This window comes from Narcine bancroftii, chromosome 2, assembly GCF_036971445.1.
Source record: "Narcine bancroftii isolate sNarBan1 chromosome 2, sNarBan1.hap1, whole genome shotgun sequence".
In the NCBI taxonomy this organism is placed as follows: Eukaryota; Metazoa; Chordata; class Chondrichthyes; order Torpediniformes; family Narcinidae; genus Narcine; species Narcine bancroftii.
This window is the reverse complement of record NC_091470.1, coordinates 285117917-285262095: the sequence shown is the minus strand read 5'-3', so window position 1 is coordinate 285262095 and position 144179 is coordinate 285117917. Positions and strand designations below refer to the sequence as shown.

At 42.3% G+C, this 144179-nt stretch overlaps 2 protein-coding genes and 1 non-coding gene across 3 annotated transcripts; 2 read left to right on the top strand and 1 right to left on the bottom strand.

Moving 5' to 3' along the window:
- Window positions 1–1037: 1037 nt before the first annotated feature.
- Window positions 1038–44137, top strand: pi15b (peptidase inhibitor 15b). Its single transcript, XM_069921179.1, has 6 exons — window positions 1038–1166; window positions 1402–1694; window positions 35211–35329; window positions 36127–36259; window positions 36355–36470; window positions 38902–44137. Exons 2-6 carry the CDS (start codon window positions 1425–1427, stop codon window positions 39035–39037), a joined length of 774 nt encoding a protein of 257 aa, XP_069777280.1. The 5' UTR covers window positions 1038–1166; window positions 1402–1424; the 3' UTR covers window positions 39038–44137.
- Window positions 44138–60123: 15986 nt separating this feature from the next.
- Window positions 60124–60230, bottom strand: LOC138755974 (U6 spliceosomal RNA). Its single transcript, XR_011352670.1, has one exon. It is a non-coding gene; the product is annotated as a U6 spliceosomal RNA (small nuclear RNA).
- A 10932-nt stretch (window positions 60231–71162) lies between these two features.
- crispld1b (cysteine-rich secretory protein LCCL domain containing 1b) lies at window positions 71163–118080 on the top strand. Its single transcript, XM_069915415.1, has 14 exons — window positions 71163–71529; window positions 90317–90435; window positions 90530–90662; window positions 91996–92111; window positions 97151–97251; window positions 101262–101432; window positions 102195–102255; window positions 102554–102620; window positions 106577–106707; window positions 108623–108666; window positions 108763–108835; window positions 109914–109989; window positions 114312–114445; window positions 116072–118080. Exons 1-14 carry the CDS (start codon window positions 71215–71217, stop codon window positions 116121–116123), a joined length of 1593 nt encoding a protein of 530 aa, XP_069771516.1. The 5' UTR covers window positions 71163–71214; the 3' UTR covers window positions 116124–118080.
- Window positions 118081–144179: the final 26099 nt, after the last annotated feature.

The following is a 144179-nucleotide window of genomic DNA, read 5'->3' as shown; positions in this document are numbered from 1 at the left end:
TATGTGAAGTGAAAGGGGTTGCCCTGGGCAGAAGAATGCCCCTTCGTTCAAAATGATCTGTGCGCCAAAACGGTTTCTTTTGCAGTTGAGAAAGAATGGGCTTCGTGATTTCTTGTCCTGTGTGGGGGCGCAGCTTTTGCCAGCGAGCCACGATCATGAAAAGAACTTCTCAATCAGGTTTCGTGCGTCACTTTGCGCTTAGTATCCATTTGATCTACAGCGTGAAATACGAGTCGTCTGGCTCGTTGGCAAAAAAAGTAAAACTCGTGAACCACAGTTCATGAAATAAATATTTCTTGAAATAATATTTGAAGGTTCGGCGCGCTTTAATGGGACTCCCGTTCATGATGTGAAGGGCAGCTTCACAGGGTGTGGGTCAGGTGCGAGCCACTTTCCACCCGACGCTTCAAATCCTTGCATAACGTTACTGCCACTTGTTTGGAAGTCGGTGCAGAATGATGTTTTGTATTTCACTGGAGCTGAACGGTGGTCGGCTGTGAATTCGAGATTGCTTGGCCCATAATCCAGTAAAAGCTCGACTGAAGACAAAGATCCAGCAGTAACAGTTGTCAACATTGAAAGCAGGTGGAGGAAGAGCTGGTCTCGTTTTGTCGCACCATTGACTGGATGAATTCAAAGCCCGTGTTCATTAGGTGGAATTGCACCATTATTGGCTTCCAACACTTAAATAAAACACGTTTCAAGCCATCATTTTAGACTAGTTCCGAAACATTGGGCTCTCTCCTCGTGTTCTGCGTTGCGGAATATAAAACCGTGCGGCAGGAGAAGACGATTCCTTCTTTGTCCGGACACCACGTCCTGTGTTCGCCTTCCCCTGCCAGGTCTCCAAATCACACGCACATGTGGCTTGGAAAACTCCGCCAGGAAATTCTGGCAGCGCCAATTAAATCAGTGGGTGTCCAACTGATAATCTCCTGACTCAAGGGCTGTGAAGAGTTAAAGATACACCATCATCGAGGAGAAGGAGTTTGCCTTCCTGAGAGGCTTTACCCCATATAAAAGCACAATAACGGTCCGCTCGGATCGGCAGAAATCCCTCTCCCTTATTGCCATTCCCTCCCCGCGTCCCCAAGCCAAATTCCTCCCGGGCGGACTTCGAAACTTGGGAGGGCTCGAAGCAGATCCATTTTATCTCTGGGCAGCAGGTGAGCGTGGTTTATCACTGCACGAAATGTATTTAAACTATAACCTGAGCGCAGGACTCCGCTCGCAGCCAGAAAGTGCAAATTCATCCGATTGAGTTTGCACCAATCTGAATGTTTCTGTAATGCATGGACTGGTGTGGGTTCCTCGAAAGGAATGCATCGAGCTTTTTTGGGCAATGTTGATTCCCCTCCCTGCACGTCTTGTTCTTTATTCACTGTAACCTCTGATTTGCAGTGCTCTGCTCTCCCGACGCCACCATGAGGTCCTGCTCCATGCTCAGTTTAATCAGGTTACTGTGCACCCTGCAGGGAACAAGTGCATTCATTTCAGGAAATGTCAGCGACACGCTTCTTGCATCAAACATCACCGAGAAAGAATTCTTTGGGAGAAAATATCCGGCGCCCGAGAATGTCCCCAAAACCAGACGGAGGAGATACATCTCCCAGAATGACATCTCGGTTATTCTCGATTACCATAATAAAGTCCGAGGGAATGTCATCCCACCTGCTGCCAACATGGAGTATATGGTGAGTTCACCCCCCCACCCCAGCGCTGCTCTGCGTGTTCACCAATCACTAAATCATGGGCGTGGTAGAGTTTCCGCGGAGGGAAAAGAACAGCGGATTCCTAAAGCTCGGAATAGTTGTTGTCCCCCCCCCTCCCTGCTGGAGAGGGAACCAGGTCGAAAAATCTGGACTTCTTCAAACTTTTGGGCGGTTGATTTAAAAATCCAAGCAATGCTCAAAACGGACATTAGAGGAAACCAAAGGAAAAAGCAATGTTTGTCCAGGAATTCAGTCCCCTTTTAGTGAATTTTACAATGAAGGAATTAAAACCCATTCTTCCAAACAATCCAGTCTTTTTCCACTCGCTCGCTGTCATCTAGCAACATGGCGAGTTTGTTACAGTATTTAAGGGATCTATGTTTCGGTGCCTGTAAGGTGTCCACAAAACTATTTAATCGTTGATCGACCTGCGGAGTAGAAGCCCCAATCAATCAAAACAGTAAGGAAAATTGGAATATGCAATCAGGTTAAAAAGAAACCCTGTTGTCATGAATAGCCTCCTTTTTTTAAGCCAACAAATGTTGAGATTTCGAGTAGTTCCTGGTTTTCTGCAGCGAATATGTATTTTCCTTATAATTATTTTTGAAAGTTATGGCAACAAATGAGCTATTTGTTTTCAAGTTCATATGGCAAACGCAACCCTGTTAAACAATGTTTTCTGTCTGACGTTGTGATTTGGCTCTCTCTTTAAATAATAGTTTCTGTTTCTGAAGACATTGTTGCTTTATAACCCATCAATTACAGCAAATATTGGACCTTGTTTCAATTCCTCCAGGACAAAGCTGCCTCATGTTCAGCAGAGGTGGGCAGCGTATTGACAATTTAGGCATAATGAATTCTTTAAAAATGTTCAAATCCACACCGGTGGATGCATTTTCTGAATGGATTGCTGAAATGTCAATCTTGTACCTAGCCAACAAAATCTTGAAATCTCCAAGTGTATTTTACTGTTCCTTATTTCAAGTGAAAATATGGAAAGCAAAGGATCAACGTTAACAATGATCTTTTATTTCCTTGCTGGAAGAATGGTTATCGATGACATCACTGTGGAGGAAGAGGAGGTTCCTGGAAGAATGTTTGAATGTGCATATCTTCAACTAGAATCCTTTGGGCTTTATTATGCATTGGTTAATTTTGTAAGATCTGGTTGCCTACTTTGGGTTAAAAATAATTTATTTTACAAAATATTTTGAAAAGGTGTTGTTCTATTCTGTATTGTTTCCACCCACTAAAGCAGAATTTAATTTTCTGAACCCATTTTGCATTGGAATCTTTGAGCAATCTAAACTCACTTCAGTGGCTTTCAAACTTTTTCTTTCCACTCACATGCCACCTTGAGTAATCCCTTAATGCAATACTTCATTGTAATCTTGATGAGAGAGGTGATGGTATTCAATGTCCTATCTAATTCTCAGATTTTTCAGAATTTTTGTCTGACTTATTGGACAAGATGAACTCTTCTGTAACAAACATTTGATAGACCAATTGTCATCAATTTGCACCGCAAACTCTGTTCTCAAACCATCAGCTTCATTCAACATTCAATGTACCATCTAATTCTGTCTGTACACACTCGTGTATTAATTCTACTATATTTCTAATACTGAATTCATATACCACACATTTCCATGGTGCATGTGGCACTGTTATTGCAACTGCAAATTAGCTTCTTGACCAGGCAGCAGCTTACATGCAAGTCTTCTGCGTATCGTCGCTAGTTTTGTATATTTATTTGAGTGGAAGAAGTTTGTATAAGCTGTGTTTTTCATAAGTGTAAAGAAGAGATATTTAAGAAAGTTGAATGTGGAAACAGCACAGTGACTGTAAGGATTTCATGTTAGGAAAGAAAGGCCAGAGATTTGAAAACAACATAACTGCTGATTCTAGAAATCTGAAATAAAAGCGAAATGTGCTACACTCAGGGGTTGAGACAGAATCTGTGGCAGGAAAAACAGACTTACTGCTTCAGCTTGAAGACCCTTGCTCTGATTCATCCCCGCCAATGCTGCTTGACTTCCTGAATGTTTCCTGCATTTTCTGTTTTTATTAGACTGATAAGGTTCTTTCCTATCTCATTTACATGTGTGTTTCCAGAGCAAGACTCCTGTGCCAGAGGCCAGATTGCTAGGGCATCACAGCTATGTAGCATTTCTCTAAAGAATATGACCCTTTCACAGGAAGACAGCAAGGCCTTCTGGAAGAGATGGGAATTAGGAGGTTCAGCAGTGGATGACAGGCTTACTGCATGGAATGATGGAGCTCAAAACCAACTTCTTCTGAAGTCCTGTAGTATTAGTTTTGACTCTGTGCCCTTTGCATTCACAACATACACCCATGGGAAATACCATCGCCTTCTTCAGACTTTGTATAAAGTGGCCTTGTTAGTGTGAAATGTACTACTGTCAGAGGGTATGTCTGAGGTGGGGGTGATAGTGAATGAGTAACTATTTGGAAAATCTATTGAATCCAGAGATTTTTCTTTTTTTTTAAAAAAAGCAAAATTTAGAACTCTTCAAAGCTGTTGAACTTTTCACTTCTGCCTGGTTCAAGTAACTGGGAGAGTGCATTGAGTTGTTTTATGAGTCTATTGACCAAGGTGCAAGTAACAATAAAAAAAAATTGCTAGGAAGAACACCATTAAATGAATGGACGCTAATCGCTTTGAATTGGCCAGATGGAATACAAACCTCGTTAGAACGCGATTTCTTAATCCGCAGAATCGCTTATAGCGTGTGTGTCTGTGGACCCCAAACATTGATTTTTGGGATGCCAGGCTAACAGCCACAAACTCAAAAATGGACTCCTGTGACTCATTTACAAGATGTGTATGTTAATATGTGGAGTTTAAAGGTCTTATTATAGGGTTTGAGTGACAGTATTCTGTTTTCCTGCTTCCTGAATCGTGACAGATGTGCATCTGTTCCGCAACTCGGCTGTAACACGGTATGAAAGCTTAGACTCCAACTACTGCATTCTAATGAGGTTTTACTGTAACTGTGAAATTGCATAGAGCAGAATTTTGGCAAAATAAGTAGTATAATAGGTTCCTTGAACTTCTGTAGGCACAATGAAGGACTATGAAGAGCTAGTCTATATTTGTCTCTCTGGTATAGTCTTTCTTGGTTTCTGTTTTAGAATTCTCAACCCTGCCTCCTTAGTTTAAGATTATTGAAATCAACATAGTGGAATGTGTCTTTTTTCTTTCTTTGGCTTGGCTTCGCGGACGAAGATTTATGGAGGGGGTAAAAAGTCCACGACAGCTGCAGGCACGTTTGTGGCTGACCAGTCCGATGCGGGACAGGCAGACACGATTGCAGCGGTTGCAAGGGAAAATTGGTTGGTTGGGGTTGGGTGTTGGGTTTTTCCTCCTTTGCCTTTTGTCAGTGAGGTGGGCTCTGCGGTCTTCTTCAAAGGAGGCTGCTGCCCGCCAAACTGTGAGGCGCCAAGATGCACGGTTTGAGGCGTTATCAGCCCACTGGCGGTGGTCAATGTGGCAGGCACCAAGAGATTTCTTTAGGCAGTCCTTGTACCTTTTCTTTGGTGCACCTCTGTCACGGTGGCCAGTGGAGAGCTCGCCATATAATACGATCTTGGGAAGGCGATGGTCCTCCATTCTGGAGACGTGACCCATCCAGCGCAGCTGGATCTTCAGCAGCGTGGACTCGATGCTGTCGACCTCTGCCATCTCGAGTACCTCGACGTTAGGGGTGTGAGCGCTCCAATGGATGTTGAGGATGGAGCGGAGACAACGCTGGTGGAAGCGTTCTAGGAGCCGTAGGTGGTGCCGGTAGAGGACCCATGATTCGGAGCCGAACAGGAGTGTGGGTATGACAACGGCTCTGTATACGCTTATCTTTGTGAGGTTGCCCATTCAGAGCCAGCTCTTCAGCGCTTGACGTCCTGCTTTGCGGAAACTGCCAAAATGTTTGGCCTGGAAGTCAGCCTGAAGAAAACTGAGGTCCTCCATCAGCCAGCTCCCCACCATGACTACCAGCCCCCCCACATCTCCATCGGGCACACAAAACTCAAAACGGTCAACCAGTTTACCTATCTCGGCTGCACCATTTCATCAGATGCAAGGATCGACAATGAGATAGACAACAGACTCGCCAAGGCAAATAGCGCCTTTGGAAGACTACACAAAAGAGTCTGGAAAAACAACCAGTGGAATGTGTAATGCACGTCAAAAGAACCAAAGACTTATTGAACCAAACCAAGGCTTTTATTAACTAATAGACTGGAGCATATCACAAGTAGGTCGACCAGTCCAGAATGACCTGGTCTGGCTAGGAGCAATCCTTTAAGATCTGCCTGTAGATGTGGCTACACTCTCAGACAATCACAGTCATCCTACACTACCATCTGTACATATGTACATGTACACATTGGTGATAGAATCTGTACTATCACAGGATGTCTTGGAAACAAGCTTGAATTATTTGAGCATTTCCCTTGAATTCTATGATGGTAATCAAAAATTGTTCTGATTCATCTCAGTTAGCACCAGCATTTTGTACTAAGCCCAATTTTCATCCTTTCTCGCCAACCCAATGTGCTGAAAATGAGAGACAGAGTATGTTAGAGACATAAGCTTATTCAATTAGTACAAGTGTTCATTTGTCTGAATAATGTTTCTCAGAGGAAAAACTGCTTTATGGCCCAGTTTTAGCTGGGCTAATGCAACTTCTAAAGCTGTGGGCATCTATGATACTGATTTTTGCCTTGCATGCATATTCAAAAAGTTATGGAGGCCCTTTTTTCTAGAAGGGTCAATATTTAAGAAGTATGCAAATTCTTCTTTTGGTTTTAACTCTCTGGGAGCAATGGTTTTTCAAATCCTATTCCAGACCCTATTAGTCTCTGAAATGTGGCGAGCATTGTCTGACCCCTCATGCCCAAATAATAACTTGGTGTTGACACCTGACTATCAAAATTCCAGCATTACACTTGAATATAAATATCAGGTTTTACTAAAAACACAGAAATGCTGGAGGAACTCAGCAGGCCTTGCATGACCGTCGGAGGTAATAATTTGTAATCAATGTTTCAGGTCTGAGCCCTTCTTCAAGGTATGAGTTAAAAGTAGCAGGAGCTTGAATTAAAAGGCTGGGGAGAAGGAAAGAAAGAGCAGGGGGAGGAGCGACCAACAGAAAGAAGGTGATAGATAATTGGATGGATAGGAGAAAGGAGAGGAAAGGTGAGAGTTGATTGGGGGGAAGCAATGGCTCTATGAATGCAGAACTGGAGGAAGGGAGACAGAAGGCTCTTTTATAGTTAAAATTAGTGATTTGTAAAGACAGGTTTCCTCTCCCTTTAAGATGCTTCGCTTACTTGCATAAAAGGTTCAAAGGTGGATTGGCAGGTCCAACGCAATCCAGGTTCCCTCCACCAAGGGTGGTAGTGTCACAGGTAGTGCGAAGTTGCTCCACCTCCTGTGTAAAAAGGATTGCCACTGAAAGTGGCTCCAAACAGAAAGGTAAGATGATTGACGTTGCGCTGACAGCCCTGTCACCCCACTGTGTTGTCACGGAGTGGCAGGTGGAACTGTCAGGCCCTGCTCCCTCACACTGCCTGTTCCTGACAGGGCTGTCGGGCAGTGGGTCGATGGGACTGTCAGGATGGAGAGGGATGGTGGGATTGATGCAAGGTTGATGGGGGAGATGGGGCAAGAGGAAAGGAGAATGGAAGACAGACAGACAGGGAGACAGACAGACAGGGAGACAGACAGACAGGGAGACGGACGGACAGGGAGACGGACGGACAGGGAGACGGACGGACAGGGAGACGGACGGACAGGGAGACGGACGGACAGGGAGACGGACGGACAGGGAGACGGACGGACAGGGAGACGGACGGACAGGGAGACGGACGGACAGGGAGACGGACGGACAGGGAGACGGACGGACAGGGAGACGGACGGACAGGGAGACGGACGGACAGGGAGACGGACGGACAGGGAGACGGACGGACAGGGAGACGGACGGACGGACAGGGAGACGGACGGACGGACAGGGAGACGGACGGACGGACAGGGAGACGGACGGACGGACAGGGAGACGGACGGACGGACAGGGAGACGGACGGACGGACAGGGAGACGGACGGACGGACAGGGAGACGGACGGACGGACAGGGAGACGGACGGACGGACAGGGAGACGGACGGACGGACAGGGAGACGGACGGACGGACAGGGAGACGGACGGACGGACAGGGAGACGGACGGACGGACAGGGAGACGGACGGACGGACAGGGAGACGGACGGACGGACAGGGAGACGGACGGACGGACAGGGAGACGGACGGACGGACAGGGAGACGGACGGACGGACAGGGAGACGGACGGACGGACGGACGGACGGGGAGACGGACGGACAGGGAGACGGACGGACAGGGAGACGGCCGGACGGACAGGGAGACGGCCGGACGGACAGGGAGACGGCCGGACGGACAGGGAGACGGCCGGACGGACAGGGAGACGGCCGGACGGACAGGGAGACGGACGGACGGACAGGGAGACGGACGGACGGACAGGGAGACGGACGGACAGGGAGACGGACGGACAGGGAGACGGACGGACAGGGAGACGGACGGACGGACAGGGAGACGGACGGACGGACGGGGAGACGGACGGACGGAGAGACGGACGGACGGGGAGACGGACGGACGGACGGGGAGACGGACGGACGGACGGGGAGACGGACGGACGGACGGACGGACAGGGAGACGGACGGACGGACGGACGGACAGGGAGACGGACGGACGGACGGACGGACAGGGAGACGGACGGACGGACAGGGAGACGGACGGACGGACGGACGGACAGGGAGACGGACGGACGGACGGACGGACAGGGAGACGGACGGACGGACAGGGGGACGGACAGGGAGACGGACGGACGGACAGGGAGACGGACGGACGCCGGACGGACAGGGAGACGGACGGACGGACGGACGGACAGGGAGACGGACGGACGGACGGACGGACAGGGAGACGGACGGACGGACAGGGAGACGGACGGACGGACAGGGAGACGGACGGACGGACAGGGAGACGGACGGACGGACAGGGAGACGGACGGACGGACAGGGAGACGGACGGACGGACGGGGAGACGGACGGACGGACGGGGAGACGGACGGACGGACGGACGGGGAGACGGACGGACGGACGGACGGGGAGACGGACGGACGGACGGACGGGGAGACGGACGGACGGACGGACGGGGAGACGGACGGACGGACGGACGGGGAGACGGACGGACGGGGAGACGGACGGACGGGGAGACGGACGGACGGGGAGACGGACGGACGGGGAGACGGACGGACGGGGAGACGGACGGACGGGGAGACGGACGGACGGGGAGACGGACGGACGGGGCGACGGACGGACGGGGAGACGGACGGACGGGGCGACGGACGGACGGGGAGACGGACGGACGGACGGACGGGGAGACGGACGGACGGACGGACGGGGAGACGGACGGACGGACGGACGGGGAGACGGACGGACGGACGGACGGGGAGACGGACGGACGGGGAGACGGACGGACGGACGGACGGACGGACGGACGGACGGGGAGACGGACGGACGGACGGACGGGGAGACGGACGGACGGACGGACGGGGAGACGGACGGACGGACGGACGGGGAGACGGACGGACGGACGGACGGGGAGACGGACGGACGGACGGACGGGGAGACGGACGGACGGACGGACGGGGAGACGGACGGACGGGGAGACGGACGGACGGACGGACGGGGAGACGGACGGACGGACGGACGGGGAGACGGACGGACGGACGGACGGGGAGACGGACGGACGGACGGACGGGGAGACGGACGGACGGACGGGGAGACGGACGGACGGACGGGGAGACGGACGGACGGACGGGGAGACGGACGGACGGACGGGGAGACGGACGGACGGACGGACGGACGGGGAGACGGACGGACGGACGGACGGACGGGGAGACGGACGGACGGACGGACGGACGGGGAGACGGACGGACGGACGGACGGACGGGGAGACGGACGGACGGACGGACGGGGAGACGGGGAGACGGACGGACGGACGGGGAGACGGACGGACGGACGGGGAGACGGACGGACGGACGGACGGACGGGGAGACGGACGGACGGACGGACGGGGAGACGGACGGACGGACGGACGGGGAGACGGACGGACGGACGGACGGGGAGACGGACGGACGGACGGACGGGGAGACGGACGGACGGACGGACGGGGAGACGGACGGACGGACGGACGGGGAGACGGACGGACGGACGGACGGGGAGACGGACGGACGGACGGACGGGGAGACGGACGGACGGACGGACGGGGAGACGGACGGACGGACGGACGGGGAGACGGACGGACGGACGGACGGGGAGACGGACGGACGGACGGACGGGGAGACGGACGGACGGACGGACGGGGAGACGGACGGACGGACGGACGGGGAGACGGACGGACGGACGGACGGGGAGACGGACGGACGGACGGACGGGGAGACGGACGGACGGACGGACGGGGAGACGGACGGACGGACGGACGGGGAGACGGACGGACGGACGGACGGGGAGACGGACGGACGGACGGACGGGGAGACGGACGGACGGGGAGACGGACGGACGGACGGACGGGGAGACGGACGGACGGGGAGACGGACGGACGGACGGACGGGGAGACGGACGGACGGACGGACGGGGAGACGGACGGACGGACGGACGGGGAGACGGACGGACGGACGGACGGGGAGACGGACGGACGGACGGACGGGGAGACGGACGGACGGACGGGGAGACGACGGACGGACGGGGAGACGGACGGACGGACGGGGAGACGGACGGACGGACGGGGAGACGGACGGACGGACGGGGAGACGGACGGACGGACGGGGAGACGGACGGACGGACGGGGAGACGGACGGACGGACGGACGGGGAGACGGACGGACGGACGGGGAGACGGACGGACGGACGGGGAGACGGACGGACGGACGGGGAGACGGACGGACGGACGGGGAGACGGACGGACGGACGGGGAGACGGACGGACGGACGGGGAGACGGACGGACGGACGGACGGACAGGGAGACGGACGGACGGACAGGGAGACGGATGGTCAGGGAGACGGACGGACGGTCAGGGAGACGGACGGACGGTCAGGGAGACGGACGGACGGACAGGGAGACGGACGGACGGACGGTCAGGGAGACGGACGGACGGACGGTCAGGGAGACGGACGGACGGACGGTCAGGGAGACGGACGGACGGACGGACGGACGGGGAGACGGACGGGGAGACGGACGGACGGGGAGACGGACGGACGGGGAGACGGACGGACGGGGAGACGGACGGACGGGGAGACGGACGGACGGGGAGACGGACGGACGGGGAGACGGACGGACGGGGAGACGGACGGACGGGGAGACGGACGGACGGGGAGACGGACGGACGGGGAGACGGACGGACGGACGGACGGGGAGACGGACGGACGGACGGACGGGGAGACGGACGGACGGACGGACGGACGGAGAGACGGACGGACGGACGGACGGACGGACAGGGGGACGGACGGACGGACGGACAGGGGGACGGACGGACGGACGGACAGGGGGACGGACGGACGGACGGACAGGGGGACGGACGGACGGACGGACAGGGAGACGGACGGACGGACGGACAGGGGGACGGACGGACGGACAGGGGGACGGACGGACGGACAGGGAGACGGACGGACGGACAGGGAGACGGACGGACGGACAGGGAGACGGACAGGGAGACGGACGGACGGACAGGGAGACGGACGGACGGACGGACGGACGGACAGGGAGACGGACGGACGGACGGACAGGGAGACGGACGGACGGACGGACAGGGAGACGGACGGACGGACAGGGAGACGGACGGACGGACGGACGGACGGACAGGGAGACGGACGGACGGACAGGGGGACGGACGGACAGGGGGACGGACGGACAGGGGGACGGACGGACGGACGGGGAGACGGACGGGGAGACGGACGGACGGACGGGGAGACGGACGGACGGACGGGGAGACGGACGGACGGACGGGGAGACGGACGGACGGACGGGGAGACGGACGGACGGACGGGGAGACGGACGGACGGACGGGGAGACGGACGGACGGACGGGGAGACGGACGGACGGACGGGGAGACGGACGGACGGACGGGGAGACGGACGGACGGACGGGGAGACGGACGGACGGACGGGGAGACGGACGGACGGACGGGGAGACGGACGGACGGACGGGGAGACGGACGGACGGACGGGGAGACGGACGGACGGACGGGGAGACGGACGGACGGACGGACGGGGAGACGGACGGACGGACGGACGGACGGGGAGACGGACGGACGGACGGACGGACGGACGGGGAGACGGACGGACGGACGGACGGACGGGGAGACGGACGGACGGACGGACGGACGGACGGGGAGACGGACGGACGGACGGACGGACGGGGAGACGGACGGACGGACGGACGGACGGACGGGGAGACGGACGGACGGACGGACGGACGGACGGGGAGACGGACGGACGGACGGACGGACGGGGAGACGGACGGACGGACGGACGGACGGGGAGACGGACGGACGGACGGACGGACGGACGGGGAGACGGACGGACGGACGGGGAGACGGACGGACGGGGAGACGGACGGACGGGGAGACGGACGGACGGGGAGACGGACGGACGGGGAGACGGACGGACGGGGAGACGGACGGACGGGGAGACGGACGGACGGGGAGACGGACGGACGGGGAGACGGACGGACGGGGAGACGGACGGACGGGGAGACGGACGGACGGACGGACGGACGGACGGGGAGACGGACGGACGGACGGGGAGACGGACGGACGGACGGACGGGGAGACGGACGGACGGACGGACGGGGAGACGGACGGACGGACGGACGGGGAGACGGACGGACGGACGGACGGGGAGACGGACGGACGGACGGACGGGGAGACGGACGGACGGACGGACGGGGAGACGGACGGACGGACGGACGGGGAGACGGACGGACGGACGGACGGGGAGACGGACGGACGGACGGACGGGGAGACGGACGGACGGACGGACGGGGAGACGGACGGACGGACGGACGGGGAGACGGACGGACGGACGGACGGGGAGACGGACGGACGGACGGACGGGGAGACGGACGGACGGACGGACGGGGAGACGGACGGACGGACGGACGGGGAGACGGACGGGGAGACGGACGGACGGACGGACGGGGAGACGGACGGACGGACGGACGGGGAGACGGACGGACGGACGGACGGGGAGACGGACGGACGGACGGACGGGGAGACGGACGGACGGACGGACGGGGAGACGGACGGACGGACGGACGGGGAGACGGACGGACGGACGGACGGGGAGACGGACGGACGGACGGACGGGGAGACGGACGGACGGACGGACGGGGAGACGGACGGACGGACGGACGGGGAGACGGACGGACGGACGGACGGGGAGACGGACGGACGGACGGACGGGGAGACGGACGGACGGACGGACGGGGAGACGGACGGACGGGGAGACGGACGGACGGACGGACGGGGAGACGGACGGACGGACGGACGGGGAGACGGACGGACGGACGGACGGGGAGACGGACGGACGGACGGACGGGGAGACGGACGGACGGACGGACGGGGAGACGGACGGACGGACGGACGGGGAGACGGACGGACGGACGGACGGGGAGACGGACGGACGGACGGACGGACGGGGAGACGGACGGACGGACGGACGGACGGGGAGACGGACGGACGGACGGACGGGGAGACGGACGGACGGACGGACGGGGAGACGGACGGTCGGACGGACGGGGAGACGGACGGACGGACGGACGGGGAGACGGACGGACGGACGGGGAGACGGACGGACGGACGGGGAGACGGACGGACGGACGGGGAGACGGACGGACGGACGGGGAGACGGACGGACGGACGGACCGACGGACGGACGGACCGACGGACAGGGAGACGGACCGACGGACAGGGAGACGGACGGACGGACGGACAGGGAGACGGACGGACGGACAGGGAGACGGACAGACGGACGGACGGGGAGACGGACGGACGGACGGACGGACGGGGAGACGGACGGACGGACGGACGGACGGGGAGACGGACGGACGGACAGGGAGACGGACGGACGGACAGGGAGACGGACGGACGGACGGACGGACGGACGGACGGACGGACGGACGGACAGGGGGACGGACGGACGGACGGACGGACAGGGGGACGGACGGACGGACGGACGGACAGGGAGACGGACGGACGGACGGACAGGGAGACGGACGGCGGACGGACGGACAGGGAGACGGACGGACGGACGGACGGACAGGGAGACGGACGGACGGACAGGGAGACGGACGGACGGACAGGGAGACGGACGGACGGACAGGGAGACGGACGGACGGACAGGGAGACGGACGGACGGACAGGGAGACGGACGGACGGACGGACGGACGGACGGACAGGGAGACGGACGGACGGACGGACGGACAGGGAGTCGGACGGACGGACGGACGGACAGGGAGTCGGACGGACGGACGGACGGACGGACAGGGAGACGGACGGACGGACGGACGGACGGACAGGGAGACGGACGGACGGACGGACGGACGGACGGACAGGGAGACGGACGGACGGACGGACGGACGGACAGGGAGACGGACGGACGGACAGGGAGACGGACGGACGGACAGGGAGACGGACGGACGGACAGGGAGACGGACGGACGGACAGGGAGACGGACGGACGGACAGGGAGACGGACGGACGGGGGGAGGGGGAGGGAGACGGGGGGAGGGGGAGGGGGATGGGGTGGTGGGGCGACGGAGCTGTCGTGCAGCAGGGTGGTGGCAGGGCTATCACAAGGCGGCCGCTGCTATGTTACGCATCCCACCCCATTTGCCCTGGGAAGCTGCTCTGGCCTTCATAAAAGAATGGTGTAATTCGCCTTTACAGTCCTCAGCAAAAACGGTAAATCGTTGAAATTGAAACATGAGCAGGTGATAATACAGCATTTGTGCATTAAAAACCCCTAGTTGGAAAGGGGAAAGAGAGCGCTAAGGATTTTACTAAGCCATGTGGGTCAAGCAAGGTATGCCTGAATATTGAATAAATGGGAATCAATGATGGTTGGAAATGTATATTCATTGTATTGCTGTTGGAGAGCCACATGGCAAATTCCTGCCCTGAACTTTCATGTGATGAGTGGTATGTTTGATTTTATTGTGATAGGCTGAAGGTTTCTAAGCAATTTGCATAACAGATGTCATTGATTGGCAATTACCTCTCAATATTTAGTTAACTTGTTCCTATTTTACTGTTGCTTGCCCTAATATGAAAAGAGGAATGTACTGTAGGCCTTTGGCTTCCCCCTCGGTAATTCACTGGAATCTTCTCTGTTTGTAGTTCATGAACTGTTGATAACTACATTTTTATTCCCATTGAGACTTGTATGGTAAATTAGCCTCTGTGTTCTGCAGGCAGGATGCTTCTTCTGGTTGAGTTTTTTTTGAATCAAGGAGTACTGGTAGTCTCTCAAAATTAAAGGTAGACCATTCAGGGCTGGGATGAGGAGAAATTTCTTCATGATGTGGGTGGTGAATCTTTATAATTCTCCATCCCCAAGATCTGTGGAGGCCCAGTAGCCATTTGGACATTAAGGTAATGAAGGGATATGGTGATAGTACAGATCATCGTGGTGAAGTGGAAGGACAGCCCTTATTTTAGGGAATGGAGCAGGATCAAAATGTCCTACTCTTTCTCCAACTTCTAATGTCCACTTTAGACTTGACTATTTCAGTATATTTCTCAACTCAGCAAATTTAATTTTATCCAGAAGAATCCTAAATGATAAAATTTTGCATTCACCCATCATCCTCGCATTTACTGATCTATGTTGGTCAAGGGTGACTCTTCTTCACAAGTCGATATGATCTTCCCACTCTCTAGATTTACTGTAAAATTGTCAACACACTCTGGTTTATTGACTATCCCCAACTTAATTTATTCTATCGTTAGCTAACTCTGCCCTGAACTTGCTTAAGTCCCATTCTAACATGCACAATCTCTTTACCTCAATATTTACTCCTTTAAGATGATTCTTAAAATGTGGTCTTTATTGGCCAGATGTGTACATCTGTCATAAAACCTTTTCATATGAGGTGGAACCAAATGTTGGTGATAATTCTGCAGAGAAGCACTTAACTGGTTTACTAATTTAGAAACACTATATCACTACATGTACTGTAATTGTTTCTGGAGAAATCTGTAGCAATTTAAAACATAACAAAATTAGAAATAATTCTTGGTGATATTGACGGATAATGTGTCTCTGACTGTTAACTTAATTGTCATAAACTCCATTAACCTAAGCAGGTTAAAATAACGGATATGAAAAAATCTTAACACATTATCAACAATAATTACTGTTAACAATCTCAAACTCCTTATCTCATTGAAAAAAACAAAAAAGATTGAAATGCTATATCTGACGTGCATTATGTAACGGAAGAATGTTAACTGGGAAGTATACAGAATGTTTGATTCTGATTGGCTTGGTTGAAGTGACATTGCCAGTGATGACCATTCAACACCAGCTGGCTTGCAGGTTTAGAAAATTACAGACCACCAACAAACAGATGGTGAAAAAGCTGTTGGCTTTTCACCAGTATCATTTATAACTGTTTCTAACAGAGGTTCAAATGTTTACACAGGAGAGGAAAAGCAGACTTTAGAGGTGACATAGTTGAAAAGGTCAAACGTAAAAACAAGAAGAGAAACAAAGAGTAAAACATCAAATGTAAAGGAGGCAATAATGGTTGAATTTCAGTTTCAAATAGCATGGTCGTTCATTTCAATACAGAGTGACTAGTACTTCAAGGATGATAGTATTCTATCACTTAAACTAATGATAATTTTTAAAACCAAGAAGATTAGGTTCTGGATGAAAACATGAACATTTGGGGTCACAATTAAATTTATGAACTGCAGAGTGCTGGTTTTAGACTAAAATTTATGGCAAATGCGTTTGGTGCTTATTTCAGTACTGTAGGTTATATGCCTACACTCTAAATTGTGGCCGCTCATAATACTCATTGCACATGATTAAAACTGGCATTGGTCTAATTGCATATGTAAATCAGAGCTGTAATTCCAGTTTAAGTAAAAACACAAAATGCTGGAGAAGCTCAGCAGGTCAAACAGTGTCCTTTATGTAGCAAAGGAAAAGACACATCACCGACGTTTCGAGCTTGAGCCCTTCATCAAAGTATGAGAAAATGACGGCAGGCGTCCGAACAAAAGAGTGGGTGGCAAAGGCAGGAGAAAGAGAGGGGACAGCAGCAATGAGGGGGATGGCTGGGTGGGTTGAAGAACTGGAAAAACAGGAAAGGGGGAGGGGAAGGAGAGCGAGAGAGTTTGGTGGAAGGCAGTAAAGTCAATATTCATGCCATGTGGCTGGAGAGTGCCTAGACAGAAAATAAGGTGTTGTTCCTCCAATTTGTAGGTGGTCTGGGTGGGATAGTGCACAAGGCCATGGACAGATATGTGAGTGTGGGAGTGTGACTTGGAATTGAAATGGTTGGCTACTGGGAGGTTGCCATTGTTGCAAACAGAGCAGATGTGCTGATTGAAGTGATCTCCCAGTCTCTGGTCTCTCCGATGTAGAGAATGTAGTAAATAAGTCCTCTGGATGTACCAGTGAAGTGTTGCATAACTTGAAAGGCCTGTTTGGGGCCCCAGACTGTGGTGAGGGAGGAAGTGTGGGCACAAGTGTTGCACCTCCTGAGGGCACAGTGGAAGGTGCCTGGGGTGGGGAGGGGAGGGATGAGGGAATTGTGGAGGCTGAGAGGAGAGGGAAAAATGTGTCTGGTTGTGGGATCCTGAAGTAAGTACCGGAAATTCTGGCGGATGATGTATTGGATGTGGAGGCTGGTGGGGTGGTAGGTGAGGATGAGGGGGATTCTATGTTTGTTGCATTTTGGAGCAGAGGGGGAAATGGAGGAGATGTGGGTGAGGACGAAGTTAATAGTGGTGGAGGGGAAGCCACATTTGTGGAAGAAGGCTGACATTTCAGAAGCTCTGGACTGGAAGATCTCATCTTGTGAACAGATGCGGTGGAGATGGAGAAATTAAAAGGAGGGGATGGAATCCTTTCAGGGGACAGGGTGTGAGGAAGTGTAGTCCTGGGAGTTGGAGGGTTTGTAGTGTATGTCAGTGGAAAGCTTGTCCCCAGCACCTTCCACTGTGCCTGCAGGAGGTGCAACATTTGAGCCTACACCTCCTCCCTCACCACAGTCTGGGGCTCCATAACAGGCCTTTCAAATAAAGCAACCCTTTACCTGTACATCCAGAGGACTTATGTACTGCACCTGGTGCACCCTTTGTGTTGCTCTCTACGTCGGAGAGACCAGTCGGAAATTAGGAGATCACTTTGCTCAGCATCTCCGCTCTGTTTGCAACAATTTCGACCTCCCAGTGGCCAACCATTTCAATTCCGAGCCGCACTCCCACAACTCTCATGTCTGTGCCTTGTGCGCTATCCCTCCCAGACCACCTGCAAATTGGAGGAATAATGCCTTATTTTCCGACTAGGCATTCTCCAGCCACATGGCAGGAATATTGACTTTACTACCTTCCACTAAACTTCCTCGCTCTTGCTTTCCCCTTCCTGTTTTTCCAGTTCTACCACCTACCCAGCCATCCCCCTCCCCCTTATTGCTGCTGTCTCTTCTCTCCTTTCTCCACCTATCATTTCCTGCCTTTGCCACCACCCTGTCACTCTTTTGTTTGGACACCTGCCGTCATTTTTTCATACTTTGATGAAGGGCTCAAGCCTGAAATGTTGGTTCTGTATCTTTGCCTTTGCTACATATAGGACCCTGTTTGGCCTGCTGAGCTTCTCCAGCATTTTGTGTTTTTACTTCAACCACGGAGTCTACAGAATTTTGTGATTTACTTTTAATTCCAGTTGAAGGCCCCTCTACCAAACTTGATTGGGAATGACCACATGCTTGATTAAAAATAAAGGTTCTTTCTTAAAATTGTGGAGTTAAGAGATCCAGGAACATTCCTTCTCAATTCATGTGCATTCCATTGCTTGCTCTACCAGGTGAGACGTACCCCCAAGTCCCTCCTAATCCCTAATTTGCGGGAGCTGTGAGAGGTCTGTGGTCATGAATCATGCCAGTGGATTGTTTATAATTATTTAAGCAAGGCCAGATAATTCAAGTAACTGAAAAATCTGCAGATGCTGGGATCAAGTGCAGAACACAAAATTGTTGGAGAAACTCAGTAGGTCATACAAAATTCATGGAAAGTAAAAGGCAGTTGACATTTTAATCTTGAACCCTTCTTCAGGTGTGCCAAAAATTAAGCAAACACTTCAATAAGAAGTTTGGGGGGGGGGGGGGAAGCATTTACAAGCAGGAGTTGGGTTTATTATAATGGGGGGGGGGGGGGAAGAAGAGAAAAGAGCTGAGAGGTTACTGGGGTATTTACAATGATCCTACCACTGACCTTGTTTGTATGGTAAAGAACTACATGGCAGAAAGAGACTGAAAAGTCATGAGTCTAATTTCATGGTAGACATTAAAATGCAATGAAATATGTTCAAAATTGGGGAAATTCAAAGGGACTTGGGAGTCATCATGCAGATTAGCTTAACGGTTAACCTCTACGTTGATTTTGGTAGTGAAGAGGGCGAATGCAGTGTTGGCATTCATTCCTAGAGGGATAGGATATAAGAACAAGGATGTAAAGATGAGGTTTTTGGTATGATCTCAAGGAGCGCGGGATATAGTTTTGGGCTCCTTGTTTAAGAAATTGTTCTAGCATTGGAGAGGGTTCAGAGACAATTTACAAAAATGGTTCTTGGAATGAAGGGATTAGCATATGAGGAAGGTTTGTTGACTCTTGGACTGTACTGCTTAGAGTTCAGAAGAATGAAGGGGAAATTGAAAGTAGCCTTTCAATTGTTGAAAGGCTTGGATAGAGTAGATGAGGCAAAGTTGTCTCCCCTGATAAGGGAGTCAAGGACAAGAAGGACAACCATTGCAAATAGAAAGGCAGAGGACTTTCTTCAGCCAGAGGGTGGTGGACCTCTGGAATTTCCTACTGTGAGCGACAGAGGCCAAGTTGTTGGGCGTACTTAAGGTAGAGATTGATCCGTATTTGAATAATCAAGGTATCAAAGGTGGGGCTGAGTGGGAGAATGTATCTGCTCATGATGGAATGGTGGAATGGACTCATGGGGCTGAATGGCCTACTTCAGCTTTTATATACTATGATCTTATGTTCTTACAAATGTGTGCAGTGCAGGTTTACCACACTTTTTGGGGATGGCAGGATAGGAAACCTTATAAGGAGAGATTGAGTTGACCAGGTCTGTAATTACTAGAGTTTTGAAAAACAGGAGGTCATATTGACACATACAAGCTCTGACAGGTCTTGACAGACTGGATGTTTAACATAGCCGTGAAAGTTCAGAACCAAGGATCACAATCTCAGGATACAGGGATTAGATCTGAGACGAAGAGAAAGGTTAGCAACCTGTGAAATGCTTGACCATAGAGCACATGGAGGCTGTGTTGCTGAATATGTTTAAGAAGCTGATGGATTTCTAGACAGAAATTGCATCAAAATGGATGGGGAAAGAGTGGGAATATGACACTGATAGGGAGGATCAGTTGCTAACAGATTGACTGGTAGTGCAGGCGTGAAGAAGGTTGAAAGTCCTGTTCCTGGTATTTTTTCTATGTTCTAGATAGCTATGCATGCTAAAAAATCTTTTAAACAAATAAAAATGTTTTAAATGACTAAGGAGGAGTTGGTACAGACAGAAAACTTGAATGTTTCTGTGGCTCTAAATTTATTTTGTACTTTAAAAGAGGAAATTTTTCTGGAGGAGGTATGGTCCTGGAATTTTTCTGGAGGAGGTATGGTCCTGGAATTTTTCTGGAGGAGGTATGGTCCTGGAATTACATACGAAAGTTTCACTTCATAATTTAGAAGCTTCATTCTTTTCATGATTCTTCTTCTTGGTGTGAATATTCACAGGAAGAAAAAAAAATAAACTGAATGTCTGACTCCACTCTCACAGGCTTTCTTGTACTATCTTGCTTGTCTTGCATCCTCAGCAATAACCTCTTTACAAACTTCTGCTCTATTGCATACTACTTCCTCAGACGTGCCTTTGAAAGTGTTAGAGTCCACATAGAGAATTAGTTGCCAGCCTCATTTCTACTTTGCCTGAGCACTCCTTCCACTCAAGGCTCTAAGACCTGTACCTCAACACAGTTTTGACTGCAGCCATTCAATGCAGTTCTTGATTTGCTTGACCTTAGCCAATTTTACCTGCTGGGCCCAACATGACCTGATTTGACCTGTGCATGTTTCCCTTTCAAGGACTCCTCTCTGCGAAACAAGCTGGGTGGCCATTGCCCAAGTCTAGTTCAATCCAAGAAAATGAAAGTCTGTGTAAAAGTATTTCAGGAAGGTATTTCCTTAAAATTGGATTGTTTCAATTTAGTCATTTTAGAATCATTCATTAAATATAACTAGAGTCCTTTAAAAATTAGTTTGGCACATTTAAAATTAATTTTTATTAAATAGTTAATATCAGAGCCAGAACATAGTGTTAAATGATGGTTTAGAGAAGAATTTGGTGTTGCAGTTCAGATAACTATAAGTTGCTTAATGTTTAGAGTATGTTTTTAGGCTTAAAGGAACATATGTTTTTATTTTGCTGCAAAAGTGGAGAGAATACAAAGAAATGTTCCTGTAAGGTGATAAAGATGTGACGGTCAACTGACGAAAAAAAGGAAGAGAGAGTTGTGCAACAAATACATTATTGAGAAAGAAGAAAGACAAGAATTGGATAAAGGGACATTCATTGAATAAAATGAAGGGTTAAATTTTCAAAGTCGAAGTGAGGAGGATCTTCGTCAATCATTGGGTTGTGAATCTTTGGAATTTTCTGCTGCAGTAAGCTGTGGAAAAAGAATCATGGGCTGGGTTTCAGGAGTTTGGAGGAATAAGTCCAGGGGATTAGTTGAAAAACCGAGTTGAGGCCAGGATCATCTAAATAGCAATACTTCTGTATTGTGGAACACAGAATGGGCACTTTGGCCCACCACTTGCCCTTTATGCCCATCTATACTTCATTCCATTTGACCACACTGGGTCTATGTCCTAGATCTTCAAATGCCTTTCCAAATGTCTCTTAAATGTCTTGATTGTATCTGATTTAAGCACCTTCTCTGCAGTGCATTCCAGATAATGACAGTAACATTTTAAAAAAAGTTCTCCTCATATCTTATTTCTCTCATTTTAATCCCACTACAGTGGGGGAAAATGATCCTGACAATCTGCTCCATCTCTACTTAAAATTTTATGTATCTTTATCAGGTCAATCCTCGACTTCCTTCACAAGTTTTTATAAAAGGAGGAAGAAAATAAGAGTTGACCAAATATTGGGAGTGGAATGATGGGATAGTGTAGAGATCTGGTTGGAATAGACACACCATGGAAAGCAGGGCGAAGAGGAGAAGAGAGACACAGTATTTTCATTACCTTCTGGCAGCTGTTGCCTGTTCCCAGGAACAGGCACTGATCATCAAGATTAAGGTACTTGAAGGGAACTGTGTGTCTTTTTTTCAGTCTTTGCCTTTGGCTTGGGCTTTATGTATTAGTTTATATCACTGACAATAGATCAGGCAAGGCAGATTCAATAAAGGGACTTCAAATTGTAGACAGTATGTTCCTGTTAGGAATTTTTTTTAACCTGATGTAGATAAATTTTGTAAAAGCATAATGTGTGGTAATAAAAGATACTATAGGAAATAATTAGCAGGTCAGACTGCACCAGTGGAGAGAGATCAGAATTATTGTTTCAAATCTGCTTCCACCTTTCACGATATATTGCCAAATACTTTGCAACTCTCTTTCCCTTTCAGTGTTTTTAATTTTAAAAAAATTTAGACATAATGGCACGGTAGCAGGCCATTTCGGCCCACAAATCTGTGCTGCCCAATTTAAACCCCATTAACCTACAGCCCCAACCCCGGTATGTTTTTTGAATGGTGGGAGGAAACCAGAGCCCCTGGAAAAAAACAATGCAGACACAGGAGAACGTACACATAGCATGGGATTCAAATCCTGGTCCGGTCCCGATTGCTGGTGCACCCTGGTCTTCTACCCTCTCCATCAACCACATTCGATCTCATGAGACTCAAGGCGACACAATACCTGTTCTTTTACATCACCCTCGCCCACCATTCAGGGACTCAAACAGTTTTTACAGATGCCACAATAATTCACTTGCATTTTAGCATTCGCTCTCAGGTAATGGTTTCTCGATATTGGAAGAAACAAACGCAAATAATGGGGCTGCTTTGATAACATTGTAGTTCAACCTGCAGAGGTGACTGTGAATTTCCAATGATCTGCCTCTAATTTTTCATCCAATTCCCACATTGACAGATTGGTCTGCCCCCTCCTGCAAACAAGTATGAGTGGAAACTTGAGGAACAGCACAGCATCTTCTCTCTGCGTACATTTTCAGGTTACTCACTTCCTCTGCTTGTTGGTTCTGTTCAGAATGTTCATCTGCAATATTAATGGTTTTCTTTCTTTCTGTCTGATATACTGCGAATTTGAATCTTCTTTGTTCACTTTTACTTCTCTGCATGGACCCTGTCCTGCATTACATAGCCACTTTTGTCTCTTTATTTGTTTTCTCTAATGGTTTTCATTAACGTATCAACTAGATGAGTTTGCAATCAGCCTTTCACCAGAGAAGTCCTGGCATCAACCTATCGGATATGTTTTTTAAACAGCTGCTGCATTCCAGAAAGATACTCCCATTTTTCTGAAATGCCTGCTGTGTAAAAAGCTCGGAATGGGAATGAGGGTGCCATTCCCATTCTGACATCTTACCTCCTAGACCCCTAGTCATTTTCCCGGAATGCCTGCAGTCTAAACTGAACTGTAGGCATTCTGTGACCAAGAGGCTAATGAATACAATGTAGCGATGATGCTCTGCCAAAGACAGAATAAGATATCCCCTTTTATCACCCCCTCATCCATCTGCAGCCTCTCTGTATCTTGAAAGTTTATCACTTTTCCAGTTGCACAAAAGGGTCTTTGACCCAAAGTATTAACTGTTTATTTTAGCATAAGTGCCACTTAAGCTGCTGTGACTTCCAGTTTTTATTTCATGTTTTCATCATCTGCAGTTCTTTAATTTTTCGTACTTCGTGTTGATGACCTTTCAGCAAGTCTAAATCAATTTGTCAGCTCTCATGTCTCCTGCCAATTGTTCCGGTCAACAAAACCACTCTGAGCCTGCTCAAGGCTATCCCAGACCCTATAGACTTCAGGTAATAATTGTCAGATGCAGATTGAAGGTGAAGGTGAAAGTAGGCTCTATTTTCTACATTTTGACAAATTCTTTTGCATTATTTATTGGTATGAATAGTTTGTTTTAATTGACTCTAAATGATGGAAGCATTTAAGCACTGACCTATTGCTCCTGTGGTTTTGACAGCTGGTAAAATTAGAGGTGGGACTCTGGTGGTTGGATGACTTGGGTGCTCCATTTCATGGTGTTGGAGCCTTGGGCAGAGAGATAATCCCTCTGCATGTGCTTCAGGTAAATATGGCTATCCTTTCTCCCACTGATACTACTCAACCCACTGAATTTCTCCAACTATTCTGGATTCTGGGGTTTCCACAAATGTAGCATGATCTGTTGTGCATTTGAAACATTTTTTTTAAGCTTCTGTAGCGGCGGCTACACTGCTCCTGCAGTAACACACGCAACCTGACGGGTTGAGCTCAGTGAGCAGACTAGTTTATTGTAAGCTGCTGGGCTGCACTTATACTCCCAGCCCGGACCTGGCTGAGAACCGCGCTGGAGGATGCTGATGTCATTCGGACGTTACATGGTCCCCAAGTGTGGGTTTCTGAGCCCCGAGCTGGAAGGAGGGGAAACCCCTGACGGCGCCATTTTGGCCGGCTGCCCCGCCACATGGCTTACAAGTGGGGCTGATTCGCCTGCCTTGTGGTGAGCCGCCACACAGCCCCCCCAGAACAGGCACCAATGTCCTTTTTTACCGGGTGGCCTCGCTTCTTGGGCTGGGCAAAGACCACGGGCTCGGTGGAATCGAGGTGCGCTGGCTTCAGCCTGTCCATGGTAAACAGCTCGTGCCTGCTGCCCAAGTCCAGCGTGAACGTCGAGCCAGAATGCTTTATAACCCTGTAAGGCCCCTTTTTGGTAAGAAGAATCAGAACAGGACATACGTGGTAAATGGGAGAGCATTGATGAATACAGAAGAGCAGAAAGATTTAGGAGTAACGGTACATCGTTCCCTGAAGGTAGAAACTCACGTGAATAGGGTGGTGAAGAAGGCTTTTAGTATGCTGGCCTTTATCAATCATTGCATGGAATATAGGAGTTGGGAGGTGATGTTGAGACTGTATAAGACGTTGGTGCGGCCTAATTTGGAGTTCTGTGTGCAGTTCTGGTCGCCTAATTATAGGAAGGATATAAACAGAGTGGAGAGAGTGCAGAGAAGGTTTACCAGAATGTTACCTGGGTTTACCTGGGTATAGGGAGAGATTGGACAGATTAGGTCTTTATTCTTTGGAGCATAGAAGGTTGAGAGGGGATTTGATAGAAGTATTTAAGATTATGAAAGGGATAGACAGAGTGGATGTGGATAGACTATTTCCGTTAAGAGGAGGAATGATTAAAACAAGAGGATATGAGTTAAGAATTAAGGGGCAGAGGTTTAGAGGTAACATGAGGGGGAACTTCTTTACTCAGAGAGTGGTAGACGTGTGGAATGAGCTTCCGGGAGAAATAGTGGCGGCAGAGTCAATTGTATTATTTAAGAAAAGGTTGGACAGGTATATGGATGAGAAGAAGATGGAGGGTTATGGGCATTGTGCAGGGAGGTGGGACTAGAGAGGGGTGTTTGGTTCGGTGCGGACTAGAAGGGCCTAATGGCCTGTTTCTGTGCTGTAAATTGTTATGTTATGTTATAAGGTTGCTGCAGAGGTGCTGCGGTTGGTCTCCGCCGAACAAAAACGAACTCCACAGAAACCAGCTCGCCAGAAATGTGAGTCGGGCGGGTGCCATGCCTAGGTGGTGGGGGGGGGATTGAAGGAGTCCAAGCATGCCCTGAAGTGAGGAATTAGTTCATGCGGCGACCGCCAGGGATTGTGAGGTGCGTTGACGAACTCACCAGGTAGTGCCAGCAGCACATTGCATACCAGCTCAGCTGATGATGCCTGCACATCTTCCTTGGGAGTAGAGCGGATGACCAGGAGCACCCAAGGCAGTTCATCCGTCCAGTTGGGACCGATGAGGTGGGCCATGAACACCAACTTAAGGTGGTGTTGCAGATGTTCGAGCAGTCCATTGGCCTGCGGTTGGTAGGCCGTGGGGTGGTGTAGCTGTATCCCCAATCTGTTGGCGAACTGTGCCCATAGCGCAGATGTGAATGGCGCCCCGATCGCTGGTGAGGTGAGCCGGGACACCGAACTGGGCAACCCAACCATGCAACAGGGCTCGGGAGCAGGAGTCAGTGGAGGTATCTGGCATCCGGATCAGCTCGGGCCAGCGAGTGGTGCGGTTCACCACTGTAAACAGGTAATGGTTGCCCTGGGAAACGGGTAAGGGCCCGACGATGTCCACATGAATGTGGCTGAACCGTTCCCAGACATGCTCGAACTCCTGTATGGGCGCCCTGGTGTGCCTGTGCAAGTTGGACGTCTGGCAATGGGTGCATGTTCTGGCCAGCCCGCGATCTGCTTCTGCAGCCCATGCCATACAAACTGTTCTGACACCATCCAGACCGTGGACCTGATGGACGGATGTGAAAGGTCGTGGATGTGATGGAAAACCTGCCTGCGCCACTGCTGTGGAACTACTGGCCGTGAGGTGCCCAAGGAGATATCGCACAGGATGGTGCCTTCGCCGGTCGGAGTTGGGAGGTATCGGAACTGCAGGCCAGTGATGGCGGTCTTGAAGGCCCTCGTCTCCTCGTTAGCATCCTGGTCCCAGGCGCGCTGGTCGAAGTAGAGGCTGGATGTCAGCACGCAGATGGCCGGTCGCGAGAGTGCATCGGCAACCACGTTGTCCTTCCCCGCCTTCTGTCGAATGTCGATGGTAAACTCCGACACGAAGGAGAGGTGATGCTGCTGGCGGGCCGACCAGGGATCCTTTGCCATCACGAGCATCCTTTGCCCTCACCCCATGGGTGAGGGGTTTGTGGTTGGTGAAGATGGTAAAAGTTCTCCCCTCCAAACAATAGCGGAAATACCACACTGCCAGGTACATGCCCAGTAACTCGCGGTCGAAGGCACTATATTTGCGTTCCAGAGGGCAGAGTAGGTGGCTGAAGAATGCCAGCAGCTTCCAATGCCCATTCACCTGCTGCTCCAGGATGGCACCGACGGCTGTGGCAGAGGCATCGACAGAGAGTGCCATATGCAGGTCGGTGTGCAGGTGGGCAAGCATGGCGGCCTTCGTGAGGGCGTCCTTGGTGGCCTCTAATGCGGTACAGGCTTCTGGGTTCCAAGCGAGTATTTTGTGCCTGGCTGTGATGAGGGCGAACAGCAGCTGCATGATGCAAACAGCTCCTGGGATGAAGCGATTGTAAAAGTTGACCGTACCCGCGAACTCCTGCAGTCCCTTGAGGCTGTTCAGGAATGGGCACTCCCTGAAGGCGGCAACCTTTGCAGCGGTGGGCGTGGCTCCTTCGGCCATGATGTTATGACCCAGGAACTGCATGGACTCTTTCCTGAACTGACACTTGGCTGGGTTGATGGTAAGGATGAAGTCAAAAGGGCACGTAGGTGGGCCTTGTGTGGCACCCGGTCCTTGCAGGTGACAAGGATGTCTTCCAAATAAATAAAGACAAAATCCAAGACCCTGCCCACAGAGTCCATGAGGTGCTGGAAGGTCTGAGCGGCATTCTTGAGCCTGAATGGCATGTGCAGGAATTCAAACAGGCCAAAGGGGGTGATGATGGCCATCTTGGGTATGTCCTCGGGGTGCACCGGGTTCTGGTGATGTGCACGCACCAGGTCAATCTTGGAAAAGACCCTCGCACTGTGCAGGTTGGCCGTAAAGTCCTGGATGTGAGGGATGGTGTAATGGTCAGGAACGGTTGCCTCGTTGAGCCATCGATATTCTCCGCAGGATGCCAGCCGCCGGAGGCTTTTGGGATCAGGTGGAGCGGCGAGGGCCACGAGCTGTCGGACCGCTGAATGATCCCCAGCTCCAACAGGTGTGAAAACTCCTCCTTCACTACCTGGAGCTTGTCAGGCGGGAGTCGACATGCCTTGGCGTGAACCAGCGGGCCCTGGATGGGGATATGGTGGAACACCATGTGGCGCAGCGAGGCAGCAGAGAACTGTGGCTTGAGGAGTGTCGGAAACTTGTCCAGGATCTGCTGGAACTCATCTCTTATCACGGCCACCTGCGGTTGCTCTGAGCGAGAGGCGTCGAGGCGAATGGCCTGGATGGTATGGGCATCCACCAGGCGCCTACCTCGAATGTCCACCAGAAGCCTGTGTGCGAGGAGGAAGTCTGCACCCAGGATGGCAGTTGGGAGCGACAAGGCGGTGAACCTCCACATGAAATTCTGTTGGCCGATCTGGAAGTGGACTGTCTTATCTCCATATGCCCGGATTACCATTGCATTGGGCACACGGAGGGGAGGATTTAATGGCCGTGGCCGGTGTGATGCTGATTTGGGCTCCAGTGTCAACGAGGAACCGCCTGCTGCTGACTGAGTCCTGCAGGTAGAGAAGGCTGTGTCCTTGGTCAGCCGCTGCAGCCATTAACAGAGGTCAGCCTGGCCATTTCCCTGGAACGAGCAGGCTGATGGCACTTCCGAGCCTTGGCTCCCCAGCACTGGTGGTAGAAGCAGAGGCCTGAAGCGGATGCTGAGGCCTTGGTTATGCTCTTGGGGGACCCTGCAGGGGGCGGGTGCTCTACTGCAGTGCTAGGGGCAGGATTGGCTTGGTCGTGCCCGTGCCTCGTGACATGCTGGACCACTGATCCTTTCGAGAATAGTGCGAGCCATAGCTCTTGGGCTTTCAGGGTGACCTTCTTCGGGTCAGTGAAGCTCCCCTGAACCAGCAGCGGGTGGATGTCCCCAGGCATATGTTCGAGGAAGATGCGCTCGAAAAGTGGGCAGTTGGTATGTTCACCCATGAGCGTGAACCTCTCGTCCATTAGTTCCATTGAGGACCTGTCCCCCAGGGCGTCGAGGTGCAGCACCCGAGCAGCCCGCTGGTGTCTGGATAGTCCAAGGGACCCGGTAAGCACTCATTTGATGGTCTCGTACTTGTCCTCGGTAGGTGGGTGCTGAACAAGGTGCAGCATGCATCTGGCAGTGGCCTGGTCCAGGGCAGCGACCACATGGTAGAATTTGGTTGTGTCGGATGAAATCTGGCGGAGTGAAACTGGGCCTCCGCGTGGACAAACCAGGTCTCCTGCTCCTGAACCCAGATTTCAGGCAGTTTCACGGCTATAGCGCTGATCTCAGGCTCGCTCATGATGGGTTCAAAGACGTTTGAACCAGTCTGGGTCACCAATTCTAGCGGCGGCTACACTGCTCCTGCAATAACACACGCAACCAAATGGGTTGAGCTCAGTGAGCAGACTAGTTTATTGCAGGCTGCACTTATACTCCCATCCTTGCTGAGAACCGCACTGGAGGGCGCTGACGACATTGGGCGTCACATGGTCCCCAAGCATTGGTTTCTGAGCCCTGAGCTGGAAGGAAGGGAAACCCCCCCCCCCACGATGACGCCGTTTTGGCCGGCTGCCCCACCGCGTGGCTTACAAGCGGGTCTGGTTCGCCTGCTTATGGTGAGCTGCCACACTTCTATGATAATTTAACTTTGGGCAAATGATGATTGTGTGCAAACATTCAGCATGTAATTTTAGATTAGCACATGCTTCACAATCCTAGTGCATTGAATAGACTTTTCTAAGGTTAAGACATACAGTGGTTAAAATCAGGCATCGATGTATTTGGTTTGTAACAAGCTAAATACTGGTAATTGTTTTCGTTATAACTACAAATATTGCCTTTTCTAAAGGACACCCTAAAGAACAATATGAAGTAAGCTATGACTTATTTTCGTACTGTCTATGTAGAAAATGTGTGGCTCTTTCGTGACCTATTGACGAGGAACAGATCTTCAGGAATACAATATGTTTCTAATTCGTGGCTGTACAAAAGCCTGTGAAGCCAATAGTGCAATTACTGGTACAGATATGAGCTTTCCAGGATTTCTTGTGACTCTCATAGAATACTGTGTCGCCAAATTTGCATTGGCATTCACACCCTTTCTTGAATTTCATCCATTTCTTTATTTAGCGACTCACTCGTGGAATTGTAAACTTGAAGCTGAAGTATTGTATCATGTGTGCTTTTCTATTGCTGTTGAACGATGTTCAAATGAATCTGGTCTGTAGTGTTGAATGTTCATTTTCTTTGCCTCCATTCAGAAGATGCAAATCCAGTGCAGCACACGCTTTATCTGTTTTGCCTCGAATCGAGTAGCTGTAATTTGGATGGTGCTCAAAAGCATTTGCAGCAGTGTTTGCACTGAATTGACCTTGGGAGGGCTGTGCTCCAAATTCGTGCTGGCTGTTCATTATCATTATTTCAGCTTTGAACTGGCAGAAATCCGACTGTTTCCCTTACCCAAACACATTGTGCAATCTTCACAATCTTTTAATGGAGAATGCGGGTTATATAATTGGAGATTGGAGCCTGCAGCTGCAAATGGTGGGGACAAGGATGGATGCAGACGAACACTGTGCTTGTCATAGTTGGCATGTCCACAATAGAGTCTACAGCGAGCAGCATGGCATTGAATGCTATTGAATCGCTTTTAGCTAATCATCCTTCTCGAGTCTTTTTTCTTAACTCGTAATTCTAATTTAATTTAGATATACATCATGCTAACAGGCTATTTCATTCCACGAGTCCGTGCCACCCAATTAGCCTACACCCCTGGTACGTTTTGAACGGAGGGAGGAAACTGGAGTTCCTGGGGAAAACTCACGCAGACACAGAGAGAACGTAGAAACTCTTTACGGACAGCGCAAGATTCGAATCACAGTTGCTGGCGTTGTAAAGGCATTGTGCTAACTGCTATGCCAGCCATGCCACCCTCTTATATGAGATGGCGCAAACATGTGCCTTTTTTTGCTGTCTGCCACACCTCACCCTCTCTTAAGGCTCCAGAATCCTTCTAATTATGCTTTCTTCACGTCATTCTTATCCTTCAGCTTTTCTGCTCAGAATTTTAACCTGTCCAACTTGGGAGAACAAGAAAAACATAAAATGAAGAATCATGTCATCTAATTTGACACTTAAAGTTGTCAGTTCAAAGAGCGGGATTAGTTAGAGATAAGGTTTGAGTTACATAACTATGCTAGGAAATGAAAATCAGAAAAAGTGCAGATGCTGTAATTCTGAAATAAAGACAGAAAATACGAAAAGTTTACCAGGTCAGCCAGCATTTGCAGAAAGAGAAACAGACAATGTTTAGAATCTGCGACCTTTTTTCAAAACAACAGATCACAGACCTGAAACATTGACTGTCTCTCGACAGATGCTGCCTGACCTGCTGAGATTTTCCAGCATTTTCTGGTTTTGCTGAAGTCCAGATGACAGATATCATGAGGGCAAGGGAACATCATGTTCTGTTGCAGAGGATTAATGTAGGAGCTTCAATGAGACAACCTACAAATCTGGACAGCGTGGTCCAGCTAGTTGAAGCTCCAGTGACCCAGGTTTAATCCTTAGTGAAACACGAGAGTCTGCCAAAGTCGTGATTGTAGTAAAAACACACCAAAATGCTGGTGAAGCTCGGTTGGGCTTTCAGAATATATTGCTGACATTTTGGGCCTGAACTTCTTCAAGGAATAAACAGAATGAGCCAAAATCAGAAAATCTCCCAATTCAGACAGTGCTGGCTGGGGGATGAATTATGATCAAACAAGATGTTAATTGGATATGATGAGGGAAGAGGTGAGAATTTATCATGTGTGTGCGAAAGGAGACAGGAAGTGAGAGACAGCTAGCAGAAAGTGGCAGGGGTTAGAAGTGGGGGGGGGGGTGGTTTGAGGTGGAGGTGGAGTTTTAATGAAAGCCAGAAAAGTCCATATTAATGCCAACCGGTTGGAGGGAGCCCAGTCAGAAGGTGAAATATTGTTCCTTCAATTTGGGTTAGACTGGCATTGCATGAGACTACGGACCAACACGTCAGCATGGGAATGGGATGGGGAATTAAAATGGGTGCCAATGGGAGATCGACACTATTGCGGAGGATAGAGGTGAGGTGTTCAACTGTGATTTTCCAGTCTGCGTCCATTTCCTCTAATGTAGAGGAGACCAAAACTGGAGCACTGGATGCAGTAGATGACCCCTTCAAATTCACGAGTGAAATGTTGCTTCATTTGGAAGGCCTGTTTGGGATCCCGAATGGTGCAGAGGGAGGAGGTGCGAACGCAAGCGGAGTATCTCCTGCAGTCACAGGGGTAGTAAATTAATGCCATCTGGTTGGAGGGTGCCCAGTTGGAAGATGAAGTGTTGTTCCTCCAATTTGTGGGTGGTCTCAGACTGGCAGTACATGAATTAATGCCATTCAGTTGGAGGTCCTGAACAATGGTGCTGCTGGAGCAGATTTTGCCAAATTTTTTCTTAGACATACAGTACAGTAACAATATGATGTCCAATTAACCAGGAATCCCCATACCTTGGGAGGAAACTGAAGCACCTGGAGGAAACCCACACAGACACAACAAGAACGTGCAAACTCCTTAAAGACAGCTCCGGATTCAAACCCTGGTCACCAGCACTGTAATAATATGGTGCTAACCACTACACTAATCAAGCTGCCCTGGGTTCTCCTAGTGTTCTATTTTCTCCCATATCTCATAAAAATGCATCTTGGTAGATTAAGTGGCCACTGTAAATTGTCTCTAGTGTGTAGGTAACTCTTAGAGCCTGTCAGAGTTGGAAGTTTAGCAGGAGTAAAATGGGATCAATGTAGGATTGGTATAAATAGGTGCTTGATGGTTAGAACTGTCCTGATGGGTGGAAAATCCTGCTTCCATACTCTACGACAGCCATTCTGATCATCTTTTGGTTTAGGGGCCCCCTTACCTGTGACGCAGTCAAGTTTTGGTTTCTTCCATACTTCTGTCCTACTGACTACAGAAAAACACACAGAAAAAGTTGTGAACTGCAAAGAAAACAGGGTTTTTGCTTAACTGTGCTGTGGACCCTGGGGAGAGCGCGTAGGGCTCCCACTGAGAATGGCTGCTCCACTAGTCTTGGGAGATTCCACGTATAATGAAAGACAAGCCAGACTGCAATGTCAAATAGTGTGGAGACCAGCATTAACCTTGCACAAGGATTGGAAGCCATCCAGCATGGAAGTGGAGGGTGACCCCTCACCCCCACCTTGTCACACTTGTGGATCCATCCATTTTGCATTTTATTTATAGGTTCTATGTCGGCACAAGCAGAAGTCTCTAACATCTGGTGTACTGCAGTGGAATCTTTGACCTGTGATGAACATTGCTGGACATTAGAGTATTTTTCCCGGCCATCTTGCTTTAAACTTTCCCCCAATCCATGATTCCATTTTGTCTCACAAAGATTAGCGTATACAGAGCCGTTGTCATACCCACACTCCTGTTCGGCTCCGAATCATGGGTCCTCTACCAGCATCACCTACAGCTCCTAGAACACTTCCACCAGCGTTGTCTCCGCTCCATCCTCAACATTCATTGGAGCGACTTCATCCCTAACATCGAAGTACTCGAGATGGCAGAGGCTGACAGCATCGAATCCATGCTGTTGAAGATCCAACTGCGCTGGGTAGGTCACGTCTCCAGAATGGAGGACCTTCGCCTTCCCAAGATCGTGTTATACGGCGAGCTCTCCACTGGCCACCGTGACAGAGGTGCACCAAAGAAGAGGTACAAGGACTGCCTAAAGAAATCTCTTGGTGCCTGCCACATTGACCACCGCCAGTGGGCTGATATCGCCTCAAACCGTGCATCTTGGCGCCTCACAGTTCGGCGGGCAGCAACCTCCTTTGAAGAAGACCGCAGAGCCCACCTCACTGACAAAAGAGAAAGGAGGGAAAAACCCAACACCCAACCCCAACCAACCCATTTTCCCCTGCAACCGTGTCTGCCTGTCCCGCATCGGACTTGTCAGCCACAAACGAGCCTGCAGCTGACGTGGACATTTACCCCTCCATAAATCTTCGTCCGCGAAGCCAAGCCAAAGAAGAAAAAAGACTCTTTCCTTTGCTCTGAAATTTTTTTTGTCTGTTTCCTTCCTCTCCAGTCACTCACTTTACCATTAATCCTCGACTACTTTTCCACTGAAATTTTCCAGAAATAATTTCATTAGTTGAGCTATTTGAATTGCATGAATCTGTTGTGTACTGTTCCGATATCTATTATAAATAAAGATTTGAGCTCAAGAATTGCATCGAAGGAGACAGCAGTCAATTCAGTAATTAAAATCCATTAAGCACGGCTAATGCATCTTTCTCGTGACTGGAAATTTGAACCAGTGAGAGAAAAAAATGCCCATGACCTATTTCTCAGAAGGCAATTTGAGAGATGCATGTTAAAATCATGTTGCAACACTGAGTCAGGTTGTGTCATGAAGCTAGGTCAATTAAGTGATCAATTAAAATGGGAAATCCCATCAAACTGCTGATTTGGCACCACTTGGTGACACTGGGATTTCAGTCGATAAGGATAAATGAAAACTTGCATTGAATTTCTGAATACAATATATGGTCCATATATTGATTCATGTGTACATCATTGGCGTCTTGCATTGTTACACGAGAGATTAGACTATAAACTTGTATTTTCAAAAGAAAGATGCTCATTGTTGGGAGATTTCCTTTGGACATTATGCGTGAGAATCAGAGCATTGTCATGACCGAGAAGGAGGCCACTGAGACTCTTATACCAGATCTTTGGAAAGCAATCCATTCACACATTTTCCTGTTTCTTCCCCATCACTTTCTCCAATACTCTTGAAATCCTTGTTTGTCTTTTTTTCCAACACATTTACTGTTCACATGAAAGTGTTGACATGGAAATAGATTAACTTGATCCCTAACTCAAAAGACATCTTTTTAATCACAAAAAATAGTGAAAATCTACCATTATTTAAATAATGACCATTGTTATTTATTTATTTGAATTTAAGATGGAAAAGAAAATACTAAACATGAAGTCTACTTTATCCATAGGGTACTACATAGTGTTTAATATTTGAAATAAAAAGTCACCATCATGGCTCATAATGCAAAGTTATTTTTTTTTCCTCTCTGATAATACAGGTCTGGGATGACAGTCTAGCAAAGTCTGCTGAGTCTTGGGCTGCTATGTGTATATGGGACCATGGACCAAAATATTTACTGAGATTCCTTGGACAAAATCTCTCAGTTCGCTCTGGACGGTGAATGTTTCCTTTTAAATTGCTTCTTTTGAAATGTGATTTGAAATGTATTTTCTTTTCTACTCAAGTTCATTTGATTCCATTTATACCCTGAGTCGTGTTGACTGGGAAGACTGCTGTTCCTTTTCAAATTTTGTGTTGTATTTGGTTATTTCAGCCAAGCAGATTGGGATCCACTTTTGATCTTAATCACCTCCAAATAAAGAGGAGAAGAATCAATCTGGATTCTGTTCCAAATTTCTATTTAATGGTAGATATTGATGGGTCTACATGCCATTTGATGCCTGGATATAATTTGATTTGAGATCTTCTGAATAGTTTAGGATTTCGAAAATGAGATGGTCAAAGGATGAGGTCTGATCAGGTGGATTACACTTGCAGAGTGATGTGCCAGAACTAAGTGGCATGCATTAGAGGAGGAACAAAAAATGGCCCATGTAATCCTGCATTAGCGATTCTTTAGAGATCAAACACTTTGGTGGGAAATGTTAATCCAATATTCTGTGTGAATAACTCGTATGGATATTAACAATCCCTGGAATCTCTATGAAGTGTACAGGATATTATTTGAATTGCTGGTCAATATTCCTTTTTCAACCAACATTACCAAAGCTTATTGTGGAATACCTCTGATTAAGGCAGAAAGCACTGTGCTGTTAAGGGATTTATTTACTGTAATAGGCTGTGAAATGATATGGTGGATGGGATAAATACTGTAAAAATGTAAGTGTTTAGTTATTGCTTTGGATTTCTAATCCAAGATCTAACAACTTAAAAACATTTATAATTCCGAGTAGCTATCGAAATATTCTACAGCTGGTAAAACCTTGGTACGATGAAGTGAAGGATTACAGTTTTCCATATCCTCGAGAGTGTAATCCCAGATGTCCCCTGAAATGTAATGGACCAGTGTGCACTCACTACACCCAGGTAAAAACTTTTGAAATATTCCTTCTGACTTTTTGTTTGTTAAAATGAAGCTAAAATGTAGAATAATGGAAAACCATACTTGCTGTGTGTTTCAGATGGTTTGGGCAACATCGAACCGAATAGGATGTGCGATCAATACCTGCAACAATATGTATGTTTGGGGCTCCACTTGGCGACGTGCTATTTACCTTGTGTGCAACTATGCATCAAAGTACGTGCTCAGATTCATGTTCACTTTTTTTATTCAGCCACAAAAAGATAGTTCTAGGTAGATTTCTATACTTCATTTGATAATAGCCAACAAGCTCAATCTGCCTTAACCCTTCCGCTTTTCAATATTGAATTGTTTAACAACACGTGTATCAAGATGCAGCATAAAATTTTGTTTTGCATGCGATTCAGGCAAGTCATGCTGGGATAAAAATGAAAGAGCAAGGGATATTGTTTAAATGAAACACACAGGTAGAGGATAATGTCACATAAAATAAAAATGCAGTGTGTGGTTAAAAAGAAAATAAAGTGCTTTCTTTCGTTAACTGAAGATCCATTCAAGAGTCTGATAGCAGCAGGAAAGAACCCATTCTTGAATTAGGAGGTGGATGCTTTCAAATTCATGTATTGAAAGTGGAAAAACTAGTGAAATCCATGGTATGGTCAGGCTCTATATTGGGTGCACAGGACTCTGCCAGATCATTGACTCCATTTAGCTTGAACTATTAGTCTGGAGGTACAATGTTAAATACCACTCAAGTTAGATTAAAAATATGGTTCTGGTTTCTTCATTGTCATGTATTGCATAAATGCACAACGTTTTACTTTTGTTTTCTCATAAAGATGCACCACTAGATTAGAAACCCGAGAGAAAGTAAAAGAAGAGAGTCCCTTTGGAAAAATCGAGTGTCTGTGGATTCTACCACTTCCTGCTATGTTACTGCTTCCTGTGCTCCTGTTACCTCTGTAGCCATTGGTTTTGTTGTCCATTCCAGTTGTGGATCTGAGCACCTTTCTCAGCCCCTGGTTCTAACCCCTAATTTGATTTGGAACCTGTAAGCACCCAAGCCCATTCTTGTCATTGGCACCCTCACAAAGCACTGCCATGATACCTTGTTCACACAAGCCAGTCTCCAGCAGCCTGGTGTGACCTTAAGCTGCTGAGTCCTTTGCTGGTCCGCTGCCATGATCCAGAATCCTGTGGGGATCACTCTAAATAGTTAAATATCTGAAATATAAATCTTTTATTGGTAATAGTAACTGTGAACCTATCTAGTTCACTGATATCTAATGTCAGGAATATTTAGAAGCAATCAAACAATTTGGTGGCTTTGACTGATGTTACAGCAAGGAATGTTGCTTTGCTTTCCCAGAAATATTTTTCAACCTGTTCTGACCCACCGAGATGATAACATTACACATAGCAAGACTCTGTCATCATCAAGTGTGTGCAGGTAATGAGATGTGGAATATTGCCAAGCACTTGAGGATGTATCTGGTGGTCAAGAGTTTCAATTACTCAGAATTGTTGGTGGATAACTAATGGGAGTATAGTTCATGAGTAATGGGTAAGCCCAGTGATATAGTTGGTTGAAGACTACTTTGAAAGTTTGCAATGATTTGACCATGTGTGAGGTTATTGAAATTGTTGCAGCAATGCCATTGAGCCTTGAATCTTTGTAGTGACTTTGACACCTGTCTCCTGCCACTGCTGCTTTAGTGTAGGCCTACACCTCCCTTTCATTACCAAGGCCTCTAGAGTTTTAACTGAAATTCTGTGTGGCTGTTCTCACTTTTTGGCTATCAAACAAACTGCTTTGAGTCCTGAGGTAACCTCTTACCATCTGTCCTTTAAGAGGTGCAGGCTGGCTTTAATCACTGCAAGCGTGAAGTGTTACGGACTATTCATCAAAACCTAGTTTTGATGCACTTGGGCAATAGAGAGAGCAGTAAGCAGTGGCCAGCTTTTAAAACCAAGTTAATAAGCAGTCTATGTAAATTCCATGTGTGCTCTGCACTGGATCAAAGAGAGTGTGTTAACTGCAAGTTGCCATCCCACTGCTTACTTTTGATATCGAAGTAAGTACCCAAAATGCCTTATTGAATAGGGATGTTCTGGGTCATTTAATAGTTTAATTAATAGCCCAAACTCTTTAATTGTTATATTTTTCTTACTCCTGGTTGAGCTAGCCCCATTTTACATCAACAATGAGCTCTCGGATCATAGTTGCAGAATTTTTATCAGAATTTCAACTGTCTTTCATTTGAGATCAGCAAACTCGTATGAGCAGCAATTTCCAAATCAAGGGAGTATGAAAACATTTTCACTCAATATAACATAAAAAAATCAAAATATCTAGCAATTGTCAACAAATTGACAGCTATATGAAACAACCTGTACAACTCAAATATTGCTGAATGCATAAGAATCAATGTTACATTGGTATGTTTTCAACAGAAACTACTTGTGCACTTCATTTTCTTTGATTTTTCCAGACCGTAGTGCATTCAGGGAACGCAACACAAGATTTCCATAAGATGCACTAAATCATAGTTTTATGGAACACATATCCGATCTGTACAGGTCCCATTTCAGAATCATGTATGACTTGAACTATGGTAACTCATTGGTTATTTTAATATTTGTTTAGGGGCAACTGGATTGGAGAAGCACCATATAAGGTTGGAATGCCCTGCTCAGCATGTCCACCCAGCTATGGAGGAATCTGCAATAACAATCAATGCTTCCCACGAGTAACCTCAAATTACTTGTATTGGTTCAAGTGATCTGTTCGGTTTTCACAATAAGTTAGCAATGCCATATTAGGATTTGTCAAAAGAGTTATGAAGAGACTTCGCAGAACATATTATATACCCATTATTATCACTGAAAACATTGCCTTAAATTTATCATCTTTCAGAGACACATTATTTTACTGCTTTTAACTTTCAACGAGTTAGCTCATAGAAATGCAAAATGTATTATCAACATGAGGCACTGTATTCATGAAGAAAAACAGCATAATACTTCAGAATATCACTGTTCCTATTTACAGGTGAGAATAGAAAGCATTTTCCAGCAAGTTTTATGCATGGATACGAAGTAATGTTACCGACAAGGAAAAACAATTTATTGTTATTCCTTAATGGGTATGTATAGGTTTGCACCTAGATTACTGTTAAAACTGACGGGTAATTTAGATGAACTTTGAAACTTGCTTGCCAAAAACATTAATTAAAGCAAATGTTAAATAAGCTCTGCTCTAGATAACTGGGGCAGTATAGTTCTTAAAGCTGTTCATGGTGCTAACCATTTTATTTAAAGCTCCTGCTATAACCCATGTCAGGCATTACATAAAGCAAAAGATTTTTAAATATGTAAGACAAATAGGACAATCATATGGGTGCAAGTGATCACATTTTTGGTCACTTAAGTATTTTCCCATAACAATGGGAATTTATAAACTGTAGCCCCAGGCAGCTCAGATACAAAAAGATCTGTTGTTTCAGGTAGCACATGAGCAGGCTCTTGTGCCAATAACATTTACATTACTTCAACATTTACAGAGGATTGCACTCTCTTCATCCAACCCTGTCTCTGACTATATTTCCTCTTACTTCCCTCAACAGCCCAAATCTTTACCTTCATAGATTCTCACAATTCGTTTCATGAATAATATTTGGGCCCTTTGGTTTGATGGCATTCCCCCTACTCCTCCCCCTCCCCACCAAAACTTAACAACAACATGATTTCCCTGATGTCTGTAATCTCGTATAACATCATAAGCTGGTTCTCAATGTCATGCAAGAATGACATTAATGCCACAGATTAACAAATTTTTCTGTGGGAAAACTCAGTCCTTCTGAAATGATATTAAAACAAAATTGCTAGAAATACTTAATTCGTCAGGCAGCATCTGTGGAGGAGGAAGTTCAGTCAAGGTTTGAGATCAATTTGTAACTTTCTGTTTTTATTTCAAATGTTCAGCTTCTGCAAAATTATTTTTTGATTTATTAGAATAGCTCAATATTCCCTCTTTATGCATATCATTCTTTGCTGCTTTGATTTACTTTAAGAGCTCTTGTTCAAAATTAAAATAAAATGGAGGAGAAATAATATTTAGGAAATATAACATTCTTTGAATTGTTCGGTTATCAGGGGCATTACGCATGGTGTGCTGTTAGTCACAAATGAGACCTCTTTACAGGGTAAAGCCTGAATCATATGGGTATTTTCCCAGTTTAATGCTGGTTATCAATACTTGCATTATACAAAGTCAAGTCTGTAAACTTTATCCTTGGTTGCTCTGTTCGTTTCTCACTTAATTCACTCATTATCAACAAGTGTAGCTCAAAATGAGGAATTTTAAATGTAAGCTATATTCAATGCAATCCAAGTTTTAGTGATCTTCTATGCAGACGCAGAACTGCAGTCTCATACTGGTAAAAAATTAAATGGACACCCTGCTCGTTGCACAAATCCTCTTTTGGGAGATTTTTGTGAATGCACTTATTTGCAGTAATTCAATTCAACAAGGACACTGTACAACTTTTTTAAAAAAAAAAAGCTTCATTTATTAAGATACTGACTACTGTATTCTAATACATCTGGTAAATTGATCTGACAACATTTTTAGTCATTTTCAGTTATTTAAAATTAGTTAAACACAGAAGGTGGAATGGACAATGATTAAAATGCCAACTTTAGCAATAAACACTTTTTATGTATTTTAGTCATACCAAGTTTCTCTCTCAAATATTTAAAGGAATATTTAAAAAAATTTTTTTAAACAATTATGGCTTGGTTTTTCCATTTGAGGTGTTTGTCCTGAAATAGAAGCTGGCTTCAAAGAAACCAGCACAGAAAGTTGTCAGCTGATGTTGATACGGCAAATTCTTAGTCATTAATCTAAAAAAAATGCTCAGTCATGTTCATTCATGACAGAGTTTTTATTTGATAATATGCAAATCAATTTTAATGGAAATTCCAAATGGAAAACTATACAGTTGCTTTGGAGGGTTTTTATTTGTTCCCGATAGTTGTCTCAATAATTCTAATTCGGCTAACCTCCCTGATAGGTGAGGTAAAACACAGGATTCTTTTGACAACGTGGTTAAAAGAAAAAACACACAAATACTGGAGAAACTTAGCAGGTCAAACAGTGCCTTTATGTTGCAAAGGTAAAGATCTATCATTCACATTTCGGGCTTGAGCCCTTCATCAAGGTCACTGATAGGTGATGTAAGTTGTTGAATGAGTAATTTTCATTTTATTGATATATAGCCAATGTATTATGAAATATTAAACTTGAAAGATGTTTGATATGAGCTGCTTTTAGATGATTTGTAAACGAGGGCAGATGGTAATGGAAGTAACCGCTCAGAGATCCGATGCTTAAAGCTGTAACTGAGGACACTGAAGGGGAAGATTGGTTTCCTCCTATCCATTGTTTCACCCACAATAAAAAATGAAAAATCTAGGTCTGCCTGCAATGGAGGAGAAACCATCATTGATTTTTCTGGTGGACTCTTCAACAATGGAGCAAGTAAGGTCTGTCTTTATAAGGACTGCTCAAGAAGGCTTTTCTCCCTGTGTTAGGGATTGCTTTCTTGGATGAAGACCACACTGTGTTGCTGTCAAGTCTTCACACTCCAAGGTTGGAACCAAAAGGTATAAAGAGTGTGGTGCACACTGATGGGCATCCCTGCTATTGCTCAGTAATTTTGCACACTAAGGTCTTACACATGGAAGCAATATAAAGTTGGATCAAGTACCACAAGCACCAAGAAATGCTGTTCACTTTTTGCAATTGATCTTTCAATATATTTTAATTACACAGTGACTGAGCTGTATCATTCCTGTGAAATGAATGTCCAGTACAGTGTTTTCAGGACAGGAGAGAAAGTTAGCGGAGAAACAGATTATTAGATCATCAAAAAGTGCATTTTAACAGGAAAACCGTTGTTCTAAATTTTACATCATTGCATAAATCACAATTTTATCCTTTCCTACCTTCTGAATGCTGCACAAGATAGGGAACAAAACTTATTTAGTGCATTGACATCTCAGTGAATCTAGGAGGCAAGGAATGTCTGCATGATCTGTCAAGCATTGGCAGACTTTAACAAAAACACCCAGTGACAAACATATTTCACAGTTTTGAGCAATTTAGAACCAGTTTTTGTTTTTAAAGGTCTCTTTACATCTTGTGCAGAGATGAATAAAATACCAGCAGCCTCCAAGCAAGACCAGTTTATATACTCTAAACATGTTGGGAATCCATTGAAGGTATATTTTAAATGTATCCTATTAGTATTCACTTTCAATGTGCAAAAGGGCAGGACCTCGGTGCTCCCTTAGTGCCAGAGACTGGGGTTCCATCTTGATCCCTACTTCTGCCTTTGTGGTGCTTGCATGTTCTCCCTGTGACAGGATGGGTTTCCTCTAGATGCCCTAATCTCCTTCCACATCCCAGAGACCTGTGGATTGGTAGGTTAAATGCTAGAAATGAGAGGAAGAATATGGAGGATGAAAATATCCAAAGGGGAAAAAAAATGGGATTAATGTAGGATTAGTGAAGTTGGATATTTGACGGTCACTGTGGGCTCAATGAGCCAAAGGGCCTGTTTCTGTGATGTATATTTCTATGAATACAAGAATCTAAAATGATCAAGTCTAATCTAGTATCCTTCAAACTTGGGTTGAGGTTTGCTGAAATCATTTTGTCAATGTTATTCATGAAACCTATGCACTTCGACAGTTTGTAGTTTTGCCTATTCGATGTCACAGACATTTGGCATGAATTTTAACAACTTTACATCAGAATGGAATGGGGATTCACCACAGACCTTCCTGATTGTACCAACAGCAATATTAGATTGCAACCATCCAGGATGCCTGCCTGAAGCTGGCAGGTTCTTCCAGAAATAAGACTTTTGGTTTCCAACAATGTACTATTCACCTAAGATGTGCGCAGGGAAGTATGACACCCAAGAAATAAAGGTATTGCCCAGAATCGGCTACCAAAGCAGATTCTTTAACTTGTAATGTCTTTAAGACCAGAAAAAGAAAACCTTTAGACTTTCAGCTGTTTCTGCTCTTATTTCCTGTTTTTCAATGGGAACTTTTATGACAATTTTTGATGTTCCATGTGTATGAATACATATTGAACATCCAATTTATTAAATGCAAAAAGTTGTACAGTAAAACCCCTACTATCCAGAATTCAAGCAACCAACAAAAATACTGTGCAAAATAAATAGGTTAAAAATATACAAATGTAAACTTGTGCCCCCCTAGCAGTTAGGTGAATTTTACAGTTGTTTGATTGGCAACCTATCTGGCTACTAATCCCTGTAAGTGTCGGATTCCAGGGGGTTTACTGCTTTCCATGTTCAACCATAGAGTGGACAACATTGATATTTTGAGATGCACTTCCCTGTAAGGTAGATCATAAAACTGCCTTAAATTTACTTGTTTGAATTTATCAAAGTCCTGTGCTTTTATATAGCAGAGAAAACAGAACTTTTGAAACTGTCAGTTTTTCTCATGTGAGGTTTGGACTTTAAAGCTGCACTGAGGTCAAATTTGCTTTTGGAAGTAGAAAAAAATGGTGAAAAAAGTAGAACATGCAGCCAACCTGATATCCACCAGAGTTAAAATTAACCTCTCATCAGTTATTTCACAGCATCATTTGAAAGCAAATTTAAAAGCAAGAATAAAGGGCTTCTTATCTCTAACATTAATAAACAAAAGTAAGCTTGTTAGAAGTCATAATAAATTGTTTGAAAAACCAATACATCTTTCTATTCAAAAAAACTTGTACATTGGTTAATTTTAATTTCACTTTACATTGTATTATACCAAATGTACTAATATTATTGACTGTCCGTAAAATATTTTTGTAAGATTGGTACTTAAACTGCACCATTGTAGATTTTTATTCCACTTTGAAATGAACAATCTAATATCAGTGGAAAGTTGACTGTTTAAATTGTTCAACAATAATATTTCAACTGTGTTCCGTGAGTGATAAATAAAACATTATTGAAAACGGTTTTTAGATTTCATTTTTCCCAAATGCCATTCATAATTGTTATTGTAAATTCCAGTGGATCACTGGACATATTTGTAAGAGAAATTGAATACCCTGGGTATATTTTAAATGTCTTTGATAAGCTACCACCAATTGATTATCTGCCAATCACCCGTTCCATGTTCTGAAATATTATCTTCCCTATTCCCTTCAAAAGAAAGCAATTATTATTTCACCAGGTTATTGATTGATCCAGGTGTAAATTTTGGCCAGTATTACATCAGATAACTGCTGCCAATCCTGCTTGGTTTCCTGGATTTATCACCTTTCACTCATCTTGTTTTCTTTTTCACTATTTTTCTGCTTTTTCATTGTCATGCTTTTCTCTTCTACATTCTTTGATATCTATACTGTGTATTCCAGAAAGTTGGATAGGAATTGAAATAAAGAGCTGCTTGAAGCCTGCCCATTTCTAAATTCTAATGGTGCTTCATTGAGATAACTAACCTCTTGCAGGGAACATTAATATAAGTAAATGGGGTCAAATGATCCTGTCACTCGCCAGATAATCTTCCATCTCGACCAGCTGTGAAATCATCAGTTCTTCAACAAATCACAGTCGGTACAAGTGGTGACTTAGTCATTTTCATTTGAAAGGTATTTTGCTTTTACTGGTGCCTTATTTTTGGCTGTTAATTTAAAAGTAATTCTGACCAATTAAAGGGGATATGGGAGAGCACATTTTCTTATTGGATTAGTTGGCAGTGTTGGGGAAATACTTTCTGTAAATTCCACTCTGAAAAGAGAGCATAGAACATTACAGCACGGTACATCACCTTTGGCTCATGATGTGTTGACCCATATATACTATCAAAAAAATTTCCCTACCTCATAACCCTCTATTTTTCTTTCATCCATGTGCCAGTCTAAGAGTCTCTGAAATGGCCCTATTGTTCCAGCTACCAGCACCACACTGGCAATGCATCCCAGGGACCCACAATGCTGTTTAAAAAAAAACTCTTCCCCTAAACATTTCCTCCCTTCACCTTGGACCGATGTTCTCTAGTGTTTGCTACTCTTGGCCTGGGGAAAAAGATGCTGAATGTCTACTTATCTATGTCTCTCATAATCTCTATTAAGTCACCTCTCATCCTTCTTCACTCAAAGAGAAAAGCCCTAGCTCTGCTAAACTTGTTTCCTAAGATGTATCTTCTCATCCAGGCAACATCCTAGTAAATCACCTCTGCACTCTCTGCATAGCTTCTGCATCTTTCCAAGAATAAGGTGGCCAGAACTGAACATGCTATTCTAAGTATGGTCTCACTAGAGATCTACAGAGCTGCAGCATTACCTCATAACTTTGGAACTCAATCCCCGGATTAATGAAGCCCAGCATATCATAGGTTTTCTTAACTGTCCTATCAAACTGAATGGGGATCTTAATATATCTATGGATTTAGATCTCAAGGTCCCTCTGATCATCCACACTGTTAAACATCTTACCATTAACTATGTACTCTGCCTTTAAGTTTGACCTGCCAAAATGTAGCACCTCACACATATCTGGATTGATCTCCAACTGCCACTTTTCTGCCCAACTCTGCATCCTGTTTAAATCATGTTCCAACCTTTGTATAACATGCAAACTTATTCACCCATATCTCTTCTTCTTCAACCAGGTCATTTATAAAAGTCACAAAGAGTGGGAATTCTAGAGCAGATCCATGCAGATGTCCACTAGTCACTGATCTCCAAGCAGAATGCTTTCTGTCCACTACTACTCTCTGCTTCCTACAGGAAAATGATTTCTGTATCTACACAGCCGAGATTCCATAGATCCCATGCCTTCTGACTTTCTGAAGCAACCATTACTAACATACATATCACCACATCTACTGCCTAACTTCATAAATTTCTTTTTACTTGCTCAAAAAACTCATCAAGTCTTGTGAGGCATGGCCTTCCCCTTACCAGACATTCCCCTTACCAAACCACCCTGACTATGCCTGAGTCAATTGTACTTCTCTAAAAGTTCATAAATCCTGTCCTTAAGAATCCTGTCCAATAATTTTCCCACCACTGATGTAAGATTCCCTGATCTATCATTTCCCAAGATTCTCCCTATTATCTTTTTTAAACAAGGGGACCACATTTGCCATTCTCCTTCTCCAATCTTCCAGCCCCTCCCCTGTGGCCGAGGAGGATGCAAAGGTCATTGCCAATGTGGCAGCAATTTCTTCTCTTCCTTCCCATAGGGTACATCTCATCTAGTTTTGGGGACTTCTCAATCCTAATGTTTTTTAAGAAAGAGGAGGCGAAGCTGCAGCGACATAACAAAGGTTGAGGTTCTGGTAATTTTTCAGAATTCCCAGATCTAGGATAATGCCTCTCAATTTTATAGGAAAGCGATGCATTGGATGGCCTTGCTTCTCTGAGAGTAGGTGTTTCCTGCCATAAGAATTATAAAAAAAAGTGTTGGATGCAGTCAGGACTTTACAGCCCTGAAACCTCTGATTCCAATTCTTTCTAGGCTGTAAAATAGTGTTTTTTTAAAAGCAAAAAAACCCACACACACAACTACTATTGGAGAGAGACTGTCAGTGGTGATGTAAGGATCAACGATAAAGAAGGAATCGAGGTTTTCAGCAGTCTCCTGTAGAAACAGCCGTCCATACTCCAAATCCTATTCACTCAAAGAAACTATATTGCACATAGACTAATGTTGATACTTCTGTAATTACATCGTTAGCAGCATTTGAAAAAAACCCACTTTGCAACCAACATTTTAACCAAGTTTGCTGATGTATACAAATATTTACTGTTATTATCAACCTGGTCTTATCTAACTAGGTGATCTAACTAGAATAATACCCCTCGTTGATATTGCCAGTTCACAATATCACCATGAGGCAAAACTACTCCAGAGTTTACATATGGCTTCTCACTGCACTGTTAAGTCAGAGAGAAAAAGAAAGATGTTTCCTTTCCCAAACATTTATCATGATCTCAGAAAGCTCTCAAGCGCATTATGTTCAAATAATTTTTGCTATTTACTGTAGTTAGTTCTGTAGGAAACAAAGCAGTTAATAAATATATGCTGTATGTAAGAACAAATGATTCCAAAAAAAGCAGTTGTAGGATAATGACTAGATAATTATTTTTGGTGATACTGGTAATGAGGATTAAGTGTTGGTTGGAATCCATGGAAAAATTCTCAGCCCATCTTGAATATCATAATGGGACTTTTTACATAAGTTGTCAGTTTAATGTCCTGCAGATAAAAAAAAAACATTTAAAAACAAGGTAGCACTCACAGTCCTGCACCTATATGTAGCATCAAGGCAGAGCATACCTACTTTGCAACAGGGCACAAACCACTTTATAAAGATGAACTATAACAGGAATCTATGGAGAGGGACATTATGTTGACTTTTCAGATTCTAAGAATCCGAGAAATGCTGGAGAGCACAAGTGAAGAAGAAAGGTTCCAAGAGAGATTAAATGACAAAAGTGCTGATGGTGTGGAGCAAAATAGATGTTTAATCCATTTGCTGTTCATGAGTACCCATACCTACTAAGAAACAACAGTGATGAGGGGCCCACAGAGAGGCATGTCAACCACAAATATGCCTGAAGGTTTCAGAAATGTTTTTGTTCATGTTGTCAATTCCCATTGTGTATCGAATTATACAATGATATGTTGCAGGCAGCAGAGTGAACTAACCCAAGGCACTTGAGTGCATTGTTGTCAATCAAATTCAATGTCAACTAACATAACAGATGCTAGAAAAGCTGGCTGATTTTTTAGTTAAAGAGATAGGCTTTCAGAAATGCTTCAAACAAGGAAAGTGAAGGAAGGAAGCAATGAGGTTTAAGGAGAAAACAATATTATTTGAATGTCTTATTTTGCCCACTCTTCTCACAGAAAATGCAACAGATGAATGGTCAATAGTTATGCATTTACCATTTCAAACTTGCTGCCATCATTCCTGAAGTGTCTTCAAAAATGTCACAGTCAATGCAATCAGATAGCTGCTTGGTGGGAGATTCCTTAATATTGAAATATTAGGGTCCAATAATGTAAATTAGTCCTTATAGGTAACTGTGATAGGCCACCCATGACCAGATCTGGTGGTGAAATTGGCAATGATAATGATGTTCAAAGTTCAAGTTTATTGTCAGAGCACATCTATATGTACCTGTGAGCAAGGGAGAATTTCCACTTATCAGTCATCATAAAATGTACTCGAGACAAAGATATATATCTAAAAGAGATAAAGTAAACAAACTGTAAATATAGAAAAAAAATTCCCAAACAAATAATGTGGAAAATATGAGTCCTAAAATGAGTTTCTGATTGACTTTGTTGATTAGATGTTTGAGGGGTAGCAACTGTTCCTAAACCTTGTGGTGCAAGTACTGTGGCACCTACTGATCGCAGTAACAAGAACAAAGCATGACCTGTGTGGCGTAGATCCTTGATCGTTGCTGCTGTTCTCGATGGTGGGGACAGTTTTACCTGTGATGTACTGGGTTGTGTCCACTACCTTTTGCAGGGCTTAGAGGGGTTGGTGCTCCCATACCAGGCTGTAATAGAGCTGGTCAGGACACTTTCCACTACACATCTGTAGAAGTTTGCCAAGGTTTCTGATGTCATCCCGAATCTCTGCAAACTCCTGAGGAAGAAGGGACACTGACAGGCTTTCTTCATGATGACATTGGTATGATGGGTCCACGAATATTCTACATTCATATACATCCTATAATCAACATGTGCACCAAAATTCTTACTTGCTGCAGCTGAACAGGTACTTCATAGAGAGAAAAAAAAAACACAGCTACAATAGTATATATTAAATTAAAATTAATTAGATAATAAATACAAAAGATCAGTAATGAGTATTTTACATAAGAGTAAATATTTATTGGGAAGGCGCCTTCCCAAGATCGTGTTATATGGCGAGCTCTCCACTGGCCACCGTGACAGAGGTGCACCAAAGAAAAGGTACAAGGACTGCCTAAAGAAATCTCTTGGTGCCTGCCACATTGACCACCGCCAGTGGGCTGATAACGCCTCAAACCGTGCATCTTGGCGCCTCACAGTTTGGCGGGCAGCAACCTCCTTTGAAGAAGACCGCAGAGCCCACCTCACTGACAAAAGGCAAAGGAGGAAAAACTCAACACCCAACCCCAACCAACCAATTTTCCCCTGCAACCGCTGCAACCGTGTCTGCCTGTCCCGCATCGGACTTGTCAGCCACAAACGAGCCTGCAGCTGACGTGGACTTTTTACCCCCTCCATAAATCTTCGTCCGCGAAGCCAAGCCAAAGAAGAAGAGAAATATTTATTATGTATCTTTTGTATTTATAATCTCTTAATTTAATTTAATGTATATTCACAATTATTTTAGTGCAAAAAAAAGTGGCGTTACAATAGAGCTGCCAGTCCTTTTAGGATTATTGGAACAGTCCATGAATAGGGTAACTCGGGGAGAGTTAAGTCCCTGATAGCCATTGGAAAGAAACGGTTCTTGAATCGAATGGTGCTGGTCTTCAGTCTTCTGTACTTTCTACCTGAACATAGCAGTGAGAAGAGGTTCCTTCACTGGCAATTTCAGTTTTGAGTCCAGAATAAGATTGGATGTTAGATGTTCAAGGCCCTGCTCTTTTTTTTTAAATTTTTTATTTTTCACACCATAAATCACATTAGCCATGATATACACTATTTCTTTTTCACACATATACAGTGACTTTTTCTCCCCCCCCTCCTCCCAAGCCACCCCCCCCTCTCATCCATTTTAGGTATACAATCTAGGTTGCATTAAGCCAGTCAGACAATGTTGTCATTCAACAAAAATACACCAGAAATTCTACTGAGTCCATTCTTTTCTTTCCTTCTCCTTCCATCAACTTAGGTAATGTTTGTCCCCGGTAGGTTTTCGCTATTGTATTTAATGTAAGGCTCCTATACTTGTTCGAATATTTCAATATTATTTCTTAACCTATATGTTATTTTTTTCTAATGGAATACATTTATTCATTTAAATTTAGTAGTTTCTTCCTTTTAATTTGGTTATGTATTCCATTAATATTTAAAGTCATATAGTTCAGCGTAGCCCTTTTATATTTTGCTTATCTTCTCTTTCCGTTTTTCTATCCTTACCTTTCCTCCTTTTCCATTTCTGTTTTCTTATTTTCAACTCTTTATAAGACAACATTCCTACAACATCCAACATTTTCCTTATTCTCCTATTTCTATCTTATTTATCCCCAATCTCCCCTTCACCTCCTGAGTTGTCCTTTATCCCTTGTCGGACAACCACATCTCCCCTCTCCATTTGGATTTGCGAATCCACTCGCAAGCGTCAACTGATTTTGCAGTGACCGCTATTTCCCCCCACCCCGCCCCCCCCAGAAAAGATTTCACTTTTCATATGTCACAAAGGTCACTCTTTTAATTCCCTCCTTATTCTCTCTATTCCATTACCTTCCCTTATTAATTCTTGTCTATGCTATCTATATTTTCCTCTAAGTAGATACATTCACGTATGCACATTGTCTCTATTCAATCTTATACCTCTTTACCCGCATACATATCAATCGTGATCATTTTTACTCTCATTACCCGTCTTCATCCCTCAGTCTATTTTTGTCTTTACCCACATACATATCAATCGTGATCATTTTAACTCTCATTACCCGTCTTCCTCCCTCAGTCTATTTTTGTAATTGTTCTGCAAATTTTCGTGCTTCTTCTGGATCCGAGAATAGTCTGTTTTGTTGTCCTGGAATAAATATTTTCAATACCGCTGGATGCTTCAGTATAAATTTATACCCTTTCTTCCATAAAATCGCCTTTGCTGTATTGAACTCTTTTCTCTTCTTTAGGAGTTCAAAACTTATATCTGGGTAAATGAAGATTTTTTGCCCTTTATACTCCAGTGGTTTGTTGCCCTCTCTTACTTTTTCCATTGTCTTCTCCAGTACCTTTTCTCTTGTAGTATATCTTAGGAATTTTACTACAATAGATCTTGGTTTTTGTTGTGGTTGTGGTTTAGAGGCCAATACTCTATGTGCCCTTTCTATTTCCATTTCTTGCTGTAGTTCTGGACATCCTAGGGTCTTAGGGATCCACTCTTTTATAAACTCCCTCATATTCTTGCCTTCTTCATCATCCTTAAGGCCCACTATCTTTATGTTATTTCTTCTGTTATGGTTTTCCATTGTATCTATTTTTTGAGCTAGTAGTTCTTGTGTCTCTTTAGTTTTTTTATTAGATTCCTCCAATTTCTTTTTTAAGTCTTCTACTTCCATTTCTGCTGCTACTGCCCGCTCTTCCATCTTGTCCATTTTCTTTCCCATTTCTGTTAAGGTCATCTCTATTTTATTTATTTTCTCTTCTGTGTTGTTTATTATTTTTCTTAAATCCTTAAATTCCTATGTTTGCCATTCTTTAAATGACTCCATGTATCCTTTAATAAGAGAAAGTATATCCTTTATCTTGCCTTTCCCTTCTTCTTCTATTTCACTGTACTCTTCCTCTTCCTCTTCTTCTTCCTCTGGGTTGGCCATCTGTTGTTTCTTTGGTGCCCTTTCCTCCTCTTCTTTCTTGTTTCTATTGTCTTCTGTGGTCTCTTCTTGCTGCAGGTGTTCTGCAGCTGTCGTTGCCGGCTGTGGAGATCGACTCCCCAACTGGTCCCCCCTCCCGTCGGTGTGTTTTTTTCCATTCGCATCGTGCATGCGCGAAGAATCGCGCATGCGCGGTTGCGCACTTTTACTCGGCTCTGCGAGCCATTTTTGTAGTCCATTATTTACCGACCTGAGGGAGCGGGTTTTTCTCTCCGCAGCGGGCCTCTTCGGACAGGTAAGGCCTTCACCTTTTTCCTCCTTTGTCTTCTCTTCCTCTCTTCTTACCATTGCTTTCGATTTTTCTTTTTTTGTCGCCATCTTCTTTCCACCTTTATACTCACTTTTCTGTAACTTTTATTTCTGTGCCTTTGTGTTTTCCTTTGTTTTTCCCGACTTTTCTGGAGAGGGCTGGAGTTCACCGTCCGGCCACTACTCCATCACGTGACTCCTCCCAAGGCCCTGCTCTTGAAGATTTGATCGATACTGTACTTATATCAAAAACTTAAAACTCTATAATAATTTTGAAAACAGAAATCTAATAAAATAACAAGATGCATCAAAAATATATGAAAGTTAAAAAAAAATCAAGCATATTACTTCACACAGTGAAAGGAAAACATCGTTCTATGTGGAAAATTATATAAAACATGGCAATACCCAAGTCCTGAGCACATGCATCCTTTGCCCTGTTTCTGAAGCACAGCTTTCGTCAAGAGCAAGTTATTACATCAGTGCATCATGACAAAAGGAATTTTCTTATTTGTTCATTTATAGATTTAAAGAATTAGGTTGTTAATGCAGGTTTAGATTGATACAGATTCCTCATTGGATTGTCCAGATTCAGATCTGGATTGTTTTGGTTCTGTGGCCACCTGGTGGACGTTCCAAAATCTTCCAACAGTCAACTTGAAATCAACAGTTTTTTTGATAGAGGAACATGGAACATTTAGTATTTTTTATCCTTAAACTAGAGACTGGGATGTGAGAGGGTGCTGAGGCTGCTAAAGGCTTTCTGTTAGAGGTTTGGATATGGAGCTCGGGTTGCCAGTGGTTTGAACAGAAGTCTTTGTGGCTGTGGAGGCTGCGGGAGCGCTGGAGAGGAATCCACGGACATTCAGTGACCTAAAGGGACTCTCTTTTGCTTCTCTTTCTCTAACTGTAAGGGGCGCTGGAAAATTTCTGCTGATGGCGAATCTTTGAAGGAAATTTTATGTTTCATCTGTTTTCTTACATGAAAATAAAAAAATCTTGAATGTTGAATCTTATTTGATGGAGATTGAATTGTAAAATATACATTTTGAGAAAGAGATAGAGCTATAATTCATACAAAAAAAACAAGAAATGTATGATGTGGATTATTCTCATTAAATCCTGTTTCAAGAAACCAGACTGTGAAATAATTAAAATGGAAATTAGTTATCATTAGATTTGAAATAAACAATGTCACAATTAATTCTCATCCCTCTCCATCCTTCTCCATCTACTTTTCATCAATAGGATCCCTCCCCCTTTCCCTTGGTTCCATCTTTTCCCTAACAGATTCCATTATATCGCCACTGTTGCTTCCTCTACTTCTCAGATTCCAGCACTGGGAGCCTTTTTCTCCATTTACCACTCCCTCCAGCCATCTCCAACTCCATGCTATATGACTCAACTTCCTTCATCTGAACCTACTTTTTTAAAAATCCTGCCACTCTCTCTGTCTGTCTGGCACCTGTCAGTCAACTACCTCTGCTTTCCCATCTGATCATCATCTGAAATGCCTCCCTGACTCACCAGTCCCTCTGCTGGGTCCTGTCCAACCCTTACCGCCACCCTGTCCTCATTAGTCTTTCTCCCCTCTGAACTTTCATCTTGATGAAAGGTTTTGACCCAAAATATTAACCATTCTTTTTCTCTTATTAATATTGCTTGACTCAATGATATCATCCAGCAGATTGTTTGCTCCAGCTTTCAATATCTACAGTATAACTCCTTCATATTTCTTTCCCTATACTGTACCTGCTATTTACTTCCTTTTTTTCTCTCTTTATTCATTCCTCAATATCCCTGCATCCTTAGGGTTCCACGTTCTTGTAACCCTTGGCTATCATCATTGCAGGAAGATGAAGGGACTGAACTCCTGTTTCTTCTCCAAAATGCTCTTCCATCTGATCAGCTCCATTCCTCAAAATAGGATCCAATGATGTTTCTTCTTTCATTGATCTATATAAACACCAATGCAAAAAATCCTCCCAGACACACGCCAAAAATTTTGCTCTCTTTGAGCCTTTAATCCAGTTAATATTTGGGAAATTTAAATCCTCTTATACTAATGAGTCAGTGTGGCTCCCTACATCTCTGAATTCAAGATTCCTTTATTGTCATGTAATAGAACAGAAACTATGATATTATATAAAATTTTCTTTAGTCTACCGTAAGGCAGACAAAATATCGCCATTAGTGTCTCTCGGTGCCCCTTACAGTACGACAGAAAGAGAATCAAAGGAAAATCCTTTCAGACGCTGTTCAAGATTCAAGATTCAATTTATTGTCATTATAATAAAACCATGTCATATTACATGAAATTACTTTTGCCTGCTGTAAGGCAGACAGATTAGCCATCAGTAGAAATTGCCTGAAGTGCCTCCTTACGGTCAGAGAGAGAAGCAAAAGAGAGTCCTCCCAGAGTCGCCGAGTGTCTATAGATCCGCCTCCAGTGCTTCCGCAGCTTCCGCAGCTACACAGAGTCCAGTCCAAACCATTGGCAACCTGAGCTCCAGATCTGAACCTCCAATATAGTCACAATAGATGATCACTACTGGGATTTTGTGTTGGAGTTTCAATTTTTATTTGTGATAGGAATTACCAGTATATTCCAATCGTGTCTTCACTTTGCTCAGAAAACCTGCACAACTGTGTGTGTGCGTACATACTTTTACTAAGAGAAAGTCCCTGTGCCAAACTTTAGAATATAAAGATCAGAGATGGCGGATGATCGTGAAGGACCAAATACCCTCAAAACAACATGGAGGCAACATGAAGTGGGAAGCATCAATATAATACTCAAACAAAAATAGATTGATGCAAAACTGTAAAAAAAAATCAACCATGACAATGCATTCTCAACTTTTGCATGTTCTGTATGTGTTTTAAGCTGTATTTCACAAAGGTGAAATCTTCAAATATCTTTGGCCAATTCTGAATATAAAACACTAGTTCAGCAACAACTGATCTTCAGGATAGATTTGGAGGCTTTACAGCAACTGCACTGTAGATCTACTTGAGTGATGCCATGGTTGAGGGACTTGAGTTATGACAATAGATTGGAGAAGCTGCAGTTGCTCTTCTTGCGACAGAGAAGATTGTGAGGGGATCTGACAAGAGTTATTTGAGGGACATAGACAGCATAGATAGAGAGAAACTCTTCCATTGGAAGATAGGGTCTAGAATGAATGAACACTGAATCAAGGAAATTGGCTGAAAAAACCATGTACTGACAATAACCACAACAGCAGTGCGAGTATAAGACAGCTTTAATAAACTAATATGTACACTAGGAGGTCTTGTCTCTTTGCAAGATAAACCTGGAAGGCTAGACTGTAGCTCTGGACTGCTTTATATACAATTTCACCGGGATGACCCCTGGTGACCTAGTGGTGTATCACCACATTCACCCCCCCTTAAAAAATTATTTCCCCCCCCGACTTCCTCCTTCCCTTGTTTGTAAGTTCCTAAGTCCAAAATTTTCCGTGGCTTCCGTTGCCTTCTGGACCTCCTAGGTAATGGTATAGGGGTCTGCCTTTTGGCCTTTCTTGGTGGAGGTGTGGGAGTGGGAAGTACTAGATGGCCATATGGCTGTGTGGGCTGGGAATCCTCTTGTATGGGATTAGGTCCTGCCACTGAGTCTTGGGTAGTGATATTTTGTGGGGTGGGTGTACCCAGGGTCCTGATTTCCGGGTGGTATAGTCCTCTGGGGTGACTTGATGGACAACTGTTCTAGTGACTGCTGCTGCGCTCCTTGTTGATCCATAGACATCTGTGTTTCCTCCGCGTTGCTCTTGCATCCAGCTGGCGCAAGATCCCTGGTGGACACCGAGTCTTCTCTTCCATCTAGGAATGTGACAAAGGTGTACTGAGGGTTCACGTGCCTCAACTCCATTTGCTCCACCAGCGGGTCCGCTTTGTGGGATCTGCAGTGCTTCCGGAGGAGAACAGGTCCCGGTGTCATCATCCATTTAGGCAGCACTGTGCCCGTCGCGGCTTTCCTTGTGAAAGAAAAGATACGGTCATGTGGGATCATGTTAGTGCCAGTACACAACAAAGAACGTATAGAGGGTAGGCCTCTGGCAACACTTCTTGCCATCTAGTAACAGGCAGGTCTTTTGCTTTTAAGGTCAAGAGGACCGTTTTTCAGATAGTGGCATTTTCCCTTTTGACCTGTCCATTTCCTCTGGGATTGTAACTTGTAGTGCAGCAGGTAGCAATCCCTCTCTTGTGCAGGTACTGGTGTACTTCCGTGCTCATGCATGCAGCAGCCCTGTCTGTGTGTATGTAGTTCGGGTACCCAAATATGCTGAAGATGTGTTGGAGGCATTTTATAACAGTGGCTGCTGATACATCAGAACACGGGATTGCGAAGGGAAAACAGGAATATTCATCTATCACGATTAAGAAATAGACATTATTATTGGACGGGTGCGGGCCTTTAAAATCAAAGCTGAGGCGCTCAAAAGGTTTCGTAGCTTTTATCAGGGTGGCTTTCTCTGGCGTAAAATTGCAGTTTGCATTCCGCACAGATGGGGCAGCTCTTGTTCACTGACCTCACTTCCTCTACTGAAAATGGGAAGTTTTGTGTTTTAATGAAGTGAAACAGTCTAGTGACCCTCGGGTGGCCCATCTCATTGTGCAAGCTCTGCAAATGGGACATGTAGTTAAGGATGGCACAAGTGCCTCTGGACAGCGTGTCCGGGGGCTCATTGAGTCTCCCAGGGTGGTATAGAATGTCGTAGTTAAATGTAGACAATTCTATCCGCCAGCGCAGGATTTTTTCGTTCTTAATTCTCCCCCTGTTCTGGTTATCAAACATAAAAGGGTGGGGAGGGTGAAGTTTTTGCACACCAGATAATGTCGCCAGTGCCTTACAATGGCTAGGGCCTCCTTCTCTACTGATGAGTGTCTTACCTCTGATCCCTGTAGGGTTCGCGAGAAAAAGGTCACTGGTCATCCGTCTTGGTTTAGGGTGGCTACCAAAGCTACATCGGATGCATCCGTTACAATTGAAATGGGATCAACTCATCTATGGACCACATGGTAGCTTTAGCGATATGGTCCCTAATGTCCCTGAATGTTCTGGTGGCTGTTGGGAACAGTGGGAAAACTGAGGCTTTTATAAGTGGGTGGCTCTTTTGGCGTAGTTGGGGACCCATTGGGCGTAGTAAGCGAACAGTCCCAAACAGCTTTTTAGTGCTTTCAGCGTGTGTGGTACTGTGAAGTCAAGGAGAGGGCGCATACGGGTAGGGTCTGGGCTGATTTCCCCATTCTGCACTACGTAGCCCAGGATTGGCAACTTCCTGGCACTAAAGACGCATTTGTCCCTGTTGTATGTTAGGTTCTTTTCCTCGGCTGCCTGGAAGAAGTGTTTTAAATTTGTGTCATGATCCTCCTGAGTGTGGCCACAGATTGTCACATTGTCTAAGTAGAGGAACACAGCTTTGAGTTGGAACTCATCTACTATTCGGTCCATTTCTCTCTGGAACAGGGACACTCCATTGGTGACATCGAAGGGGAGTCGCAGAAATTGCCGTCTGCCTCAAATGCCATGTAAATGAGATCGCTGTTTCTAATGGGCAGTTGGTGGTATGCTGCCTTCAGGTCTATGATGGAGAACACCTTATACTGTGCAATGTTGTTGATCGTGTCTGCTATGCGTGGCAGGGGGTGGGAATCTAGATGTGTAAATTTGTTGATTATCTGGCTGTAATCCACTACCATGCCCAGTTTTTCTCCTGACTTTACTACAACCACCTGGGCTCTCCAGGGGCTGGTGCTCTGCTCTATGATGCCCTCCTGTAGTAGCCTGTGAACTCTGTCCTAATGAAGGCTCTGTCCCTCGGGCTGTACCTCCTGCTCTTTGTGGCTATTGCTGTGCACTCTGGGGTCAGGTGTGTGAACAGCGGAGGGGGTTCTATGTTCAGGACAGACAGGCTGCAGTGTTGTTTCTTTGTAAGGCACAATGGGGGGGGGGGGGTGAGGCCCATTGTGCACTATTGTAATGCTTTCTAACTGGGCACTGAAAATCTAACCCCAATAGTACCAGGGCACAGAGGTGAGGGAGTACTAGTAATTTGAACCCTTCATATTTTGTGCCCTGGAATTCTAGAGTAACCCTGCAAAACTGTTTCACCTCAGCCGCAAGGCTGCTGGCTGCTGACAGGATCTGATGCTCACTTGGGCGTGTGGGGAGGGAAAGGTGGTTGACTAACCCTCTGGTCAATAAAACTTTCAGTGCTTCCACTATCTATTAAGCAATTTACCCTCACATCATTAATTTTGATGCACACTGTGGCATCAGATAAATTGTGTGGACTCGTCTGATTCATGTGTAGGGAAGCGAGCCTGGTGTGTCCTTCGTGTCCTTCTATCCGATAGTACTCGGCTTCATATTCATCTCCTGCTCTGTAGCATTTGTCCAAGATAGCTGACTGCACATGACATTCTTCTTCTATTTGTCTGTGGAGAAAGAAGGGCTTTCCTGCCTCTTATTAGCATGAGAATGGGCCTTGGGGCTTCTGCAGACTTTTGCATAATGCTCACATTTTCCACAGTTGGAACAAACATTTTCTCTGGCAGGGCAGAGGGCTCTGGGGTGCTTTCTTTGACCACAGAAAAAGCATTTGGGACCGTGAAGGTGCTGCTGCTGCTGGGGGAGTGACAGTAGCGGGGTCTGCTTTCCCTGGCTCTGGAGTGGTTGGGAATTCTGCACATACGTGGTGATCGGGAGCACGACTTGTGGAGAACCTTCCACCTGCGCTTGTAGAGGTGCCTTTCTGATCGGACCGGGGTTTAGGGTCGACGTCACCTGTACTGGCGAACCCAGGGGAAGGCAGGGCTCTTGGCCATTTCTTATCTGCCCTATTGTACTTCTGCGGTCTTCCCCGCATTCCACCATGATTCCAGAACAGCAGGCCCTCGCCATCTCTGTCCTCGGATGCACGCGTGTGCTGGTCGTCCCAATTCCATTCCTCAGGAAGAGTCTCCAGGTAGTCGGGAGCAGATGGAGCAGAAGCAGCTTCCATCCTGGAAGCTATGATATTAGCTTCTTAAATTGAACTGACAATAACCACACCAGCAGTGTGAGTATTAGACAGCTTTAATAAACTAATATGTACACTAAGAGGTCTTGTCTCTCTGCAAGATGAACCTGGAAGGCTAGACTGTAGCTCTGGACTGCTTTATATACAAGGTCACTGGGATGATGCCTGGTGACCTAGTGGTGTAATTACATATCACCACAAAGCAAAAATGATTTTAGGAAAAACTATTTCATGTGGTGAGTAGTTGGTGGAGAATCCATTCCTGGGACGGGTAGGGGAGGCAGATTCCTTTTCAGCATACATAAGTGATCTGGATAAGTGTCAGAAAAGAAAGAATTTGATGGGCTACAGGAAGGGAAACTGGAGCAGCGCTACATGGATTATTGTTCCACAGAGCTGGTACAAGCTTCATAGTTTAGTGGCTTTCCTCTGTTATATTTGCCTAAATCAAATGGGAAGCACTAAATTAGTAGAGCACTGGAAAGCAATGGAGCTTAGGGTGTTTTTTCAATTGCTTCACTTCTGTTTTTTGCCCATATTCTTGCTGTTTTTTTCCTTCATGGAGTATTTATTTTCCTCTTCTTTGAAGATCACTACAGAATTTTATTGGTACAAGTGACACTGTTTCAGAATATTGAAGCATCACACACAATTAACTATTTTTTTATTAAGCAATGATAGAAACGTGTTTACAGTGTAGATTATTTCTTCATCGTCACTGGGTCAGAATCCTGGAACTCCCAACCAATGTTATTGAGGGAACATTCAGCAAAAGGATATATCAATCCCAGAAGCCATTCAATGTTATCTTTGCAAGAATAATTAGTGCAGATTTAAACACTGACCTTGCTAGCTACACCCATGTGCAATTAGGAAAAAAAGGAATAATCATTCTTTTTAAAATGTTTTTTTTTTAAATATGGAATGCTTCATGAACTTGCTTGTCATCATTTCACAGGGACCATGGTAATCTTCTCTGTATTGTTCCAATTTTAGTATATATGCTGCCAAAACGAGCACAGGGGTAATCATTCTTCAGTAGTAATATACCTAATAAGACAAGGAGATGAAAGATCTGGTTTGACTTTCTGATTTTTGGTGGAATATTGTTCCATTACTGAAAGTGTACCAAAGAACCTTTAACTTTCACAAAACCATTGAGCAGCTCCTGGGATCTTACCATCTCAATGGAATCAGATAACCCTGAATACATGCTTAACCTCTGATCCAGGACAGCTATCGATTCTCCAAAGCTGATTTACAATACACCGGATTATTATTAAAAGAATGATTACAATTTGCAAAGGGTATTGCTCAATTCAAAGCTTCGTGTTGCTGGATCACAGTGTATTTATTCTCTTCTTTTTTAAAAAAAATATTTTATTTATAATTTTTCACATAGGCCTGTAGTCATATACGATGGCAGTTCACAATTTCATATATATGAATGTGTACCGCTTTTCTCCATGACTGTATATACAAGCCCTCATCATTACCCCCTCCCCCCACCTTTAAAACTAAACGATTCATTTATACTACAATGTCAATAACACACATTAACATTAAGGAAATGAATAAGAGTACAAATAATAAGAAAAAAAAATGAAAAAAAAAAGAAACAGGGACTATCACGGCTCAACGGACGGCTTCCGGGTCGGTGCTTATTCTTTCCTTGATCGGGATCAGTGCAGGAGAGAGGGAGCCACAGCAGGGAATGGTAGAACAATCACTTCCATGCACCTGTGTAGTGCATGTATGCCTGCCAAATCTTCCGAAAGGTGCTGTACTTGTTTCTCAGATTGTAGGTTATTTTCTCCAGGGGAACGCAACTTTGCATTTCCTTGTTCCATCACTCGACATTAAGAATAGAGTCTTGATACATTTCATGTTCATAGCCAGTTGAAGTAACACATTTCATTTGTTTTGAATTGAAGGAATTTCTGTATGAGTTTTGCTGCCTGACAATACACAGGCACTTGGACTTCTGCCAGGAGATTAAAGGAAATGTTTAATTTTATAAGAACTCTATTTAATAAGGATTGCTTTGCTTGTAATTACAAAATGTCTTGGCTAATATTCTTTTTTTTTGCAAGGATATCCATTCTCATGTCCCTCCCCATATCACAGGGAATCTTGCCTTGTATGAGATTCATGTGATGTGTACTTCCCTCAGTTTTCTCTACTATGTTCATTGCAATACATTCTTAATGCTGCTGCTAACCTTTCACTCTTCCCCAGAAATTATGTGCAAAAACATAAAGGGTTACTGCCAATACTATGAAATAAAGTTTTCATGAAATATACAAATGGACAGGAATGTATTTCATGGGCCCATCTCTCTCCAGAAGTTGTGAAGAGCATCAGCACAAGTCACATGACTCACCTATATGTTCAATAGCTCTATTATCTTGGGGGGGGGGGGGAAGGAACCACAAATAATCTCTAACTTTTTATATAACTGTTACCATATACCTTGTTCTTCCACCATGTTAGTTTCAATTGACGGGACTGGAGAAAAGCACAATAAATTTATAAGCTTCACAATCCTTACATAAAGGGCCCCACAAAATTAAAGCACATGGGAGTGTGAGCAATACAATGGTATAGATTGAAAACTGGTAGAAGACAAAAAATAAAAAATAGTAGAAACAAATCTCCTGTGTGGCAGCAGGAGTCAATGGGTACTGTAGGGATAGGTGATGCTGTGGGGATCAGTGGATGCTGCCAGGAGTGTATCTACGGAAAAAAGTACCTACGGCAGAGGTGGCTAACATTTTACATTCCATGCGTGAAAATAAACAGTGACAAAAAGGTCTCGCGAGAGCAGGTCTTGGTGGCCACCATGTTGGCTTCAGCCTTTTAATAAGTTGAGAGCGAACAGGAGGATGAGGAAGGGTGGAGGGAGCAGAGAAGAAAGAGATGTGTGTTCTATGAACGTCAAGGGTGATTGGGGGATGGTGCTGGTCAGGGTTGGCGCTGGCTGTGGAGGGGGAGGGGTTAGTGGAGCCAGGCCCGGCTTAAAAAATTATTTCTTCACTATCTGAGGATAGAAACTGCTCAGAGGCACCACCCTTCAAGTGGCACCCAGGGCATGTACCATACCTGCCATTATCTTAGATCCACCTCTGGATGCTGCAGAGATCAGTGGATGGTGCAAGTATAGTTGGTTGGAGCTGGGATAGGTGTATGGTACTAGGATCAGTGGGTGCTGAGGTTGCTATAGCCTTGTCCCTCCACTCCAACCTGACCCACTTGGAGGATGCTGTTCATCGACTGCAGCTCGGTGTTTAATACAATCATTCCACAGAGGCTGGTGGAGAAGTTTTCCCGACTGGGAAATTGGATCTTGGACTTCCTTACAGAAAGACGACCATCTATCTGGGTCGTTAGCAGAACACTGAACATCATCATGATGAGCACACGTGCACCGCAGGGCTGTGTGCTCAGCCCGCTCCTGTTCATGCTACTGACCCACGACTGCATCACCAGATCCAACTACCAAATATATAAAAAAGGATAATCAGGAAAGGGGTTCTCTCAAGGACAAAGCAGAAAAATTATGCCTGGACTCAGAGGAAGAGGAGTAGATAGTAAATGAGCACTTTACATCTGTATTCAGCAAGGGAAAGGACAAGGGTGGCAATGAGATCAGGGAGGTGTATGCTGATATTCCAGGACATGTTGATTTCAAGCAGGATTTGATGTTGGGTCTCAGGAAGAACATTATGGTGGACTTTTCCAGGACTTCATGGCATCTATCCCAGGATAGTGAAGGGGGCAAGACAGGATATTGCTGAGGTTTGGATTGAAATCATTGTTTCCTCTTTAGCTGTTGATGAAGCCTCCAGTGTTGTTCCTTTATTTCAGAAGGGCATTCGGGAAAAAATATGTTTTTAACTAAAATCATACATAATTCTTTAGTCAAGCCATTCATTTCATGAGTATTTTCAGACAATATTTTAATTGTAGCGACAATAAATATCCACGAGATGGCAGCTGTTGTTTTGTTTATTCAATCCAAAAATTGCACTTGCTGAAGGAAATTAAATACATTTTAAATGGTCCATCTTATGGTTCATTACATCTGAATTTCTAGCCTTTCACAATTAAACCTGTGGAGCTCTGCTCAGCAGTTTGCTCACCACTTGAGCCCACGGCTGACAAATAATCAGCTCAGTCGCAGCTGTTTTGTTGCTCTTGGTGTCAATTTTGTTTCAAGATTTTATTGGATATGCTTGTACATCTGTGGCCATGTAGGCTGTTAAATTGTAAGGGATATTCGCATATGCCACTCTAAAGTTGCTTTAGGCATGAAGAGTAGGCAGACCATGGTGTCAATCAGCAGACACAATCAAGGAGTTTTGCTGATGCACGGGCAGCCTAAAAAGGAATGTGCAGGAATTTTGAGGCAATTCCTGCACCATGATTTATCCTGCAGGACCCCTACAACTTTTTGGAGGAAGCCTGAAGTATAAATCGTATCAGAAAAATTAATTGTCGGTCATTCACTCTACTGCACGTCCAACCACTGGGAGTGTTGCCTCCAGGTACTTGCAGTCTAAAAATGCACCCAGTGCGAACGAACACAAGGGCAGTAATGATGTTATTTTTTTCCGCAATTTTTCTGACATTGCAGTCTAAAAAAAACATTAATGATTGATTAGCACTTCTGTCAAATTGTAACATAAAAATGCAACATTCAGTACCTAAGGATCCATCAGCAAGAAGTATCTCGTACTCAAATGTATAAATGTGATCATTATTTATATTTTGTTTGCTAATTGATTATTACTTGAATCAATCACTGGTGGCTTTCTGAAGAAGATGTGAAGGCTTATATTGTCTTGTGGCAGGTAATGAAGGAGATTGTGCTGACTGCAAGGCATCTGCAACAATCAGCTGATCGTAGACAAGTGATTCTCCTCTGGTGAGTGATAGGAGAATGAGCAAAGGTGTGCAAAGTAGAGGAATGGGGGAAGAGGAAGAGGATTGGATTGAAATTTTCATGTAAAATACTTTACACCACTGCAGAAGTTTTGAGTATCTCTCCAACAATGATGTAACTTGAAGACAAAAGAGACTCAACATACCTGGAATCTGGAACAAAAAACAGGTCAAGCAACACTAACTGAGGCCAAAAGGCTTATGTTGATGTTTCAGGTCAACACTGTTGTGACATGCTCTGCATTATTCTTCCACCCAGTGTCCCATTATGCACTGTCATTTGTTTCCCCACTCTCTATTTGACTTATGCAGATAGCTTTTACCTATATTAGTTCTATAGGTGATGCCGGTAGAGGACCCATGATTCGGAGCCGAACAGGAGTGTGGGTATGACAACGGTTCTGTATACGCTAATCTTTGTGAGGTTTTTCAGTTGGTCGTTTTTCCAGACTCTTTTGTGTAGTCTTCCAAAGGCGCTATTTCAGTGTTGTCTCCGCTCCATCCTCAACATTCATTGGAGCGACTTCATCCCTAACATCGAAATACTCGAGATGGCAGAGGCCGACAGCATCGAATCCACGCTGTTGAAGATCCAGCTACGCTGGGTGGGTCACGTCTCCAGAATGGAGGACCATTGCCTTCCCAAGATCGTGTTATATGGCGAGCTCTCCACTGGCCACCGAGACAGAGGTGTACCAAAGAAGAGGTACAAGGACTGCCTAAAGAAATCTCTTGGTGGCTGCCACATAGACCACCGCCAGTGGGCTGATATCGCCTCAAACCGTGCATCTTGGCGCCTCACAGTTCGGCGGGCAGCAACCTCCTTTGAAGAAGACCTCAGAGCCCACCTCACTGACAAAAGACAAAGGAGGAAAAACCCCAACCAACCAATTTTCCCTTGCAACCGCTGCAACCGTGCCTGTCCCGCTGCCTGTCCTGCATCGGACTTGTCAGCCACAAACGAGCCTGCAGCTGACGTGGACATTACCCCTCCATAAATCTTCGTCCGCGAAGCCAGGCCAAAGAAAGAAAGAAGATCAGGGAAGAGGTACAGGTGTGTCAGAGCCAACGCCACCAGGCTGAGGAACATGGGCAGTGAGAATACTGAACAACCAAAGGAATTGCTCACACAAACCACCTAGACTCTCATATATATATACAAAACAATATTTATTTATTTTTAATCAATAAAATACATGTCCCACATATATATTATTTGTCTCTATGTGTATTATATCTGGTTGTGAGTTTGCATATTTTGCACTGAGAACCAGAGAATGCTGTTTCGCTGGGTTGTACTTGTACAATGAGATGACAATAAACTTGATGACATATCATCTTGTAGTGGCCCATGGCCTGTACCTCGGGCCGACACAGGAAATGGCTGTCGAATGCAGCTGAAATGCCCATTTCCATAGGTTGCTGGCAGAGTGGTGAAACTGGCCAATCACCGCCGGTGGATCGCAGGGGGCCCAATTGGGGCCCGGGCATCCGAGGTAACCAATCGGTTGCCAGTCCACTCAAGCGATGCCCCAGTGGTGACGTGGCTGAGATTATTATAAAAGGTAGAGCTGTCACTGAATAAACTCAGTCTCAAATACTCTCTACTGGTGTGTATGTCTTTTGTCTCCTACTGATTTGAGCTAGTCTTAGGGCTATAACCGAGAGCTAAAACCTAACTGTAGCCATAGGAACCTTGCTACAATCTCTTATTTTGTCCTGTCTTCAGTGGTCTCACTTAATATTTCTTATTGCGATGTAATTGTGACTTTAACATGATTTAATGGCAGTGTAAAAGTTAGAAACATCATTGCCCACTAAACAAACCCATCCTTGCTTGTGTCACATGTAAAATGTATGTAAAATTATTTTGTACACAATTTACTGTAATTGCACCATTTCTGCTAGAAGTTCCAATAATCAGGAAACTGGACCAGGTTCTATTGGCATGTCAATCCCTTGGCATCATTCAAACACATAATGAATCATCAATTTGCGTAATGGTCACTTCTTCATCTACAGTTTAAATTGGTGTAAAATGAGCAACACATAATTGGATTTTTTAACTCATAGTACAATACAGAGATAACCATACATGAATTCAAGTCTCCCTGCTTTGGTTCCTCATTTTGTGACTGATTAGTTGGTTATGTGAATACTTGCAACAACTTTTCAGAGAAAAACCATCTCGAGGATGGACTGTTGCAAGTAATGAAGCATCATCTTCCAAATCCGTAAGCCCCAAAAGGACAAAGGCAGCAAAACACGAGTACATCACCATCAGAAAGTTGTTTGAGAAGGCACAGACCATCCTAACTTGGCAATAAGTGGTTATTCCTTCACCATCACTGGAACTTCTTCTCTAACAGCATTGTGGGTATTGCAGTGGTTCATTGCCACCTTCTCAGTGCATTTAGGGATTTGACATAATGCTGGCTGAGCCTATGAAGCCAAAATCCCTCGAGTGAATTAAAAAATATTAATTGGCCAGATTTAATTAGGAAAGCAGTAAAACATGAAAGTCTGCAGACTCCGTGGTTGAAGTAAAAACACAATGCTGGAGAAACTCATACACTGACATTTCAGGCTTGAGGCCTTCATCAAGGTATGGAAAAATGTCGGCAGGTGTCTGAACAGCAATTATGACTTCCTTCTGAGATCTCCAGCAGCACAGAAACCAGTCATCAGCAAATTTAATCACCCTATTTTATATTAAGGATCAAGTAAGACCACTGTATATAGCACAGATAGCTGGACTAGGCAGCTCCCAGATGTAGCATGGAAAACCTGCCTTCCAAAACTTGCTGCACCAATTTGTTCCAGTGCATTTATAATACTGGCATTTACCCAACAAGGAGGAATATTGCCCAGCTATGTCTTGTCTGGAAAGGAAAATTAGTAAATCAAATCCAATTTGGCCAATTGCTTCCGTCTCTCAATCATCGGTGAAGTGTTGGAAGCAGTTGTTGATAGTGTAATCAAATTGCACTTACTAATCATCTCTTCATTGATGCTCAGTTTGCTTTTGGATGACCTCAGTCTCATTACAGCTTGTCCAAATGTGGGCCAAATAATTGAATTTTACGGGAGAGGTGAGATGACTGACTCTGGCTCCGCTACACTGAAGTCAATGGGTATCAAAGGAAATGTGCTCCAATAGTGACATGAATGTTGGAGATTAATCATCCAAATTCCAGATTATAGCTGCAGGAGTTTTTCAGGACAGTGTCCTCAGCTCAACTATCTTAGCTGCTTCATCAAAAACCTTCTTTTGATTATAATATCATAAGTGAAGATACTCATTCAAAGGAATTATTATTCCTGAGTCCCCCAGTGACACCACTGATGAGAGACTTAACTGGACTAACCACATGGAGAATTTACAAGAGCAGGTCAGTCTGGGTACCATGTAGTGAGCAACTCACCTCTGACACTCAATGCCTTCCTCCAGTCTGCAGGGCACAAGCAAGAATCTAATGAAATTCTCTCAATTTGCTTGAATATGTTTATAGCCAATAAATCTCAATAAGCTTGATTGCAATCAGGAAAAAAAAAGCAGCCTGTTTGATTTGAACCCAATCAACTACTCAATCCTTTCATTCTATTCACCATTGCCACAACATGGTTGCAGTGAATGTCATTCTCAAAATGCATTCCTGTTACCCGTACATCGCCCAAACCCATCTCTATCACAAGGGCATCAGGGAATCACTTGTAGGTTTCCCTCCAAGTCACATATAAAGTTTGAAAAACATTTCAACAGGAACACAAACAGAAAAGGTTGAGTACTAAATAGCCCAAACGTAGGCAGATGGTGCTAGCTCAGATGACATCTTGGCTGGCATGGATGAGTTGGGTTGGTGGGCCTGTTTACATACTATGATATCATTCTAACATAGTTTCTTCATCACTACTGGATATAAGTCCTGCCCATCAGCACTGTGGGAGCACCTTCGATATCGAGGAGAGACAATAAATGCCGGTGCAGATTCAAAAAATGAATTAATAAAACTGTCTGAGAACAGTGATGGTGTTAATTTACTGTACAAATGATCTGGAGGCCTGGACTAAAACATCCAAAGATTTCAGTTCAAATTCCACAATGACTGGTGTGGATATTAAATTCAGTTTATGTACTAGTATTAAAGAAAATGCCTCATGATGAATAATGCAGACTGTAAGCACCTGGATTGTCATAGAAAAACATGATTTTCTGACATTTTTGGAAGAGGAACTTTGGTATCCTTACTTGGTCTTGTGTGTGCATAATTCAATGTTAGTTAATATTCTTCTTTGGCTTGGCTTCGCGGACGAAGATTTATGGAGGGGGTAAAAAGTCCACGTCAGCTGCAGGCTCGTTTGTGGCTGACAAGTCCGATGCGGGACAGGCAGACACGGTTGCAGCGGTTGCAGGGGAAAATTGGTTGGTTGGGGTTGGGTGTTGGGTTTTTCCTCCTTTGCCTTTTGTCAGTGAGGTGGGCTCTGCGGTCTTCTTCAAAGGAGGTTGCTGCCCGCCAAACTGTGAGGCGCCAAGATGCACGGTTTCTCTGAAATGACCTAGCAAGCTACTCATTTCAAGAGAATAGGCAACACTTATGGGTTTTTCCAGTGATGGCTCAATTCTAAAAAACAAATTTAAAAAAACCAAACACTTACCCTTGTTAAAATATTATTTTAGATGTATCTGAAAATGGTAATCAGTTTGTACTGGTAAACTGATTGCAGTGGAAATGTGATCAGGATAAGGGAGAAAATTGTGATCTGCTTCTAAGGATCAAAATCTTATCTCCATCCATTCTACCTTTTCTGCATTGTCTCACTGCCACATCTTTCTCCAGATTAGTCTGCCCTCCAACGTATTCTTTTGAGTATTTTTTTGCTGCCTTCATTCTCTTGATTGGTTAATCACCTCTTCTTCATCTCCCCTCTCCAAACTGTCCTATCTCCAGAATCTTTTGAAGGGATTTCTCTTCATTGAGAAAACTCCCTGCTTGACATTAATATTGACTTCTCTGACTTTCATTAAACCCCCCTACCCCCACTTTTTCCCTAATCGCCTTCCCCCAGCTCCATCTCTCTCTTCCCTGTCTCCTTTCACACAGACATATTAAATTCTCACCTCTTCCCTTATCATATCCAATTAACACCTTTTGTTGGTCTGTATTCCACCCCCAGCCAACATGGTCTGAATTCTGAGATCCCCTGCTTCTGGCTTATTCCTTGAAGAAGGACTCAGGCCCAGAATGACAGCAATATATCCTTGCCTCCTACAGATGCTGACAAGACCGGCTGAGTTCCTCCTGCATTTTGGTGTTTTTACTTCAATAGCAGAGTCTGCAGACTTTCGCGTTTCACTCAGTCAAGAATGACTGCTTCCCTCTGTTTAATTTCTTACTTTCCCAAAACAGTTCCTCTTTTCTCATCTCTTTCATTTTCTTTGAGCTATCCATTTGATTGACCATTCTTCTTCCTTTGAATTAATTTCCAGGTTAGTCATCTACCCATGTAATAGACTATCACTTTTTGTCCTGTTTGCCAAATTGCTGCCTTTGTTTTGTCCCTTCCCCCTTCTCTGAATTGCCCCTCCTTTGGAAAGTATCATATCTTGCCTGTCTTTGAGCATTTCTTCATTGTTAATTCTGGGTAGATCATCTTTCTTGCCTTACATTCTTGATCCTGGATTCTTCCCTTTTTATCCCCACCCCCTCCCCTCCCTTTCATGACCTTGTTCTGATTTGCCTCCTCTTTTGTTGTTGTCTATTTCTTACAGGAGTCATTTATTTATTTATTTTGTGTTCCACTCTTTGGATGCTCCACTATTTCTTCAGGTTAATATCATCAATGTTGCTTCTTAGGGAGCCCAGTGGTTCTCAACCTTTTTTCTTTCCACTCACATAGCACTTTAAGTATTCCCTATGCCATAGGCGCTCTGTCATTAGTGAGGGATTGCTTAAGGTGGTCTGTGGGTGGAAAGAAAAAGGCTGAAGACTACTGTTTTAGTTGTACCTCATTGTCTCGTTATGTGCACGGTTTCATAACTCCAAAGGAAATGGGCCAATGACCATTTTTCTCAAGCAAAATATTTCAGGAACCATTGGGTGTAGAGCAGTGATTCTCAACCTTCCCTTCCCACCTTAAGCAATCCCTTACTCATCACAGAGCACTGTTGGCATTGGGATGATTTCAAGTGGAAAGAAAAAAAAAGGTTGAGAACCCCTGAAAACTTTATTCAGAGCTACAGCCCTTTGAGTGAGTGAGTTTGCCCTCCCTCCCTTCTCCTGGAAGCTGGAATGTCCCCTTTGGTCGATTGCCTCCCACCCCCTCCCCCTAGTTCCTACTTCTTAAATTGTTCCTTCAGTTGCAGCGGCGACTTGTTGCTTCGCTCACTCCGTGTCTTCAGCGGACTGGCCCATCCGTTTCAGTGGCCGCCAGCCCACCCTGTGCTGTGCCCCAGGGTGCGGGGTCGGGGCCGGACCGACACGTCGCGCTGCTCCAGATCAAGGCGCAGCAGCGAGTGCGCTTTCCCCGCAACAGCCGCCGCCGCGGAACCGGCCAACCTCTCCTTGCGTCCGCCCCAAACCAAAACGGCACCGAAGCTCCCTCTTTCCCCCCCCCCCCCCCCCGCATCCAGCCCGGTTGCCAGGGCAGTGAAGGTAAGTGTCTCCCCTCCCCTTGCTCGCTCTCCTGGCGCAGGCTCTGCCCGACTCGAAGCGGACGGACTGATGCTGCTGGGCTGGCCCTGGCCAGGATCCCCGTTCGGCGGGCGGGCGGCCGGCTACCAGCTCTCGCCAGTGCACGGGCAGGGTCTCACTCAGGTCCGGGCAAGGCGACTTGATCGGTTTTAAAACAATCAATGTTCACAGCCGCGGCTTGATTGGCGTCCTCGTTCGTCTCCATGACAACACTTTCCTCCCCGTGGATGGTGCTGTGGCTTGTTTCTCTGTAGTTCAACCGATGGACTAAGCTCTCTGAGCCTGCAAACAGCGTGCTCTTCCTCATTGCAGTCTCGTGGTTGGAGGGCAGCTGAGTCTCTTGGAGATCATCTCAGAGGTCGTCCATCATGAAGGGTGCAGAACTGGAATGGAAAAGGCTGACTGCTCTGCTGTTCGTTGCCCAAGCCGCTGTCGCTGTGATGAACCCCAACATTACTTCAGAACTGGATGCAATGCTAGCAACGTTTCTGGAAGATGGTGAAGAAACAAACCTGAAAGCGACTGGTAGCTTAGATTCCATCAAATCCAATGATACCAATCCACCCAGGACTTCCAGAAGAGCTAAAAGATCTATCACAGATAACGATAGACAAATCATTTTGGATCTGCACAATAAATTGAGAAGTCAAGTGTCACCAAGTGCATCGAATATGGAATATATGGTAAGTGTGCATCATGTTTTAGAATTGTTTAACTCTTAGAAAAAGTTGCAATTGAACCTTTTTTTGTTGAGGCCAGAAATGTGGATTAAAATTTGTTTTGGTTCAACTTTCATTGAGCTTTACACAAGCAAGCCATTACCCTTTGGTAAGACTAACAGCGAGAAGGTGGAAATGAGCAATCAGAACATTGTTTCATCATGCTATACGAGTTCGAAAATCAAGGAATAAGTCATTTGAGTAGGACCTTGTGATCTTCTGCAACTTCAAATTTGCACATTCTTAAATAACTGCATTGTGGGAGAGCAATGCCCTCCTTGGATGATGCTGTCCAGGATTTCTGAGGAAGAGATAGATTTCCCAACGCAACTTGCTTAAGATGCAACATTCCAAAGAGTAAAATGAAATGTTGTATGTTCTCTCTGAGTATAACCAACTTCTGGGGGAAAAAAGGATGTTTTCAAGATGTTCCAATTTCTATGGGAATAAATATTCCACAGTAATTTCAGAAACACCGTCTGAAAACCCAGTCATTCCAACCTTATTTTAGACGTCAACCTACTTCATAAATGATCTTTGAATATAATGTCCAAACTCTTTTATTTGGGAGCTGGGGGGGGGTTCAGGGTCATAATTATTCCTTATTGCACAATTTATTTTAGTTGGCCAGCAGAGGGAGTTAGGCTGTCAGTACCCTAAGGCATGCTTATCTGATGTTTTAATGAATGGGTTAGATCACATTTATTTGAATATCAGCAAGTGTAATTTTATCTGGAAGTATAACACATTATTGTAGTCACCTATGGCACAAATTTATCAATAACACTTCCAGAATGTTGAAAGAATGTAAGATTTCATTGATAAGTTTATTGAAGCAAAAGTTTCCATTTACAATAATTACCATATTCCAGTGGAAATCACAAGGTACCCTTTTTGGCAATGTGATAAAGGCACTACATTTTGACATTCAAAAAACTTGAAGGAAACCAGAAATTATAAACCAGAACTTTTACATTTCCTCAGTGAAACAGCAAACTTTGCAGAACATTATTGTGCCCAAGCACATGGGTAAATCTCTTCAACTCACATTCTTACTTTGCACAGGTGATCAGAAGAATTTCAATGGATATGCACATTCTGTCAGTTATTTTATTTGTCATGTCATGTACATTGGCAAATTTTTTTCTTCAGTTTATTGTAAAGCTATCAGACCCAATACTGATAATGTTGATGTAACATTTAAAATTAATGTTCAGCCAGCTTCTGTTTATTACATCAATAAATAATATATTGAAATGGTTTTTCCAGGTAGATAAGTTGTATATGTTTTCTTTCCAAATTTTCTTTCCAACATTAGCAGCATGAATATTTGTACAATTGAGTGATACAGCATAACAAATCCTTCTGACCCAAGAATGTGTGTTACCCAAGTACACCTATATGATCAATCAACATTCCAACCCCTACAGTATATCTTTGGAATGTGGGAAGAAACCAGAACACTCAAAGGAAATCCATGTGGTCACAGGGAGAATGTAAAAAATTCTTGCAGACAGCGCTGGATTCAAACATTAGTTGCTGAAAAACCCAAAATATCACTAGTTATCATTCGAGTATTAGTCTGTGATCAACATGCGTAGGACTTGAATTTGGGTAAATAAATTAATTCTCCTTTTGCTTGTAATGTCAGCAATTACAACTTACAACAATTTCTGGTTACTTGTGTGTATTTGTTCAAGTTTATTTGATGTTTGATTTTCTTATTAGTTTAAAAAATGCATGGGTTTCCTCTGGGTGTTCTGGTTTCCCCCCCCCCCCCCACCGCACCCTTCAAAACATATGGGGGTTGTAGGTCAATTGGGGCTTTTGGGTGGCATAGGATCCTGGGTTGGAAGGCTCTGTTACTGTGTTGTCTGTCTAAAAGAAGTAAAATATTTCAGCGTTATCAACCTTTTTCTTTCCACTCACTTACAACTAAGTATTCACTATGCCGTAAGTGCTCTGTGATTAGTAAGGGATTGCTTATAATGGTATGTGAGTTGGAATGAAATATTTTGCTTGAGAAAAATTGTCATTGGCTCATTTCCTTTGGAGTTATGAAACCGTGCACATAATGAGTCAATTAGGTACGATTAAAACAGTGGTTTTCAAACGTTTTCTTTCCATCCACATACTACCTTAAGCAATGCCCCAATTGAGATACAACCCCCATGTGTTTTGAAGGGTGTGGGAAACCAGAACACCCAGAGGAAACCCATGCAGCAGACGTGAGGAGAATGCACTAGAGTCATTGACATTGACACTATAATATATTTGTGGTAACTACTATGCAAACCAGAACTGCATCTGAAAAATATGTTAATTATTGATATAATTATTTCAAAAGTTCACTGGCTGCCGTTTAATTGCTGACTTTTGTAATCAGAAATTAGTTTGCAAAAATTTCTATTGGAAAATCAGATGCATCATTTTCCAGTCAGTTATATTTCATTAGGGAATCAAATGCTTCAATGCAGATGATGCCAGGAATTTAAGGCCTTTTCCCTTTGAAGTTTGTGTTAAGACTTCTGAGATGTCCCATCGGAATAGTATAGTTACAGTACTGTGTTTGTGTTAAATTATATATATGCTCCTCAACATTTGGTGATTATTTTAGCACTGATTCATGAATACTCAAAGAAGTTGTGAAAAATACAACCAATTAAAAAAAAATCTATCAATGCCTTTATCATGGACTCTATAATAAATTAAATAATTATTGCACAGAGCAAAAAAATAAATTGGAATATAGAGCTCTCCATAAACACCTTCAGCGACAGTTTTCCCATAACAGAAATGGGCATCAATCATTACCATCTTTTTCTTGCTACGAAGCCAGTTTTGGATGTAATTGTCCACTCTCCCTTTGGTCCCATCTACTGTTTCTGCTATATTTTGATATGTGGACCTTTGTTAGAAACTTTGGTCAAGTCCTTGTAAAGTATGTTAACTGCTCCACCCTAATCAAGGTTCTTTTTTGACTTCTAGAATTAGTCTGATCTTTCTTTAACAGATCCATGATCATTGTACTTTATTAACCTGTGCCCTTCTAAATGAAGGTTCATATTATCTCTCAGATTTTAATCTAATAATTTGCCCAGTATTGAAATTGAGCGAATTGCCTTGTAATTACTTAGTTAATTTCTTCCTTCCTTTCCCTTTAAGCAATCCAACATTCTTCTGGTACTATTCTATGGCACAGAGACGTTTGGTTCCACTGGCCATCCACAGAAGTCAAGATAATGTTTAAGAGAAAGCCCATTACAGTAGAGCAGGAGAAGCTTTGGTGGCCTCAGAAGAAACCAGGTGTCTGAGGAAGAACACCCAGTTATGTGCTTTAGAGGAAGTTTCATGAGCAAACGAGACCTATATATTTAAGAAAAACTGGTGTTGAAAAGATGAATGAACAGGGCAAAGTGAGAAGGCCAATAAATGTGTTGCTTGACGTACAAGGGCTGTTGCTCCAAAATAATCTTGTGTGGGGAAAGAGTTTTCTTAATTCTCCTCAAAATTGTGTCAAGGGAAGGGCAAGGGTAATGGTTTAGTGACGGGGATAGCTCGAGCTATGATAGAAATCAATGCATGGTGCGAGATTAAAATTTTGGTTGAAGGGATGAGGTTGATTTGTCAAATTGTGGGTGTGAGGTTCCATTGGTGATGGTTGTGGTATACTTGGGTTGGGGGGTGTCTGGAAAGTGATGGGTCAGGTTCCCAATGCTAAGCTTCACCACCTGTAACCAACTTGGAGATTAGAACCCTTTAAGCAGCAATTCCCAAAGTGGGTACTGCTGCCCCCCCCCATGGGCAGTGGAAAGATAAAAGGGAGAAGGGGGCTTCCCAACATTCAGTCTTGTTATTATTCAGTTTGCTACAAAATTTAATGAAGAAGCTAGTGCAGTAATTTTCTGGCCAGACTTGGGGTGTTAGTAGATAGGAAAATGAATGGCGACAAGGCTTTCTCACTAGAGCTGGACTTGGTGGCTGCTATGTTGTATTTGTGTCATTGCCCCTCTCAGTGCTGCCACCACGCCCCCCCCCCCCCCCCCCAGTGCTGTTGTATGGGGCTGCTCGTGAAGTGGCCTAGAGACCAAGTGGGCAGCAGCCAGAAAATGTTTGGGAACCACTGCTTTAAGCAATGCTGAAACAGTCCTTGGAAGTGCTGTGAAGGCTTGGCTCTGCATGAGTGGCCTACGATGTTTGTGTATGTAAACCTTCTTGGTATTCAGGTGTGTATCAGATGCACGGAGGACCCAGAAAGTAAGTGGCAGATCATACAACTTGCAGTAAATCTTGAAAGTTTTTCTTTTATTATTGCATTTTTCCATTAAATTTGAATCACACCAGTCTACCTCAAGCACAGATTCTGTGAGTCACCTACACATCATCCACAATTTATAGGGTCGAATCCAATTAACTGATCATTTGCACATTTTTTTTTGGGGATGTGGAAGGAAAGGCAGTTGCAGGAAGAATGAGGAAACCCTACGAACACAACACTGGAGGTTAAGATTGAACCCAGGTCGCTGAAGCTGCAAGGTAGCAACTCTTATAACTGCACAATTGTGCTACCCAAATACTTTACATTTCATTGACATCATTAACAATATTTATTACATTCGTAAACAACCAATTTTACCTGAAGGTGACAGAGTGGTTTGCAGCAAGCATCAGTTAAGAAAGTTGTACAATGAAAAAAAGGTAGTGAGGCTTCCAAAAGGGGGGGCCTTTCCTTTAAATTTTAAATTCTCTATATTCATGAAAGGAAATATTTTGTTATCTGGAAGACTTTGGAGCTGCACCCTTGCCAGGAATGGAAAGAACAAAGGTGCCTGTTATAAACTTGTGCGAAACAGTGCTGTTTCGCACAAGTTGTTCCAAATGTCAGATTTTTTTTTTGAAGATTTTCTTCAATAATTTCAGCAACCTTTTTATTTGGTTAAATCAATTTTTTTTTCAATAGAGCCTAGACATTTTTAAAGATTTCATTTGCCTTGACATCCAAAATGTATCTATTTCTGTCTATGGTGTTTTAGTAATTTATTATTCAATAGTTTACATCCGGTACCGCACGGATGGCAGTCTCTTCAATCTGAGGCGCCTGCAAGCTCACACCAAGACACAAGAGAAACTTGTCCGTGAACTACTATTTGCAGATGATGCCGCTTTAGTTGCCCATTCAGAGCCAGCTCTTCAGCGCTTGACGTCCTGCTTTGCGGAAACTGCCAAAATGTTTGGCCTGGAAGTCAGCCTGAAGAAAACTGAGGTCCTCCATCAGCCAGCTCCCCACCATGACTACCAGCCCCCCCACATCTCCATCGGGCACACAAAACTCAAAACGGTCAACCAGTTTACCTATCTCGGCTGCACCATTTCATCAGATGCAAGGATCGACAATGAGATAGACAACAGACTCGCCAAGGCAAATAGCGCCTTTGGAAGACTACACAAAAGAGTCTGGAAAAACAACCAACTGAAAAACCTCACAAAGATAAGCGTATACAGAGCCGTTGTCATACCCACACTCCTGTTCGGCTCCGAATCATGGGTCCTCTACCGGCACCACCTACGGCTCCTAGAACGCTTCCACCAGCGTTGTCTCCGCTCCATCCTCAACATCCATTGGAGCGCTTACACCCCTAACGTCGAAGTACTCGAGATGGCAGAGGTCGACAGCATCGAGTCCACGCTGCTGAAGATCCAGCTGCGCTGGATGGGTCACGTCTCCAGAATGGAGGACCATCGCCTTCCCAAGATCGTGTTATATGGCGAGCTCTCCACTGGCCACCGTGACAGAGGTGCACCAAAGAAAAGGTACAAGGACTGCCTAAAGAAATCTCTTGGTGCCTGCCACATTGACCACCGCCAGTGGGCTGATATCGCCTCAAACCGTGCATCTTGGCGCCTCACAGTTTGGCGGGCAGCAACCTCCTTTGAAGAAGACCGCAGAGCCCACCTCACTGACAAAAGGCAAAGGAGGAAAAACCCAACACCCAACCCCAACCAACCAATTTTCCCTTGCAACCGCTGCAATCGTGTCTGCCTGTCCCGCATCGGACTTGCCAGCCACAAACGAGCCTGCAGCTGACGTGGACTTTTTACCCCCTCCATAAATCTTCGTCCGCGAAGCCAAGCCAAAGAAAAAAAAAGAAAATTCAATAGTTATGTATCAATTATTTTCCTATTTAATCTTATTTGTAAGATTATCTGTTCCCTGCATCATATTTTAGTCTTTTTTAAATCAAGTGCACTGATTTTAATAACATAACAGGCAATACTACAGATACAACACTGCGAGCATTTTTATTTTGTGCATTTTAGTTTTTTTACTTACATAAACTAATCCCAAACTTAAATTATCTACCAGAAAGCAACCTTCTCCAATTTGAATTTTATGCACATATATTACTGAAGTTGCATTTGTACTTTGTTGAAACACTTGCTCTCAACAAATGAAACAATGAACCATTTATTTCTGGTTGGCTTGCCTTTTTTTGATTTGAAAGCCAATTTACACAGTAAAAGCAATATTAATTTGAATCAAGTTGATTTGATATGAATGCAGCCTCCTGTTGGTGTTTACATTGCTGCCTAATCCAAATTTTCCATGAACGTCTCATATCAAGTGACACATGGTTTGCTTCTTAGGACAGGAAGCTACAGGTAATTTAATGAATTGAGCTCTACTGGTTTGTTTGAATAATGTTTATTTGTAACCATTCTGAGGAAATTTATTGAAAGGGTGTAAAGGATCTTGGATTGGAAAATCTGCTTGAAAGGAAAATTTGACTTGGTGTAGGACAGTGGTTCTCAACCTTTTTCTTTCCACTCATACCTCTTTAAGTATTCCCTATGCTGTAGGTTAGTAAGGGATTGCTTAAGGTGGTATGTGGGTGGAAAGAAAAAGTTAATAAAAACACTGTTTTAATCGTACCTAATTGACTCGTTATGTGCACGGTTTCATAACTCCAAAGGAAATGGACCAATGACCATTTTTCCTCAAAAATTATTTCAGTAACAATTGGGTCTAGAGCAGTGATTCTCAACCTTCCCTTCCCACTCACATCTCGCCTTAAGCAATCCTTTAGTAATCACAGAGCACCAATGGCATAGGGATTACTTAAAGTGGTACATGAGTGGAATGAAAAAGGTTGAGAACCACCAGTGTAGGATGTACATGAAATTTGTGCCCCCAGCTCATTATTTTGATTTTAGGATTCAGGAATTGCTAACTGTGGTGGTTTTGCTAGTTGAAGTTGACTGAAACTATTTGGAGAGGTGCTTATTGGCCGTGCTTGGCAATGGAGTAATTTTGCAATGTTAGAAAGGGGAGGTACGCTGGATTGAGAGAGGGTTTTTGATTGCCTTGCGGGGGGGATTGAGATAGAACAACTTTTCCCAGTGTGCTTGTAGATTCATAGTCCAGCATCAGTGGAGGAGTCTTCAATTAAAATCAACTGCAGGAAATCCTAGAGAAGTAGATGCAGTGCACAAGAAGCTTGCTTTCCACAGCTGCATGAACAAGATAGGTTAAATGCAATATCAAATCCCTCTCTCAAAAATTGTGCCTTCTACCTCACCCATTGCTTCATATTCTGATCACCTACACAACATTAGTCTCCATCATTGGGACTCGTATGGAAGTTTCCTTATTTAAATCTCACACCTTCTACTTCCCTCAGTCCTATCAGACATTGGAAAGTTCTTGCTAGAACATTTTGTGGAAGATGATAAACAAACAAACATTGTCAGTGACCACATACTTATTCTATGGACCTAGTTTATGACCAATATTAGGTCTCTTTGTGCCCAGAAGTGGTTTAAAGATCATATGTGTACTAATATGGTCTGGTTCAATATCTCCCTTCCTTCTATACCCTTGCCCACTGTACTCTAATTCCTTTAGAGGAGAGCTGCTGCTTTGAAAAGCCTGCCCCTGTTGCGTGTCCCTTCTACCACCATATCTTTGTGCTTTCCTTCCTTCAGATATAGATGTTAATTAAACTATTTGGAAGAGATTGCATTTTCTTTTATATGTGGTGCAGAAATACATTAATCCATAAATAGAAAATTCCTTCATGACTGGAGTTGCAACTAGGTGTAAATTTCAATTTATTTTTGTCACGGAACACCATTTGAACATTTTAATTATCTGAAGATAAACCATAGGTTTGATTGAGCCTTTGGCTGGGATCCATCTGGACTTGCTACCAAGCCCAGGACAGTTCTGGATCATCCTGAGCTGGAAGTTTGGATACTCTTTATTTCTAGCCCTTTAGCTTTATGCCAGACATGCTCCTGTTCATTTGAATGTGGTTGTGGATCTTCATTAAAAACCTAAGAGGAATATTTTTGTTTTTGATTTATATCAATGCAACATTATTTAAAGTAGTTTAATGCATATTAAATTGTTTTTAATCACTGTATTCAATGTTTAGTATCAGTGGACTACCTTCTCGTCCACCAGCAAGAGATGCTGTCACACATTACAACTTTTTTTCAATCAAAAGGGCTTGAAGTATTATAGTCCACAAATGGCTAATGCTGAGATCAATCATCTTATTTGAAGGAATTCAACATCTCTCACTCCTTACTAACAAGAGCTTTGGATCTCAATCTTCTAACCCTGGATTTTTAGTGCGGTGCTGTGTATTCCAACATTTTCATTTGTTTCTCCCTTTCCAAGCTTCCATCTGTCATGATCACTTTGGAACGAAGTGAAGAGATATTTTTAAACTTTGAAAAAAATTGACCCTCCATAAACAGATGCGTTGCATTTAATTACTGTTTTCTGGCTTCTGAAAACTCCCAGTACTCATGAGGAATTAAACAAAAATGAACATAATTACTTCCTTTTTTCTGTACCCCTTTTTATCAGTAAAGTCAATGAATAAAGCTCTCTATCTATGTTCCAAACGTTGACCATCTATTTTAACAGCTGTGAGAATAACAAAGCCCCAGCTATATTACTTCTCTTTCTGTATGGATGAGTTCAGGGGAACATCAATTAGACCAATCTCGTTAATATGCATTACTTTAACAAATTGCTTTAAAAATAAACATGTAGTGTTATTAAAACCAAAGGCTGAGCAGTCACACCATAATTATAGTAATGTGCTAATAAAATTGGTGATAGACAATGTCACCAGTGTTACCAGATTCGACAAAACTGCTGAAATTATAGAATGAAGAAACTATCTTTTGTTATCCAAGTCTGTTTCCTATCCAAATCTGTTCATTCATGATCACACGTCATTTACATTTCACTCAACAGTTTTATTCCTCAGGGGATTTAGCTGTTTATTTTCAATTTGAGAAGGTACTCGGTTCTACTTACTTTTCCCAGACCAAGCCACCAGTGCGGTCAATCTACTGTTTGTACCACACTTTCAGCTCTTGGAAACATTATCTGTGTGCTCTTATGGCAAGGAAGCATTCATAGACTTGGACTAATATATGAGCAAAGATTTCATGAAACAAGAGTTTCAAACAGATATTATGGTTGTGTATATTGTGGATCTCAATGGAAACATTTCCACATGTACCAGTTCTAATTTAGGTCCACTTAAGGAAATGTACATAGAATAAACTATGAAATGATAGAATTTGTTCTTATTATTTACTGGTTTTAGTATCTAGTGAACCAATTCGTACTGTCCCTCAGTGTGACCAGGAATCACCAAATCTATTTCGATTGTTTCCAAATCCCACTGATAATCAGACATACACCTAGGCCGTATATCACTAAATTATCTCACTGCATTGCCAATAAATACAATTATAATTCATCACTCACCCTTTGTTCCAAATCTGCATTGTCTTTAATTGACCAACATAATACTGTTCATTTCTCTATATTGCTGGCATGAAATTTCAACAAACAATCCAGGTTTCAAATCAAATTTATAAATTTGAACCTTGCCAAAATGCTTACAAATATCAACTTACTAATGTTTTGCATTCCTTTGTTATCTGTCTTCTGGAAGCTTATGCAGTCCTTGTCTTTTTACATCCTGCTCCATAAGAGACCAAACCAAAATGGACGGAAATGTGCGAGTTTCACTGTGGAATGAAGATCTTCAGTTAGAATATCTGACTTTGTACTTCACCACTTGGACAAGATGGCAGTATTTCTGGGATGTCTGGCTCTGTACCTTGATGAAGGGCTTAGGCCCGAAACATTGGTCAACCATCCTATAGATGCTGCATGACCTGCATAGTTTCTCCAGCACATTTATCTATTGTGCTCAATCCCAGCATGCGCAGACGTTCCTGTTTGTATTCTGGGCTGTCTAGCTGAAAGGCAAGTGCATGGGGACTGCCTGGGTGGTAGAAATTGGAGTTGTTAAACAAGAAAATTTGCAAATGCTGGGGTCAAGTGTAATGGTCCTTTTGTCAGGTAGAAGAAAACAGGCAGATGCTGAATAAAAAAATGTGGGGGAAGGAGGAAGAGGAGAGGAAGGGGGAGCAATTGAATCTCAATTACTGTCAAACTTGGGAAGGACTGAAAATGTGTGCTGTATGAAGCATGTACCACACCCCAATGTGATGCCTTAGTAATCTTTGTTATCTGTGGAGGATTGATAGCTGGATTCTATGCTGGTAGCCACAGCTGTGACAGCAGTAAATGAGCTGGTAGCTGGAAGAGTTCTCCTCTTGTTCTTCAGCACTGCCTAGCCAGGAAATAGATCTTGGCAAACTGAAGGAGAAAGGGTACATATGGCCTCCTCCTCATTAAATCTAGAAAGGCTTGAACGATAATTGAGAACTTGGTAGTGGGAGCAAAGATTTGGTATCAGGATATTATCGTGCACCACAGACACCTGCTGGTCACTGGCTTCAAATCAGTCACTCCCCATGTGGTCAGTGCAGTTTCTAGTTTCAGGTAAGATGGTGGTGCAGCAGTACTTATACGCTTCACTCTTCCTTCATCCGGCTTCAGTTGTGCATCTCCTTGCTTGTAAAGCAGTTTATAAAGTACATAACTAAATGCACCCTCTGGGAATTGTCACTGAGTAATTGGCATTGTGAACCAAGAGAAGCTGGAGGGACTTAGCCAGTCGAGCACCATCTGCAGAGAATAAAAGACGGTGGGTACCCTTTTTCAAGATTCCAACTTCTGCAGTTCTTGTGTTTCCCAGATTTTCAGTTCATGCAGTTTATGAGAGTTGTGGGTGAGATTTGCAGCAATCGTCTGAGAGGGAGAGAATGGGGTATTTGTCAACTTGGTACAAATCCTGACAGAATTATGATGAGGTGATGCATTGTTTGTCTTGCAGTAAAGATGGATTATGGTTGATTAAAATATAATCTCGGACCTTCGCCGTGCTTCACTCCAAGTCTTTGCAGCCAGATCTTTGGGGCTTGGCTCCTTTCCGGCTCTATCTATCTCCCTATTGTCATCTTTTGGCGGTGAAAGAAAGAAAAGCTTGCATTTCTACAATCCTCTTCATATTCCTTTCAGGAAGTCCCAAATACTTTACAGCTAATAAAGTGCTTTTGAAATGAAGCAACTGTCACAAAGAGTTAAGAGAACACAGGAATGACTACAAATGGCAAAGAATGCCAATTCATTGTCCCCTGATTCAGATATGCACTGAATGAGGAGGTTTTGTGAGCTGACAAGTAAGAAGCTGCATTGGCATGACTGATGGAAAGTTTGGTAAAGTCTTTCCAAACTATGGATATCCAAGACAAAGAAAAAGCAAGCTGCTTTTAGAAATTCCTGAGAATAGGACTAAATTGGCTGAACGATGGAGTGAAAGAAAGTAGATACATAAAAAGCTGAACCTAGAGAACCATAAGATATTAAAGTATGGGGCAGTAACATTAAGTTGGAGTATGTTGGAGAGAGATTTCAGCCTGAAGATGGGGAGTTTAAATTGCAGGGTTCCAGTATGATGTGGACTCCTAGCAGTGATCTTGTTTTTTTGTATGGGAGGGTGGACTAAGTATATTTCCTCCAAACATGCATATTACTGAGGCCAGAAAGGAAGGTGTTAGTTTGATGAAATCTAAAGATGGTTAGTAATTTTAGCTGCATGTGTGGAGGAAGAGCAGTGGGATCATGTAAGGTGGGAAATGCTGCCCAGGGGCACAAATCTGTCAAGGGATTGAGAAGTATTTGTGCCTAGAAATTGGAATACACTGATATTTTGTCCATTAAAACATTGCATTATTTGCTTGCAAAAATTGGTAAATTTCGTCAAAGTTCATCCATAAACAAGGGAAAGAAGGACTTCCTAACAGGACTTCGCCCAGTTTGGCCCAACTCCCAACATTTTCCTCCAAAGCAGTCAGATAAGGATGTCAGCCTTTACAGCTCTCAAAATGACCTCGCTCTTCCCCTGATCCCCACCCCACTTCCTTATATAATACACATACTCTGCCCATAGAGTAAGAATGCTTCAGCTGTCTTGGGAGTGATTGAGGCTGCAGAGGGAGAAAGATTGTTCCCACATTCACTTAAAGGACATGCATGTCCCATTCAATAAGATGTTTAAGGGAGAGTGGTCTTGTTTACCAAAGGCTTAAAGACTTGCCAGGTTTATTTCAAAAGATTCTTGCAGAGCGGTCACGGTAAACACTTCCATAAATTGAGAGTCCATGCACTTTGGAGCCACACTGAAAGAAATTCCATGTTCCCATGTATGATCTACACAATATAGTTCACACAGAGTGGAGATTTATACCTAAAGGAGTATTCATTGTTTTTCTTGGATATCGTTTTCAAGATCGTGTAGTCTTGTTTATCAGAAACTATGTGAAGGAAATTCCAAAGAAAAATAATGTTTTGAACAGATTACTCTAAAATGGGATTAATTTACATCACATTCCACTTTACAAATTGGAGTTTGATAATATGAAACCTTTACTTCCTAGAAATATGAAGAATATTGTCTTCCATAAAATTGCAAAATGTATTTTGATTTTACTGGATTACTGATGCACCTTTCAGATCTTAATGATATAGACATTCTCTTTTAGTTGAATACATGGTGGTAAGTGTTTTCCTTGGACTTGTATAAATCTAGAAAAGATTTTCAGCCTGACCCCCTGGGTTTTGCTGTGGCTGATGACATCTATTTTTTGTTTTCCTGGAAATGTTTACTGATTTCAAACTCTCAGCTGGCTCTTCTTTGACATTGCTGCAAGCATCTTATTTCCTCTGTTAGTTCAGAGTTCTTAGATTAGTTCACTCTTTTTGAACTTTTGGATTAACTGTTCAGGAGTTGGGTCTTTGGGGGTGATTACTGTTCAGTATAGAAAGGACATGGACATTTTGGAAAGGGTGCAGAAGAGGTTGTGGTGATATGGTTGTGTGTACTGGCTGGCTTGCCTTCCTGGTGACATCCTTTCCTTGACTCCTCCCTGGTCTCCCCCCTGTGACCTAGGCCATAAAGGTCGAGTCCCCTCTCCCTCTCCTCATTTTCCCTAGCCTGGACCCGGGCCAGCAGTCTCTTGTATAATAAAGTCTATTGTTCCCCTCAGTCTTTGTCTCTGTAATTATTGGGGCAACTGGCAGCGCCCAACAGAGGTTTACCAGGATGGATGGATTAGAGGATATGAATAATAGGGAAAGGCTCAGAGGCTGAAAGGAGTCTTGATAGAAGTTTATAAAATTTTCAGAAGCATAGAAAGGGAAGATGGTCAGAATACTTTCCCCAGGATAAAATGTCAAGTATAGGTATTAGCGGACATGCATTTAAGGTGAGAGGAGAAAAGTTTAAAGGGGATGTGCAGGGTGAGTAGTTTTACACAGAGAATTATAGGTGTCTACAACAGACTGCCATCAGCAGTCATCAAAACCAGTATGATAGAAGTGTTTAAAAGTCTTTTAGATGGACACATGAATTTGCAGGGAATGGAAGAACATGGATCCTGTGCAGACATGAGAGATTTAGTTTAATTTGGAATCTTATTTGGTGCAGGCATCATGGGCTAAAGAGGCTGTTCTTGCATTGTATTGTTTTATGTTTGGTTCTGAAACCTCCTTTCTTGCTTTCTTCATTGTTTTAAGAGGTAAAATTAACCTTGGATGGTGGAAGCTGTTGATGCACTATCCTTAACTCAAAAGATTAGAATTACAGATGATGGGCTTTTATTTACAATAAACTTGAAGGTCATCCTGTGCTGTGACCCAGGCTTTCTGGGGAGGGGGTTATGGTGTTGGAGCCATTATACCGGGTCAAGAGGGAGGAGCCATGGATGGGGCGGAGCCAGATTAATGAGTGTACAGCTGTTCCCCTTATTCACCCTTTTTTTATTTTGTCCAGTGGGGTGACGTGGGGCATAAAGTTTTACAAAAGTCTGTCTGGCAGCTTGGTCTCCCGTTGTGACCTGCAGCGAGTCGGTTGCTCTGCTGTAGCTGGGGCCATTGTTTCATCCTGGACCTCCAGCACGGTGTTGTCCTGCTGTGGGCGTGGTGGCTTGACTGGAGTGGGGGCAGGGCTAGGGTGCCATGGTATATAGTGTGTGTCCATGGGAGGGGAGGGTGCTGTTTGGTGGGTATGCTCCTTGTGTGCCTCTGCACGTGTGATGTCCTAGATGGAGACAGTTTCCTCACGCCCATCCACTTAGGCCACGTACGCATCTTTGCGGTTCGCATGGAGGGTCTGGACTCTTTCGACCAGTGGATTGGTCTTATGGTCCCTCACGTGCTTCCATAGAAGGACTGACCCTGGGGATGTCAACGAGGATGGCAGGGTGGTCCCCGACGTGGGGAAGGAGAAAATTCATTCGTGAGGGGAAGGATTGGTGGTAGTACATAGCAGTGACCTGATAGCGTGGAGTGCTTCGGGAAGGACCTCCTGCCTGTGAGAGACTGGCAACCCTCTAGACTTGAGGGCAAGAATGATGGCCTTCCACACAGTGGCCTTCTCCCTCTCCACCTGGCCGTTCCCTCGGGGGTTATAACTAGTGGTCCTGCTGGTGGCGATGCCTCTGGCCTGCAGGTATTGGCACAGCTCATCGCTCATGAATGAGGACCCCCTGGTCGCTGTGGACATATGACAGGTATCTGAATAGAGTGAACAAGTTGTGCAGTGCTCTGATGACTGTGGTAGTGGTCATGCCTGGGCAGGGGATGACAAAGGGGAAATGTGAATACTCATCAATGACAGTGAGGTTGGTGGAGGGAAGGGGGCCCTTGAAATCCAGACAGGCATTTAAAAGACCATGTGGCTTTCACCAGGTTTGTTCTATCTGGTTGGTAGAAGTGCGGTTTGCACTCTGCACAGTCCCTCGTCATATGTCTGACTTCCCTGATGAAGTACAGCAGGTTATGAGATTTAATAAAGTGGAAAAATCTCGTGACACTGGGGTGACAGAGGTCATTGGCATATGTCCCTCAGGACAGAGCATCTGGGGGCTCGTTGAGCTTCCCCGGTCAATACAGGATATCGTAGTTATAGGTGAGAGTTCGATCCTCCACTTCAAAATTTTAATCATTCTTTATCTTACCCTGCTCTTTGTTGTTAAACATGAAAGCTATGGCCTGTTTGTCTGTGAGAAGGGTAAAATGTCTGCTGGCCAGGTAATGCTTCCAGTGCCGCACTGCCTCAACTATTGCCTGAGCGCCTCCTTGATGGAGGAGTGTCAGACTTCGGGCCTTTGAGGGTACAGGAGAAGAAGGCAACAGACTGACCTGCTTGGTTCAGGGTGTTGGCCAGGGTGAAATCAGATGCATCACTCTCAACCTGAAATGGGATAGATTCATCCATCATGTATGTTGTGGCTGTAGCAATGTCTTCTTTAATACAATTGAAGGCTGCCCAGGTCTCTCTTGTCAGGAGGAAGGATAAGGGGGCAGGCTTTGCATAATTAGGCACCCACTATATGTAATAGAAAAAGAACCCCAGGCACCTTTTCAGGGCTTTGAGGATGTGGGGAGGGGGAGCTCTAGCAGGGGGGTGCATGAGGTTGAGATTGGGGCCAATGTCTCCATTCTCCACAGCACAATCAAGGATTACCAGGCGAGTAGTATGGAAAACACATTTATCCCTGTTGTAGGTGAGGTTTAGGCATTTGGCTATTGTGAGGAATTTCTGGAGGTTGGCGTCAGGCAGGGGAAAATGGCATGAAGGTTATTTGGTTCACTATCTGGTCCCTCTCCTGCTGGAAAACTGATGTCAAAGGGGACTCTGAGGAAATCTGCCTCAAAGGGGGTGCACTGGCGGTACTCCAGGTGGATGGGGAGCTGTTTACGGGTGGATTTCAGGTCATTCATGGAGAACACACGATATTGGGCAGTTTGATTGACCATGTCCGCAATGGGATGGAGGGGATATGCATCTAGCAGTGTATAGCGGTCAATAGTCTGGCTATAATCAATCACCATTCTGTGTTTACTAGTGACCACCACTAGTTGAGCATTCCACCGGTTGGTACTGGGCTCGATGATCCCCTCATTCAAGATCCTCCCCATCCTCTCATTCTGCTTTAATAAACGCCCTGTCCCCTTCACTGCGTCGCCTGCTGCTTGCTGTGAATGGCTTTCAGTAGGGGGTGAAGTTCACAAGCAGTGATGGAAGATGAACACAGAGATTAGAGACCGCATGTCAGTTGGACAAGTGCGGGGTGGTGCGGGGGAGCAGGGCAGCCGGCTGGCAAATTGCGGGTTGCCGATTGAGAAGGACTCTGTGCTCCTGCTATTGAAAAGGCATCTTGTCGCCTGATCATTGCTTGTGATGTCATTGTAGGCCGGGAAGTTGATGCGGGCTGCTTTGATCCAGCACCACAGAGGCTTGTATCCGTTCCTAGTCTGGGAGCATAATGGCGGCCCCCCCATGTAGCGGCGTGGTTATCCTCGGAAGCTGGCAGTGGCCAAGATGGTGGCTCCCATGCTGTGTCCCTTCTTTCTGCACTTCGAGCATATAGCATCTTTCACCGTGCAATGTTCTTGGGGATGCTTTGGTTGGCTGCAAAAGTAGCACTTAATGCAGTAGCAGGCTGCTGGCCTGAGGACATGTGTTCCAAGATGACGGCCCCCGTGATGATCCCATGGCATTCAGAGTATGCTTCCATGTTATGGAGGGTGATCTCCAGTGATTTCACAAAGTCAATCACCCCTCTTAAGTCTAACTAACTCTGGTTGAGTAGCCCCTGGCACACGTCGTCCAACCTGATGCCTGCAACATGGGAGTCCTCTGTGTTTTGGGTGGCCGACACCAACTGGAAGTTGCATGCTCGTGCAAGTCCACACAGGGCTGGAGGAACTAGTCACTCAATTCACCTAGTCATTGTCTGCAGATAGCCAGCATGTGCCTGGCTTGTACCTCATTGACTTTCTCCCTGTACTGGTCATTGAGTATGCCCATTGCATTCTTGAGACTTTCCTGATCATCAGGAACACTATATCCGACCCAGGAGAAGAGAAGGTGCAGCTTGTTTGCCCCCGTGGCTATGATTCCAGTGGAGTTCTGCAGAAAGACCTCAAAGCAGCATCACCAGAGTTCAAACCAGTCTGAAGCTTCTGGCGTTTGTGGGTTGATCTCCAGCCTCTCAGGCTTCAAGAATTGTTTGATCTTTGGAAAAAAAAATTATTGTAAATAAAATTGATGCACTATCAATAACTTGAAAGACTAGCATTACAAACGATAGGCTTTTATTTACAATAAACTTGAAGGTCATCCTATTCTGTGACCCAGGCTTTCTGGGGAGGGGTTATGGTGTTGGAGCCATTATACAGGGTCAAGAGGGAGGAACCATGGGTTCAGTCACAGAATGGGGCAGAAGAAGATGAATGAGTGTACAGCAGTTCACCACAACTGTTTTTAAAACTTGCTTTATTATTTATTTCCATACATTTTATGGTAGGAATGTTGAACAATGCAAGGGGTTGTTGATGCAATAATTCCCATATGGGATTACAACTTTTTTTTTATACCCGTAACGAGTTCTTGTTCAATTCAACTTTTCAATAGCAAATGAAAATCAGAAAAAAAGATATAGAATAAAAATAGAAAAATGCTGAAAATATTCAGCCTGCCAGATCTCGGACCAGACATGTTATCTCTGTTTCGCTTTCCAAAGATGCTCCTGACCTTTCCAGCATGATCAAAATTTAAACCCCTGATGCTTTAATTTTCTTATCATCTCTCTTGCATCTCTGCTACTTTCTCTGTGCAGGCTAGGGGCCTATATTTTTGTCTCAATCCTAAGGCTTTCTAACTTGTTCCATTTACTGGGTTTTTAATATGTCCACAATTATTAATTGATAGATTGCTCTCAGCTTTTGTTTTTCATATAACTGGTTCATAAACTCCTGCTGGCACATTCTAAAATACAATATTTCCCTGAAATGTTCTTATTCTATTGCTTTGTTCCTTTATTTGTCATGCCAACCTTTCTCCAATAATATTCCAATTCTCAATACTGTACTTTAATTTTTGATGTAACCTTTATCCCCTATTTTCTTGAACATCTTGACCATGCTATTTCCGCAATGATTGCTGGTAGAAACGCTACAGATTTATCCTGCCTGATGCACTTTTTTTTGATGTTGTTTCTTTTATTGTCCATGTGTTTTCTGCAAAAAGAAAGTAAAATTTCTGGCTACAAGATTATCAAAGATCACTTGTCAATATTTGATATCTGTAGTGAAGCTTGGAATGTGTGTGTGTGTGTGTGTGTGTGTGTGTGTGTGTGTGTGTGTGTGTGTGTGTGTGTGTGTGTGTGTGTGTGTGTGTATATGTGTGTGTGTGTATATGTGTGTGTATATAAATATATATATTTCTTTTTAATCTGTTTGCAGACATGGGACATTGAATTGGAAAGGTCTTCAGAAGCATGGGCTTCACAGTGTCGTTGGGAACATGGACCTGGTTACCTCCTACCTTCTATAGGACAGAATCTGGGTGCACATTGGGGCAGGTATTGTATGCAAGAAGAGACCAAAATACATTTAAATTGTTTAAGATGTAGTATGTACATTTTTGCCTTCAAAAATTATATTTTGAATCCACAGATACCGGCCTCCCACATTTCATGTGCAAGCTTGGTATGATGAAGTTAGAGATTTTATATACCCTTATCCTCAAGAATGCAACCCTTGGTGTCCCTTTAGATGTGTTGGTCCAGTGTGCACCCATTATACTCAGGTATGGTTAACTTAAATTAGATCTTTTCATAGCTGCTCTATCACATAAACTTGCATGAAATTGGATTGAATGGACCTTATTTGACTTCCCAACATAAAACTGATACATGGTTGGCATTTCTACTGTAGTAGGAAATATCTAGGAAATTGGAATACCGAAAGTTCTAAGGAGGTTGTAATTAAAAATAGGAACATTTTTCACTTGTATTGTGCTTTCCAGAACATCAGGACACTCTAACATGCTCTACACCTATAACAAAACCTCTTCTTTGTAATCTAAGAAATATGGCAATCAATTTGTTTGCAGCAGACACCAATCTGTGCTGATGACCAGGCAAATTTTTTTGGATGAGAGATAAATATAGGCCTCATTTACAGGCCAACTCCTCTTCCCTTCTGAGAAGCAAGGATGCTACGATCTGAGATAAGCTAGAAAGATGTTCTTTCTTGCCTCTGATTGCTATATTTGCTCTTTTTTTGTTTCAGGAACTTTGTATCATGAAGTAAAAAAATTCCACATTTGGAATTTCAGCCCATTTTATAGCTGTCCTTGTGGAAAACAAAACTGCAATTTTCATACATTTTCCACTTGATAAATGCTCACTTTGGTTTCTTATGTTCACAATGAGCATTTTGAGTTTAATATTAAACTTAGCGGTGAGTTTCTTCACCACTGGTCATTGAGGAAGATAATTTTTGTATTGCTGGGTGGCTTCTTGTGAAGCCCTGATGTGAACAGGTTTATTCGAGAAGGCTAGAAATTCACAAGAAGCAGGATGGCATGTAGTCCACTTTTTGCTTTATTTCTCTCACCCAAAACCCATTCAGAAAGCCAGCCTGAAAGGGGAATTGGTCCTGTTTGCAAAAACTTGAAAATTAAATAATTAAACTTGGCACAATTTTTAAAAAATGAAAATGTTTTTCCTAAGGGTTACTGGAGACCATTTTTTTTGCCTGACTGGAATCAATGTTGCTAATGCTACATACGTTCCAGTAGCTTGAACAGGACTGACAATCCATGCACGTCCTATCTGTAAGTGACTTATCGATCCACCTACCCGTTTCCATTCCCTAGTTTCCCTGGAAAGAGTGTACCATCTCATGAGTTATATATCAGTCATTTTTTTGCCCTGAGGTTGTAATTCCTTCATTGACATCAATAAAACCCTTTTTTTTAAAAAAGAGGGGTAATCAATTATCCTCAATTCCAAGGCACCACCAAAGAAGAAAAAAATTGTCATAGACGTTTCTTGTATGATTCTGAATAACTTTTTAATAATGTGAGCATGTTGTCAGATGCAACAAAAGTTATTTTTATATTTTTATTCTTCCAGGTAGTATGGGCAACAAGTAACAAAGTAGGCTGTGCCATTAATTTATGTTTTAACATGAACATCTGGGGCCAGGTGTGGCAGCAGGCTGTCTATTTGGTTTGCAATTACTCTCCAAAGTAAGTAAAACTCAGAAATGGAGAAATTTGAACTTTGATTTTTATAGATTTCTGAGAAGGTGCATAAAACTTCACGTTTTTATTGGGGGAGGGGGTGGGATTGTAACAGGCCTAAGATACGCCAAATACCAATGGTGCTGATTATATTCTGGTTACAGAATTAATCGAGAAAGCGTGTGTAAATCATTTTAATGAGGTTTTATACAAATGATTATAATCATGAGGTATCTACATAATTGCACATCCTCAATGAAATATTGATTTCCATATGAAAATTAACCTGTGGGTGAGAAATTGTACCAAGTCTGAAAAAGGGAAATGTTTGAGACCATTGCCATCTTTCTGAGAGGCCTAAGCTGTCATCCACAAATAGGGTAGGATTGTTGGCTTTATTGTCCACAAAGGCTCTTCATCCTTGAGATTTTGAGTGAACACCTCATAGAGCAAAATAGTTGGGCAGCAATATGGGTTTGGGTGATGTTTAGTATTGAAGGCAGCCGGGGATATGATTTTTGAGGGAGGAATGGGATTGACCCAGAGCGAGTTGATGATTGAGTTGAGGCTTGAGATTTCTGGGGCAAAAATGGTGGGGGGGTGGGGGGAAGAGAGGGCATTGGCAGCATGATGATGGAGAGTGGAAATAGATGTGTACTGTGATTCCTTCAACAAATGTTGAAGTAAGCCTCAACCTTACAGTTAAGGTCTGTGATATTTCAATATTTTATAGACACAAAGGTTTTGTGCATGTCACATAATGTGTTTTTACATACTGTCTGATGCCACTATACACACCTTTTGGCCACATACCTTGGAGAGCCTGGAACAAATTGCAGTGCACCTAGCATCAAACTACATAGAGCAATTGCATTGTTTTACCAAAATACCATTCTCTAGTGCGCAAACATTTTACATGACACATTGAATTTCTAGGCCGGTAAGCAGTTGTGATGCACTGTTAGGCAGAATCAGACACGCACAAGGTAAAGTCAGTACAACAGGCTTTAATCCACAAGAACTTCCACAGAGCCAGGCTGGCTGTAGCTGCAGTAACTCTCCCTCAAAAATCATATCCCCAGCTGCCTTCAATACTAAACATCACCCAAACCCATATTGCTGCCCAACTATTTTGCTCTATGAGGTGTTCACTCAAAATCTCAAGGATGAAGAGCCTTTGTGGACAATAAAACCAACAATCCTACCCTATTTGTTGATGACAGCTTAGGCCTCTCAGAAAGATACGCAAGGGAATATACTAATAGGAGGGGATTTTAACCTTAATTTGGACTCAAACATGGATAAAACTGGAAAAAAGACTAACAGAAAGAACAAAGTAATCAAATTTATAATTAAATCGATGCAGGAAATGCAACTTTTGCATATATATGGAGGAAACAACACCCAAAGGAAAAGGAATATTCATATTATTTGAGTAGACATAAAACATACTCAAGGATAGACCTATTCCTGTTATCAGCCCACATTCAAGGAAGAGTTAAGAAAACGGAATATAAAGCTAGATTGTTATCGTATCACTCACCCCTGGTAATAGAGCTAGAGGACATCCACCAAGAATGTATAGATGGAGATTAAACTCCATGCTACTTAAAAGATAGGATTTTAGAGAATTAATTGAGCGACAAATTAAAATGTACTTTGAAATAAATACGGAATCAGTGAAAAATAAATTTATACTATGAAAGCATTCATCAGAGGACAGACAATAAGTTATGTAACTAAGATGAAGAAGGACTACAATCGAGAAATAGAACAGTTGGAAAGGGAAATAACAAATACAGAAAAAGAATTAGCAATAAAGGAAGATACAACTAAAAGAAAAGAATTTACAGACAAGAAAATAAAATATGAAACACTACAAACATATAAGGTGGAGAAGAACATAATGAAGACAAAACAGAAATATTATGAGCTAGGAGAAAAAACGCACAAAATACTAGCGTGGCAGCTTAAGACAGAACAAACTAAAAGAACGGTATTGGCATCAAGGAAAAAGGACAAACAAATTACATATAACCCAACAGAGATCAACGAAAACTTCAGGGAATTCTACGAACAACTCTATCAAACTGAAAACGAAGGGAAAGAAGACAAAATAGATGAATTTCTAACTAAAATTGAACTACCGAAATTACAAACAGAGGAGCAAAATAAATTAATAAAACCATTTGAAATAGGAGAAATACAGGAGATATTAAAAAAAACCACTGAACAATAAAACACAGGGAGAGGATGGACTTCCAATAGAATTCTATAAAACATTCAAAGACTTATTAATTCCTCCTCTCCTGGAAGTAATGAACCAGATTGAAAAAACACAAAACATACCAGATTCATACAAAACAGCAATAATTACAGTAATACCAAAGACTGGGAAAGATCCACTAACACCAGCGTCGTATAGACCAATATCTCTAACGCAGATTATAAGATAATAGCTAAACTATTAGCAAACAGATTGGCCGACTGTGTACCAAAAATAGTAAAACTAGACCAAACTGGATTTATTAGAAAAAGACGAACAACGGACAATATCTGTAAATTTATTAACTTAATCCATGCAGTACAAGGAAACAAAACTCCAACAGTAGAGGTTGCTTTAGACACAGAGAAAGCCTTTGACAGAGTAGAATGGAATTATTTATTCAAAGTACTACAAAAATTCAACCTACCAGAGAAATATATTAATTGGATTAAAGCATTATATAAGGGACCATTGGCGAAAGTGACAGTAAATTGATACATATCAAAGCAATTTAAATTGAGCAGATCAACAAGGCAGGGATGTCCACTATCTCCCTCAATGTTTGCTTTAGCAATAGAACCACTAGCAGTACTGATAAGAACAGAAAATAAAATACGAGGGATAAAAATAAAAGAGAAGGAATATAAAATCAGTCTATTTGCAGATGACGTTATAATATACTTAACAGAACCAGAAATATCAATAAAAGAATTACATAAGAAATTGAAGGAATAAGGAGAAGTATCGGGATCAACGCAAATAAAAGTGAAGCAATGCTAATAATGCGGATTTCACAAAGTTTAAGGAAGAATCACCATTTAGATGGCAAACACAAGCAATTCTATACCTAGGTATACAACTAAATAATAATCTCGGCCATCTACATAAACTAAATTATCAGCCATTAATTAAAAAATTACAAGACGACTTAGAGCACTGGAAAGACTTACCACTAACACTGATAGGAAGGATAAATTGTATTAAAATGAACATCTTCCCAAGGATACAATACCTATTTCAATTCACTTAACAGTGAAATTCTTCAAGGAGCTAAAGAAAATAAGGAAATTCTTATGGAAAGGGGGGAAACCGAGGATAGACTAGATAAATGAACAGAATGGTACAAACAAGGAGGCTTACAACTACCAAACTTTAAGGATTATTATAGAGCAGCACAATTAAGATACCTATCATATTTTTATCAAACAAGGGAAAAATCAGATTGGACCAGATTAGCGCTAGATAAAATAGGGGAGAAGATACCTGAGCATATACTCTATAAGTGGGATGAAAAATTGGTGCAAAGTAGGAATTCACCAGTATTTCACTATCTGCTCAACATTTGGAAGAAGATTCACATAGAAAGGAATAAAATAAGTTATCAACTACCAAAATTAATATTGACACAAAATCAACTAATCCCTTTCACAATAAATAACCTTTCCTTTAGAGAATGGGAGAGAAAAGGGATCAAAAGAATAAAAAATTGTTTTTTTGGGAAATAAATTATTATCTTTTGAACAAATGAAGGACAAATATAATATAACTCGCAATACAAGGTTTGCATACCACCAACTGAAAACCTACATGAAGGACAAATTGGGAAACAGTCTGAGGTTATCAGAAGGAAGCAATTTTGAATATGTGATTACAGACACAATGATAATTTAAAAAATTTATAACAAACATGTACATCAAACTGCAAGAAAAGGAGAACGAGGAAACTAACTGTAAACCTAACAAAAATGGGAACAAGATCTAAACATAAGATAAAGAATGAAACATGGGAAAAGCTATGTTCTGGAACTATGAGAAATACAATAAACACGAGGTTATGCAAGATACAATATAATTGGTTACACAGGCTATACATCACACCCCAAAAGTTAAATAAATGGGACCCAACAGTATCAGACAGATGTTTTCGCTGTAGAAAGGAAACGGGAACAACAATACATGCAATTTGGGCATGTGAGAAAGTGGAAAAATTTTGGGAAGATCTAAACCAGATATTAAATAAAATCACAAAAAGCAATATACCAAAAAACCCAGAGATCTTCCTTCTAAGTAATATAAGAAATAAAGAATTTGGACTCAATTTGGATGGAGCACAAAAAAGATTTATTATGATAGCCCTAGCTGTAGCAAAAAAATGTATTATGTCAACCTGGAAATTAGAAGACAACTTGAGAACACAACAATGGTACATAGAAATAAATAAATGTATTCCATTAGAAAAAATAACATATAATTTAAGAAATAACATCACAATATTCGAACAAATATGGGAACCATACATGCAATACGATAGAGAAATCCTGCCATGAACCTCCTCCACCTAAAATGACAGAAGGAGAAGACAATGAAATGAACTGACTCAGTATTTAAAAGTAAAAGATAAAAATTTCTTGTTTATTTTATTAAGTGATGACATTGTTTAACGGATTTAATGTATCTTATAGATTGAACTTTGAATAAATGGGAAGGGGGGAGAGGGAGGGAGGGAAGGGAGGGGGGAAAAGGGGAGAAAATGACACTATATATTCAAGAGAAAAATGTCTGTATGTATTTTGGCCAGTATGGTTTATTGTGTGAAAAATAAAAAATAAAAAAAAAACAATAATGGCTCCCATTTTTTCACAATTCCAGTCAATGATAGAAAAGGGATAACAAAAAAAAATAAATGAAGAGTGAATGATATTACAATTGTGTTGGATAAATTATTGTGTGATCTAATAAATATTCCTCTGTAAAATATGATTTAAATATTTATTTTCAGGGGAAACTGGTGGGGCCATGCACCTTATAATCATGGACCTCCCTGTTCAGCGTGCCCTCCAAGCTACGGAGGGGGCTGTAGGAATAATTTATGTTACAAAGGTATGTACTATTGTCTTTCTTTGCTTTATAAATCTTTAATATCATAGCTCACACTTGGTGTAAATATTCTAAATAACCTTGCTGCAAATTCAGTCACAATTTCCTATACTTGAGTAAATGCTTGTACAATTCAGCTATTTGCTCTTTTGATTTGTATTGTTTGCCATGTGTCTTGAATGGAGATTACAATAGTTCAAATGTAGGGGGGAATATTCAGCTTTGTGTTTAAATAATTGTGTCAAGAACAGTATTTAATTCAATAATATCAGAATCAGGATTTATTGTCATGAACAAGTCATTAAATTTGGTGTTTTGCAACAGCATCTTAGTGCAAGCATACATATTATAACCATCTTATGACAATTCTATAAAAAATAAAATAATAATAATAATGGTTCATTGATTATTCAGGAATCTGATGGCAGCGGGGAAGAAGCTGCCCTTGTGCTGCTGAGTGCTCATCTTTAGGCTCCTGTACCTTTTTTCTGATGGTAGCAGAGTGAAGAGGGCATGGCCTGGGTGGTGGCGGTATTTGAGGATAGGGGCTGCTTTCGATGTTGTAGGCTGAGTTAACAACCCTCTGGAGTTTATTCTTGTCCTGAGAGTTGCTGCCTCCATACCAGGCAGTCACGCAATCAGCCAGGTACACCTATAGAAGTTTGAGAGTTTTCGGTCACCTCACAAAGTATAGCTGCTGCCAAGCCACCTTTGTAATTGCATCAATGTGCAGGCTCCAGGACAGATCCTCAGAGATGTTGACATCCAGGAATTTGAAGTTCTTGACCTTCTCCACTACTGAGCCCTCAGTGAGGACTGGGTTGTATTCCCCTGACTTCCTCCTGATGTCCACAATCATCTCCTTGGTTTCGCTAATGTTGAACTCAAGGTTGTTGTCAATACCCTATTTAACGAGCTGATCTATTTCCCTCCTGTAGGCTTCCTCATTGCCATTTGTGATTCTGCCTACAACAGTCATTGGTGTATAACGAGTAGAGCAGCGGGCTAAGCATGCACCCTTGGGGTGTACCTGTGTTGATGATCAGCGAGGAGGAGATGTTGTTTCCAATTCGATCTGACTGTGGTCTTCTGATGAGAAAGTTAAGGATCCAGTTGCAGTGGGTTGGGGGGGGGGGGTACAGAGGCCTAGAGTTTGTAGCTTCTTAACCAGCACTGAGGGAATAATAATATTGAAGGCCAAGCTGTTGTCAATGAAGAGTGGCCATGTGTATGAGTTGCTGTCTTTGAGGTGATCCAGAGCTGAGTGGAGAGCCAGTGATATTGCATCTGCTGTGGAGCGATTGTGATGATAGGCAGATTGCAGTGGGACCAGATCTCTACTTAGGTACATGGTAATTCTGGCCATGACCAGCCTCTCAAAGCATTTCATCACAGTAGAAGTTAGTGCTACTGGGCTGTAGTCACTGAGGCAGCTCACAATACTCTTCTTGGGTTCTTAGATGATTGGTGCCCTTTTGAAGCTAGTGGGAACCTTTGACTGCCACACTGAGAGGCTGAAAATGTCTGTGAACACTCCAGTTAGTTGGGTGGTACAGATTTTCAGTACCCTGCCAGTGCCTGATGCCTAGTGAGGGTTCACCCTCTTGAATAATGTTCTGATGTTACCCTCAGAGACAGATATCACAGGGTCCTCAGCCTTTTCAGGGATTCTAGTAGGCACTGTTTGGTTCTTCTCAAAGCAGCATTGAAGGTGTTCACATCATTGGGTAATGAAGAATCACAGCCATCTATAGTGTTTGCCTTCACTTTGTAGGCTGTAATGGCCTGCAGCCCGTGCCATAGCTAGCATGTATGACAGGGAGTGCAGGCTATTTTAAGCAGTGTTGAAATAAAATTGAATCAGTGCTTGAAACTGATCTTGAAATTTAGGGAGAGCATTGGACAGAAGAATTAATTTTGAATTGTTTTAGTAAAGGGCAGGCACAAATATAGTGATTGAAATTACTCTTCTGTACATCTTTGAAATGCTGTATTTAACCTAGCTGTACTCCATGCATGTGCAATCAATGTTTGTGTTTAAAAGCAAAAACAAAAGAAAATGGTGGTGGGCAGCATTTGTGGAGAAAGAAGTAGAGTTAAATTTGAAGGTTCAGATGGACAACAGGGTGAATGTGAAAAGGATATTTTCCTTTGAAAGAAAAGCTAGATCTTGGAGTTATTTTAAAAATAAGGAATAGCCCATTTAAAACAGATGCGGTACTTCTTTAGGGTCACAAATCTTTGGAACTTGCTTTCTCAAAGGAAGCAATGCTTTTGAATACTTTAAAGGTACATTCTTGATAAGCAAGCAGTTGAAGTTTATGGGCTGGTGTGGTTGGCAGGAATGCAGATTTGAGTTGAATCACTTCTAAAGACTTTATCTCTACAGATACATGACACTATTACTATATGGTCAGTCACGTTGTATTGATTAATGGAGCAAATGGTCAATGCTGAGTGACTATTCTTGCTCATAATTTGGACAGTTATTTGTAAGTTTAGAAATCCTAAAGCACTTTAGGTAACATTATTCCAGACACTGGATCACTTGGGTCAATTGTCTTTGAGAGAAAATGTCTTTCTTTTTAACGAATCTATGAACTTATTCCTAGTTTTGTGTTCTGCAGCTATTTATTTCTTCTGGGTCTCCTGTGCATTTGACACAGATAAGACTCCAAACATACATGTGGGTGGCTGGTGTCTATGCATACCTGGATGGCACTTGAGTAGTTTTGACTCACATGTGCACGTGGCTTTTGCATACAAGCAGAAGTCACAACACACTGTCTGCTTCATCACTGCTGAAAGGAGACGTGCTAGACAGGTCCTCAGATATGGAATCTTGTACTGGGAACCTAGCTATCTTGCAATCATCTTTAAATCAGATGGTTAACATGTCTCCAGTGAGGAAGAGAAAACTGTACCCAAGCTGGCCCTCATCCTGATGGCTACCTTTGTATCTTGCTGCATCAAGCTGTGTGTGCCTTTGATGAAGTTTTGCCTCCATTTTGTTTTGTTCCATTTTGTTGGACCTTGTCACACCATCTTACTTCTGTAGCATGGAATATCCTGGAAACCCTATAGAAGAAGGGAATAGCAGACCTGTGGGATAGTTCCTTGAGAAGACTGCCTCAAGGGACTCCAGTTTCAGGTCATTTAGCAGAATGGCTCATTCACCTACTCATCTCCAGGACTCTCGAGCAAGCCATAGGACCTTGCCTGGCTGGCAATGGGAGGGGGGCCCACTCACCACATCCTTCATGTCAGGCTCTCAGTCTCACCACATTCTGCTCACAAAAGGCTGTGGTGTGGATGAGACAATTATCCATCTACTTCTAGAGATGGTGCTTTTGCCAAGAAGGTGAGGAATGGAATGCAAAGCTCCTTGAAGTTTACTCTGAGCAGCTGAGTAACAGAAAGCTCGGCAATCCATGGGTTGTTCCTATTGAGACAAAACAATTGCTCCTAGAAGACTAGCTTGATGAGAGATGTACTTTGGCCCACATGAAACTTAGGCTTCCAGTGTAAGGAGATATCCACAAGTGAATGCTGCAGACTAGCATATTCCAAGGGGCAGAAGATGTGTTGAAGGACACACTAAAGCTTGCTTCTTCAGTTCAGCCTCACTCTCACCAATATCCAGGCCTACTCATATTTCCAACCTTTTCTCCAGCTCAATCTTTGCCGGACCTGCCAACCTCTATCCCTACTGACATCTGTTGTCACAGCCCCTGATGCTCCAGTCTAACTCTTGGGCCCCTAATTTGACCCACCAACAAAGCAAAACTCGTGTATTTTCATTATTTTTATTGAATATTTCCCAGTTTAATGATTTGTAAAAATGTCCTGCTTAATTAAACTCTGTTTATATATTTAAAAAAATGGTTACTTTTGCTTTCGCTCATTGCCAAGAATGTGCTTTGACAGATGTTTCTGGTATTTCTGAAGTACAGTTTAGATATTTATAAAAAACTTTGTCTTTCATCTCTTTCTATTTTTGTTTCATCTTTAAGATGATGGTACAGATCACTACTATTCTCCATCAGAACCAGAGGAAGAAACTAACGAGGTTGAGAGACAGAGAATAAAAACCCAGGAAACGCAGTTAAATATGCGAACACGGACAGATTCCTCAAGATCAGAACATCTTGACGCAAATGAGATTATAAGTACCCAACAAATGTGTAAGAACAATTTGTTTTATCCTCAGAAATAAAGGCAAGATATAATGTGTGCAGTAAATTGAACTGGAAATGCGGAAAAAGAGAAATAAAATAGCAAATAGCAAGTGTCTGACAGTCCTGAGACACTCTTGTGGATTGAACATGGATGTTCAATGTTGCTCCCAGCCAAATTGATTTGGGCATCGCAGAGTAGATGAGGTCATTTTATGAATTGGCATGATAGCAAATTGAAAGCAGTAGAATAAATACTGTAGAATGGAAAGGGTAGTTGATGCCATAAATAATGGGAAAAGAGAAGTTGAAAGGATTTCTATTGATCGGAAGAGATTTTATGGTAAGGGAGAGGATGTGCTGGTAATGAAAGAATACTGACTGGGGTGATGGGGAAGGATTGGTTGTTCAGAGTTCTGCAGGAAAAGGAACGATACATCTTGCATTGTCATCTTTGAATGCAACATACCATTCAGTGAGATTATATGTGAACAACTGATTCACACAATTCATAAATTTAAATTTGCCATTAATTTGAAAATGTGTCAAATAATGACTGCTGCTTTGTGACATTATGCTTTGGACAAAATAATTTCATAAATTTTCATTTCACACTCTTGATTGTGAAGTCCACAGCATCCCCAAATAATACAATCTTAATAATAATAATTAAGATACATTTTCTTAAGAGTGCCAGATTGCATTTACTGAATGAGTAAATTCCATATGTTTGAGATTCTGAAACTGATCCAGATAAATCTTACTCAACAGCTCAGATGGTATCCTGTGAAACTAAACTACGTGACCGCTGCAAAGGAACAACTTGTAATAGGTGAGAAATGGAGGCAAAAGCCATTTCTTTTCAGTTAAAGTAACTGATTGTCTGCATTTTCTTAGAAATATCCTAGGGCTAAAAAGTAGCTCTTGAAAAATAACCAATCTTTTAAAACTTTTTTTAAACCTGTTTCTATAAATATGTATTGATTGATAATGTAACCGTAGATTTTAGAACATTCTTTTCATTGACATTCTGATGAATTAAGTAGGAATGTATTGTTCCAGTCAAAGCATTAAAATTGTATAAAGAAAATCAACAAGGACCCAACTGAATCTTATTTCAATTCCTACAGATATGAATGTCCGGCTGGTTGTTTGTATAGTCAAGGAAAAGTAATTGGGACTTTGCATTATGACATGGTGAGTGAAAAATAAAGAAATAGTTTCATGGATTGTTAGACTCTGCCTAAAACTCAATTGGGTTTGTGACATTTTGAATGCATAAAACTCATGTACTTATTCTGCATTTTTGCAGAAGATGTGTCCAATCTTTCTATTGACAAACATTGACCAGTTCAATAATGACATTTTCCAGTCTTATAAAATGTATGCTCATACATAGGTAATAACAGGAATATATAGCCAACTAAGTAAATATATATTAACAAATAGCTGTAAACAACCTATGAAAGAGTTTAAAAAAAACCCCAAAATATATATTTAAAAAAACTATTCTAATAATCTAACCCTCCTCTGTGAAGTTGTGAATAAACATATATGTTCCGTTAATGCACCAAAGAAAGGACAACAAACCGTAAAATTCTGAAAATAATTAAGGAAAGGACCCCATAAATTTCAAAAATTAAGGTTATTACATTCGTAGAGCATTTAATTTTTTTCCAGAGTCAAGCATGCCATCACATCAGATAACCATTGAGTATGCGTAGGAGGGGCAGCATCCTTCCATCTCATAAATATAGCTCTTCTGGCAATAAGAAGAGCAAAGGTAGCTACATGGGATTGTAGCCCAGACAAATTTAAATTAGCTGACTTACTTATTCCAAATAGGGCAAAAAAAAAAGGATTAAGAGCCAAATTAATATTGAGAACCAAAGACAAGGTACAGAAGATAATTTCCCAATAAATGGAAAGCAAAGAACATGACCAAAACACATGAAATAATATACATTCTTCAGTCTTAACATCCATCATATTTTGACAAGAAATTAGATTAAAATTTAGCCAATTTAACTTTTGAAAAGTAAGCTCGATGCACTACTTTAAATTGCAATAATGAATGATAGGCACAGAGGGAAGTTAAATTAATCAATTTCAAGATGGAATCCCATGTAACATCAGAAAATTCTTTTTGAAAATCTTGCTCCCATCTTTTCTTAGTCTTGTCCAGGGAATTACCACTAGACATCAATAATAACTCCGAGAGAACTGATAACAGCTTGATAATGACATTGAATGTAAGATTTCCAACATTTACACCATGCTAGCATTTTCTTATTTTATAAATAACATTGTTGATCAATATTTGGCTGAAAATTTTCTATTTTTGCAATTTCTTAATAGGCTCTATTGAATGAGAATTTGACTTGCAGCCATGTGTTTTTCTGGCTTTACAAAGAGCATCAGATACTTAAATCTTGTGCCTGGACTTCAGGACTTGTGCCCAAACTGCACTTAACATCACATAGAATTTTGTCATTTTTAGCCATTCTAGAGATGATAATCTTGTACAGGTAGTCTCTGACTTAAGACCTATGTGATTTACAACCATTTGCACATATGTCCAATTAAAAAAAAATATATATAAAATTTACCTGGTTTGTTATATTTCACAAACTATAACAGGGATACAGAGCCTGTAAGAGTCAAAATGTACATACTTACTTTGTTAGTCAGGGTCCCGGGGCTGGGCATGTCCATCTTGATACCTGTGTGAATGCTTGAGTCTTCGGTAGGTGCATGTGGAGTGGATTTGCATATTGGAGTTTGGTTGGTGCATGTGTGAGAGTTAAGGATGCAATTTCAATATTGTCAGGGCACTTAACTTGGGCATGCACCAACTAAGCTCCAATACATGAACCCACCAAAGACTTGCACATGCACACAGGAATCAAGATGGTCAAGCCCAGTCCCTGGACCCTGGAACTAAAAAGGTTAGCATGGACCAGAATGTGGAAAGATTTTCCAAGATTGATCGACAAATTCAGGAAGCTTTAAGTTGTTATCATCTAATGTATGATGAAAAAAGTAATTAATTAAAAAGTTTGCTTTAAAACTTTGGTACTCCACCTGTGTGGACACAATGGCAACTTGCATCCATTCTGAGACGCAACTGATTCTTTGGTCCCCATTACAACAGTAAGTCGGGGTCTACCTGTATGCTATCTGTAACAATACATACAAGAAAACAAATTAACATATTTTCTTCCATTTTTAATAGTGTTCACTGGTATAATTAATCCACAAAAAAATAATTTGAGCTAACTCCCCTTTATGTTCTAGCCTAACATATTATAAACCTGGAAAGAGAAGGGATGGACAAGCAATTAGTGACAATGACAATATCACATAAAAATGGGCACCTGCTCAAAGAAGCACCAATCTGTCATGCAGAGTATGTGAGGGAAAATGGTCTGTGAGGAGGAGAGTTCCTACAGTTATGCCTCTTAGTGAATTTCTGATTTGTCTTTTAGTTCCAGTGCAGTGGACTTGCAGACACAGTGACCCACCTGTTGCCCACATTTGCTCTTGGGTTTTGTTAGCCAGTTCTTCTCAGAGGGGAAGAACATTACTATATTTCCTGCTGATCGATTCTTAAGATGTGCACACGAAGACAGAATTGTGATTGGTGCAAAGGTGGTACAAAAGTGGAAAAAAAAAATGAAGGGAGACTGTAGGGGTAGGAACACATTTAGATTGTGGTAGCAGCAAGTAAAAAAGATTTGTTTGTTATTAAGAGGCCTAAATGAGTAAGATGGAAGAATTCAGGGCATGGATTGGCTCAGGATACTGATGGTCAGGGTAGTGAAGAAGGTACTTGGCAATTGGTCATAGTTTCAAGAATAAACATTGGGATCTTATGATACAGCTGAACAAGGCATTTGGAGTATTGTGTACAGTTCTTGTTGCTAAGACATGGATAGAATATCAGTAGGTAGAAATGGGCACAGAGGAGATTCCCCAGAATGTTGTTGGATTTAGAGGGCTCAAGTTATGGAGAGAAGTTAGGTATACTGGGACTTTATTCCCTAGAGCTTAAGAGGCTGAGAGATGTTTTTATTGGGATTTATAAAATCACAAAGTGTATGGATAAAGGGAATCCAAGAGTCTTTTTTGCAGGGGTAGTTGACTAGATCTAGAGAGCATGCATTTAAGGTGAGACATGTAAGAGGGATCTGTGGGCTAAATTTTTTCACTCAAATGGTGATCCATTTCTGGAACAAGCTGCAAGACAAAACTATAGAAGCAGGTATTATGCCAATGTTTAAAAACATTTGGACAGATACATGGACAGGAATAGTCTCGAGGATATGGACCAAATGCAGGGAAATAGGACTATCTCCGAATACTAACTTTGTCAGCATTGACAATTTGGTCTGAAGGGCTGTAGGACTCGATGACTGCCATTATTGAGAAGAGAAAATTGAGAATGATATTTAGGGTGCCAAGGCAAAATGTGTTGGAGGACAAAATCAAGAGTCCGAGAGCTGTGACTACGAGCCTTGCCTGACCACATCTGATCCTGTCATTAAATTTGTTGGAATATTGCTATCTGCTCATGGATACATCACATGTGCCCACAACTAACTGTGCCAGTGACAACTTAATCTTATTGACTGGATATAGCCACCTTCTCCTGAGGATCACCAGAATTGTGCTTGAAATTTAGGCAAAATTCTTGTCTATTAGATGAGCTATATTAAAAGAAAAGCAGGTTTCTTTTATATGAAAAGCCGCACAATATTTTATTTTTAATGGGTTTTGTTAGTACATTGGGTAGATGTTACACTGAAAAATATGATTAAAAATTGAAATTGGTAGACCTCCTAGAAATGATTAAAAAAAAAATGACCAAGATGCTTTAATACTGTAGTACTTTTAAGATGCAATCAAAGCTGGCTGTCAATATGCAAATTAAATGGGGTTTTGTGCTAACAAGGTTAGAAGCATTTATCAACTCGCTCGGTTTAATGCTTATTTCTAATTCAAGTTGAGATTTCTTGCCCCCCCTCCAATGTTCAAATCCATAATTAGTTTTGTATTTGTGTAATCTTTGCGAGTTGCACGTACAAAATGTCTACAGCATTTTGTTTAAGGTAGATGGATAATGTTCTTTAATTTCATGGGTATTTTTACAGCAATCGAGCGTCTGTAGAGCTGCAATGCATTATGGAGTGCTGGACAATGAAGGTGGTTGGGTAGATGTTACAAGACAAGGAAAGAAGCCTTTTTTCATAAAATCATACAAAAATGGGATCCAGTCGACTGGGTAAGAATTTATGACTTCAGTTGCAGCCTTTTTGTACAGAAATGCAAAGACATCAACAAGCAGGACTCCATTATGAAACCTCTTCATGTGCAGCACCTCACTAAGATTCAGATTTATAGTCAGAATACATACATGATTGTAGAGCTCGTCGAAAGAACCAAAGACTTGTTGATCCAAACCAAGGCTTTTATTAGCAAAAGACCGGAGCTCTTCACAGTTGGCCGACCAGTCCGGAATGATCCGACCTGGCTAGGGACACAACCCTTTAAGGCCCAGACAGTAGGCGTGGCTAAGCTCTCAGCCAATCGCTGTAAGCACAGTCATTACACTCCAGATACTGTAACTATATACATTGGTGATATCACATACAACCCTGAGATTATTTCTCCTCCAGGCATGGCAGAATTACACAATAAATGGTAGTGCAAAGATAAACTACACAGCATGAACAAGTAAACAAATAAAAGAACTGTAAACAGATAACAAATATAAACTCTTGAGGAAGTAAAGGTGCTGACGTACTTTCTTCATGATACCATTGGTGTGTTGGGTCCTGGAAAGATCCTCCGAGATAGTGACTCCCAAGAATTTAAATTTGCTCACCCTCTCCACCTCTGATTGTATACCTCTGGCTTTTCTTTCCTGTAGACAACAATCAGCTCCTTAGTTTTGGTGACATTGAGTGCAAGGTTGTTGTTGGTGCACCATTCAGCCAAGTTTTCAATCTCCCTCCTGTACGCTAACTCATCCCCTTCCTTTATACAACCCACTACCATGGTATCGCCAGCAAATTTGTAGATGGCATTATTGTCATATGAGCTACCCAGTCGTAGGTGTAAAGTGAATAGAGCAGGGGGCTAAAAACATAGCCCTGTGGTGCTCCAGTATTAATGCAGTTTTTGAAGGAGAAGGTCTTACCAATCTTCATTGATACTCAATCGCACCATCCCCAATGCCTCAGAATCTGATACAGTACCACAATTTTGTCAAGCTTTCTCTTCACAGGAGGAACAATGCTGGAATCTACTGGAGGAATGCAGCTGGCTTAGCAGCATTAATAGGATTAAAAGAATTGTCAGTGTTTCAGGTGGAACCCCTTTATGGGCACCGTCCCTCAATCCTGATGAAGAGAGCCGGCTCAAAATGTTGACCAGTCTTTTCTCCCACTGATGCTGCTGAGTTCCTTCAGTCGACGGGGTGTTCCTTTCTCATCACTGAGCAGAGTCTAAAATTTCAGATGGCCGAGGGTTCAGGCTGTTTCCTAAATGAACTCATTTGTGCATGGGAATCGTTGCTGCCTTTTTGGGAGCTAGTGCACTTCATACTACAGGGGGCTGCAGTGTACGGTCTTACACTAGGACTGTTAACTGCAAAGGGAAGCTCAGTGCAGAAGGCTAAATGTGAAGGTCACTAATCAACAGAAAAGAAAGGGAGTGGAGCTGAGCCATGAATGAAAGGCTGTGAGATGGAGAGGGGAAAAGAGAATGTGAGCGTGAAGTTAAAAGGAAGAGTTTTTTGTATTTTTTAAAAATATGTTGATTTTGTGTATGATGGTCCTAGACTATAAAAAAAATATTTTACCAAGTTGCTGATAAAGTAATTCATGTGATTTTCATTTTTAATCTTAATAATTAACAATTAACAAAAATGGGAAACTGTCGTTTAGAGCATTTTTACCAGTTATTATTTATACATTTTGATATTTCCTTCTATTATGCTAATACAATATGTATATGAGATCATTATATTGAACTCAATAAAAATATTTTAATAAGAAAAGAGAGTTGACAGGTTTCAGATTATTTTTTATATATAAATGTTTTGTTGGGTATTTCCTGGTCAACATTTAATTATATATTTGTTTGATTTGGATTCTCCACTGACATCAACTAACATATTTCTTCCTTTGTTTTAGTAAATACAAACCTGCCAATTCATTTACTGTCTCTGAAGTACCCGGTTAGTGGAAGTTCTAAACATTTAATTGTAAATTTTAACCATTTTATTTCAGTTTTGTTTTCACTAATAAACTTTAACTCTTAATTTTCTCCACAGTTCGATCTGCTACCTGTCAGACAAGAGCATATGAAATGTGCATGTTCAAAAAGCCAACTTCGCATTGTCCAAGGTGAGTGAAGGTGAATGATTTTTCACTGGAACAACTTGTTTAGCACTTTGTCTGCATTGTCATTTGAAAAGGGACTTGTTTTCAGCTGTGAGCTTAGTGGGGGGATGAATGTATGAGAACAGAGTTGGGTTATGCAATGGCAACATGGAGAAGTCGAGCAGCTCAGTTGTCACAAGGAAGGTTTTTGAGTTGTTGATAGCAGCTCCTTCCTCCATATCACTGCTGGGATTTTTGGACCTTGGGAAATCTGGCAATTAGAGTTTAAATTGATTTCATATTTATTGTCAGAGTATATAGATGGCATCACGTGCCACCCTGAGATTCCTTTTTCCTGTGGGTGCGGCAGAATTACCACTGATTGGTCGTGCAAAAATAAACTCTACACAGTGTGAAAAATAAAAGAACTGTAAACAGATAACGAATGTAGACACACTTCAATACAGAGAGAACAAAAAGAAAATCAATAAAGTGCACAAGTAAGAGTCCTTAAACGAGTCCCTGACTGAGTTTGTTGTTCAGGAGTCTGATGGTGGAGGGGTAACGATTGTTCCTGAACCTGTTCGTGTGAGTCTTGCGGCACTTGTACCTCTTTCCTGATGGCAGCAGCAAGAACAGAGCCTGTCTTCAGTGGTGTGGGTCTTTTTAAATAATGTTCTGCATATAATACATCTTTCTAAAATAGAACACCTGTATGCTTTGCTGATTCTCACTGATAATGTTTACAGATGCATTCTTTTAATCTCACCATCATTAAATTGCACATTCAGTTACACAGGGTTGAAACTGTAAAATTCCCATGATCCTGATGCTCTGTCTTCATAGAATATCAAGTTGTCAGGCATCAGATGGTCACAACATAGCTATGAGGAACTTGTATAAGAATGCCTTCAAATATTAATTGGTATATTGGTTGTACAACAGCACACTTATTCATAATTGGAAATATCCAAAAAATGATTTAATGCTTCTGATGTCTTTTTTATCAGTGGAAAATCACATTGCGTGGTCTGTCTGATGCTTGTGTCTATTTTACTTGAGCCAAAGTGCTGAAACTGTGCATTACTCTCTCAATTTTCAGGATGTATTGTCCACGAAATTGTATGGAGGAAAATCCACATCTGGCTCGGGTAATTGGGACCCGGTTCTACTCTGATGTAAGTAGCAGGAATGGATATCACTGAATGATTGCTTTGAGTAAGTGTGTAATGCTGTCAGGGTGAGAGGGGCTCAGCTGGGGTTGCTCTGATTTCTGACTCGCGGGTTCATGACCCAGTCCAGAGAGTTGAGTGCAAAATTTTAGACTGAAATGGTGCAGGACTTAGAGTAAAGGAACATTTATTTTTAAAACAACGATCCCTAATGCTTTCTCAGCTGCTCACTGAAGACGCATGTTACTGGTTTGAAGAGAAGCAGGGATATTGTTCTCAGTGTCCTGGCTAATATTTCAGGATTCCATTTGTTGTCAGATACACAAAAATATTTATTTTCTTTGCCTTGTGAAGGCATAGAGTCATTTCAAAGACACACAGTGACATTTATCCATCAATCAACAATGTTTAAATTGTATCTAGTCACTGATGTATTGCTATTTGTAGCAGGTTGTTCTTTATGATGGTGATTGCATTTCATGAATACTTTTTTAAGGCCTCCTGGGTGCTTTGAAAGGAATGTGAAAGGCAGAATATAAATGCAAGAATTTCTATTTTTTTTGTCATAATTATCCAGTTAACCATTTCTGATGCACCAAGTAATAGAGTTGACATCATCTCAATTTCTTTGGAATTTCATGTGACTAGAATATATTTTTAAAATTTGAATATACTAAACATAAAAATTAAGAGCAGGAAAAGGCCATTTGGCCCTATCAAGCTACCTCAAAATTTAATCAGATCACCTGTGATCCTTTTATAATCTCAACCATTTCTCATCTGTCAATAATTTCCCCCAAGACAAAATATTCTCTTCACCTCTAATCTGTTATGACCCTTCAAAATCTTGCATTTCTTTCAAGTCTACTCCAACTGTTCAGAACTCCAACAGATGCAAACCTGCTCCTTGTAAGATAGCCTGACCTTTCGGGTATTAGTCTAGGGACCTTCCTGGATTGCTTCTAAAATAACAAAATTTTCCTTAAGTAAGGAGACCAGTACTGCACATATTTCAGTTGTGGTTTCAACATTGTTAACATTCGGTTATCTCTCCTAATTACTTGGACTACCAGTACGTTAGCCTTTGTGCATTATGCATGAGGTCACCCAGAACCCTCTGCATCTCAGCATTTAGATACAATGCTATGCATTTTTATCATGAGATGTATTGAATTACAAATTTAATGAGATGTGTATTGTGAAAAATTGTTTATTGGATTATTTGGGAATTTTCACCAAATAAGATGGAAGTAGGAGTGGCAACATAGCACTAAATTTTCCCCTGAGTTTGGCTTCAGTTCTCATGAAGTATGCTGACAGAAACCATACAATGATTTATTAAAAATTGGTGAGTAATGGCAAGCAAGAAAACCCAGATATTTGATGGGCTGGTTCCCATGTTTTAAGTGCTGACAAGGCAACATTTAATTTCAACCAGAGTAGATCATGCCACTGATCATTTCTGGGTGAATCTATAGCAATCATGAAATTAGAATAGAAACTGGAACAGTGCCTGGCCATTAATAATATCACGAGCCAAACTACAATGTACAGGAGCTGGAGCTCCACACTCTGACTGTTGTGGAGCATTCTCAGTAGAACCAGGGAGCAGGAGTAAAACACAAAAGACTACAGACTCCGTAATTGAAGTAAAAACACAAGGTGAAACAGTGTACTTTACATAGCTGAGATAAAAAAAAATAACCAGGGTTGAATGAACAAAATGGTGGGGGGGGGGGGGTGAGGGGCAGGGGGAGGAGCAGAGTCCCACAGGCAGGAGGTAGAGGAATAAGCGAGGGGGCACATCAATAAATAAGGGAATGGAGAGGAAAGAAGTTGGAGAACTGGAGGAATGGGGAAGAGAGGGAGAACAGAGAGTAGTCTAGCAGAATCCAGAAAAGTTGATGATAATGCCCTCCAATTGGAAGGTGCCCAGATGGAAAATTAGGTGTTGCTCCTTCAATTTGCGGGTGGTTTTGGTTTGATGGTACATGAGGCCATGAACAGAAATGTCAGCACTGGAGTGGGATGCAAAATTGAAATGGTTGGCCACGAGGAGATCCCTGTCACTGATGGGGACAGAACAAAGTGCTCAGCCAGGAGCATGTTGGACTAGCTTTTGTTTCCCTCTCAATATTTAACAGGACACTGTACACACATTGGGAGACTTGACAGGTGGCTTCAGGAATTGCTGCAGACATTGGACATTGGTCAGGCATTGACCAGTGGACCTGGGATTGTGTGTGTGGCAGGTGAGAGGGGTGGTGGGTGCTAAAATTCCTGTGTTCCTGACTTGATTTGATCAAGAGCCATAACTTTCAAATTCATTCTGACAGTAAGTTCTTAGACAGAATGTTGCTGAGATGTTTTGGAATGATCCACTTTAGAATCTGGAAAAAAAATTGCCTTGATTGTCCAAGTTATTCATACAATATAAAGGAAGGATGCTGTCACTGGGGACAGTGTTTGAGCTAGAAAACCTTCCGGAGAAATTGGAGTCAAAAATCAAACTGATATTTATTTATTATTACTTTATATTTGCCAAAAATCTGTGGAAATTTTTACAGTAGAGGTAGAGAGAACAACAGTCCTACAGTGATGCCATCCTTTCCAGAATGAATTTAATGAAGGAAAGTAAGTCATACATCCATGGGTGGTAAAAAAAATATGTAATTTTACAAGTGGCAGTTCCACATTACATCAGCATGGGTAAAGTTTAGTACTATAATAAAACATTGCCCCATTTTTCTAACTTTGGTGCACTGTTCAAAATCTGACTAATTTGGATTTTATTCTAAAATTGATCCTAAATTCACATTAGCAGTTTTTTAACCACTGCATTTCATATGCAATAGTCCTCACTTATTTTGCATAGTTTGCATAAGTTTCCCTTCCAAATCTTCGAGGAAACCCATCATATGCCTAGATGAAATTAGAATTTTAAGACTTTTTAAACAATTTTCTATGTGATACTTAGAGTACCCTTCCAATATTTTATTCAGGGTTCAAATGTTTATTACCTGATTTACAGACATAAACCTTACCTTATAGCTTGGAATCAGAATTTTCTTGAGATGCTGGCCATAATATTTTTGATTAATTGCTGAAAGCTAGAATTTGATTTAATTTAATAATGGCTTGTGCATAATATGCAATTAAAATAGCATTAATGATTCCTGTTGCTTAGTTTGCATTGTGAATTACACGGTGTATATATCTTTATGAATTTGAGCTTCCAAGCAGATTTTTCCAGCATCCTGTCTGCTGATTTGCTTGCAGTTCCACTTGTGAATTATTATTCTTGTGCCATTCAGAAAATTGGTACCATGGCAGAATATACATGCCGGAGATTATACAATAGGCGGTTTGTGATCACACACAATCCTTCAACCAGGATGATATTAAGCCTGAATGATTGGCTATATTCTTGAGCTTTCCATTACCTGGAGCAACTCCATCAAGCAGGGTGGACCTGATATTAGTACTACTCACTTCTGATTCCTCCAGATTAATCTCTCCTCAAGTTGAGTTCATTTTGAAAATATTGTGTTATTAAAACTTTGTTCCGGCAAAAATAATTGCTGCAGGATGGTCATTTGTCGGAGGTGGAGGTACATTATTAAATAAAAGCAGAGCAGCTTGACTGTGCAAGGCTGCACTTTATCTCACATGGTGTGAAACATGAGAAGAATTTTAATCTTTAAGTATGTTTTAAAAGCAATCCATACCTTGAAAATCACTAAAAATGGCTGTGTCAGTGTTTTCACTGGGTTCTTAAAGGATTATATGTTTATGACAGATTTAGAAAATCAGAATCAATTAAGAACAATGATTTATGTTTATTGAATTATATGTGAATGGCGAAAGCTGCTTCTTTAACTGTCAGATTCTTCCTTCACATGCACTTAGGATTCAGGGCCATTGCTGCTTTTGGATTCTTTTTCCACATCTCCTTCTCCTGCACAGTGACCTCATCACCACATGACAGCTGTGATTGTGCCATTATTTCCTCATAATTAATTTGCCATGGTTGCTGACCCTTTTTACCTGCCTCACATTTTCCTTAGCTGCAAATACACAATCCTTAAGTAAACTCCATTCACTTGATATCCTCACTGTTTTGGAATGAAAACTTAATGCAAAACTCTTAACTCTTTAGTGCTAATCGAAATTTAAGTTGCCAAATGAGAGCAATAGTCCTCCTTACAAATTTGTTTTAGTTGTCTAACATAATTTCAAATCCAAAGTGATTTTGTTTTCTTGACGATTGCGACTTGAGTTGCTATTTATTTCTCCTGTTGATTACTTATCAATTTTAATTTTCCCAGAGATCCAGTATTTGCAGAGCTGCAGTGCATGCTGGGGTCATTCGGAATCATGAAGGAGGTTATATTGATATAATGCCAGTTGAGAAAAAGCAGCGTTACTTCGGCTCGTACCAGAATGGAATATTCTCTGAAAGGTTAGATCAATAATCTAAAGCAGCAGATTTATTTGAGTGCCAAAGTTAAATTTTGAACAGCAAAGCTTATTGAACTGTTATTTGGTATGTGAAAAACAAACTGGCTGAAACAGTCTGTCCCATCCCAATGTTTCACAAAGCTATTAATGAATCCAGTGGAGGGTATGGAACTGCCTGGTTCCAGTAAGCTGATAAAACGTATCCCCTAAAAGCTGCTTACTATTTCATCACAACAAATATTGTTTTTTTTTGTGGCTGTTAACAAAATGTTTGAAATTCATAGACGAAGAGCAAGTATTTCAGATGAATTTTGGGATTTATTAATAATAAGACTTTTTTTTCAATCTGTGGACATTTGTATTCTGATATGGATTCCAAGACTTATTGCACACAAACTCGTGCTGTGCATTGTTCAAGAATCTTAAAAGACCTGTGAAAATTCTGTGTTTTCGTCGTACAGTTTAGAAAAAAAAACCCAATCTGCCAGATAAGTGAATTTGGCAGTTGCTCGAGATTGCATGTTGCGTGATTGGAAACTAACCGCTAGGGGTGTCAATTTTAAACTTACTTATTTTTCACCTATTTATATTCTGAGATTTTCTAGAATAATGGGCATTTTACTATAATGAATTAAGAACGGGATGAAATGATGTAGGTGTTACTATCAGAAAAGCACAAGACGAAAGTCTACAAACACTGTGGTTGAAATAAAAATACAATGCTAGAGAAACCAGCTGAACCTCTCAAGCATGGTATTTTATTTTTATCTACAAAGCGTGGGCTATGAAGAATTAAAGAGCTAATATTATTACAGATCCCTGCAGTAATTAAGTCTGTTCCTATGGTGATCATTGTCTGGCAGTCTGAGATACAGCATGAGGGGTTCAAACTAGTATATCAATAATAGAAGCTTTTGAGTGGAGGAAAGGAGGGTGAAAGATTCCAGATAATATAACCACCCTCATTCCAATCAGTTGTTTTAAATCTTTGTTTCAGCATTCTCGCTGAGGTAGTTTATTTTGAAATAACCTCTTTTACATAAATTTCTGCTTTGGGCATTTAGTGCACTACTAGTAACCACAAAATCTAGGCAGAGGGAACGATAGGCTTTAATGTTCAGAAGAACCTTGCTGGCCCGGATCCAGGTATAGGAATGGCGGAGAGGTGGCTTGACCTTTTATGACCCAGGACCATGGGGGAAGAGTCATAGGGTATGAGTCATCAGTGGGCGGGCCAGCTCCATGTATATAGTTGTCAATAACTATATACAATGGAGGAAACCTATCACCACAGGGTATAAATAACAATGGGCTCCACCCAAACTCACCCAGCACAAGAGGTTAAGCTTTAATGTTCATCAGTCACTATTCTCAATTTTTGTCCATTGGGCTGACTGTTCATTCAATTCTGCCACATTCAGAATTTTTACTTGAGACTTTGTGAAATGAGAAAGGATAGCCTCTGTTCAGTTCAACACATATACAATATTTTTAAACAGTTAAAAGCAATTTTTTCAGTTCTATTTCAAAATTGTCAACTAAAACAATTAATCACAAGGAATAGGATATTGTTGATGTCAAATCAATTATTGAAAGAGTATTTCCTAACTTTCTTTTCTCTTGTTAGCCTGAAAAATCCACCTGGAGCCAAAGCATTCAGAATATTTGCAATCATTTGATACTGATCAAAAGTAACCACGTTTAACGCAGGACTTGGAAGAAGCAAAGGAAAGTGTTTCAACTATTTCCTGGGATTTTTTTTGTGCTGTGTTAGAATATTGGCAGAAACCGTTTTATCCATTGCAAACCAATACTTTCCCGTAATAAAAAAAAAGTGTAATGCAGAAAGTTAAAATCACATAAGCAATAATAATCTCCATAATGCAACTGCCCCGTGCAAAATAAATTTACAATTTTAAAATTGTCATAACAGAATGCTGCTAACTCTATGCAAAATGAACACCAAGGTTCAGACAAAAAAAACATGATTAGGTTGAACTAATCAAAACTTTTGAGAACCTGGCAGTATTTCCTGCGGGTCAGGAAATAAATTGATTATATTAATGTATTAATGGTAGAGTGATCAGCTTGTACTGTCCTTGGGAGAGCGATTGGAACTCGTTGCATCCACTTTCTGGGCAAATAAAGAGCAGTTTTGTTGAATATATTGCAGCTTGTTGCTCTCCTAAAAGGAGATGCCAGTAGCTTCAAATTCTTTAGAGCATCCAAGTGAAATGAACCTTGAAGAGGCGAAAGTGTCCTAATATTTTGATATGGGCTCTTAATAGTTGTATTATCGACTGAACAGATCTTGTCCCTTGCAAGCTCTGTCCAGTTGACTTTGGAGTGTTCATCTACGTAACTAATATCCCTTTCAGTTATCACTCTGGAAATTATTAGAGACCCCATACTGCTTTCATATCTGTTGGATGTGGAATTCTCCACTTGCAAGTGTATTGTGGGTAATTTTAAAAACTCAAAATTGCCCCTTCATTTCCCCTTTACTTTTATCTCCCACTTTTTCATTACACCCTCCTGGAGGTTGTCAGGGTCAGAATCCACCGGTTTTTTTTTGAGCTGTTTTGGAATACTTGATTGGCAACTGCAGTAGATAAGGCCTGATGTCCAGTTTAGAGCAGGCCTCTGGCGGTGTTTAAGGGTTATGTTTGTGATGCCATTTCATATCCATCCTTAGCACCACTCCAATCACTTGCCCGAAATGCAAAATAGAATGTATAAATTATACTTTCACACATCATATCAAAGTAATGAAATAAATTTCTAAGCAGAATTTGCAAACTGTATGCATAAGTGGGACATGGGCTATGCAGTGTACCTTTACATTCCATTAGTTGGTATATGAAACGCAGTATAAAGTTGATGTTTGATTCTATTTTTAAAAAAATCTATATTGCTTACTGGCCACAAGCTGTTGAGTTATTTGTTATTTTATTATGATAAAATTGCCTTTGTACACTTTTAAACATTTTATGAAATCTGCCTTTCAAATATACTGTCTGCCGTTATGTATCTTTACTACCTCAGATACTATACTTGTTTGTAGTGTAAATGCTTTCGCAGATTTTTTTATTAGTCAAATCTGCAAGTTTATTTCTTATTTTGAATTAAAAACCCTGTAAAGATTTGCACTGCTGCTGTTTCATCTATTATTTTTTTCATAATTTGTGTATGGGAGAGGAGCTTTTTACATTCCAGGCAGTTCTCGTTTAACGTACCGTATTTTAAAAAAAAATAAAATGTTTTAAATTATTTTTAAAAAGCTATTGTAGTAAATCTATGAAAAATGCAGATTAAAATACCTCTTTAAACATTTTTGATCTTAAATTATTTGGCGAGATCAAAACTGAAAAATTTGGTCTATGTATCACAATGTCATTTTGTCACTTTGGATAACGTGACAGTTTTCTTTTACATCATTACTGAGTGTGGAAAATGGTGTTAAATGTTCAAATTTCTGTGTTGACATACAGTATCTGATGTTGTAACATTTAAAATTGTATGTTATTATGCCTATTTATGCTTTTCTGTGGCTTGTAGTAACTGGTTTGAAAAGTGACAGCCAGTTGTATCTGAATCTTGTACCCAATTTATTAACAAGCTTTATTAAAGAAATGATTTTTACACCATTGGAATTTTTGAAATGTGCCCTGTTTTAATAATAAATGACAATTACTGATTGAAAACTTTATTTAATATCCAACATGCTGCCAGTAAAAAAAAATAATTTATTCTTACCTGGCTCTGCAAGAGAGTTGTTAAAATCAGTTGAATTTATTTATCTTACACTTGCCCATTTAACTGTTGACTCATTTAGAAGGCTGAATACTGCAGAAAACAGCCAGGTGACTGGAACATTTACAAAATGAAGTGGTAATTAAGACCTCAATACCAATCCAATTAGTGAATCAGAAACTCAACCTTGTGGCCCACAGTTGTGTTAAACTACATAGTTAACTTCATTCACTGACTGAATGATGCATAATGCAAATGGACTTTCATCTATAGACATCTGAAGCCTAAAGTGAAAAGGGGTTTCTGCAAATAGTCGGCAAGTAAAACAATATCTGGGGAATGTGAAACAGAAGTTAATGATCTTGCATCAGCATTACTTTCTGTTTTCACAGTAGATGCCTGATTTCATAAGAATTTCCAGCATATTAACTTTTTGTTCAAGATTTGTTCAAGCAGATCCGAATGAAATTGTCTAGTAATGTTTCAAAGACTTTCGCTTTACTTTAGAAATTCAATGGCGGAGGAATTTGATGGACTTGGCTGCCATTGATTTGCATGTTTTGGAGGCAGAGATGCTCCCACGGGGGCTATGGCTACATATCCAGTGCTGGGGTAAGGAGGAAGCTGGGCTGAGGTTGGGTTGGTAGGAGAATGGATGTGCAACATAGAGGGGGAAATGTAATCCTAGTGAATAGATTAGGAGTCTGAAAAGGCAACTGTTAAAGGAGCAGCTGAAGGATGAAGATTAGTTATGAAGTTTATCTCAGTGAGGTCCCGCTTCTGAATTGTGAAGTTATTACAGGCGTTCCCAAAATTTGGTGGACCCTGGTCAACTTGGTTTAATCTCTGATACATGCTCCAAAAGGAGCATTATCTAGAACAATAGTTCTCGACCTTTTTCTTTCCACTCGCATACACTTTAAGTATTCCCAATGTCATCGGTGCTCTGTGATTAGTAAGGGATTGCTTAAGGTGGTATGTGAGTGGAAGGAAAAAGGTTGAGAACCATTGACTTAGGGAATAAAACCTGTTTAGCAGGGAAATTATAACATGCAAAGGTGTAACCAGGAGAGGTGTAGTCAAATATTCCAATGTTTGATCATTCGTGCATTTGTAAGCCTGCGTTCCGGGCATCAATAGTTTGGAAAGTCGGGTGGCTGAGGTCAGGATCCAGGGTTGGGGTGTCAGGAGCTTGGATGGTTGGGCAACTGAGGCAAGGGTTTGCAGTTGGGGCATTGAGAGGTTGGAGCACTGACTGGCCAGAGCCAAATATAGGGGATCAATTTTTATATGGTATGTACAGAAAATGTGCAAATTTTGGGCCAAAGAAGGGGGTCAACTTTTACATGGGATTAACTATTACACGAGTACCTGTATATACCGTAAAATGTACAGATACCATGCAAGTCTTGTGGCAGCTTCCGAAGAACATAAAAACACAACATAACAGCACAAAAGATTTAAAATATGTATAAAAGAGATCAGGGCCAAGGTGCCAGGTTCTTGGCAGCCTTAGTGAGACTCCACATCATGTTACTGTCTTCAATGCCTAGGAACTTGGCTTTCCCTGCCAGCTTCTGAATCCTTTTGTGTTCCAAGGCACTGAAGTTTCTAAACCAGACAATGATCCGACGAATCAGTATATCTTCTGGTGTATACCGGTAGAAGTTTGTTCGAGTATTCAATGACAAGCCAACACCTCTCAAACTCCTTAGAAAGAGGAAATGTTGGTGTGTCTTCATGGATACCTCAATGTGCTTATGTGATCCAATTTTTCAGTTTTTTTAATTTGAGTGAGCCTGTCACTTTAAGAGACCAAATCAAGCTGCCAGCCCTGCAGACTGTGAGCTGGAAGGCTGAAGACAGCGTGTACTCAAATTGGATACCTTTAGAGAAGCAAGACAGGGTCCCTAGAACACCGGTGCAGAAACCGTGTGACCAGTGTGTTAAAGATACAGTGCGCTGTTTTGCTCAGGAGCCATTTTAAAGAAGCGACACTTGAAGCATCTTTTTAAAGGATGCTCTGCTGAAGTAGTCTCGCGTGATACAAGACAATTAGTCAGATTTCTCCATGCTATGGGGAATGAGTAGGGCCATTTTTGAGGAAGCAGTGCTGTGCAGCAGGGCTCTTGGAGGTTGTACAGTGTTGAAATGGCCTCATGTGGTGATAGTGTGATTTCTCCATGTTAGAGGGGAATGAGAATATCACTCTGTGACCAAAAATGGTGAAGGTCACTATGAGCAGCTGAACCACGGAAAGGTTTCTAGAAGCCGAAGAAATACTGCAATTTGGCTGACCCATGAAAGGGTTTGTGGAAGCTGTGTGAGCATCACCCATTTTGTGTCCCTCTACGCCAAAGAAAAGGGGAGTTTTTGGTTGTCACTTGTCTGAAAAGAGTATTTCTCTAGAAGCAACTTGACAAGGTTTTTGTGAGTTAAACATTCTGTCACCTTGGTCTCTCGCACCTACTTTGTGAACACCTTTGCACCCATCTGAAGCCTGCGTGTCGCATCGATTTAAAACCTATATGAAAACATTGGATTTTCTGAGACTGAACTTTGAACTGCCTTTCTAGAATGAGGCCTGAGCTGTAGTGATAAAGGCATTCCACACACTCGCACACATTCGCACATAGTTGGGGGTTAAGTTTAGATAAGATGATATATTACTGTTAATTGATAATTTAAAATATTATTTTAAATAAAATCTGGTAGGTAACAGTGCTAGCTCCAAGAGAGATCCTTGGGTATGTGAATGCCAAGGACCTTGAATTATCTCCATCCCAAAAACTAATCGTGGCAGTCAGGATCTAGACAAGGAAATTATGGCCATATATTCAACTCTACTTTATTACTGGGTGAATATGTCTGCCACTGAGTTAACTGGCTGATCTACAGCTCATCTGACTGTCTCTTGCAACTGATTTAAATTTGGATTTAAATTTGAATTGAACAACTGATCTGGGCTAACAATTGTCTGATTTGGAGAGAGGATGAATAAGTCAGTCGGCTTAGTTTCAGCTGTGCACTAGAAACTGTGTGTCTGGTTTCCTTGGAAAGGCAGGAATTAAATCAACAGCTATGATACTATCCAGTGGAATACCCTTTCCGCACTCAGTACCCAGTGTCAACAAAGGACAGGAGGCAGCAATGGAAGCACTGGAATTGCACTCCATAATTAACCTAAGATTTTGGCAGAAAAATGTAGGAAATTGTGATATAAGAATAATGATTCTATGTTTGGACCCTGACCAAACTGTCTCTCAGTGATCTTAGTTACCTCCCATTAAATATAGTGGGAACGGACTGAATTATTTGTGGTGGAAAGCTGAATTCTGCATTATCTAACTCATATGTATAAAAATGGCACCTTCAATTAAGATACAATTTAAAATTGCAAGATTGGGTGAAACAGGGGCTTTTCACCTCTATGCACTGAGATCAAATCCAGACTGGACTGATAGAATAAAGCTTGTCAGACTGGGTAAAACATGGAGCAGACTGGTAATTGATTTTACACCTTGCCTTTTTTAAAATCTCCCTTTGACTTTAATGTGCAAAGAAATCCCAGCATGATGGACACAGCTAACCAAGCTTTCAAAGAAAACAAATCAAACATGAGCAAAAAAAATTAGAACGACAACCATTCCTAGGGATGAGGTGTTTAGTTCCTTGGAGAGCACTTGATGTAGGATCTCACCTCATCCCTTAACACCAGGTCCATAGCCAAGAAATCCCAGCAGCATCTGTACTCCCTGCGAAGGCTGAGGAAAGTTAATCTCCCACCCTCCATCCTCACTACATTCTACAGAGGATGTATTGAGAGCATCCTGTGTAACAGCATCACTGCCTGGTTTGGAAGCTGTCCCTCCTTGGAACCCAAGACCCTGCAGAGGATAGTGAATTCAGCAGAAAAGATCATTGGGGGCTCTCTTCCTACCATGAAGGTCATCTACCATACTCGATGCAGGAGAAAGGCAATAAACATTGTGAAGGACTCCACACACCCTTCAAGTAAACTTCTGCCATCTGGTTGGAGGTACTGCAGCACTCAGGCCCTTGCATCCAGGTTGGGCAAGAGCTTTTTCCCCCAAGCCATCAGACTCCTGAACTCCCAGAACATTTGGGGGTTGGGTACCGTTGACAGTTATTGTAAAAGTCTTAATATTTTAAATATGTTTAACTTCTATTCTAATCTATATTTATGTAAATATGGTCCATGGTCCTGGAGAAACACTATCTCATCTTTACCGTGCGAACATGGTGTGAACGATAAGTAAAGGTGATGATTTGACTTTAGGATGCTGACTGCATATTTCCCAGAGAGCCTGGAGAATCTAACATGACATAGCATTTCTCCAGAAGAAAATGGGTCACTCCAAGAGTTTTTTTTAACCTTCCTTTTACATATAATTCGAGAGCTACCTTCTCATTAGGTTGTGCAGCGAATGCTAATAAAACGCTGCATGAACCATAAAGATGACACATGCAATGGTCTCTAGTAAAGCACCTCTATCATCATTTTATTTCTTCCAACACATGTTTCTTCCTCCCAGCAAACCTCACTCGACCATGTCCTGCGCTTCCCAATTCATTCTTGCCGCATAGGTGACTGCGACACTCTTCCTGCTCCCTGTTCTGGCCTGCGCTTGCACATTAACATCTCACCAGCGGTGACCAGCCCTATGCAAGGCCTGAGCAAGCATGTGGCCTTGACAGTTGTCCACAGTTCTAATCTGTCACTTGACTTAGCAGCTCTGGCAGTTATATTAGATATTCATGGTAGACACTTGTAGCCACAATGGTACACACTAGCAAAGTACCAATGCGGTGCAGAGTGAAGGAGGGAGATAAATATTTTGAATGAGAGAAATAAAGCTATCATGTGAACCATCCATGTTCATTTAGTTTCAAGTCAAATTGCATTCATTTGTTGTTCATGCCATAAACCTTGCAGTGTACGGTGAAAAATGAGATAGTGTTTCTCTGGATTCTGGAGCTGGTTATTTACATGGATAATTACCTCAGAAGCATTTTTTATAAATAACATATCACTTATAAATATTATGTGACTTGTGCTAGCCCTGCGTCCCTGGAGTTCAGAAGCCTCAGAGTTTGGGGGAAAGAACTGTCTCATAATCTGGTCGTGAGGGCCTGAACACTTCGGTACCTCTTCCCGGATGGCAGGAGGGAGAACAGATTGTGGGAGGGGTGTGTGGACTCCTTCACGATGTTTATGGCTTTCCACAAACAACGGCCATTACAGATGTCCATCACAGCAGGGAGAGAGAGACCCCAATAATTTCTGATTCACATCTGTGAATTGTTTAGTAATTTTTAAAACCATAAACAACATGACATTTTATATAAATTTCATAAAACAGATGTGTGTAATCATTTTTTTTGCTGAAGCCAGGTTTCAATATATTTCTACAGATACAGTATAACAACTGATTTATTGGGCTGGATTTTGCAGCAGTAATGATAACAAAACTACCTTTGCTCTCTGTTATACTCTGTGTGAGTGACAGCAACATTTTCATTTTTGTATGTCCTGGTTTTTCATGTAATTCCTGACGCTCTTGTCAGTCAACCTTTTCAAAGTTTGCACAATTTGCTGCCTTCATTTGTGCAACTGAAGTAAAACTACTTGAGCTACCAAGAATCATGGAACAATACAGCCCTATCATAAAAATCAACCATTTTGCCATTTTGGGCTCGTCACATTTGCTTATATTTTGTCCATGTCTTTCTCAACCACTTCTGCCCATATATCTATCCAAATATCTTTGGAATGCCATAATTTTTACCGGCTTCCTCTGGCAGTTCATTCCACAGAATAAAGTCAAGCATTTTACAAAGTGGTCCACCGTAAAATGCACAGTGAATCATATTCTTAGTTTCAAGAAGGTCTTATTATTATTAAGACAAAGTACCAGATCTTCAGTCTAATTTTAGGTATGTGGGTTACAATGTTCTTTAATGTTTAAACATACAATTTCAAATGAAACATCCATACCCGCTCCAAACTTTCATCAACACGGTGTAATATTGAACAAGCAAATTTAAAAGCTACTTCCCAATTCTAGTCAGTCAGAATTTTTTTTAAAGATATTTTTTTGCTAAGCTGGCTTGATGAGATCACAGCTGAACATCAACAGAAACCCTATAAGGGCAAGTTTGAGCCAGAAAGATTGCCTGATGTATGTAGGGAACCTTTATTGCTGCAGAACACAAATTCTTCATACTTTTAAAATTTGATCTTCCTTGGACACAGATAACATCTTTGAATGATGAGGCAGAAGAACTGCTGGAGAGACCCCCTGATCTTCAGGTGCAAGGAGATGTGAAGCAGGTGGGAGCAAGGAGTATTATGTTGATGTATGGTGATGGCTCAAAGCTAAGAAGAGAATTTAGACAGAAATGAGAAACAGTAAAATCCCTATAACTGGAATTCAAGCAACTACAGCCTCAAGTAACTGGCAAAAAAAAATTGCGGAAAATAAATAGCGGTAGGTAAAAAATACAGAAGATTATTATTGCCAAGCCTTGCCGTTAGTTTGTCAATCAAATATCACACAATCTCAAGCAACCAGAAAATTCACGTCTCTGGCATTTACTAATCCCCGTAGGTGGTGGGTACCAGAGGTTTTGCTGTATTTGGAAATAGTCATGTTATGTGAATGGATAAAGGATATGAAGATGTAAGACAAAGTCGAATATATTTGGAAAATGTGAGGCTATGTAATTTGATAGGAAGTAGAATACAATAATTCTTGTATTATGGCAGTTTGGATAATAGAAATCCACCCTTACATCATTTACAGATCTACAAAAAAATATTAAACAGAATAAAAATTCACTTGTAAAAATTCATGTATAAAGATAAACACAAAAAAGTATACAGACAACTAGTTTAGCAAGGACAACAAACACAGGCTACTAGCTCACAGCTGAAAGAATTTGTTTTGGAATCTGACAAAGCAATCTCTTGTGATACTTCAAGATTCAATTTATTGTTACAGGAATAAAACAGTGTCCTATTACATGAAATAATTTTTTTGTCTGCTGCAAGGCAGACAGATTCGCCACCAACAGAAACTGCCTAAGTGCCTCTTACAATCTTACAGTCAGACTTACAGTCAGAGAGAGCGAAGCAAAAGAGTCCTCCCAGAGTCACCAAGTGTCCATAGATTTACCTCCAGCGCTTCTGCAGCCTCCGCAGCCACCCAGAGTCTAGTCCAAACTATTGGTGACCCGAGCTTCAGATCTAAATCTCTGACATGGTCAATAAGTACAATGATATTCTACCAAACAATGCAAAGTCAATTTCTAGCTGATTAACATAATAATCCTCTCTCTTTCCCCCAATAACACAGTCACAATCCCCTTGACTATAAACCGTGAACCCAATGGAGGCATTAGCGTTGAGAGATAAGCTTCCCAGATGAAGCATCTCTACTTATACTATAGAATTCAATAAGACAAAAGGGGAGGGGGGAAAGCAGAGAATCATGATGGTTTGCTTGGAATATAACCCCTCTGTAATTTAAGGTACACTCCACTACTTAGCTGGTGAGGTCAATAAGTTTGGAATTCAATCTTGTGCTGTTCACAAAATACAGAAGTAAATATGCAGGTTAAGTAATCAACTAGGAAAATATATAAAATTGGGCTTTAATTAAAATGTGCTGAAGGGCATGTTGAGATTAAGGAAATCTTGCTGAGATTATTTAGGGATGTGATGTTGAGACCTCATTTAGAGTCTGGTGCAATCTTGATTTCCACCTCTTAAAAAAAAAAGACAGTCTGCAATCAGTGCAGTACAGATTCGGTAGATTGATCTCTGGGCTGAGGGCCATGTTCTTTTCAAGATAAATAAAGCAAATTTATTTTCTACTCCTTTTTTAGATTGTGACATGGCTAACAAGGCACATTTGTTGCTCATTCCTAACTTCCTTTGAACAGATGGAGGTAAGCCACCTTCTTTAGCTGTGGCAGTCCTAATTCTGGCCAATACTTATTGAAGCAGAAAGAAGTGAGAGACGATTGTGTTTGCCATATTAAACACTGAGAGTTATTGGCAGATTATTTGGTGGAAGATTGTTTCCAACAATGGGAAGTTTAAAATTACACTCAAAGTCTCAGAGCGATGGGCCAACCACTTTGGACCGATATGTGAAATTTCTTTGCACAGTGAATGATAAATCTTTGGAGCTTTCTGCTTCCTTGAGATGTGGATGATCCATTGTTTGGGGGCATTTTAGGATTATATTGATAGGTTTTGAAAACTCAAGGTATTTTGTTATTTGTAAGAGCGAATTGGGATCCATATTTTGGCAGGTGCTAGAATACTATTTGTACTACATCACTCACTATGCTGAATACATGCAAACTCTTGGTGGCACATGAACCATAATGTTAAAATAATCTAAGATACAGATCTGAGTTATAAAGTGTAATTAAGAACCAGGGCTTAACAATACTTACTTTGGGTTCTGGCAACAGCAGTCCAGTGAGTAAGACTCCCAAACACATGCACAATATGATCATTAAATTTGATGCTAGATGTTAATCAGTGCTGCTAACCTGTGATGACGGTGCACAATGCGCAGGAAGGATGGTCACACTGATTGCGCCATTCCAACCATGGTGGAACTGGGATGTCAGTGGCTATTGGGGACTCTTGGAAATTTAAATAAATTGTAAACAGGTTTTCTGAAAAGCACAAATGATGAAAAAAAATCATATTCTTTTGTGGGAGGGAAAAAATGGAATAGATATTTTTGTCAGCTAGGAAATAGTCAAACTGAAGGTCAGAAAAGATCTTTGAAAAGTTCACCCCACAACTGAAGCCAGGTAGATTCAATTACAGTATATTAGTACCAAAGCCTGAGGCAGGAACAGATGAGTCTGTTGAAAATTTCCTCGCAAGGCTAGAAAGGAATGGAATAACTGTGACTGACTCATTTGAACTCAGCAAGCCTTGTCATGCAGAAGGCTTTCACGGGGAGTGGAGGAAATCACTAGAGTAGACTTCCAATTTGGCTCAGAAAAGCAAGCCAGCAAGAGGAACAAATAAATGATAACTAATTGAAAGAAGGTTGTGCAGGAGTTGCAGGGGACCACATGAATTTATGGAATAAAGAACCTCTTGCACTTGGATCAAACTACAGATAATGTGGAAAAAAAGCCCAGCGTGAGAAGGTGTACGAATTGAAAGTAGAAACATGTAGGGAAGATTCCAAAGGAAGAATGAAAGGAAGAATGTTAAACAAACAAAATCATTAAAATCTGGCCTAATTAACAATGCTCAAATCCCCCCCAAAATGGTAATAGAGAGCTTGAGAGCACCTAATTTACTGCTGATGAACACCTTCCTGGAGTGGCTGGTTGTGGTAGCTTCCAGAGCAATGCCTCCAGATCAGAAAAAAGGCTGAGAAACAAAATCATAACCTTCAACCTCAAGTGAAAATTGGAACACAAAGTAACTCTGGTTAAATCAAGAAATCATCTGTAGAAGCCTGAAAAGGGATGGAATCCAAGGAAACAAAGGAATGATATGTTGACAGCATATGGAAGAGGTAAAACTCAACTTGGAATAAGCAAATCAAAGGGGGATAAACAAAGGGAACAATGTTACCTGCATATTTTACGTTACAAAAATGGAAAGATCTGCCAAGCTGGACCTGAAATGTGAGGAACTATATGACAGGTTGCATTTGCAGCTATGGTATCTTTCTTGGCGGAAATTGAATACACCAACATGGAAAGAGAGCTTTTAGCGGTAGGATGTGGATGTGAGAAGTTCCATTTGTATCTATATGGTTGGAAATTTGTTGTAGAATTGGAACACTGAGGCTGAGAGGAAGTATTCAAGAAAAGCAGACATAGAGCAATAGCAAAGATTCCTCCTGTGGCTTATGAGTTCTGAGTTCATTCTAAAATACAAGCCAGGAAAAAGCTTGGGCAGTCACAGATGCAAGCTTTCATCTGCCACAAAGTAGAAGCACGAGCCAAGAGTGAAGGTAAATATGACACCAGTAAAACTGAATAAAGTTCAAGAAAGAATGACAGGGAGACAACTTGAATGTTTGTTGGGTAAGCTTAGAAATGAGTGCAATATGTCGTTTCTCATCACCACATGTTTCCAACAATCCCGTATGTTAACGCATTGCATTCATGGAAGTGTTGTGAACTATTTTGAGTGGTTCAAGGAGCCAGCTGTTTTACCAGTTTCACACTATGTTTGGCACAGAGGGAGGCTTGCAATAACAGAGCACTTAAAAATAAATGGCACATAATAGAATTTTGAGGCAAATTAATCCATAGAAGAGTGAACCAAGAGCAGACATTATGTAGTATAACAGGCTCTGATTCATATTAATAACATTATATTTAACAACTTATAATGAGAAGAGTAAATGATATCAGAAAATTAGACTCATGGTGGAAGACTTGCTCTGTGTTTTTTATATGAGATAATAAATGTATTTTTAAGAAATGGGGATGGGAATCTGCTGCAGCCAGCCTATGGGGAAACACTTTCATCCTTGGTTTGCAATGACTTTACTCCTGGGTCATTATTACTATGAATGTTTGACAAGAGGAAATCATGCAAAACTGTTTAGGAATTTGGGTAAAGAGAAGAATGATTTTTATATAAGTATGGCTAAAAATAACTTTAACTGGCCCACAATGCCTGTGCTAACCATAACGCCAAATTAAACTAGTCCTATCTGCTTGGATAGGATCCATTGCCCTCTATTCTCTGCCTGTTCATTTGTCTGTCTCGATACCTCTTCAATGGCACTGTGGGATCAACTTCCATACTCTCGTCCCCTTCCAATACACTCTGTGAAGCAAAATCTGCCTCACGCATCCCCTTCAAACTCCTGCACTCTCATCTTAAAGCTATGTCCTCTAGTATTTGACATTTCCACCTTGGAAAAAGTCTCCAACTGTCTACCCTATGTGTGCCTTTCAAAATTTTAAAAGCTTCCATCGAATCTTCCCTCAGTCTTCCAGAGAAAACAATCTGAGTTTGTCCAAACTTTCCTGATAGCTAATACTTTTTAAGCTAGGTAACATCCTGATGAACCTTATCTTCACCTTCTCACTTTGACACCCTTGAGCCTGTTCCACATTTAGGAAGGCCATAATCAGTAACCTTAGCATTATGCACATTCACCAGGCAGAATAAGTATTGTTGAAATCTTTTCTCATGAACGGGAGTTGGATTGAGAGCAGGAAAGTTTAAGTAAGTGAAAGGAATAAGAGGAGTTACCATTGTGTGAGTGGAACAGAGTTAGAGTGGTGAGTTGAGGCTTTGGCTTGATGTTTCAGCAATAAGTGGAGACTAACAGTTTATTTTTATCTGTTCTTGACCTGTGGCATCAGCAATAGGAAAGGCAGGTGGAACACCACTGAACGTGATGAATTCTTTCACTTTTACAGGGTTTTTCTTATATTTTTTTCTAAACCATATAAGGGAAGTAGGGTTTAACAGAGGGGCCTTTGTCAGAGCGGGAAGTTAGCATCATTGTCTCATGAGGCTTACTCAAGAAGAGGCTGAACCCAACAAAGCAGGTAAGATGGGTAGGTTTTTCCTTTCATTTTTGCTTATTTGGTCTTGATTCCCTGCAGGGGTGATGGCAGATATGGGTGTGGAATGTTCATCTTGTAGGCTGTAGGAATTCATGGAATCTGATAGTTTCCCTGATGACTACTGTTACTGATTATATTAGTATGGTTATGGAGAAATATGCCCTTAAAAAGATAGATTGTGGGGGTTTAGTGTAGGTCACTTCACAAACAGAGTAATACTTCACAAACGACATCTCATTTAAAATGCAAGAACTTTGTTGAAGCTAGATGTGGAGGCTTTGCAGAAGCAATGAAGAATGTTGATGTATTGTGTATGGGCAATAAAAGTCCAGGCTCAGAAGTCGGTTCTACAGTAGAAGTTGAGGTGGCTTATTGAAAAACCCCATTTTGAAGACAGGTTGTGAGTTCTGAGTTCAGACTTTTCAAAACCTTTGCAGTCCTTACAAGAGGAAATGGCTGGCTTGAGCATTTCTCATGAAATAAGGGAAACAAAAGGAACTCTGTGGTGACCTGGAAAACCTATGATGAGGCAAGATACTGAAGTGACTGATTGGAGGGAATCTGTTTGTGTGAGTCCAATGAGCAACAAATATCTCTCTGAAAGCAACAAGAAGCTTCCTGAGTGGTAACCATTTAACTTTAAGCACCAGAGCCTGGTGAAGATTCATAAATGTTAAATTTTGCGCACAAAATAAGAATTGCCTGATACCGGAGAACTTGGAGGAGTGAGAAATGAATGATTGGACTGTGAAACAAAGAACTTTCCTGAACATATACACATTACATACCCATGCGCTTAGAATTAGAAGGGGGTTACGTTAGGTTAAGTTAAGTTAAAATTTGATTCTGTATTTATGTTTAAAGAAAATTAAAAGCAACTTTTGTTTAAGTAACCATTTGTCTTGGTGAATTTCCATTGCTGCTGGGTTTTGAAGTCCTCTGGGCTCGTAACACTACATCTGTGGGAAGTAAAGCCAACCCCAGATCCTGAAAGACCACATTAGAGAACTGGAACTGGATATGGATGAACTAAGGATCATCCAGGAGGCTGAGCAAGTCATAGATAAGACTTTTGAGCAGGTGGTCACACCCAGAGTGCAGGTTTCACTCAGTTGAAGGGTGAACACCAAGAGAGGTAAGGGGAACAATAAGTCAGTGCAGGACCCCTCAGCAACAAGCATACCTTTGGTCACTGCTGAGGGGTGATAACATATCTAGCAAGACAGCAGCCAGACAAATAGCACTGTGGAAAACTCTGAGCCTCAGAAGGAAAGGGTGAAATCAGGCTGATCAATAGTCAAAGGGGACTCGATAGTTAGGAGAAGAGATAGGAGATTCTGCCAGGATAATATGTTGGCTCCCAGATGCTCAGATCCAGGATGTCTCTGACTGGTTACAGAATATTCTTGAAGGGGAGGGTGAGTAGCCAGAGGTCTTGGTACATATTGGTAACATTGACATTGGCAGGAGTTGGGTAGACTTCCTGTGAAATATGTTGAAGGAGTTAGGAAAGAGGCTGAAGAGCAGGGCTTCCAAGGTGGTAATCTTGGATTACTCCTAATGCCACTAGCTAGGGAAGGTCAGGACAGGAAGATAGTACAGACAAATGAGTGGCTGAGAGGGCAGGGTTTTGTTCTTAGATCATTGGAACCTTTTGTGGGGATAGGGTGACTTGTACAAGTGGGGCAGGTTGCACCTGAACTCGAGGAGAACCAATCTCCTGGCAGGGAGGTTTGCTAATGGTGTTGGGCAGAGGGTGGGATGGGTGTTTAAACTATATTTTCAAGGTTATGGGAACTAAAATAAGAGGTAGAGGAAGGGGTAATTGGTGCACAAGTTGAGACAGTTGGTAGAGAATTTGTGTGGAAGGACAGGAATATAAGACAAAATTATGGTCATTTTAATGAAACAGCGACACTAAAAAAAAGTAACAAATACAGGAATGAAGGTTTTATACTTAAATGGTTGCAGCATAAAAAATAAAGTGTATAACCTTGTAGTATAGTTACAGATGGGCAGGTATGATGTTGTGGCCATCGCAATGGATGTCATTAGGAGCTGAATGTCCAATAATACACTGGGTTTTGAAAGGATAGGTAAACAGAGAAGGTGGCTTAGGTCTGTTGGTAAGCAATAACATGACATTGGAATAAAATATATAGATTAATTGGGGGTAGAGTTAAGAAACTGCAAGGGGAAAAGAAGACTGTTGCAGTTATATACGGATTTCCAAATAGTTGCCGGGATGTGGACCACAAATTACAACAGGAGATGGAAAAGGTTTGTCATAGAGCAATTTTATGGTAGTCATGGGGGATTTTAACATGCAAGTAATTGGGAAAATTGGGTTGGGACTGGAGCTCAAAAGAAAGAATTTGTAGAAAGCCCATGGCTTTTTAGAACAGCTGGTTGATGAGTTCACTGGGTGATCGGCTATACTGGATTGGAAGTTATGCAATGTATCCGAGGTGATTTGAGAGCTTAGGGGGCAATGTCACAATATGACTGAATTTAATTTGAAATTTAAGAAGTAAAAAATAAAATCAGATGTGTTGGTATTTCAATGGTGTAAAGGGAATGACGTCCTGCTTTGCGGAAACTGCCAAAATGTTTGGCCTGGAAGTCAGCCTGAAGAAAACTGAGGTCCTCCATCAGCCAGCTCCCCACCATGATTACCAGCCCCCCCACATCTCCATCGGGCACACAAAACTCAAAACGGTCAACCAGTTTACCTATCTCGGCTGCACCATTTCATCAGATGCAAGGATCGACAATGAGATAGACAACAGACTCGCCAAGGCAAATAGCGCCTTTGGAAGACTACACAAAAGAGCCTGGAAAAACAACCAACTGAAAAACCTCACAAAGATAAGCGTATACAGAGCCGTTGTCATACCCACACTCCTGTTCGGCTCCGAATCATGGGTCCTCTACCGGCACCACCTACGGCTCCTAGAACGCTTCACCAGCGTTATCTCCGCTCCATCCTCAACATCCATTGGAGTGCTTTCATCCCTAACGACGAAGTACTCGAGATGGCAGAGGTCGACAGCATCGAGTCCACGCTGCTGAAGATCCAGCTGCGCTGGATGGGTCACGTCTCCAGAATGGAGGACCATCGCCTTCCCAAGATCGTGTTATATGGCGAGCTCTCCACTGGCCACCGTGACAGAGGTGCACCAAAGAAAAGGTACAAGGACTGCCTAAAGAAATCTCTTGGTGCCTGCCACATTGACCACCGCCAGTGGGCTGATATCGCCTCAAAACGTGCATCTTGGCGCCTCACAGTTTGGCGGGCAGCAACCTCCTTTGAAGAAGACTGCAGAGCCCACCTCACTGACAAAAGGCAAAGGAGGAAAAACCCAACACCCAACCCCAACCAACCAATTTTCCCCTGCAACCGCTGCAACCGTGTCTGCCTGTCCCGCATCGGACTTGTCAGCCACAAACGAGCCTGCAGCTGACGTGGACTTTTTACCCCCTCCATAAATCTTCGCCCGCGAAGCCAAGCCAAAGAAAGAAAGGGAATTACAGTGGCATGAGAAAGGAACTGGCCAAAGTGGATTGGAAAAAGGTACTATTAAGGAGGATGTCAGAGCGGCAATGGATGGAGTTACTGTGAGAAAGGAGGAAGTGCAGGACAGATACATAACAAAAAAGAAAAATATTCAAACTAGGGAAATGGCAATTATTGTGTAATGAAGCAGAGTTAATAAGGGAACCCTTATGGAGCAATGGACATAATATGATAAAATTTGTCCTGCAGTCTGAGAGGAAGAAACTGAAATCAGATGTAACAGCATACCAGTGAAATAAAGGCAGTGGACAATTAGAGGTATGAAAGAAAAACTGGACAAAGTTGATTGGAAAGACCCACTAGCAGGGAGGACAATAGAGCAGCAAAGGCTGGAGTTTCTGCGAGAAAGGTGGTGCACGACAAGTATATTCCAAAAAGTAAAAAATATTTGAATGGAAAATTTTCATAACTGTGGCTGACAAGGAAAGTCAACCCAACTAAAAGCTAAAGAGAAGGCACACAAGGAAGCAAAAATTAGTGGGAAGATAGAGGAATGAGGTTTTTTAAAACTTGCAAAAGGCAGCTAAAAAGCTTATGTGGGAAAAGATGATGTATGAAAGTAAGCCATCAAATAATATCAAAGAGAATACAAAAAGCATCTTCAAGTATATAGAGAGTAAAAGAGAGGTGAGAGTCAATATAGGACAACTAGAAAATTATGCTGGAGAAATAATAATGGGAGGCAAGGAGATGGTAAAGGAACTAAATAAGTATTTTGCATCAGTCTTCACTGTGGAAGACATTAGGAATGTTATCAGGGAAGGGAAGTGAGTGCAGTTACTATTACAAGGGATGTTTACAGTTACAATTACTGAATGGTTTAAGTGCAGATAAGTCTCCCAGACCAGATGGATGGGACCCTCATGTTCTGAAAGAAGTAGAGGTAGAGATTGTAGAGGCGATGGTAATGATCTTTCAGGAATCAATAGATTCTGGGATGGTTCTAGAGAACTGGAAAATCACAAATGTCACTCTGCTATTCAAGAATGTAAAGGGAGCAGAAGAAAAGAAATTATGGATCAGTTAATCTGACATCAGTGATTAGAAAGATGCTGGAGTTGATTGTCAAAGATGAGGTTATGGATTACTTGGAAGTACATGACAAGATAGTCAGTCCAAAGCCAGCATGGAAAAATCTTTCTTGACAAACCTATTGGAATTCTTTGAAGAAGTGGCAAGCAGGCTAGTTAACCGAGAGGCAGTGGATGTTGTGCATTTGGATTTCAGGATGCCTATCTCGTGGTGTCACACAGGATGCTACATAACAAGGTAAGAGCCCATGGTATAACAGGAAACATACAGGAGTGGTTAGAGCATTGGTGGATTGACAGGAAGCAAAGAGATAGAAAACAGAGATTATATTCTTCTTGATTGCCATTTGCTAGTGGTTTCCTTCAGGGGTCAAGTTTAGGACTGCTTCTCTTTATGTGGTATATCAGTGATTCAAATTATGGAATGAATGGTTTTGTGGCCAAGTTTACAAATATTGGTGGAGGAGCAGGTAGAATTGAGAAAACAGGAAGGCTGCAGAAGGAGAATGGCCAGAGAAGTGAAAAATTGTTATACATTTTGGTAAAAAAATATAAACAGGCTATTTGTTTTCTAAATGGGGATATCATTGTAGCTTTCCAGATGCAAAGGGACATTGTGCAGGAAAATGTACGCTGAGTTGGTGGTGAAGAATGAAATGCAATGCTGGCATTCATTTCAAGAGGAATAGAATATAAGGCTTTATAAGGCACTGGTGAAACTTCACTTGGAATATTGTTACAAACTAACAACCCTTTTATTTTTTTGTTGGACAAAAGGGACTTTGTTAGCACTAACAAAGGAACAGCAATCGAAAATTCACCAGGCATTGGGAAATTCAAAATAATTGTTTTTTTAATTAATCTATTAATAACATTACATTTCTTACCTATCTCTAAATTTAACCCCACATATAAAATGTGTGTGTGTGTGTGTGTGTGTGTGTGTGTGATTAAAGTTTCACTTTGAAAAGTTAATTTTAAAAACTTTGGCATCATTTTAGTGTTGCTTAGAGGTCTTAAATTCTCAGTTCAGAAATACTTATAAAGTGATTTTAAACATCATATCTTCAGGACCCTTTACTCACAATTCTTTTGATGATTCTTTTGGAGATATAGTCTTTAAATAGAAGCGACCATCTTTTGAGCCACCAATGTACTTCCTGTGAAAAGAAGAATGCAATTCCTAACTTCCCAGGATCAAATCTTCTTTTTACTGAAGATTTTGGAATCTGTTTTCCACAAACAGAATCTGCCCCTTTTTAAAAGAAATAGCAAATGTGGCTATTTTTTTCCATGATGAATTCGCAAACCCAGACAAGGGTTCAATGAAGTGGCCATACAAAAATGGACACAGTAGAATTCTATCTTCTTTTCCAAAGAGACAGTGAAGTGATCCTCTTTATTTCAAAAGCCACTTATTCTGTGTTCCCTTTTCCCAGGAGTAACACACAGCAGCACTTATTCTGGTCACTGTAATTCAACCCTGTCTTTCACAAGGTTCTAACCCCTATGTGCAACAGGGTTTTGACTTCTGTACTCTCCAAATTGAAATTTCTACAAATCATGTGACAGTTGCATCATCAACAAGATCAGTCCCAATTCTTGGAAACCACATGACTATCAGTTTTATTTCTACCAAAATTCTGTTAATTTTTTCAAAACCACCCCATAGTTATAACAATCTCTGACCTCATCTCTGTTTAAAAAAGAGATGGTTTCCTTCAGCAGTTCTTATTGAGTATTTAGATACTTCAGATTTTAAAAATAAAGCAAACACTCTATTGTTCTTGAATAATTAAGAACCACTTCAGATCCACTAGTTCTGTCTTTCCAAGATGCTGAGACTCCAGGAATTAACTTTCTTCTCTGAGTACAATGGTTTCCTGTAAATGTGCTATGACTTGTGTGTGACCTTGTACCAGTCCACAACTAACTTACTAAGAATACATATTTAATATTTTAACTAAAATTTATTTTACATTTTTATAATATAACTTAACTTTAACCTAAATATTACAATTAACTTAGATCTATCACAATATTGTGACCACTTTTTGGCTCCTGATTTAAGAAAGTATGTGCTGATGTTAGAGAGTTCAGAGGAGATGCACAAGGATAATTCCAGGAATGAAAGGGTTTTTCAATGAGGAACATTTGATGGCTCGGCCTCTACGCATCGGAATTTAAGATAATGAGGGGAGATCTCATTGAAACATTTTGAATGTTGAAAAGCATTGACAGAGTATTTGTAGAAAGGTTGTTACTCATGGTGAGAGAATCTGGGACAAGAGTGCACAACTTCAGGTTTGAAGGACATCCATTTAGTACAGAGATGTGGAGAAATTTCTTTAGCCAGAAGGTGGTGAATCTGTGAAATTTGTTGCCATAAGCAGTTGTGGAGGCCAAGTCATTTGGTGTATTTAAGGTAGAGATTAATAAGAGCTCAAAAATTATGGGGAGAAGGACAGACATTGGGGCTGAGTGGGAGAATGGATCAGCTCATGATTGAGTGGTGGGGCAGACTCAATGGGCTGAAATGCCCTTTCCTGCTTCTATGTTTTATGGTCTAATAGTCTTTAAATATCTGAATAATGTTGTTTTGTATCTTAAAAAATGGTTTCTATATTGGTGGGATTAATGACATGTGATGATTTTACCCAAGTTCCTATCATCTATATCTGAACACCAGTTAAATCTTGACTTTTAGAGTCCATATTAAACACATCACAACCATTTCAATTGGCTGATGGCTTGGACAAACAAATATTTCAATTTGAATACTTTAAGTGAAAATTGATCCCCAGCCAAAACATTTACTCAGGCAGTTCATATAAATTAGCTTTCCTGATATTAGTAATACATATGTAGAATTAAAATTTAAAAGATTTCGACTTAATTCCTTTTCACTTCAATGCCATAAGCTTCAATATTTTGGCACATTGCAGTATAATTCAGCAGTATATAACTATTTTTCGCACCTACTGCAGTTTCAGCTGGCACGTCTGTGTCTGACTGTCATTGTTTCCCCAGCCAGGCAATATGCTTTATTTTCATTGGATACTTGACTAGTATCCTTGCCAAAAATAATTGAAACTCATCGCAACCAAACCAAGAATCTTCAAGGGTCAGACAGACTTCACACTCGGGCTTGTGGTTGTGTCACTGTAAAGCTGTTGCTATTTTTGAATTGTGTTACACGTTGTGGAACCTTCTAGTGGATAATATTAAAGTGCAAAGTTTTGTTGCGAGTGTCGGTTTAATTCTTCAGAAATCTCATGTTAAAGTCGTAAAATTATAACTTTTATCACCACACCCTCTATAGTCTTGTGGGGAATTGATGGGAAAGTGCAATGATTTTGATCCTGTAACATTTAACACTTGCTTGTATTTTTAAAAGGAGAAATCAAAAAATACCTAAGGACCCAGGGAGACAGTCTATTCTTGCAGTTGGACACTCAGAGGTTGAGAATGTTCTTTAGGGATTGCAACTCCAAATGGATAATCATGAGGTAGCATATCACAAGCTTTGGGTTTCCACTTCAGTAACCTCCAAACCTAACCATATTCTTTACCTCGTCCATATTCCCTGCTGATTGAACAATACCGTCAGCAACGTGAGAGGAGGAAATGAGTTATGTGATATTGAAGAGAGAGAGAGAGAGAGAGAGAGAGAGAGAGAGAGAGAGTCTTGACACTGAAACCTCTCTAAGTCATCCAGCCAACATGATCATACTGCTCTACCTAAACCTCTTCAAGATTAACACCAGAATTGCCTGGAGTTTCATTACTGTATATCAATTGAGGTGAAAGTTAGGGTTAAGTAGCATCCAGTAATGCTCCAGTAGCATCTTGAGAGAGGGAAATTAATTTTATGTTTAAGTTCAATTAAAGTATTAACACTCCATAGGTGCTGCTGGGCTTCCTTTCTGCAATTACATAATTCATAAAGAACCTGGCTCAATGGTCACAGTAGACATCAAGATAGGAGTCATTGAAACCATATGTTTGCAACTTATTATTCTCTGAAACAGAGGCAGAGAATCATGGGAAATATGTTTATTGGTGGGTTAATACAGCTTGCGGAATATAGCAAAGCCTCAGCCAACCTTTCACTTTGGCATCCAAGTGCCAACATCAGTTAATATGCCTCCCCAGCATTTCCCATTTGCTGATTACAAACTAAAAGTATTTTTCAAGGTACCAATGATTGTTTTGATGACAAACCTCCCAAAGAACATGTGATATCTACCTCTTATGAAAAGCATGTCAATCACATGTTCAATGTTTGCCTGCCCGGCAACATTATTGGTGTTATGAGGTTGCTCTGTGAAATGGCCCATTGCCATAATGATTGAATGAAGTCATAAAATGCTTTGGCACTGATAGTTCAACAGGGGCAGATGAGTGTGGCTGCATAATTTACAGAATGGGTGGTAGTTTATCTTTATGACTCTTTCATGAAAATTGTTCTTCTAACACACGTCTGCCCATTAACATATTTTGGAGGGCTGTGTAATAAACTTCATTTTTGAAGAGAATATGAACATTTCTTTGACTCTGACATAATTCTTCCTGGGGAATTTGAGGGAAGAGAGTGCAGGGAAGAGTGGGTTTGGAATCTGGTGATGGTATCAGCTGACCCTGAAACAGCTTGTCATATATCCTATGTGAGCTTTGGTGTATCCTAAGCAGAAAAGTGTCGCTACTGTCCCCATATTCATTTAATAGCATGGGAACGTAACAACAAGGGACCAACCACGTGATCTGGGGTATAAATCTCCAGTAAGTGGTTTAAGTGGTTTTTGCTCCAATTTTTTGCAATGATAGATATCTGGTATAGACCCATCATTAATTATATAATTATCCACACTTCTCTGCTCTTTTAGAAAAAAATAATTTGAAAAGATTTTGTTCCAATGGTTCTTCCTGGACAACGTCTGTGACTATTGATGTAATATTGGTGTTGGCTGATAGACAAGAAGGAGAAACAACATGTGCATTGGGGCATGATGAGAATTTCATAAATTGCTTTCTTGAAAACTATGCCAAACTATTTTGTCATGCTATAAAAATAAAGAAAATAAATTATTCTCATTGGTGATGAGGAAGAAAATAATATCTTCCCTATATTCCCAATGATACAATAGGAGTAGGACCCATTTTAGTCATTGACTTGTATCTACCAACATGACCCCAAATACCTTGACCTGACAAAATTTTCTGGAAGTTAATCCTGAAAATTTCAATGGAACACATTTTTTTCCAGATTTTCATCAATTTCAATAATCTGGCTATAATTTTAAGACCATGTCTGTATTATTATGCATGGATAATAAAGAACTACATTTCCCAGTTTCCAGTGACCAATTGCGTGGTTTGTGTGGGAACAAAAAGTAGACTACAACAGAAGTTGAGTGCATTGTTGGCTCAAGCAGCTCGGAAAAATCAAGTTGTTTTAGTGTTAAAACCACACAAGGTTTTTTTTCAAGGAACAAACGTAACATGGTGTCAGAAGTGTGTGACAGTAAGTAAGAAAAGGCAATAGTTCCCATCATGGATAAGTTAAGTCTTCCCACACAGATGCAGTTTATTGGTAATCTAACCAATAATTGGAACTGCTTCAAACAGAGAATCAATATTTATTTAGAGACTGGTGAAGTGGGAGAGACCAAAGAAAAATGGAAAGCATGTCTATTTCTACATATGATGGATGAAGATGCCTTGGACATCTATAACAGTTTCCAAATTGATGAGACAGCCTTCACATTGGACACTCTGATGACAATATTTGAGGAGTATTTGTTCCAAGTAAAAATATCACATTTGAGAGATTTAGTTTTTCTCCTGTGACCAGAAACAAGCTTTGACCAAGACTTAGCTGAGCTTCACACACGGAGTAAGTCCTGAGAATTCAGAGATTTGAAAAACTCACTCATTCAGGACAGAATAGTTTACAGAATCCCGGATAATGGGCTTTGAGAAAGAGTATTGGGTGAAAAACAGTTGAGACTGGAAAAGGCTGTGAATATGTGTAGGGCAGCAAAGACCAAATGAGCACAAGCTAAGGAGCTGCACAGGATAGATACAACAGCGCATGTAGTGAAAACTGAGAAGCAGAGCACCAGGAGTTTCCCAAAGTTACAGCAAAGCAAAGAGGCAGGCTCAAACAGCAAAAGCAGCTAGTGCAGAGGTAGACATATTCCAAAGATGGAAAGTCCTGCAATAAATGTGGGAATAAGAATAATTTTACCAAGTGCTGCAAAGCAAGGATGACCAAGAGAAAGGTGCATACATTGGACGAAGAAATGGAGGAGTTCTTTGTGGATTCACTGCAGATTGCTGCTGTTAAAATGTAATGGATTGTTCCAATGACTATAAATGAGACAGTAATTCCACTTAAGCTCAACACCGGAACCCATGTGTATCTGTTATCTATGAATGATTACAAGACCCTCACCATAAAGAGCAAGATTTATCCAGTGAAATAAAAAGTGACAGGCTACCTTGGGAAAACATTTCAGTAAAAGGGGACCATGTGGTGATCTTCAAACACAAAGGGCAGCATTTAAAGTCACAGCTACTGATTGTAGAAAAGAGAATGCAGCCAATATTAGGTCTGAGTGCATGTGAGGTCCTCAACCAAGTGAAAATAGTTTTCATAGTGGCTTCACAGACTGAAGATAAGCACGCAACACTCATGGAAAAGTACACAAATGTGTTTGTGAGGCATAGAGTTCCTTGTGAAGTTGTATCAGACGACGGTCCACAATTTTCGAGCAGTGAATTTGAGTCCTTTGCCAATACTTGGTGTTTCGACATATAACTTCAAGTCCACATCACCCAAAGTCTAATGGCCTAACAGATAGTTCTGTCAAGGAGGTGAAGAATCTCATGAAGAAAGCATATGATGGAAGAGAGGATTTCCACAGAAGTCTAATGATTTACAGAAGTGCGCTACCACAGAGTGGCCTTTTTCCTGCCCAAATGCTGATGGGTCAATACATATGGACCAACCTTCCAATGCAGGAAAATCTGTTGACACCTAAAGGAACACAAGGTCAAACAGGCTAAAGTGGTTGAGAAAATAAAACATAAACAGTATCATGATAAGACTGTGAAAAGCCTACAAGTCCTGAAGCCTAGAATTCAAATGTAAATCCGAGATCGCAATTTTGGCACATGCTCCATGCAAAAGGAAATAGATCCATATTCCTACCAGATCCAGACAGAGGGAGGGATACTTCTGATACAGAATCACGTGGCTGTATGACCGCAAACTTCAACCCATGGTCGTAACCCGTCTCCTGTCAGTACACAAAAGGGGCCAACACATGTAGAAAAAGAAAATGCTGTTCAGACTTCACAGAATGACACAAATACTAATGCAGCAAATGCAAGCAATACACCAGTCGAAACACAGACCAGAACAAAAAGGACTGTTAAACCACCTCAGAGATTGATTGAAAGCTGCTGAGTGGAAAGAGACTGGCTGTGGAATGTAGATACGCTTGCTCTGTGGACATAGCATTGTGTTTGTGTTTTTTTTAAGAGGAGTTATTATGTGTGTATAATTTAAAAAAAAACTACATTTCCCAGTAGTCAATGTATACTACAACAGAAGTCAAATGCATTGTTGGTTCAAGCAGCTCAGAAAAATAAAGTTAAACAACATTCTTCTTCTTCTTCTTCTTCTTCTTCTAGGAACAAACATAACAATGTTTTCTGACTGTAAACTCCCTCATTCAGAGGCAAAAGTGCTACCCCACTACCCATCAACATTTTAGTTAATTTGCAGACTGAGGATAGATCACTTCTGTTTTAAATTTAAAAGAATACCAAGTCAAGATGCTGCAACCTGTTGACCCTTGTGGTTTAACCACTTTGATCTGTCCTTATCTCATTGAATCTGTGACATACCCGTTGCAAAACCAATCCCCCTTTCCTGAGTGTTGGTGCCCAGATGGATGCAATCTTCCAGATGACATCTGACGAAAGGGTTGTGTCATCCAGCTAATTTTTTGAATAAGCCAAATCATTAATAATTAGAGGCGGAAAATTTGAGCCTGAAATTTTCTTGGATTAAAAGATGGAAACTGTGATTATTTGCCACTCTTTTGATCTGCTTTGTCAGTGGAGCAACAGCATACAAGAAGGGGGTTTTCATGATTTGAAGAACCAGTGTTTTTTTAGTTACAAAATACATTGATAATGTGAAGCATGCTTTATTTTATTGTGCTTTTGTTACATTCAGTAGGAAATAGCTTAATCGAGTTAATTCACGATATTTTTTATTTCCAACTCACATTAAAAAGGTGGCACTGCTGTAACAGCAGCGCTGCCACTGGTATGAACCCGGGAGAATGGAAAGTAGAGACACAGTGATGCTCTGAAGGGTTCCATTGTTCGAACCAAATGACCTGCTAAAGGAGCTGATGGCATTTTTTAAACCAAAATCCTGCAACCATGGGTCTGTGCCCAAGATGGCAGCACCTGTGCTCAGCAGAGATCTCGAGGGGTCCAGTCCCTGAGGAACAGCTGACTGGCACAGAGCGTCATAAATTGAGGAGAAGCAGAGCAGACAACCCTAAGGAAGGTGACTATGGCAATGGACCAGTGAAGTGCTCAGCAGGTAAGGGGTCCACACAGGCTGTGGGCGGACTTGCGGTTGGGGGACTCACATTGGCTGTGGGCTGCTGGAAACTGGCTTGTGGGAACTAGGTATTGGAGCCAGGATTCGAGAGGGTGCTGAGGGCAAGAAGAGCTCTGTAGTGTGGTTTGTGGAGGGCTCATGTAGCCTTTCCATTTGAAGCCTTGTGGGAATGTGGATAGTGGAGGGACATGTGATTTCTTTGTCTGGAACCTGATTGGAAGTCACTTCACCTGCCAATCAAGGTCAAGCCTTGGCCACAGGTCAGTGCACATCAGGTTATTAGCCTCTTTAATTGGCTCATCGATGTCTGGGCTGGACTCTCCAGCTGATGACACTGCGCGTGAACCATCTTCCTCTTACTCTTCTGGGACGAACCCGAGCTCCATTCCAGGTTGGGAACTGCGGAGGATCATTGGTAATGTGTGCACAGACAAAGGGTTGTGAGCAGTAGTATTGTGTGCCTAGTGTCCTTGGATATCAAGGTGGGGGGGGGGGGGGGGGGGGTGGGTATCGTATGTGATAACTTGATTGTAAAGCCTTCTACCCTCCAGTGGTTGCGAGTGTATCATTTAATCCGGTGATATGTATGTCTTTAAGCCCTGTTGTGACTCCCCTAAATGTATAAATAAAAACTACTGTTTAATCAGCCTGGTTCAGACTCATTACCCTTGGCACCCATTGAACCGGTTTCACACACTCAACAGGCTCCCAAAGGGTCGAGGGCACTGAAGGCTTCTTGATCGTGTCAGAGGATTGCATCTGGAGTTCAGGTCTCTGATGGATCAAATAGGAGTCTGCGTGGCTGCAACGGCTACGGCAATGCATGGACACCCACCGACTCAGAAATGAGTTTTTGCTTCTCTTTCTCTCATCCTGTAAGGGACACTGGGTGACTCAAATGGTGACTCTTTGTCTGCCTTATAAAAGAAATGTCTGGAGGTAGTGAATGCAGCTCAGGATATCATAAAAATTTCCATCCCCTCCATGGAGTTCATCTGTCTCTCCTGCTGCCTTGGAAAGGCAACCCAGCATACTGAAAGACCCATTACAGCCCAGACACATCTCTTCTCGACCCATCAGGAAGAAGGCTTAAGAGTATGAATGAATGCACTATCAG

Bases quoted from the DNA above. Each gene is read 5' to 3' on its own strand.
- pi15b (XM_069921179.1), top strand. From the start codon at position 1,425: ATGAGGTCCTGCTCCATGCTCAGTTTAATCAGGTTACTGTGCACCCTG. The intron at 1,695-35,210 runs GTGAGTTCACCC...CTGATAATACAG, and splicing joins CTGCCAACATGGAGTATATG to GTCTGGGATGACAGTCTAGC. The intron at 36,260-36,354 runs GTAAAAACTTTT...TGTGTGTTTCAG, and splicing joins TGTGCACTCACTACACCCAG to ATGGTTTGGGCAACATCGAA.
- crispld1b (XM_069915415.1), top strand. From the start codon at position 71,215: ATGAAGGGTGCAGAACTGGAATGGAAAAGGCTGACTGCTCTGCTGTTC. The intron at 92,112-97,150 runs GTAAGTAAAACT...ATTTATTTTCAG, and splicing joins GTTTGCAATTACTCTCCAAA to GGGAAACTGGTGGGGCCATG. The intron at 114,446-116,071 runs GTTAGATCAATA...TTCTCTTGTTAG, and splicing joins AATGGAATATTCTCTGAAAG to CCTGAAAAATCCACCTGGAG.